Here is a 124,040-nt window from a genome sequence, read left to right on the forward strand (position 1 = left end):
AAAACGCTTTAAATGAGCGCAAAACTAAAATAAAATCGTTAGAGTTAAAGTCGTTTGTAACAATATAATATTAGGTAGCGATATTGAACCTGTAGGGCATGGGTCGCCAAGGAGATGTGCCGCCGCCGTGGTCTGTGTTAATGTTTTCATTCAAGCCAAATGTATAATAATTATTATTATAATATTATGGACGGTGCTTCATTTCCACCGAAATCGTACCTTTCCAATTTCCATCGATATCACTTACAGACAGACATAAGGCACGGTCATAAGTGTTTAGTTATCATATTTATTCTACTTTGTTCAGGCCAGTCTCGCTCTCGCATTGTTGCGAAGGTTACGTTATTGACGTGTTACTACCATGGCCGCCCACAGGGGGTGGGGGGCGGGAGGGGCCATGCCCCCCCGCTTGTGTTGACAATGTTTTTATAGTATTTTATCTAACCTAACCTAGAATTTTATATGTATATGTATAATATACACCTTGCCCCCTCCCCCCGGTGAAAATTTCTGCGGGCGCCTTGATTAGAGATGTAATTATCAAAAAAATAAAAATTCTTTGAGTTTCATAAATTAAAACAATTAAAAAGTTACCTTTAACTTCAAATGTTTTTAAAACAATTTCGTTAAAACTGTTAAACATTTTTTAAGATTTTTTTTTATTTCAGTATGAACTATTTATAAGAATCCTTATCTTAAATGTTAAAATTTAAAGTTCAAATGCTTAAAAATAAAAGTTGTATCCATATAGTTAACAAAGTTTATGTAATCGTAAAATATAGATACAATAGATGGATAAAATATATTCAATTTCACATAAAATACTAAAATGAAATGGTAAAACATGTGGTACTAAAGTGTACAACATTGATGTTGTACTTAAAAATAAAGCAAAAAAAAAAATAAGTTATATAAAATAATTTGTCAATACATTAATATACTTATTTAAAAATAATATATATTTTTTAACAGTTCTAAAATTATATTAAATTATTTTTTATACACCATATCATCTAACACTAACGATACGCCCATGTGTTGTGCTTATAAGAAAAACTGTATAAAGGAAAAGACATTTTCTGTACATATAGGGCACTCATCCATTTCTTCTGCACATTTGATACAATTATAGACATGTCTACAGGGTAAAAATACTGCTGACATATCTTCATTATGACAAGTTTTGCAAACCATCGGATTTAATTTATTACTGGAAGACATTTTAGAACCACGCGGTTGCAGTTTGAGGTCTTCATAATTGTCTTTATCCATAGATAAAAATATTCTGATTAATTTTGAAAATGGATATCTACATACAGCGCACTGTTTGAGTGTCAACGCACATTCTATGCAGGCAACTGCATGACCGCAAGGAACAAAAATCACTTTAATTTCTTCCTTAAAGCAAATCTTGCATTCCATACAATCTGGCACAGAATTAGGATTCAGCATTTGAGAAAGACGCAGCTGGTTTTTACCAATTAAAGATTTAGGAGAATGTAACCTATTAATTTGTCTATATATATAAAAAAAAAAAAATTAGTGCCAAAAAAAGAAATATGTAAAACTAGTTATATCAGTATACAACGAAACATACTTTTTCAATGTCTGTATTTTCATTGTAGTTCCAAGAATATAAGTATTTTCCCGTTGAGCAATTAAGTTGAATAACTCCTAAAAATAAAATATAAGTTAAATTTTTAATATTATTTCTAAAGTAATAGAATTATTTAATTACAAGTTGGTTGCATTCTGTGTTGTGATTATCCACACCAAGCACTTGGTCCACAAAGTTTTTGCCTTTATTCAATATTACATAAGCACAAGTTCTCGACCATTTGACATGTTCTATCCACGGTTCATCGGCATCTTCCCACTCACTTAAAGTTTCAGTACAGAAGAAACAAGTCACATAATCAGTCTGACCATTGCCTAAAAACATAATAAACATTTAAATAAAAAAAAAATCATTATTATATAAATGTTATTATGATTTTACCAGAATAAAAAAACCCAGCTTCACACAAAGTATTAATATCTTGTTTAAATGTTCTCACACATCTAGCAAATGATTCCAAGCGTGCTTTGATGGAGGCCATGTGTCCATATTTATTCATAACATGTTTTAATTTTACTATAATTCCTGCAGAATCTAACAAATCATCTATCATTTTGGCCTGTATATTATTTTGAATATCATCAGAGCTGAAAGGACCACATACATCAAAAATCTCTGAAAATATGAATAAATTATGAAATTATTTCAAGCATTCTGCAAAAGTGAAGTATAATCAATTTTATCAGACCCAAATCTATTTAAATCATATTAAAAATAGAATTTCCTTAAAATTATACTTTATAATTGTTATTAAAATTAAAATTGAAAAAAAGTTGGTAATACCAAATTTATAATACAACTTGTACATAAACTACATAATCATATGTTTATAATATGTTTTTCACATATATTTGTGTTCAAATAATATTCAAAGAAAATTAATTAACAAATAAAATATTAAAAGTGGATACTGATTCTAATATCTGATTTATAATAATATTGAAATTTGTTGGAATTAATTTAAATTATCATTTAATTAAAACATTATTCTCTTATTAAACACAGAGTATTTGCCTTAAAATCTATTACTTTACTTTCATGCCATATTATAAAAATATTAAATTTATTTGATATTTACCTCTGTGTCTAAGAACGTGAGAACATAGTGGAGAGTTACGCAAATGTTCAGTTGTTGGAACAACACCTAGTTGCCATGAATCAATACATACCAGGCATTTAAAACATTTTACCTGATCTCCATTACCTAAATAAAAAAAACCAGCTTCAGCCATGTTAACAGGTCTTAAAAAATCAACAGGCCAGTTATGAAAAGTTTTTACACGACCGCTAACTGTTGAAACCTGTAAAGAAATAAAAAGATTACAAAAATATTAAATTCATTAAATATTTACTTACAAATTTACTAATAAATGGACAATCTGGAGATTTAAGAATATGCTCTTGTATCGGATTCTTTTCCTGTGACCATCCACAAAAATCTCTTTTGCATTCAATACAATTTACGAGATCTTCAATGCCTAAATAATAAAAACCAGCTACAGCCATGTTGTCAGCACTTAAAAAATTAACGGGCCAGTTATGAAAAGTCATTACACGACGATCAACTGTTGAAACCTGTAAAGAAATAAAAAGGTTACAAAAATATTAAATTTGTTAGATATTTACTTACAAATTTACTAATAAATGGACAATCTGGAGATTTAAGAATATGCTCTTGTATCGGATTCTTTTCCTGTGACCATCCACAAAAATCTCTTTTGCATTCAATACATTTTACAAGATCTTTAACGCCTAAATAACAAAAACCAGCTTCAGCCATGTTATCAGGTCTTAAAAAATTAACAGGCCAGTTATGAAAAGATTTCAAACGAGAAGTAAATGTTAAAGTCTGTAAAGAAATAAAAAGATTAAAAAAATATTAAATTTATTAGATAATTACTTACAAATGAATTAATAAATGAACAATTTGGAGAGTGATAAATATGTTTTTGTAACGGATTATCACCCTGCTTCCAGTTAACAAGTATTATATTACAATTATTACATGTAACACGATCTTCAGTGCCTGAATAAGTAAAACCAGCTATGGCCATATCAAGCGGTGTTAAAAAATCTAAACTCCACCTATTATTATTAAATGATTCCAAACGTCTACGAACATCCATCTGTAAAGAAAAACATAAATATTAATTAGTCTGTATTAACCTAAGTTAGGGTAAATACTATACAAAAAAGATACATAAATATATATTATATGTAATAGGTTTAACTTAAATCACAAAAATTCTATAAATATTAACTGTTTAAATCAATCTATACATAAGATAATAAGATATATATATTATTTTTACAGTACAATAAATAAGAATTTTAAATTTAAAAAATATAAATACCATCAAAGATTAAAACTATAAGGCTAGGTAGTATAGAGTTGCTTATCTTAACTTTAAGGTAGCATTGTAAAATAAATAAAAATAAAATTGTCCAGTACATTAAATTTAATAATAATTATAGATATATACATTATAATTCTTATTATTACCTAACTTCTTATTGGGTGGCTTAAATTTGGTTTCTTCATATAATTAAACTAAATGTGTATCAGCTTATAAATAGATAATAAAATGATTAAAAATAAATTTGAACTAAATCCACTGGCATTTTATGTTCACTGCTATTCTCACATATTAAATTTATGTTTAGTCGATCTCACAAAACAAGTAGCTTGAGTAGAAAATATTTTTGGTACCTTGCAATCCTTACACAATTTTATCAAGATATCATCTAAACATACACCACAATTTATGAATCCATGGGGTCACAATTGTTTAAGGTAAATGGACCAAAAAGTTATGTGAAACTAGATGGAGTTTTCATACTGATGCGTTGAAATCTGTTTATTTAAACTTTAGTGAAATCATTGAAACGCTAAAACATATATATGATAATGACACAAGTTTAGAAGTTGAAGCAAAAGTTTGATGAATAATTTATTAAATTATGAATTTATTTTTTGTTTATTGTTTTTAAAAAATATATTTGATCAAACTTAAATTTTATCAAAACATTTGCAGTCCCCAAATGTTAATTTTTCTACTGCAAACAATAAGTGTCAGAGTACTATAGGTGTACTAAAATTTCTAAGATCAGATAATGAGTTTGATTGTAAGCGAGATGAAGTTATAGAAATGCTTGATAAATATCAAATAGATCATCCTAAAAAAAAACGAAAGAAAAATATTCCTCTTAAGTTCGGGGGTAGTGAAATACAGCCGAATAGTTTTGAAGTAAAAGACAATTATTGCATTACAGTATACTTCAGAGGTATATGATGTCATTATACAAGCAATGGAAAATCGGTTAAAAGAAAATCAAATTAATATAATTAATGGATTAAATGAAATACTTATCTCAGAAGAACCATCTGAAGATCTATTAAAAATAGTTTGTAATACATATAACTTTGACATAGATAGCTTAAAAATAGAATTAAATATTTTTAATAGAATGTTCAATCAAAAATATGGCAATAATTTAGTATTTGACAAATTAGAATCAAAAATAGAATACTTAAGACAAAATTAAATTCAAAAAGGTTTTCCATTAATTACAGAAACATTAAAAATATTCCTAATACCTACTAATACAGCAGGTTGTAAAAGATCTTAATCTTATGTAAAGAGGTTAAAAACCTACCTCAGAATGACAATGAGACAAGAAAGGCTAAGTAGTTTAGCTACTTTTCAGCTTGAAAAAAAATTTTTATTATTTTTTTTTTATTTATTTAGATTGTTACTCTACCTACTAATGATAACTAATACAGCCATTACTAGTCAGTGATCACACTTAAATTATTCAGTTAATTGAAGTTTTAATCGTTAAAACTTAAAATAGATTTTAAATTCTAACACCTATCTGTTTATTATAGTTAATAAATTGACTTAATTAAGCCTAACCGACAACTGAATAAGAGTTTATCAGGAGATATGAAGAAAAAAATGAAGATAACATGATTTTTATAAAATCAAACCGAATTCCTTTTCTGGTAAGTAAATATATTTGTAAAATTAGATTGTTTGGTTAAAAAGTTCACAAAATATGAATAGTTGTAAAAATAATTAATCAACACTATGAATATAATTTAATATCAAATAGGTATGTATAAAATTATAATAAGTTTCAAGTTTTTTTTTACCCCTCCTCCAATAATAAAAGCCAAATGCCACCTATGATAGTAATTAATGCTCTATTCTATTTTAATAATAAAATAATAATATATAAAAATAGAAATAGGTAATATAATTATATATTAATAAACTATTAAAAATATTTAATAACGAGCACAGCAAAATGTAAATATTTGTATACTTTTTTCAATTAGCTACAGATGACGACGAAAATTACTAATTATTGAATAATATCACTAAAAACGCAGACAAGACGAGGAGAACATAATTAAAAATTATTATAAATTTTTAATTAAATAAACAAAAGAAAAATACCTTACCTTGTATGTGGCACAAGTTGGTTTGTATTTAAGGGCGTAAATACGTCGTTAATGGACAAATTAAATAGTATTGAAGAATAACCGCGTATATGAGGAGCTCCGAACAAAATGTGACTGAAAAATTCCGAAACGGTGAGTACCACAGACCATATATACTGACCAACCCCCTCTCTCACGGCGCTGATGATTGTAGTAGACGTTTTTGGAATTATATACTGCTGATAAGTTTACTACCGATTTACAAAAATGTAGCTTGATATAAGCACGTCTCCAACACATCTGGCTAATGTTGTAATTACCTAATTTCCACTGATCGATTTTAAAATAATGTAAATCAACAAAAAAGGGTGGTCAAGTGAGTAACGCTCTACTGAGTCTACTGTATAGTAGGCCACTATAATGAATGTATTAAATTTGGATCCAACGATAGGTATCATTGTATACGAAAAACGATTCTGAACGTAGATGATTTGTCAGCCAAACTTATGGAGAATCTTTTATTAAATTTTCAACTTTAAGCTATACTTATACCAACATTTTTACCTACAAAATAATTTGCAAACATTCATGATTTTGACGAATTTTAGTCAATCTTTGAAATTCAAATGTTAAAAAAAAAACTGTGCATACATTGTATTCTTATAATTTTTGAATCACTATAAGACTAACTTATGAGGAACTTTGTTTTGTATTAAATTTTCAAGTATTTTCACTTGGCCAAAAAATTTTATTGGTATTTATAAAAAAAAATAACTAAACAAAAACGAATATTTTAAATGCCTATAAATAGCATTAAAATAAATTAAATAATTTGAAAATTAAATCATTTAAAGAAAATGCCAATCTAAATAACTGATAAAATGCTCAAGCATCTACGACGTATACTTTTTGAATAATAACAAATATTTAAAATCGTTTGTGGATAAATCGTTATCGTTACGCAATTCCATAAAAATTTAAAATTTAAATGCACTTAAAATTTTTCCTATAATGATGCTTCGAGTTTTCTCTATAGCTACTCAAAGGAAAGCCTATAGAAAATCTAGTGTTTTTAATTTAGATAAAACCACAAAAAAATTTATGATTTTTCAACTACAAAATTATTACTTGCAAATTTTCGCAATTTTGACATATTTCGTAAAAGTTTGAACTATAAACGCTTAAAAAAAATTGTGAATAACGATTTTTGTTTTTGATTTTAACTACAATTATAAGAACGACTTATGTGAAACCTTGTATTAAATTTTCAAGTTTGTTTGGGTAACCAAAATTTTTTAATGACATTTTAAAAAGTTCTTAGAAAAATTGAAAATTTTAGTTGTCTATTAATTGCTAAAAAAAAAATCGAATATTTTTGAAAATTTAACCGTTTATAAATAACGCTAATTTAAACATGTGGTGAAAATTTCAAGTATTTACAGTTATTAGTTTTTGAGTTACAATCATATAAAAAAATGATATTTTTATTTAAAATTAAGTTATGAATTTATGATATTATCAAGACTTGTATGGTAATTGTTTATGACTCTATTTAAGGTCCAATATACTTTATGTTACTAGCTTATAAAACTATTTACATGATATCTTAAAACTTTAAATATCATAGGTTCTAGGTCACTTTGTGCGGTCAAGCATTAAAAGTGTGAAACCCGGACACTTGTACCTGACCAGGTAAAACTTTAAATTGCAGAACGCGGACGCTTTGTCCTATTAGGTATATAAATATAATATAAACAAGTCTGAAGTAAAGACCAATTTTATTAAAAATGTTATTAAGTTTAACAACGCACAGTATCGTTTTTCTGTTTGTAATGTAAAATCGCATACAATATCTAAATCTCTGCTCTCGCCGTACAAATAATTTTAGTGAAGGGTGGAAGAATTAATTTAATAAACTAGTAAGAACAACGAATAAACGAGTTTTTTGACAGATTTACGGGCAATAGAACATGACTTTTTATTTATATTTATATTGTACATATTTTCAATTAAAAAAAAAAATGATTATTTTGACTAGTTATATACTATATTTTATAACGTTTGTAAATTATAATAAATTTACATTCTATTTTATATTTAACTTCTATATTTTAATAATTTAAATTATACACTTACCTTTTTGGTATATAACTTAAGTCAATAATATATATTTTATGTATATAACAGTACAAAGTGTCTGCATTCTTAAACTTACATTTTTACCAGACCGTACAAAGTGTGCGTGTTATACAGTTTAAACAAAGAATTGTACAAAATGACCATTTACCAATATTTAATTTATCTTTGAAACCATGACATTTAATACTACGCTATTATAAGCAGTAGGTAATTTGATTATTCATGTTTATATATTGAGATCAAATTATATCAAATTGATAACTTAATATGAAAAGTATTACTGGTAAGGTTAACTGTGAGACACCTTGCCAAATAGGTATTAACCAATAATTTAAGTGGCATACTTTAAAGCTTACTGGCCTTATTATCTTAATTTGACAAATTTAGTTTCTTTTATACGGAGATACAAAAATATTAGTTGAAATAAAGTTAGTAGAATATGAGACTTACATATCTCACAAAACAAACCAATTTTGTAGACCAATAGATTAACAAAAATTTAAATAATAAAAAAATATTATAAAATCAAGAGTTGTTAGTCATTTAACTAAAAGCTATCAATGTAAGGCAGAAAAAAAATTAAAATTAAATGCAATTGTAGAATAGTATAATATGTATCAATTTAATAACTTTAAAAAAATCACCCCATAATGAATATATTAACTAATTTAACATAGAAAAACACATTAGAATATTAAAAAATATAACAGGTTTAAATTATTGTTCAAGTGGTATTTTAAGTAACCAATTTTCGAGAAAAACTAATAATAAGAACCTATTTAAATCATATTTGACTAGCTGAAATATTTTATTAAAAAAGTTAACTGTTAGGTACTGTATCTACAATTAATACTTGTATAGTTAGTATATCTTGAAAATAATTTATTTTTAAATTTAAAAAAAAAATAATTTTAAAATAATCCATTGGCACATAAGTACTTAAGATTTAATTTGCATAGCTTTTTTTTGGAAAATAATTCTTTAAAGTTTTTTCTATCAACTATTTTCATCTTTTAAAAATAGTTGAATTTGGTAAAATTTAAAACTTTTCATTTATTAAATTAGAATGGTTTCTAACGTTAATATTATGAATTAATACTTTGTTAAAATAGAGATATAGTATAAAATAATCATGTCGATAGTAAGTTTTGATTGAAATACTAGTTATTATTTTTAATTTATCACTGTGGATTTCGATACCTACATGAGACAATAAGTTTTGGAAAAGCTATCCTACCCTAATATATTTTTAGCAAAAAAATTATAAATTTTAGAAATTTATTTTAATATATAATTAAGGAAATTAAAAAACATTAAAATTATATTATCAATAAAAAATGTTGGTAAAATATAATCCAGTTTAAAAATAAACTACTTATTTGTTTTTAAAACTAATAGTATAAATTTTAAATTTTAAAATGTAAATCTTCTGTAATTTTAAATAAATTGTAGACAACATTTATTATTTTGTTATATTAATGTTATGTACTTGTATCTACAAAAATAATTTAACATTTCACTTGGCTCATCGTATTCACAATTATATTAACTAAGTTTAGTAATTATATACCTATGTTGTTAGTTAATTAATAACTAAGTTAATTAATAACTGTTAATTGTAACCCATGTCTCAAGTTTATTAAACTTGAGTTTTAGATAAATAGAAATTGAGTATATTATACATTAAACAGTTTTAACATAATACTTTTATAACTAACTTGTGATTTTGCAGTATTTTCAGCATCAAGACAACCTTTTAACTTACAGTGTTAATATAGGTTTCAAATAATTCAAAAATAAATCATAATTTTTGTTTTAACAGGTTAGGTTTTTAATAGGGAATTAGAAATTAGTATATTGCTTACTATGTGAGACAGGAATTTGTTTTAAACTACAAGTGTATACATAATATTATTTTTATCTTTGAACAATGACTGAATACCAATCGATATGGTGTTTATCATTTTATTAATCAACGGTTGAGGTCCTAATAAACAAATATAGGCACTGGAATATCATAGTCCATCGATAACGAATCAACACATACTACTAATGATAGAACACATAACATGGACATAACCTTCAACATAGATTCACAAGAAAATATAAGTGTTCAACTATATACTATATACTATATGTCTATAGACATATAGATAGCTAATATAAAGTTCTATATGTCTATAGACATATAGATAGCTAATATAAAGTTATTTACTTCACCCAATAAAATCCTTAAAACAGTAAAGAATTCGAATATGGGTGAATGGATAGTCAACTCACGTTTTGTATAGTGATACCATTAGGATTTATTTAATGATAATGAGGACTTTCGTTGTGTGCCAAAAAAAAATATCTACGTAATATCGTTTCATAGTGAGTGCCATTATTTATGAAATACCTACCTACGGACGATAATCACACAATAGGTAGGTAAATATTATTATCTATGAGTATATCGAAGATTCCGACTCAAAACGAGAATAATCGTTAGTACGAAAAACGGTTGAATAGAGGTATATTATACTTACGGCGTCGGTGATCAGATGAACCACTTTAATTTTCCGTCTTAATGATCTCGTGTTTTCGGTACGGTGCGTATTTCAGAATTTGGAATGTAACAGTGGCAGTAACGGTTCGCAGCCGGAGCGTACTAATGGAAACAGTCAGTCTTTAGGATGGCAAGTTCGATGCCGTTGCTGCACGTGTGTCTAATACTCTAATGAAGTGTTTTACGCCGGTCGATGCTGAAAGTCAGTGTACTAGACGCGACGCATTGTTAGCCACAAACCAATAAAGATAATAATGAAAATACTACGGAGCAGTCGGAGAGCGCGTTAACCATCCCTCGCATTTGTAGTATCAACAAGTAGCAAGACTGTTAGTGAGCTGATAACTAAATAACGACATGGTCTTTTCGTTCTCGTCCCTCCGCATTTCATGGTAGAACAAATACATTCAGACACTCGCGAGTCGCGATAAAGACGCCAAAATTTCGATTTTTAATTTGGTAGATACTCCATTAGACCATCTATTAACAAATATATTAGGTATATTACGAGTTTTTTCGTATTATTTTAACGAATACAGTCGTTTTCAAAGTAAAAAAAAAAAAAAAAAATTTAAAATGGTATTATGTAGGTTGTTAGAGGTTTCAAGTAAGTATTCTTATTTCATTGCTTCAATAACACTTCACTATGATATTTTCCTTAGTTATTTTATTTTATTCAAATCGTACAAACAATAAATACATACAATATTAAAATATACCTACCTACTTACTAGCAACTATTGTTATGTTTTGTATTTCAATAAGTATGCAATAATAATAAAAAAAAAAAAAATGATGGAAGTTATTAAAAAAAAAATAACAATATAAATAATAACAGTGGTATTATTGTATTAATACCTATATTTAATGTTTTAGTTGTTATTAAATAACAAACTCAATTCAATGATTTCGGAAATTATTTTTTTTGGATAATAATGATATAATTTTAGATTCTGAACAGTAATGAATGTATTAATTCTACAATGGTGTGTTTTTTTTGTGTGTGTCTGTGTACACCATAACTTGTCGAAATAATGCTTCAATTTAAAACTTGAATGGTGGTTTTCGCCGTTTTCGGTGCTAAATTAAATATTTTAAAAAAAATCATAGTCACCTATCTAACATTTTCAATTTCTATAGCTAATGTTTAAAAATTTAATACAACGTTTTTCAAGAGTATTTAAGTATTTCATTCTGGAATAAAAAATCAAAAAAGTATACATATTTTACTAGATTTTTGTAGTTACTTTAAGTTCAAATTTGAACAAAATTATATATTTTTATAATGTATAACAATTTTAATTCTTTTATTACCTATATTTTAAAAACATTTCGTGAGAACTTGAAACTTTTATATAATTATTATATTATTATACAATTTATGAACTTCCAAAAAATCTATGTTGATATATTTCTAAATATTACCTATATACCTATACCATGGAATTTATTCATTAAGTTTGAACCTATAACGGTAAGGTTAAAGGTAGTTTAACTATTTAGCATAGAATTGTATATAGCTATAATATAATACAAATATGTAATAATAGCATAATTAATATAATATTTAACAATATCTCAATCAAGCTATCAATAATACCATAATACCAATAGTACAATATAAATAAACATATTGTTATGCTTATGACTTATGAAATACACCTATAGTTATTGTTTTTAATAATATACAATTTTTAAAACAATATCCACTCAATAATTTACAAAATAAAAAACAGGTAGTTATTTGAAAACAGAAATTTGTATTTTCAGAAGATACTATTTAAGTATTAAAAAAACCTTAAGAATTGAAAAAAAATAATACGGTCTTTGTTTACATTTTAAAATTCTAAAAATTAGATTTTGAATAACTTTATTATTAAAGAAAAAAAGAATTTAACGTGTTAAGAATTGAGGAAAAAGTTTATTTTGAGTACAACCATAAAATATATGTAGAATCTACATTGTAGATATGTGTGATTCATTATTAAGCAAAAGTTAATGAAACCTAAGATTAGTTTATATATTATTCAATATTAATTTAATATTGGCTGTTAATTACCTACTAGTTTTATAAAATTCAAAAAAACATTAAATTTAATGTTTAATTTCCATTAAATATAATTTTATTATTATTATTATTTTTTTTTAATGCGAAATATTCGAACTTGCAGGTAATTATTATGTATATAACGTATGAAAACTTTTAATTAAATCCTACGAAAAATGTTGATCCTGATTGATCGGAAAATTGAAACGCAAATAATTATTGTATTTGATGTCACACGACACAAATTAATCGCATATGAGGCTTAATCATGACCGTAATGTCCTCGGTAGAACTGATTCGGTGGCCTAGCTACCTGTGTATTAAGAATGAAAAAAACTTTTATAACATTGTGTTTTCTCTTTATCTTTTGTAGCAAACAGAATTCACTTCACATTTCACAAAAACATATTATAATAAAACCGGACTGAACGACGCCGGTCGTTAAAATCAAATAGGTATAAAATGCATTATATTTCAGCTCAGACAATCTACTGACCCTTGTACAGTTGTATCTATTTTACAAACCATCTATTATCAAATCATTCCGGACGTTATTTCGTTTTAATTCATACATCCGAACGTCAATACTCAAATGTGTAAAATATCACGACGCACACGCCCGATTGCAGGTTTATTATTAGTACATAATAATATGTACGTCATGTATATACTGTATAATATTATATATTACATATTTACGAGATTTATAGCAACAATTCGCCAACTAAACATTAATCAGTAAAGTTAATCAAAAACAAATAATAATAGTATTAATCTAAGTTCTACTGTATATTTACAATATAATAATAATACAATTTCAGTGGCCACTCGTGTGCTTAGAAAGTGGGAGAACGAAATAAAATTGCTTATTTATGGAAAGTATCGAACACAAATAATATTAATAATAGTTAATTAATTAAATCCATTTGATAAATATAAATTATTATATATAATATTATTTAGTTATTTCGTTATGACCACACAAAGTAATTAATAAACACACGCAAGTTCGAAATCCGACATCCGGACAAATATCGGGCGATTAAAACCATCGCCCCGGCGGCAGTATTTTTTTTATTTTTGTGTTCTCCCTTATTAGTTTTTGTAATCCGATCATACCGACTTTTAACATCACATTTGCTGCTCGTGGGTCCCAGAAAATTGTTATTGGTTATCGATTCTTAGAAGCTACAGACGCTACAGTGTCTAATGATTTATTTTTAAACTATCATTATCTGATAATGTTTTCATAATATTTATTAGTGAAAATATAGAAAACACAATTTTTATTTTCAAATTGTTGACAATATTATACTACAATATAAATTTGAAATTTGATATTAAACTTATAAATTAGTAATAAATGATAACGTTAGAAGGGGGGCGATCGCCCCATCGCCCCTATCTACGAGTCGCCACTGTAAAATTTACTACACATGTAAGTACCTAAGTCTTAATGTAATAATACGATAGTCTACAGTTTAAAACTATAAATTATCATTTAAAAACAAGATTCATAGCAAATTTAATGAAATCGCACGGTAGGTAATAAAAGAAGAAAAAACATTTAACAAGCTATTCGAGGAGAATAAATTATCAAAACTAATTAGGTTTATATTTATGACCATTTAAATAGCTCTGTAGACTATAATGCTAAATGGTTTTATATTATATTGTCGTGGAATGTAGACTGCTGCCTAATAACATTGAAATTATCTTAATGACAAATGAAATACGTCGACAATACGATCAAGGCGTCTGAACGTTTACAAACGATACAATAAACACCCGTCCTTAAATGTCGAATTATATTTCTGGTAAATAGGTACCTACATTAAGCACCAGCTATTATGTATAATATATATTTTTTAAATGAATAAATGTGATATAAATCGCTGTTTAAACATTTATGTTAGCCATGGAACAGTAGATATATTTTTAGTATGCACTATGCAGTCCTAATAATACATAAAAATATTACAAAATAATACAAATATGTATTTTATGCGTTGGTGGATGAACACTATAAAATTGGCCTTTATACATTTTATGGAAACTTTCTGTTCTATTTTTGGTTCTAACAAAACAAAATTCTTTTTAGTATAAAAATGTATTATAAAAATTAAAATGTAAGTTACGTGGGACTTCACTTGCCCATAATTCAGGTGGAAAATAGACAACCAAATCTAGTACGGAATCATATTCCTAAAAATGACAACATGGCTTTCAAACACAATACCTACGGAGTTGGGCAGAAAAAAAGTCGAAAATAATTAAATATCGAACAATGAACGTACGGAATCGTGTTCTTCCTCAAAATATAAAAAAAAATTAATTAATACAGTGAAACTATATTTTGTAGGTACAAGACTACGTGACTCAGTGGTGATCACGTTTATCAATAGTAATATATGTTTAATATTTGTATTATTATAATATTATACTGAATAATATAATATAGAGCGAGTGTTCAGGATTACATTTCATGGTTCTTATTTTCTATTTCATTAACAAAATATAAAGTTAAATTTTGATTGTATTTGGGTAGTTAAAAATACTTTTCAAATTTCGGTTTTCTATGTAAAAATAATTGTTATAATAAATACATTTTCATGATAAAACATTTGGTGATTTAAAATTGTTTCAGTTTTGAACCAAGGCGTGAATTATGCGAATTATGTATATATGTTATTAACTACCTAATGTCTTTTGGGAATATTTGATTATGACATTTAATTGTTAAACTTAAGCTGCTATAGATACAATAGTACCTACATAATTTAAAGGCAACAGAGTGCATAAGTACATACATTTAATAATTATTATTTTAACAAATTCATATAATAATACGTAATATATGATACTCGTATTGTCATATATATAATATATATGAGAATATACGGTATATTCATGTCCACTGTATTTACTTAACAATAAAAATGTATAAACTATGTAGCAAAGAAAAAAAATCCAGATATCGAATACGGTGAATTATATTTGAAAGGGAAGGTCTTTCTTAGAATGTCGACGCGTCTAACAATGGGCCAGATGTCATCGTGAATCCGCGTCCAGACGCAGCAGAGAAAACGTATAGGTACCTTTATTTTGATTTATATGGGTTCAAATGAATAACCATCGTCCGGGTTGCTCTCACGTGGTGTCCGATATAATAATAATTGTTGTTCCAAACTCAACATTGCGCATCAAAGATATTTTACCTATATGTATAATATTATAAACATTTCTTGGGAATAAAATAAATCACATAAACAATATTCCATTACAAATAAAATGTCACTCTTATAGATTACCCCTCCACGGCTCACACGAGTTCCGAGTTATGTCTAATGGTATTTATTATCAAAGGTATTTTTACTTAGGTCTTGGGTGGGCCACATCTTTATCTTTTCTGGAGATAACATTAATACTTAAAACGAACGTCATTAAAAATAAAATTTTAACATAAGTACTAAAATAAAAACATATTTATCGATATCAATAATAATATTATGAATGTCATTGCTTGGTTGCCTTTATTAATTAATTCCTAATAAAATAATCTATTAGAGAAAATTTTGAAAATAACAATTATTTTATAATAAGCTATATAATAATGAAAAAAAACTACATGGCTAAATATTTAGTTTTTAGAGTGATATAAATTAATTTACCTAGCTAAACTTTGTAAAACAAAAAACATATTAATTGTATATTTAAGAGGACGGTACACCCGATTGGGTTGTCTCCTTCTTACAAATGTAAAACATATCAAAAACTGTTTTGTTCGGGAAAGAACCGAGAAGTCAAAATCATAACTAAGAAATGAAATTTTCACCACATATATGGTATAATATTATAAAGGAGAACTTTAGCTGTAAAAGTGTGAAATATCGTTTTTATTTTTTCGATATCGAAACTACAAAAAAATTACTCAATATTAAAAACAATCGATTTTGAAACATTAATAACTTTTTTATTATAAAAGTGATATCAAAAAATTAAAGACGATATTTCATAGCTTATTTTCTTCATTATATATGGTGAAAATTTTGTTTCTTAGTTATGATTTTAGCCTTCTCAGTTCTTTCCCGTCAAAACAGTTTTTGCTATGGTTTACATTTGTAAGACGGAGACAACACATACAGGTATAACGTCCTTTAAATGATCTAGTCATATAGTTCTTACAACCCTATTAGTAGATTGCAATCAATTTTAGAAAGTGTTAGAAGGTGATATTTTATATTTTAAATAATGTTTCTTATGACTAGCCTATATTTATTTTTTAATATTATTTGTATCAGTTTACTAATTATTAGTATGATATAAGTACCTAAATTATTGTCAATTAATTATGAATATATTATTACACGATTATAGTCTTTAATGTATAATAGTGACTTAGTCCTTGTATTTAGGAACGAATAATGATTATAACTGGTCTTTGAATATAGTGGCGCTAAATGGCGGTATTCGTGTTTACTAAATTCATGCCGCACTGCCGTCAAATATTGCACGAAAATGAAAAAACACGTCTTTTTTAGTAGGAAGGTTTTCTCTTATCTTTTGTAACAAACAGTATTCACTTCGCATTCCACAAAAACATATTAATTATAATAGTGCCTACCCGACTGAACGACGCCGGTCGTTAAAATCACCTTAAAGGGATTAGTGACAGTGCAGATTTCCTGTCTGTCTAACACTAACACACGCACAACATAAGAATTCAGACGTGTTTTTTGTCCAACGTATCGATTGATACAATAAAGCGATTAGAATTCTGAAAACAGATTAAAATTTGTCGTCAAGTCTACTTGAGAACGGCCAGTCCACATTTTTGATATTATCTCCCAAAATTCTAAAATCATTATATTACAAACGAGTTATTAAAAAAAATATCATATTTCAATTATTTAAGAAGTTATATTTTAATAATATACTTTGCAGCCCAGATAATCTACTGACCTATGTACCTATTTATACGATAAAAAATATTTTGAACGAACACCAAATGTCGCATATGATATCACAAAAATGTTTATCTTAAATTTCAATTTTCTTTACACAGCAAATACACAGTATATAGCGACATAGCGTAGTATAACGTCGAATACAAAGGAATATTTCCTGTTTATTGTGTCGTTAATCATTATCGGAAATCCATAATAAAGGACAATACTTAATTGATTTTATTTACTTGTGATTATAATATTATTCTGTCTGACTGTAGATAGATAATAAAATTCAAAATGTACTTTTTTCTGAAATATAGAATACACTATATGGACTTAAAAATATGGAGATATAATATAATAATTTATAATTAATAAGCAAATTTCAGTACAAACTTTTAAATTAAATTACCTGTATGAATAGTGAATACTCGATTTGAGCAGTTATAATTTCATATCTTATATACCAGTATTTCTCCCTACAATAGATTTAAAACACAAAATTCTACGAAATTGTGAATATTTCCATTTTAAATGACTAAATTGAATTCGTATTTCTAGAAACATCCATCATTATAGTATATATATCGATCATTTACAAGACATTTACGATGATACAGATATCAAAGTATGTATAACGCAAAATATGATTGATTCAACATTCAACAATGTATTAAAATACCAACAAAAATTTAATCTAATTTCCGGATAAGAATTCATTGTAATAAATTAAAGTGCTATTCCCTAGAAAATATTAACAGTCGTACAATGGTACATAGAAAATAGCTGATAGGTGATGGCATTCAGGTTGTTATGCGATAGTACCATATTAGATAGTTATTTATTAATTTATTACAGTCCAATAAATAAATATTATTATATCAATACAAAATACATTATAGTAGCAAATTATGAATAATATAATATAATCAGTTTTCGAATAATGTGGCGCTAACTGGCGGTATATTTGTGTTTAGTAAAGTAAATGCATGTCGCACTGCCAACAAAAATTGTGTAAACATTAAAATAAACGTCTTTAAAAATACAATTTCAACTTAATATAATACCACTATAGTATAATTTATACTAATACATTTATTGATATTAACAATCATATTATGAATGTCATTGCTTGGCTGTACTTATTAATTAATTTTGAATAAAATACCATTTAATTATTGTTTAATGACTGAATAATAATAATAATAATAATAATAAAAATATTTCTTGAATAAAAAAGTACACAAGCATTTAGTATTTAGAGTGATATTATATGATGAACATTTCTACCACCTACTTTCAACTTTGTCTATAATCACTTTCATATGAAATGTTGATATTTGTAAATAAGTGTTTGCCGCTTTATAGGGAAACATATTTATTTTTTCGATATTTTAACACGTTTGCTCAAAAATATAAAGTGCTAGTGTACTACCTATTACCTATAGTCATAATCATGTACCTATTCATGTACATAGGAAATATTTAAAATTTATTCCAGAAAGACTAGAATAAAATATTTTTAGCTACCACTTCTTTTTAAAACACGAACTCCAGATTCGTTTTGATAAGGTTTCAAGAATAAAAAAGTAGATACCTATGTGTTCCATCTACACACAATTTATAATTACAAACTACTTATAAGTTATAATGGAATATTAATTGTTTTTAAAACGTAAAAATCAATGAAAACATACTTACATACTAATCTATTATTACTAATATTACTACATTGCCATTGGTTATAAATATTGATTTCAATTTATATAATTTATTATGATAAAGATTAGGTACTTATATATTATACAGAGTGATTTTTTTTTATTATGAACCAGTCAATAACTCACAATAATAATTATCGTCAATAAGCACAAGACATTTTAAAATACTTTTAAACTTTCTAGGTTTTACTGTTTTACACTGTGTTAGAAATTTGATACTTTTAACTGTCCCCTTTACAGATTAAACACTTGCAACTTTTGATTTTCAAATACCCATAACAATACCTATTTTCGAAAACGAATATCTTTATAAACATATTACAAAAAAAATAGTTTTAACGTTTACAGTACCAACCTACTTATTATTTGAGTAATCCGTATACGATCTATGAACGTTTAAATATCCATTCAATTTGCTGCTAGTGGACAATTTATAGGTATTTATTCCTATCCTTTAATGCATAGAATAGATATTATAGACTCAGTGTTTGAGGTGGGATAGACGGGGTAGTGATAGGATAGAAAGGTCCGATTAGTATAACTATTATACTTACCTATTACTTCTTATCGGTTATAGTCGTTATAGTCGTTAAATTGACATAACATTTTGATTTGACTTCTGGGTTTGATAACACTGTATAACTATAATATTATATAGAAATATGGTATTATTAATAATTATAATAATTAAATATAAAATATTAGGACCAATATCTTAAAAATTACTTAAAATTATTGCGTGTACAAATAATTTATTAAAGTTCTTAAAACATTAGTGACGTATAATAAGATATTAATGATATTATAGTGAATTGATGATATTAATTAGAAGTCTTCTATTTTTAACTTAAAAATAATTACATAACGAACACCGTAATAAATTATAATGCTTTTTCCCAGAAAAATAAAAAAGTCTGTATACACCACGATATATAAAAGATATTAATATGATAGAATTTGGCTTGTTAGGTAAACTTATAGGTAATCTCGTAGGTATGTAATAGTTAATAACTAATAAGTATTATGATTAACATTTATAATACATTATTTAATAAAATCAGTAGGTACATAAAAAAATTACTTAAAATTATTGCTACTCGAAATAATATACATATATTTTTTTTTAATTGCTTATAGTTGTTTAAGTTTATCTCTATTTTTTTATTTTATTGAATTTGTACCTATATAAAACACATTTATTTATATCAACTTATCTACTGATTGTTAATAATATATTGTTAGTACATTGCATATACATAATAAATATAATATTACAAGATTACAGTCTTTAATAGTTTAATGTATCATAATTCATAATGATTTAGTCTATACCTACATTTAGGAGCGAATAATGAATATAACCAGCCCTAGAATATTGTGGCGCTGACTGGCGCTATTTGTGTTTACTAAATTCATGCAGTCAAAGATTGTGCTATTTTTTTTTTTTTTTTTTTATGAAGTGTGAACAATTTATCATTTTATCTTTTTTTACATAGTAGGCTATAACGGTGTACGATTGCGAACGTACCTATTCGATTTTTGAGTATACAATTGTTCACAGTGCCGGAATAACAAAGATGATGATTTTGAGTTTTGACTATTAACCTTACGATTGTACGTAAAATTGGATGCGTCATTACCAAACTTTTTATACAACAAATTTCAGTTATTTCATGATTATTTTTATAATATAAAAACAGATTACAAAAAGTTACAGAAAGTATTAAAATAAAGAATTCCAAAAAGAAAGAAAAAGAATTACATTAAAAATTAAGAATTACAGGAAGTATAAAAATACATTTATTGCACAGTGCACAGATTTAATGATTAAATTAGCAACATTAATCGAAGAAAATAAATTATTTAATGTTTATAACTTAAGACTTTATTAGGAGAAATTAATAACTAGTATTTACAATTGAGTAGGTACAGTTTAATATAATTCATTTAGTTTTAATTTTTATGCTTATAATCGTTCTGTAGTAAATATGTTTGCCTTGTTTTCTCACATTATAGTCAACTTGGAAGCAAAAACAGAATTTCAAAAATACATAAATTAATAATTATAAAAATAATCATACTTATTCTCCAATCTTTTTATAAATTAACTTATGAGTACCTACATAATAATGTAGATGATACTATAAGTCTAAACCTATGGTTAATTCTAAATGAAATAAATAATATTTTTTGTTAGGTACCAACAATAAATGATTAACAAAAATCAATTTGTATAATTAAACAAAAGTACCTAATACTGTCACTGAAACAACAAAATTTAATAATTATCAATAGATACCATATTTGAATATTTCGGTTTCTATTATAAAACAATAAATATTTTTCAGTACCTATACCTTTACTTCATTCCCCGATGTTTTTATACTCCACAACTATAAAAGTATTACATTTTTCTACTCTGTTACAGTACCTATTTGTATTATACCAATTACATAGTTTTATTGAATTTAATTGCAACTTTGGTATTTAACTTTAATATTTAACCATTAACAGTTATTTGTATGTTTTATAATATAAAAGTCCATATACTTAAGATAGTGATAATATATTTAATTACTAACAGTACACAGTACATCTTTCACATTCATTGAAATTCCATAAAATATAAATTTATGAATTGATAAATATCATACTCCATAATACAATAAAGAATCAATTTTATAACTTTGAATTGTAATTTCTTGTTTTTAGACATTATATTTCTATTTCTAAAAGCTATACTGATTGAATTGTTTGTTTAACTTCATGAAGTATCTACCTATACAACATACATGTACTTAGCTTTGGGTTTTTATAAATTATAATTATTGATCAGCCATCAATTTTAATTACTTTTATATTTATTATCATTACTTATTCTATATTTTTATGAATTTATAATAAAACTTTATTTACACTATTAATTTTATTTATAGTTGATTTCATACTGTTAAGAGAAATAATTTTTTACTTAGTATTAATAAAAACATAATGGTGTTACAACATTTATTTAAAAAATATAATCTATACATAATATTTAAAAAAAATTCTGAATGTCAATAGGGTTTTACTGACTTCAAAAATGTATGTCAAGTACTAAGTCAGTTTAGTGAACATTGATGCCATTATTTGATTAACTGAAGAGATCTTTACTTTTACTTACAACATTAATTTAATAGAAATTCTTAACATAGATCTTTAAATTAATATTTCAAGTTTCCTCTATTTATACATTTAAAATTGATTATGAATATTAAAAATCACAACTTACAACTAAAAATGACATTTTTATCAAAACATTCTTATTTACCTAAATATTTATTGTTTAAATATAAACGAGGACTTTTAAAACTACCTAATACCTATTATATATTTATAAATGAATACATCATATACACCTTTATCAAGGTAATCTAAAAGGCTCAGTGGCGCAACCAGGAGGGTGGACTCCAGGTCCGGACCCTCCCCTTGGCTCGTATTATTAATTGTTATATTACAAATTAATAAATAAAATGCCACTTTGGTTTTTCTTTGAGAAATGTCTATACTAGCATTTAGCATTTATTTAATATTTAAAATAATAATACTAATTAAAAAATATATTGTTAATATAAACATGTATTTTTCATAAAAATTAAGATGGTTTATTTTGTTGGACCACTCCCATGAAAAATTCCTGGTTGCGCCACTGCAAAGGCTTACAAGGTTTTGTAGCTAAAACTACAAATAGGTATGTACTAAATATGCATTTAATTGGTAAAAACTTTGAAATATGTAAAATACAATGAGTGTTATTTTAATAAGAATGATCTTTATGGGAAACAATTCTTACCTGATTTCAAAAAGCTCACTTCAATACATATATGTATTTGCATATAAATCCAGTATATTATATATTAGTATTGAGAATACTAGCCAACTTTGCCCAGCTATCTAAACTCCTCGGAATGTTCTCCCAACAGTCAAAACTGTGATATGATTTACCGTCACCGACATTATCACCAACGACACAGTGATAATCCCTGTATTATTATTACCAAGCTGCTCGACGGTTCATATTCTACCAGTGAGCCGCAGCTCATAGGTTGGGAACCTTTGCGATATACTTACTGAAATAGGATAGTTAAAACTTTCAGTAAAAATAATAGTTCCTAGTATTTACAGTTCTTTTCTAAGGTCTTTATAAATTAAAAAAAAAAGGACAATATAATTTTACAATATTTAAATAATAATATAGAAATATTTACTACAAATTATTTAAATAAAACAATATAATACATTATAGTATAAACAGTATTATTATTATTATTTTGATCTATTGCAAGTATTTTGATGTAAGATAAATGGACAAAATTGTTTATTTAAAAGATAAAAATTGTATTTGTAATAATGCACAAATTTATTCAAATAAATAAATAAAATATTATTTATTTTATAATTGCAATTTACAATTATTAGAACTAAATTCAGTACGAGTTTAAGCATTAATAAATAACAACATTTTTAATTTTCCTATTCATGTTCCAATTATTATAAATAAAAATAATATTGGCTAAAAATTAATCACAAATTAACCTAAAAACAAAGGTAAAGTTTAAAATAGAAATACTTAATTATATGAAGTACAAAATAAAAAAATTAGCACAGTTAGGAATTGATTCTTAAGACATACTAAAGTTTTTTAGCAGATACATAGATTAATTTCAGTATATAACTTCTTATAAAAATTATAAATATAATTATTTTAAACAATTCATAAATATTCTTAGATTCTAAACAGAAAAGGAATGTATTGATTTTACAATGATGTGTTTTAAAAATTACTACTTAGTTGTAGTAACCTGAAACATACTATAGTACGGCCAGCGAAAAATGAGCCGCAATGGTGGCGTTATACTAGTGGCGAATTTTAGCGTAACTAGGGGTTCTCCGTTAGACACTATTAGCGCGCTATTTAAAAAGTCAGATGTCGTTTGTCCCTACATGATATTTTACAATTTTTCGAATCCCTTACGTGAAATGTACTACAGCGTAGTCGTAATACGCCGGCAGCTAGTACTTCCACAACCGTTTACTTGTGACTGTGTGTACGTTTCATCGAGTTGCCTGTACTATAAGTATTTTTTTGTTCGCATTTTTTTTTTTAAAAAGTGTTTTATTTTTGTTATAAATTTATAACAATATTTTTATAATGGAATCTCGACAGAATATTCATTCCCAAACTAAAAAAGTAATTTATAGTGTTTACAGTTGCTTAAAAGTATTGGTTAATGACAAAAATTTTCCCGAATTTGCTCATTTTTTCCGTAAAACTCGGGAAGTAACTACCGAAGCATGTGGTGTTACTTGTTAGCGTTGCAAGTGTCAAGCGAATTTGTGCAGAAGGAAAAAAAATAGAAGACAAACCCATAATTACATTGTTCAAGTCGCCAAAAAAAACTTATAAACGGCTAAAGTATGCTACTGATCTAGATGATTTTGACAACGAAGTTGTAAGAAGAACCGTTCATAGTTTTTACGACAATTGTCAATTTCCAAAAAAAAAAAAAAAATCAAAAATATTGGCAGCAATGAGTGAAAAAATCAATTATCTGGGTTCAAAATCGTCCATGAAAGTCCTTTTAAAAATTTAGATTTTAAATATAAAAGATGTAATGATGGACGTAAATTTTTAATGAAGCAAAATGACATATATGCTGCTCGAGTAAAATTTTTAAGAAAAATCAACGAATTTCGACGTAACAATGATTCAAGGCCAGTTGTTTACTTGGATGAGACGTGGGTAAACCAAAACCATACACGCGGGTACATTTAGCAAAACGCAGACAATACCGAAGGACTCAAGGTACCCATAGGGAAGAGCGGTATGCTCATTGTGTGCCATGCCGGGTCACCGTCATTTGGTTTTGTAAAAAATTCCAAACTGGTATTTCGGTACAAATCTGGTAGTTCAGCAGAGTACCATTCACAGATGAACGCCACAGTGTTTGAATAATGGTTCATCGATATGTTAGGTAATTGTGTAAAATGTGTCTCTAAAAATACTAAAATTAACCAATATTTTTGTTTTTAATCTCTATTAAAAAAACAATTGTACACATATTTTACAAGACGTGTACCATGTATATCAATCAAAAGTATACATTAAGTAGGTATATAGTGTTAATTATAAAAAATAATTAGGTACAAAAATATAATCAAATATTCTTATAATATTAACTCAATGTTTATTTCATATTTTTATACAAATAAAATATATTGATAGAAATTGTATGAATTTAATATACATTATGTGTTGGTACATAATAATATTATTGTACATATTATTATATAATTAAGAATGTTTTAATAGCATTTTTATAAGAAACAGTTGGTTTGTTTTTGAGTTGGTTAGGTATAGTAAATTTATTTTTATCTGGTTTTTAAGCTTTCAGCTTCATTAGTGCGATATAAATCTAGCTATAATATAATATTATATTTTGATAACTTACTGATTTGAGTACGAAAACACGTTCTCCTTAATGTATAGTTTAAATGCGGTTCTTAACTAGACCACATTTATGTGGTACATATCGTTACAATTGTCTGCATCACACTGAAAAATATATTAAAATAAAATTTAAAACTGAACCGTTGTATTTGAATGAGAAATCGTTTAACTTTATTAGGTGCTTGTAAAAATTGAGTTTTTAGTTAATTGTATGCATGTTTACGCTATAATATTCGGCAAGCAATTTATTCATACATTTATACGCCACGTATAATGGTCATTGCTGGAAATTAATGGCGATTTTTCAAAGATGAAGGTTATTCCCTGTTGTCCGAAAAACTTGTTCTATGACCTTTATATTTTACACGTGTGTTCATAATTGATTTTTCTAATTATATATCTATATCCATTTTACCTTACTTACCTAATCTTTCGATACTTATATTTTATTTTTCCGCAAAAAGTCTCAATCAAATAATAACGAATACCCAAATAGGACTATGCCTTGATAAGCCTTAGACTAAACTAATATTTACAATCTCTTTTTTAGATAGATTTTATGATAGTCCAGTTGAATTAATGTTTACTATTTAGAAAAAAAAAAGCTATTTATTATCGAAGAATCCATGTTGCTATGCTTGAATCAGTTGAAACACCCAAAACCGGTAGTCTTATTCAATCATTTTATCTGAAGTTTAGAACAAAATGTATTACCGGAAACAGTACTGTTCCTAAAAGTACATAAAATTAGACTTTTATGTCAAATTGCTCCCGCTACACAAAACCCGGACATTTTAAATATCGATGAAGGATACCAAGACTCAACAGCTACAATAAAAATCTAAGAAATTTAAACTTAACTTAAGCGTCATAGTAGATATTATATTTATTATTTAGCAAATGATGATGGCAGTTAAGTTGATTACAACGATCAGACTCGCGTCAAAAATCGCGTTTTTAAAAAAAAAAAAAAAATAAACAGTACCTTAGACAAAAATTTAACTGAATCTCACACACGAGTAGGTTATACACATACTTCAAAAATAAGGGTACATGTATGCATTTCAAAAGATAAATATTAAATTAATATATTCACAGTAGAGTAAAAATTTAAATCATTAGGCTTACCGTTAGTAATATTTGAAGCACTATTTTCCAAACTCGTTTCCAAATTTGCATTTGTGGTATTTTTTGAAGTTGTATTCTTATTCGATCTTCTAAGATATGCAGGTCTGAAAATATCATAAGAATTAGCTAAATGTTGAGTTATGTATAAAAGCTTAATTTCAAAATTATCTTATTAAAATGCAAGAAAATATAATAAATTAACAGTTAAATAATAAATCGAACAAAACATAAAAATTTGTTCAAATTATAGTATTCCTATTAAAAAAAAATAATTTTATTTAAAACAAATCATAAGATAAAACGATTTTAACGATTACATGATATACATAACATACTTCTTATTTTCATCGTTTGTAGTATTTTCTGAAATTGTTGGAGCGTTGTTTTTCAAAAAAATACCCTGTGATTCTTTAAACTTGTAACTTTCACATAAATTTCTTAAAGATTCGTGTACCAGTCTTTCAAAAAACCCCTTATCATTCGAATTTCGACGAACAGCACGATTTACACGTTTGAAATAATCTATTAATTTGTTTTTTGGCTTAAAAAATATTTTCATACGACTTCTCATGGTACAATCGAGACGAGCAGCAACATCAAATAATTTAATCAAGTAATTACAGTCTGATTGAAATGTGTGGCTTTCTATACAATTAATGAACTTAAGGAATCTTGGTTGGCTTTGCTCGAGATTTTTACAAAACAACTGTACAAGATCTTTAAAGGTATCATTCCAATCCAAATCACGCAACGATGGAATGATAGATAACATGCACATAAATAAGATCAGGGCCATGTTGTAAACATCATATTCATCGATTGAAAATAAGATAGACACAAGACAGTTTTGTAGTGTTGATACAAGGACGATTTTATGATCCTGTAATAATTCAAAATTGAAAATTTTCATTCGGAATAAAGCCTTTTTTTCACTGTAGAAGTTTTCCAATAGTAAACTTGCATTTGCTATATTTGCAATTATTACTATCGTCTTTTGAAGAGGTATACCAAAATATTTGTCAAATAAAAGTGTAAAGTCATACAATTGTAAATCTATTTTATCATTCGAATTTAACATAGCTGTTCTGTTCTTGATAGAACATTTAGTAATTCTGTATTTTTGAAAGTTAATTTTATACATATCATACAATGAAGGTTTTAATATGTCTTTTGGGTGTCGAAGTTGTATTTTTCCGCTCAAATCTTCTGAAGATAGACGATCTTTGGAAATGTTTTTAAAGGGGCCATTGAATTGAAGGCAAGTAGATGATTCATTTTTTAATTTAACATTACTTAACTTTCGTTGCATTGATTGTTTTGAGCTCTGAATACCCGAAGAGGGCGTAGAAGATATGGTATGGGTATATGGTTGTTCGTTACTTAACTTTCGTTTTTTTGATTTTTTCGCGGTCTGAAAACCTGTAGAGGACGAAGAAGATATGGTATGGCTATATGATTGTTCGTTACTTAACTTTCGTTTTATCGATTTTTTTGCTCTCTGAAACCCTAAAGAGGACGAAGAAGATATAGTATGACTATATGATGTTTCGGTTTCCATTTTAATATTATTTAACTTTGGTTTTTGTATTATTTTAGAACTTGAAGAGGATAAACAAGGTGCAGTAGAATTCGCCAGTGATTTCTTTTTTAGATTTACATTTGTTTGATTTGATTTCTGAAATTTTTCGTTGCCTGAAATGTTAGAAGAAGATACAGTAGGTTTTCTAAATGATTCTTTTTCCATTTTGTTATTAGTCATAACATCTGAATCAAGACATTTTTTCATATGTTCCGTTTTGATTGAATCTTTCCTAAAAATTATTTGAATTATAATTTATTTGAAATACATATATTTTATTATTAAAATAAAACGCCAAGGATGGCATTGATGCTTTCTGACAACAATAATTTTTATTTTTGCCATCATTGATGTCTTTATTTACAACTAAATAAAATTGAACTTTTACAATCGCGTTTATTAAATTTCAGTTAAAATTATAGTTCCTAAAAATTATTTTTACATTACTTTTTATTACTAATATCTTATATTTTATTGTGTAAATTATTCTTACAATAATTTTTTCTCAATTAGTAAATATTGTATTATAAATGAGTATGCAGTTATAATGAGTTATTTTAAATAGTGAATAATTTTGTTTTTCTTACAAAGCTTAATATAGATTGGCGTTGATCTTGAAATATACAATATTATTGGGTAGAATTAGAAAGAATTTTATAAGAATTATACAAATCACTTGTAGTGACATCAAAATAATTAATATCTTAATATCAAAGTTATTAATTATTACTAGGCACATAGGAATATAAAATAAAATTATACATTTTGTGGTATGTTAAACAAGGATAGAAATACCTAAAGTATTCGCTATCTCTTTTAACATTTTCACTCGAGCAACACTGCATGATGAGTGTTCCAGTTATCATATAATTCAATGTGCACAACTAATAGTATTTTAAAAGGTTATATATTAAGGTTATTTAGTATTCAGTATTTAATTACATCAATGAAAATCTCAGAGAATATTCTTAAATCAAAATTCTTATAAATTAGGTGTACTCTTGTCATATTAACAAAAATTTGTTGATATTTTGTAAAATGATAATAACTATAATAATAACTGTTTAAGGTTAGTGCCTAACCTAAATATAAATTTTCTTATATTTTTAAAAGTCGTCAAATTTAAAATATTTAAACTTAATTATACATATTTTAATTTTTTTAAAATACTCTTTCATATATTATGAGTTTTAACTTTGAGTATGATTATTGAGGACAATTATTCTAATTATTTGAGTTGTTTCAAATAAAAAGTAAATTTAAATAATGAAGCTAACTTTTAATACTTAAAAACTTCATTATTAACTATTTGAGAACTTTAAAAAAATATATCTCTCTCTAAAAATTTAAAACAGAAAAACACTTTGTAATCAGTTAAGAAATGACAACTATACTTGGTAAAAATAGTTTAGGCGCTTTATTTAGTAAACTAATAAACTAGCATTACTAAATGGTATAAAAAATATATATAAATTCAAAAATTTAAGTACTTACGTTGTCATAACATGAATGTCTTCTTCTGTTAAACGTTTGACAAAAACATAAGGTGTACACATTAAAAGTTGCTCAATAATTTTTAGAGTTTTCTGATGATTATTAGGATTCATTGTTCTGAAAAATAAAAATTTTATAATTTTAAATGTATCATACATTTTCAATTACAATTTGAATAAGCAGTGCAATAATAATCATTTTTATTACATATTTTTGTAAATTTATAATGTATAACTACACTTTTAGTGAAGAATGTGACAAATATAAGTGTATGCCGTATGGTAAGGGACGCATAATTGTACCTTGTCAATAAGTATCAGATCCAGAGATATAAATTCAGCTGATAAATTATGTGACTTAAATTTTAAAAGAAAACAAAGAAAATTGCTATAATATAAGTCCTTATGAAATAATCCAATTTTTTATAATTTAATTTATAAGTTATAACTCACGTATATTTTAAGTCGATAAAGATATTGCAATCACTTAATATTTTTAAATCTCAGAGAATAAGTAGTTCTCTATTGTTTTAAAAATTATATAAGAAATAAATATAGACGTTTTTGCTAACCTATATTTATAAATTTTTACTTATCATTAGCACACACTTCTAGCATGATTATAGCAATATTATTCAGTTTGTGTATAATGTATAATGTTAAACTGTTATCTATAAAATGTTATTGAAGAAATTATTTTTAGTATTAACTTTTTTACCTAACTCAATTGAGTCTAATTATCAATTGGGCTTCAGTTTATTTTGTAAAATACAACTAAAAGGACTAAATAATGTCAATTTAAAACTTATTATTGAAATATAAAAATAGATTTAGTAACTCCTATACATAAAGGAGGCAATAAATTAAATCAGTAGTTCTCAACCTTTTTTTATTCATGCTACTTTTAACTACTAGAATCAAACACTGCATCACCTTAATGTAAAAATATTAAACAATCTTAGCTGTATATTTAAAAATTAAAATTTTTTTTTCTTTTTCTCATTGATTTTTCATGACACCTCTAAGCTGGATCCAAGTCACCCAGGCTAAGAACTACTGAATTAGATATTTCAAATTATAGACCAATATCTTTAAAAAAAATACCCTGAAGCAAATACAGGTCTTCCAACATCACAATATAGTTTTAGAGATACCATTGGGACAGAAGATGCATTAACATAAATTTCTAGTAATATATATTTAAACATGAAAAAAATTAAGTATCTTTAAAGACATAAGTTAAGCGTTCAATAGTATCTCTCATAGTTAATAATTAAATATTCTCAAATCAATAGGTATAGTTTACAAGTCATTTAATCTATTTATATTATATTTATAACATAGAATATAAATTAAAATCACAAATACTCTAAGTAATGGACTAGAAATTTAAAATAGTATTTTACAAGACACAGGTTTACCTTCCATTCTGTATATTATACATATAACTTATACTAGGTAACATATAAACACAAGGCTAATTATTATATTATACAAACAATACAGTTTTAATTATACTAAAAAGTAGTTGGGAAAGAGCTATTCAAAGATCTGAGTCAGACATATACAAAATAAATTAATGGTTTAAAACTTAACCAAATATAAATACATAAAAATCAATAAAGAATTGAAGTCTAAATTATGATAACATATGTGAGGTGATTAAAAAAATAGTTTCAAATATCTAAGAAACAGTGCTTGATTTGGAAAAAACAAGAAAGGGAACTTAGCAGGTATTGGATTAACGATCGTTCCATACAAAATTTATATTTACTGTCACATTACCGTGGGAGGGTTTTCATTATAGTAAATGTTGCATTCCCAGTGTTCTGTTTTAAATAGAAGGGATACGCTAAAAAAACTTATAAAAAGAAGGGAGACTCCCTTACTTCTATCACTGTTATTAGATTTGAATTGAGATAATTTTTTAAAGTTTATTGTTTGTATACTTTGTACAAAAAATATTTTCTATAACAATGCTATTTTTAAAATATTTAGTCCTCAAATTTATATCTTATTTAAGCTGTTATATTAATTTAATTAAGTTAAAAAACCTTATGTGAAATAACCTATTTACTAAAAAATCATCAAGCCAGTGATATTGAATGAATTAAAGAACCTTTTGTTGATTCTGGAGTAGAAATAACAATAGCAATGATTGTTAGTAGAGGAGTTAATTCAAAACAACTATCTACTCTAAGTAATATCAATTTTTGGAATAGGTACTTTAATTAATAATTTCTTTATTACGGAATAAATTTCAATAACAATAATAACAATATAATAATAATCTATAAGTTGTAAATAGTTTAGAAAGTAATATTTAAATAACAATAATAATAAGAAAAAGAAAAAGCTTATCGATAGTAGGTACTCAAAGAAACAAATCAAAATGTAATACAGTATTACCTGCAGACATGAGTTTATTATTATTATTATTATTATTTATTAAACACCAAAACGGCCAATTCTACATAGGTTAACGAATATGGTATAGGAATAATAAGCTAGCACACACAAATTATTAAATACAGAAATAATTTAAATAGCAATAATTCATTGTATACATATTAATATATTATAATATAGTTAAATAGTATTTTAATAAAAGTAAAGTAGAAGCAACGGTCTAAAAACTGTCGGTTGTTAGCAGCTCTGAGCATGCGATGTAGAGTATGATTGTGCCCATAAGAGGTCAGGTTTATAGTTTTTTAAATTGAAATAAGGCATAAAAAACATTACTAGTTTATAATGCTAAATGTTGTAATTACAATATCCTTAACAAATGTAGAAAGAACATTTTCTAAAAAAATTGTTTAGTAGTGTCTACTACTATAATAGTAATCCTCAGGGACATACGCAGAAAAAAATTTTGGGGAGTGTTTTTGAAAATAAGTTATTGAAAAATATAACATTTTTTTTCAAATTCTTTTGTACCCATCACATTAATATACAATAAATATTATTTTATTTTATTTATAAATCCTGTTTAAGTATTTTTATTTTATTCAAATTATATTAATTATTTTAATTTGTTAGCATAAAATGTATATTATAAAAACCAAATACTTCGGGGGGTGTTTGAACACCCAAAACACCCCCTTGTGTCCCTGGTAGTCCTATTTATTGTTAGGTATAATTCTGTCACTGATACACTGTATTTTTTTTTTTTTGAGTACCTACTAGAGAAACTTTCATATTCTCTATAAAAATAAAATTGTCTAAGAAATATACTTATTAGTAACTTTAGATACTTTAGAGAGCTTACCAGATTATAAATTCTACAACAAAGATAAAAATTGGTGATCCTTTTTTTATATCCAAGACTGAATACAATATCCAATGGTTGGCTTTATATTATACACTTTTACACAGTCTGCTAAAAAACAGAAATAGATTATAAATGCTGTGCGTAATTTATTAAAATGCTACAACAAGTATTAATTGTTATTAGTGCCTGTATAAATAGAATTATTACCTACATAACTTTACATAATCTACTATGTGGTACCTATATAAATATCTACTATACATACGTAAGTGAGAAGAATGTATCCGCTAACCCGATCAGCTACTGTTTGGTACGGATGAAATAAAATACAGTTGACTGAAAAATAAAATCGAACGAAAGACAATTAATAATTAACGAGAAAAGAATTTGTAATCGTATACAAACATGGTCGGGAACGGCCAAGTAACGAAAAGGAAGCCTGATAAGAAATCGATTGAATTATCGATTGAAAATATCGTAATACCTACCTAATAGCATTGATTATGAAATACTATAGATTGCTCACTGTAGATGAATTCTGTAAATCGATAAGGATTTAACAGATTTTAACGATTCGATAAATGTCGTGTAACGCTGTAGAGCGGCCCTGACTTTGTATATTATTAAATTGTTGTACCTACTTATACCCATATAAAAAAATCGTTGTCGATATAATAGGGTCTGACTAGTCCAAGTAGGTATGATATTGTTAGTCTGCGCAGTTGACGTTACAATCAGTGGCGTATTTACAAGGGGATATGGGGGGATAGATTCCTCGCCATTGGTCTTGTTTTTTACTAGTAAGATTAATAATATCGTACGTATATCACAGCATTACAGAGTAAAATTATTGAAAACGCTACATTTTATTATAAATATAATATTGAATATTGATTTATTAAGAATTTGGAAATATTATGGTTGATGCCCGCATAGTCTATACACGACTTACTGCTAAATATTGAAAATAATTCGTATCGTAAATTGTAAAATGCGTCAATCGCCATTATTAGGGCTGGGATTTTGATAATCATATTGTAGGGCAAATAGTAAAGGCATGTACATATAAATAGGCATTCTAAACAATAAATTCCAATAATCCAATAGTACCTATACAAAATGATAATCAAACTCAAGCACTAAAATGTGAGTTATTACTTATTATATTTATACTTATTAAGGGTGATACGGGACCTATGGGACATACTGTATAACCACTATAACCCAAGCGATATAAGGCTATAATAGTAAAGCGAGCAACGGGTTAATCATCATATTATTATACTACAAATTACTGCTTAATACAATAAGTGTCTGTACACAACAATGCAGTACACCAAAAGCTCTGACACACCTCGCATTTTAACTTATGTTATTATGAAATATGATTTATAATTAATAAAGCTCAATATTATTACCTCCAGGCACGGCGCCAAGGGGGGGGGGGGCGAGGGGGGGCAATCGCCCACCCAGTATAAGTTATCGCCCTGCTCTCGCCCCCCCCCCCCCAGATATTTTAACTCCTATTAACTGGTGTGTGACCGTGGAGCATTAGACAAAGCTATAAGTTCCCCAACTGTTATAATATAAATTATACTAACAGATATAGCAATGCTTTCAATTGAAAAAAACATTTCCAAAAACTTAGATATGGAAAAGGTTGTGGACAAGTTTGCTGCTGCTCATCACAATAGAAAAAAAATGCTTATTTAAATTATTTTCTTATTTAAATCTTACTTTGAATTTATTGTATTTTTATTTTTAAATATTATTATTATGTATCTATTAAATTTATCTTATAATATGTAGAAATGCACTTATACAATTAAAAATGTTTTCATATTTAAATTTTTCTAATTATTATTACCTATAGATTAAATTATGTCTAATGCTGAAATGCAACTATACTGTTAAAATGTTTTTATATTTAAAGTTTAGGTCCTTCAATTGTATTTTTTATTTTTTCAAATATTACTATTATGTAATAAATTTATGTTATATGTAGAAATGCACTTATACAGTATTACAGTGTTCACTGATACATAAATCATTACCAAACATTTTTTTTATTGTTATTGAAATAAATTAAATTATTGAACTTGCCCCTTCAAAAAATTTACTTGCCTTTTACCGCCCCCCCCCCCTAGAAAAAAAATTCTGGCGCCGTGCCTGATTACCTCTACGGCTCTACCTACACAATTTAGTTACAATAATTATTAAGTCCACAATAGAACAAAAAATAGCAAGATACGTATAAAATAATATTAATGAATAATAACTTCATTTTCCTTTCCATTTTTACACAGGTAGTCTTAGGGCTGTATGTAATATCATTGCAACGACCTACGGGTATGTTAAAAATATTGTTATATTTATGTAAATGTTTGTCATATTAATTTAATGGGTCGTATATTATTATTTTTGTTAGATAGTATAATTATTGTGGCATTAAAACTTAGGCTATAGTTAAAACTTAGCTTTTTTTTTTATAAATTCATATTTGTTAATTTGGTTTTCTGTTTATTATGTCTTAATATTTCTAATGTATAGTCTATTATACAAACTATTGTGTAATTATTTGAGTACTTCTAAGTTTTTTTTTATAGATATCAATAATAACCTTAAAATGAAATATTACTTATTAGTATTCAACCAAGGCCATAGTAAACGTACGATAATCGTTTTATGGTAAGATCCCATTTGTTAGGACGCACAAAAAATGTATATTGGTTAATCCACTAGGTAAAATACAGTACACGATTGTCGGTATTCACGGGGCGGGAAAGAATAATAATTACGTATAGGTACGTCCGTATTAATCATAACGATAAACATGAGAATAGATAGTTTATTATTTTATTCAATCTTTACCGACAAACTAAAGCGACAATATTAATACTTTAGATAATTGAGGTGTAAAATTCTGTGTCATTTAAAAAATTAATTAATAAATGTTTATAGCCAATACAACTTATAGGTAATAACCTAGTGCATTTTCTCTTTTAATATTTAGTCTAGCTTTGTGTATTCCTAATAAAAGTTGACATCCAGCAATTTCTTTCATTTTTTTTTCACGTAGCAACTGATCATTAATTATTTCCATTTTAGCTAATTCATTTTTTAATTTGATAATTTCTTCACAGCAATTCACGTCACCGTTTTGAGTCTGAGAATTCTTATTGAGGTATAAAAATATCAACATTGAATTTAATAATCACATAATTTTCTTACCTCAAATATCGATTGGATTTTGGGTTTATTTACCGTTAAATTGTCTCCTGAGTTGTTAACATCAGTTTGTATCTAAAATAGATTTTAGAAATATTGAAAACTCACAATTAATTTAATATAAACTATAGATATTATTTATCTATAAGCTATATAAATCTTCTCAAGTATAAAATGTTTAGATTCATAAAGTAAACACTACACAGCACATAGTATTAAGTATAAATAAATTTATGAGGATATAGGTATAGAATCATAGGATTCATATAAATATCTTATTTATTATTGTACGATATTTTAAATATTAACAAGTATGCTCTTTGAATAAATGCTTTATTTATATACATACCATACGTAATATAGGTATGCAGGTATGCTGCTTAAGGAAAATTCTCGAGATGCAAAAAAATGTATATTTTTAATTAAATTTATAATTAACACTCGATTTTCTTACCGGGTCAATTGGTCGGTTTTCGCATTTATTTATCGTCGGAACATCTTCAGAATTATAATCAGTTTGTGACTAAAATACAATTTTGGAATAATTAAAACTTGCTATTTTTGTTAATACATTATAAATTATAGGTACATATTAAACTTTTAAATAAATTAAAGCCTTAAAATTATAAATTCATCAGGTTTAATTTATAAGATGATAAAATAAGTAGGTAAACAGTAAAAAATGTATTTTTAATTATTATTTGTTATAGTTAATTGTTTCAACTAACTATTAACATATACCTATAAACGTTGTAATATACTTAATTTAATTATGATACATGCTGTTTTAGAGCGATTAAAGAGATACAAAAAAATATATATTGGGATTTAATTTATATAAAGTCACATTCGCACGACTAGTGTATTTACCAAATACGATAATAATTGTACATTTGACTAGGGGCTATGATATATGATGTTCAAACGGTTGGCGTACTTGACAAGACGTATTACAAGCATATTGGCCGTTCCTTTGACTTGTGTCACACTTACTGACAATCCTCGGGAACAACACGTCAACACCAGTGACAAATAATTTTACAAGTATGACGATCCAACGGTATAACCAGTAAAATCACCAACACCAAATATTGGCTAAGTACACCAGTCGTAGGAATGTGGCTTATTAATGTTAATACACGTTTTTTTACCTTGCAAATCGGTTGATTTTCGCATTTATTTACCGGACAATCTCCTTTTGGACTTGAATCAGTTTTTGACTAAAACACAATTGTGAAATATTTAAAACTTACAACTTATGTTAATATGATATAGTATTATACATGTTAATATTTAAATTGTTTCAAAACTTAAAAATTATTAATTCATTATACAGTAAAAGTATAATGAAGTACCTATATAAGAATATAAATTATAAGATATTACAATATAAACGGTAAACAATGCCTTTTTATTATTATTTACTATTGTTAATTGTTTTAACTAACTATTAACATGTATAAACTTTGAAAAATGCTTCATTTAAATATACATGCTAGTTATTTTAGATCTTTTAGGGCAATAAAAGAAATCTGAAATACACAAAAATATATGTTGGGGTTTTAATTTTATAGTATTATTATATAGGTACACGATTTTCTTACCTCGCAGATCGGTCGCTTATCACATTTATTTACCGGACAATCTCCTATTGAATTAGAATCAGTTTGTGACTAAAATACAATTTTTAAATATTTATGTTAATATATTGGTATTTAACACATTTATATTTTAAAACATAAAAGTATAAGATTCAATGGATAAATATTAAATATATATTAAACGTATATAATATAATAAAATTTATAAGATGATAAAATAAATGATTTATATTGTTATCTTAATTTTTTGTTATTATTTATTTCTGTAAATCGTTTACGAGTACTTTTTCACATTAAAATAATGTTATTTTTTTATACATTTACCTACCTACATACTGCTTTTAAAGCAATTATTATGATTTAACTGAATATTTTAAATTCAATCATCCTCAGTGATAGTGTGATACCTATGTTAGGTTCAAAGTTCAATAACTATCCACTTAAAGAATATGTAATACATAATAACTAATAAATAATAATTTTAAATGTATACCCAATTAATTTGACTTACACAAGTACAAGAATCAATTGGTTTATCTTGGACTGTTTTTTGATATGAACCGAACGAAATAAATCCAAACATTTTTTTTAAAGATGAGTAAATATATTCTAAGTAATTTGTTGCTTTGTCTTGATCTGGCGAATCGACATCCAACAACTAAAGCAAAACTCAAAAAACTATTAAGCTGTTTAAAAGTTGATATTTATTAATAATTATTTAATAACATTGTAGTTAGGTAGGTCATCTTAAAATAAATTCACTAGTACCTATGTTAAAATCGACAATTTACAGCATTACAGCAACGACATATTTCAAATTTGTTTTGGGGGGTATTAACTTAACTTTTGAAATTTATACAAACACTGAATGTGTTTAGGATCAACACGATTTAAACATAACATACACTGTACATAGGTATTTAGATATACTCTTGACAAATCCTGTCTCCTGATCATGTAAAATTGCTTGAAAATGGGAAATAAATAGAAAACTCAATGTTCATAGGAATTATCTGATTTTATAATAATATTACCTAGGTATCTTGTGGTGTTATGAGCTCTAACGGTTAGGTAACTATGTACTAAAAAAATAAATATAGAAATTATTAATAATGTGTATTACTAATATATAAAAAAATAAATGGTTTATTATATTATAGGTCTTTAAGCTATCTGAAAAAAAAATTATAAGCACTAATTATTATATTTTATTTCTTTTCCCTCACCAGGAGATTTGAAATTAATTGTATCCACTTTTAAACTTACATTTTAGTTTGAATAGAAACATACAATGTATGTTACTGATAGAATCACAATTATTGCAAAAAAAAATTGTTAATATTAATATTTTTAATACCAAAATTAAAACATCGTAACTAATGACTGACTAAATGTCCATATAAGCAGGTTAAATAAGTTTTTTTATATGTATTATTTTTTTGATGATTTATATTCTACCTAAGTATAATGCAACTACTGAATCTCCTGTTAAGCAAATTAACCTAAAATTATGCATTGTTAAAATAATTTGCAAAAACAAAATAAATCAAAATAATATTGGAAAAGCTTTACTTCACCTTGAAAATTTCATCATCATCCATGTACATTTTAAGACAGTTTACTAATCCGTTTATAATGTTGCACTGGTTGTTTAATAATGATTCGTCAATTGTGTTGTCCTAATAATATCATAATAAAACAGTTAAATATTAAAAAAGTTACCTATTTCCTAACAAAAGAAAATTTATTCAACCTATTAATTATACATTTAACATTACAGTGTATATTTTGTGGGAGACTCGGAATATTTATTAGAGCTGAAAAAACACAAAATTGCTTCATTGTATAAAAATGTAATATAAAAAAATTGAAATATTATCTGACCATATCTTATTCCAATAGTATAAGTGTAGGTAATAAAGTATATAATAAATAATAATTAAATGTTTATTTAACAAATATTAGTATATAAGAATCAACTCACACATTCGATGAGTGGTTGCATGTTATTAGTGTAACATGATCCATTCGAAATCGAGTCCAACAGCTGAAAAATAATAGAGAATATAATTTTAAAAGATATGAGAATATGAGAATTTTTCTGTAATTTATAAAAAAATTAAATAAAACGATCATATTTTTTTTTATCATATCCTAACTAAAACTTGAAATAATAAATAGTTTTATTTGAATATATATAAAAAAAGCAATAATTGTTTATAATTATTAGGTTTTAAGTTATGTAATATAGACTAGATATTTTTACCTTTTTTATCCCTAAAACTAAACTTATAGGTATGTAAAATTTTAAACCTGAAATATAATGCAAACTATAGAAATTTGACTTCTTCTTACATAGGTTAGGTTAGGATAGATTTGGTTATATTTTTAAGTTTCATTAAGTCTATTGCGTCCTTGTTTACGCCTATATTAGAATATGATAAGGATGTATAGAATCCTTTAAATGCTGCTGCTAAAAAAATAATATGTGATTAAACGTTTTCAATTGAAGTTTTTTCAATCTATTGTATCCTAAAAATATTATCACTAATTCACTTATCTCATTCATAAATATATTTACGTCCTATTCTAAACAATACTTTATTTCAAATGTTCTCACCAATTAAGTCGATTGTTTTTTGTCTTCTTAATAATAGTAATTAAGAACCCCGTACTCATCAACTTGTAACAGTTTTACACACACGTTATATCATATGCTTTTTATAATCCCATTAGATTAGGTTGGGTTGAACTAATATTATAATTTAAATTCTCCTAAGATTTGTATCATATGAATTGCCAATGTGAAAAGCCCTATTTTATATTTTAAATAGCCTGATTTTTAAAGAGAAATTTTTCATAAAATATTTAATAGTTTAAATTAAAAATATTTCTTGTAAAAAAATTGAAATTAACATGGGCTTAGGTAACAGGAAAAAAATCTATATTTGTACAAATTTTCATGTACAAATTAAAAACTAATGATTTGCAAAAACGAATTTTTTCATCATTATTTTTAAAACAATAAAAATAGGTATCCAAAAAAATAAATAAATATTTTGATAAATTCTAAACTAGTATTATACTATAAAGTAAAATTGTTTGTACTAAATTAAACTTCCTAAAGCATAAATAACTTTATTTAATCTTACTTGATCCAATTGAGTATCGCTAGTAAAAGTTTTCACACGTTTTTTTAATCTTTCGATAATTTTTTCTAAATCTCTGTCTAATGACTTTTGCATACATTTTTTGAATGGTAAGAATACACTTTTCGATTTTTTTACCTAAGTAAAATACATCTCAATTTTACTGCGTAAGGATTATCAACAATCGCTATGAGCACAAGAATTTACTATATTATAGTAAAAAATCTAATAATTAAACATTGAAAAATACATTTTCAAATATTTTAAACTGTAATAATGATAAAAAGTCACTGTTTACCTGACCAGAATATTCATAAAATGCTTCTCTTATGTCATTGAGATTAGTTGCCCAATGTCGATCATCTATAAAATCATTTTCAAAGATATTTTTTTCGGAACATACCTAAATATATAAAAATTAATTATGAGATAATATTATGATAAAAAAAAAATTTAATTTCTTCGAAAATGTGATAAACTAAACAATTTATTTTATTTTGTGTCGAACACGGAAATATACAAATAGGGTTGAGTAGAAAAATGGCAAGTATGATATTTGTCATAAATGAAACAAACACATTTTATATTATGAGTGAAATTATTCAGTAAAAATGTTACTTGATGTGTTTGGCAATCGTAAAATGCTTTCATAGCTTTAATCGGATTTGCTGACCAAAGCTGATGCTCCTTACATTGAATTATAGTCATTATGGTTTCAATATTTTCTAAGTAGACAAACTTAAACTATTTAAATTTGAAATGAAATTACTGATTTAGAATACAAAATGTCGGTACAATTTAGTATATTAGGTATAATTCTTATATTTCTATTATTTATTATATTTTGTAACCTAGAGAAACTGAAATATATAAATTAAAAAAAGGCAAACAATTTATTGATTATTACCAAGAAAAAATTGTAACTAACTGACTTTTATTTATAACTTTATACTAGAAAAATATTTTGAAAGTAGCGTATCGCTACAACACGACATACGTCTTATTATATAATAAGATAATATACCTACTAATAAATATTACTTAAATTAATGCAGGTATTTACTATTTATGTAATACTTGTAAAAACAAAAAGGACATTATTGAAAAACGAGAATATTTATAGTTAACAGACAAAATAAATTTTGCATGTTTTTTTGTTGTGCTTAACTAGCGTAATTAGGGAATACTGTGTAGAAACTTAAAATGTTTTATTAAATATTTATAATAGCATTTTCTATAGGTACATACATGATATAAATAAATAATGTTTGAAATGTTTCACTTTTCTTACATTTTATTTTTAATTTAGGTATGATAAAATACTTGTTAGTTGTTTGAAATTCAGAAAGCATGAAAATTGAACACAACGTTTTTCAAAAATTATTCTTACAAAAATACATTCGATTTTTACACCTCGTTGCACTCATTCCATTTATAAGTATACAAATATATATTTTAAAATGCATACCTAGATAAACAGATTTTTTATAGATATTTTAAAATATAATTTTGGAAAAATTATAAGATTTTATCATCTATCGTTATATTTTTATTGCCTATATTATAATATAAGCACCAATAAATATTTTATTAATATGTGGTCATGTGTAACGAATGGCGAAATATAAGTTCAATTGCAATATTTTGTATTTTAAAATGATAAAAATATTATTTTAAGCGTTTATAATAATAATAATAGTGTATTCTCTTGTTCATGTTGATTAATTATTAATATTAAACCTATTTCTTATTATTTGTTTCAGCTAATAATTGTTAAACTTTCAGTTGGATTAGGCTAAGTAAATTTTTCTTATAACAAAACCCGCATGTATACATATATTTATGTATACGCACATATAAGTAGGTACACATATACCTATACGCGAAAAAGTTTAGAGTTATAGAATGTACTTATACCCATGGGACTAAACTGTTGTTACCCATTTTATACATTTATATGGTCTTTATTTGTAGGTAGGTAATATATTTTACTTCTTTCAATTTATTGCTGGAAAATACAGAATACCTAATAATATACTTTATATATTAAGGTATATTACTATCACCCAAATCATTTTTTTTTTTTTTTTTTTTATTGAAGAAAAACAGGAATATTTACACTTTTATTATATTTAACCTACTATTAGGTATAAACTCTACTAGTTTTTATTTATAAATAATTTTAATAATTTTCATTTTTAGTGATAAATATATTGATTTTACAATGATGTGTGTTTTGTGTGTGTGTGTGTACTGCATAACTTGTCGAAATAATGATTAAATTTCAAACTTCGGAGGCAGTTTCCGTTGCAAAAGTGAATATCCTTGGTGCATATAATAGAGGTCAAAAGTAAGAATTTTCCAACAGTTTTAAAAGAAAATCGAGAAAAACAAAAAAAAAGTGTCGGAAAAACGGGAATTTTTACGCAAAACCAGTTTTCTACCAAATTGATTTTTTTATATATGGTTGTAACTCAATATTTTGACTTTTTTGAGCTATTTATAGACAACTGAAATTTTCGATTTTTCTGAGAATTTTTTTTTGTAGTGTAATAAATTTTGGATATCGAAAAAAACTTGAAAATTTAATAGAAAATTCCTTAGGAGTTGTTCATATTTCAGTTAAAAATAATCAAAAATTGTTAGTCGCAATTTTTTTTTAAAAAACGTTTATAGTTCAAATTTTTACGATGTATGTTAAAATTACGAAAATTTGCAAGTAGGTAATTTTGTAGTTGAAAAATCATTAAAATTGTTTGTGTTTATATCTAAGGTTAAAAAATTCAACACTAAGTTTTCCATAAGTTTTCCTTCTAGTAGATAGTAGTTATAGAGAAAACTCGAAGCATCATTATTCATTATAGGAAAAATTTTAAGTATGTTTGAATTTTAAATTTTTATGAAATTGCGTAATGATAACGATTTATCCTCAAATGATTTTAAATATTTGTTTATTTGTTTTATTCATAAAGTTTAAGTCGTAGATACTTGAAAATGTCACCAGTTATTTAGGTTGGCATTTTCTTTACATAATTTAATTATATTTCATTTATTTTAATGCTATTTATAGGCATTTGAAATATTCGTTTTCGTTTAGTTTTTTTTTTATATAAATATCGATAAAAAATTGTTGGCTGAGTGAAAATACTTGAAAATTTAATACAAAGTTCCTCATAAGTTAGTCTTATAGCGATTCAAAAATTATAAGAATACATAAGCACAATTTTTTTTTTTTATTAGCATTTAAATCCAATTATTGATAAAAATGCGTCAAAATCATGAATATTTGCAAATTATTTTGTAAGTATAATTCATAAAAATGTTTGTATAAGTAGCTAAGAGTTGACAATTTAATACAAGATTTTCCATAAGTTTAAATATAAAAATATTTATAAAAGAACTTAAATTTTAGTGTATTCAGGCCATTAAATCATAAGTATCTTTTTCACCAACCACTGGAAATTATATCCTAGGCTGACAAATCATCTCCGTTCAGAATCCTCTTTTGTATACAATGATACCTATCATTGAATTGAAATTTAAGTAATACATCAATTATAGTGACCTGCTATACAGTAGAGCATTACTCACTTAACCACTCTTTTTTTTCTTTCTATGAATGGCGATAAATATTTATGTTGTGGCAGTGGCAGGAATAACTAGCAAAATCACCCTGTCAAAATGTGAATTGCACCCATGCTGTTTGGGCGGTTCCTATAAAAAATCCATTCTATATCATCTATATATTCTATATAAAATCTATATCCATGGTGGAGTATATCTAGGTCCGTCTTTAGACCACCCTAGTCAGAACCATCAACTGTTCAACCAAGCAGTACACACTTTTGTCATGACCAAACATCTTGATGTCTATAATTAACGGGTTCTTAATAATATTAATTGATTTCAAACCATCCAATAACTACATATCAATCTTTTACTATTAAAAATTATATAATTTAACTATCATCATCTATTTGTTGTATAATATCTTCCAACTATATTGACAATATAGCTACATTGTATTTTTTGACTATTTGACATAGGTAAGTAATTTGATAAACAACTATTTAATGAGGACTGTTGGTATGTACATAAATGTCGGTAACTTATGATTATGTAACTACCAATAATTAAATGGTATGAAAATCAAACGCTTAATTAAGCACTTTTAAAACTTTTAAAATTAATTCAATCTAAATCATAGATTAAATAACACCAGAGTTGAAAAGTATTTTATCAATACATCGATTCATCGATTGAAATTTAGCAAAAATTATAAAAAAAATCAAAATTAAGTTTATACTATTTTAATAGCAATTAAATACATTTATACAAAAGAACTAACTATATTTATAATCTACTATTTTAACTAATTAAAAACTTAAATAAATTATTATTTAAAAATATTTTGATAGTAATAGTAACGTACTGATTATTTTTAATTGGTTATAGTAGTAATGAAAGAATAAGACACGTAAGAACTCAATAAAATACGTAAATATTAATTTAATTTACAAAAATATTTATAAAAATGTATAAAAAATTTAATTAATCTTAACATTAAAACATAAACATATTCTATTAAATCAATAATTAATTTGAGATATTCACAATATTATTTAAAAACTCATTACATTCGTGTTTATATATTTTTAGATTTAAAGCTTGTATACAACAATTTTGTCTTTTAACAGAAAAATGTGCATAATATGTTTAACAAATTTTATTGTTAAATTAATTAATATTATCTAATAGATGAGTCTATTGGACAGTACATCCATTCTGTTGATTCTATGAAATCAATTTCTTTTTCTAGTTCTTTAAGTCTTTTTGCGTGTTCTTCAACGTTTATAAGGTCGATTCCAATTTCATTCATCTAAAAAACATACAATTATATTACCTATGGATTTAAATACCAAGTAAAATACAAGATTACTTAGAGTGTAAATTGGTCAAATAATATGTAAGTAATATGATACTTTTCTTTTAAATTTAATAATTTTGATTCGAAATAAAGTAATAAATTAAAATGAAATACAGATATTTTAAATATATTTTTTTGCTTTAATATTATTTGATCAATTCTGATAAAACTACAACAAATAAAAACCCACTAAAACAAAAATAAATCAAAAAAATGTTATAATGAAAAAAAAGTATTACAACTTATAAAGATTTGATCATATAAACAATAAATTTGATAATTATAATACACATACAATAACAGTAGGAAACGACATTAAAGATTAAAATATGAAATCAGTCCAGTTTTTTTTTATATCCTCACATTTCACATAACAGATATTTAATTTCAGATAATATTTGAAAAAAAATTAAAGATTTAAATTAACTTAATACATTATATATAAATATATTTACCTGGCCTTCAGTTTCACATGGTTGCTTTTATGAACCAAAAAAAAAAAAAAATAATAATAATAAATAAATGTTAATAACTATACAAATAACAAATAATTTTTCAATAGTCTGGCTTATGAAAAACAACAAATACTAACTATAAATAATTAAACCTTTAATTACTATTAAAACACATTAAAAAACACAATTATCAAGCAATATACAATTAAATAAACAATTTAATGTACAGTTTTTTTCATAAGCCATGCTATAATTATTTAAAACATTTATTAAAAAACATTTTTTACTGTTAAGTAAAAACAGTTGAGTTCAAGGTTGAGTTGGGTTGAGTCAAGTTTTTAAAAGTTACTCAAACATTTAATAAAATTAATATAATCTATTTATCCAATACATAAAAATTATAAAAAAACAACTTTCAAACTTTACTTCATGTTTATAAACAAGACAATTTTCTATAATTTATTTTAATGGTATAATTAAATGTTCTATATGATTTACTTTTAATACTTTTATTTAATCAAAGGAAGCTTATAGATCAATAACTGTTGATAGATTTTTAATAATTTAAATATTTTAAACAGTAAGTGTAGAACTTATGAATTGGGGGTGGCTTGGGAGCCGCATGTGCCTCTTGTCATTATTAGATGAGGCTCATGTCTTATTTATAAAATCAAAATTTACTTATTGTTATTATGAATTATAATCTTTTTTGTAAGCATTTATAAAAATTCATCGAATTATATGAAATATATTTATAAATATTTTGGCTCTTGGCATGAATGTATTTTTGTCCATATGGCTAGGTTAACATGTTCATGTTGGCCAGCCTTGGTACAGTTAAATACTACCTGAGAAATGATTGTAATAAGTTATGAATACCCAGTTTGAAATAGTTTGACTACAAAATATCATGTTTATAATAAACAAATAAAGATAAAATATTTTGTAATCATTCCTTTAAACATTAAATTAACACCAATAATTTGTTCATTCAATTTTAATAAAATGCGTACAACTCAACAAATGATCTCGTTGATAACTGTATAATGAGTGAACATTTTCAAGAATTATTCTTCCATTTGATAGATATATTAAATATTTCAAAGTTAAAATCTAATAATTGACTTATTTTAAAATAGCAGATAAATTTTCACCACAAATGCTGGTTAATGACAATACTTTGAAGTTTGAATAGTGGAAATATACAAGTGATTAATCTTAATTACTAATCCATAGGTAACATAATTATTCCTTTGACGGCAAAAGGACCAAATTACAAATATAAACAAAATAAAAATAATTTATAGAAGCAATGATTATAAATCAAATATTTATAATTTATGAAAATAGGAGTAAGAAGTTTTGCACTTTCTTAAGTTTTAGACAATTGGACTATATATATTTTTAATTATTTTTTAAAAATAATGTCAAATTTTGAAATTTAATATTTATTTATTTAAATACATTAAAATATATAAAAAATTATTATTTATTTAGATACTTTTATGGGTTTACATTTTTTTTTATTTTGAGTGGAAAAAGAAAAGTTATTTTAATTATTTTATAATAATTTATAAATATTATTTATAGGTACTTGAAACTTTGTATATACATTATCATATTTTAAAGACACAATGACATTTTTAAATGCAATATTTAGCATAAAATTAATTCAACCTACTGTATTACTAATAGCAAAATAAATAAATTAAATTAAAAATAATATTAGTATACTGAGTAATATAGACCAACATTCATCTACATTGTAAACTATTTTTATAATAGTAGTATTATTATAGTAGTTTTTATAGTATATGAAGAATTATCTTTGAATTAAAATTCAACATACATATTACAAGGACTAATTTCTCAATGACGAAGTTCACTCTTTTATTACTATACAGGAGAGTAGTTACCTGTTTTTCAATACCTTTTAGATTCTGAACGAAGTGATGAATGTATTGATTTTACAATGATGTGTGTTTTTTTTTTTGTGTCTGTGTACAGCATAACTAGTCGAAATAATGCTTCAATTTCAAACTTTGGGGGTGGTTTCCGATGGAAAAGTGAATATCCTTGGTGCATTATAGAGATCAAAAGTAAACATTTTCCAACAGTTTTCAAAAAAATCGAGAAAAACAAAAAAAAAGTGTCGGAAAAACGGGAATTTTTACGCAAAACCAGTTTTCGACTAAATCGAATTTTTTATATGGTTGTAATTCAAAAACTAATCAATGTAAACACTTGAAATTTTCACCAAATGTTCATGTTAGTGTTATCTATATACAGTTAAATTTTCGACTTTTTTGAGTAATTTTTAGACCGCTGAAATTTTCGATTTTTATAAAATTTTTTTTTGAAGTGTCGATAAAAAAATTTTGGATGACAAAGAAACTTGAAAATGTAATACAAGGTTCCTTACGAGTTTTTTTTATTGTAACTAAAAAAAACTAAAAATCGTTAGTCACAATTTTTTTTATAAGCGTTTATAGTTCAAATTTTTACGAAAACGCGAAAATTTGCAAGTAATTTTGAAGTTGAAAAATCATAAAAAGATTTTTCATAAGTTTAGCTTACAATTATTATAAAAGAACTTAAATTTTGGTGTATTCAAGCCATTAAAACATAAACCACCTTTTTCACCAACCACGACAAATCAGATCAAATCTTCATTCAGAATCGTTTTTCGTATACAATGATAACTATCATTAGATTCAAATTTAACACTCCTATAATATATTATAAAGGTAATCCACACGGCACCTAATGAACAGCAGAGCGATACCCACTTACCCGTTTTTTTATCTTGGGTATTATTCAATTTTTTTTCAGTTAAACAATGTTTAAGTAATCATCATGTATACTTCTTATAAACTTTTTAATGATATAAATTTATGATATGGCACTTAAGTTATTTTATTAATTAATAATTTATAATAACTATAAAATTTACTCAAACAATTTATTTTATAGAAAATTATTTTAATTTAATTTAATTTACCAGCTTTTTGTGAATTTAGAATCAAAATAATAAACAATTAGTAATGACACACAATTATACAAATACAGTTATCAATAGTAGTTTCTTATAATACTACGATTACATGATTAAATTACATAGCAAACTTGGGCAACAAGCCAGACAAAAAAGATCAAAGAAATAAATTATTTGTCATTTTGGATATTATCAGATAATATTATCAATTTTATACACGGGAAATCAAAAATGGTAAGCTGACATTTTTATCATTAAGGGAACTTGAACAATTCTAGTCTATGGTGTTAAAGATTCAAAAAATATTTTTGAAAAATGTTTATATTTAAAAAAAATTGGGAGTGTATGAGAGAAGTATTGTTCACTTTTAGGCGCAACTTAGTTCTATGGATAATAATGAATACATTTATCTATAATATTATATTTAATATTTTTATATCAATATAATCAACATTTAATTTAGTTAAATTACTTTTATTAATTGTGTATAATTATTATTATTTAATTACATGTTATAGCTACAGGATGATGTCTGAAATACTGTCATTTTTAAAAAGTCGTGGGTAAAATTAAGATATATGAGAAGGGGCAGTGTAGTAGCAGTCTTCTATTTGAATACCTGCACAGTGCAAAAAATACAACTTTGTATTCGAAAATTCTTTTTTTAGAGAAAGGAGTAATAGTGAGCACATTCTATACCTCCTAAGTGATAGGACATTGACAAATACTGAATAAGTTTTCAATGAAAAATAATATGAAAAAAAAAACTTAAGCCAAGCATTGACCATTACCCATAACATATACATAATGACATTCTCAAGTTTTTTGATGAAGAAGAATAGATAAACTGATTCCGTGTCAGCAACCAAATTATAGTTTATCCTCATTTACCAACACCACCACAATTACAATAAACAATGTACATAAAATCTTAATATTATTTTTCCTAAATCTCATATTAAAAGAAAACAAATTGATATTAATAAATGTAAGTATATTAAGTTTTCTCGGTTTTTGAGATATTATGCCATTAAGTACTTCTTTGGAATCAATAACCACATTTATGAAATGCTAACAATGTTAATCCCATTGAGACAGTTCTAAAAATAACTTTAAATTTGAGAAAATAATATGTAATCATTAAATGTATTCCTCAATAAATAAAAATGACATATTAGGAGTTTATAAATAATGAGCAAATATAGAATGCAAAATACAAACATTTATGATTGTTTATTAAAATTTACGATTCGTTCGGTATTTCATGACATATTTTTAATTTGGTAAAAACAATTTAAATGTCTTAGGTATTCAATATGCAGCAAGTTTTTAAATGGCAGATACTAAAAAAATATATATACATGGAAAAAGTAGAAAAAATATCATTTATCACTATATACATATTATTTTCAACTAATAGTAAGTGCATTGAAAATTTAAAAAAAATATTAAAAACGCCAATTATAAAAAATGTCATGAGATAATCTACCCCTCATATCCTCTAGTAAGACGCGAATATATTATATTCTATTTTAATTTTTATTATGAAATAAACAATAATTGCTCCTGTTCAAATAGTATTTAAAAAAGTCATACTCTGATATGTTTTATTAAATTAAACTAATACCTGAACTAATATGAGTATTGGTGATATTATGTTCTCTGTATTTTCTTGATTAGTCGTTGGTTTATCAAGAGACCAGCTCTCTCTAATCAACTCTTTTAAAATTGACTCTGTTTCAGAATTATCAGAACTCGATTTATCTCCATATGATGTATTGGATGATGCTGTAGAAGACCATGATGTATCATCCATGTTATCATCAATTATTGGTTCCAACTTGCAAATAACATCATTCGAATAGCTTGATTCGTCATCAATCATTTCAGATTCTTCATCAGAAGAAAGTTCTGATTCTTCAGTAGTTGTATAATCTAAATCTCGCAATGAACATGTGTTGTTAAATGTATATGGCATAATTTGTGATGTAGAAGCTGATGAAGTTGATGCCATTGATGTAGATGCTGTTGGGATGTCACTCATTGTTCTGGTCAATAAATTCTATAAAAAGAAGGTTTAGGTTAATCAGTTATTCATAATATTGATTTTAAAACATTCATTTTCAAAAAGCATATTGAAAACATCCTTTAATCCATTAAGTGCACCATTAATATATAAATTATTCAATAAATAATTTAAAATTTAAATAATTTAGTCCTGTGAATTTTTAAGAAATTGTTTATAAGATTAACATTATTTATAGTATAATATAATATATAAATTAATTAATGAATACTAAATTCAAATATTTTTATTTAATAATTTAATTAACATTTCTAATATATATGAAATGCATGTTGGTTACAGGATATTCAATTTCATAAAAAAAATGTAATTTATAAGTATTATTTAGAATTTTAAGGAATAATATTATAATATTACCCATTACATTTTATATGATTCTATAATAAAATGTGAGTTTATCTATACAAATACATATTTGTTATATTATATAAATTTGTTTTTTACATTTATTTTAGAAAATAATAATATATGGTTATGTAAAGGCTAAAATATAATAATATATATAGCTTGTAAAAAGCAGCCATACTTCAGTGACATTTTTATTATTAAATGCATCAATTTAATTCAATTTTTTAAATATACATTGTAATAATATACAGTCGAGCTTTGTTAACTCAAAAGTTCTAAATATCTCAAAATTTTTCTTCGGTCACTAGAATTTCTTATTTAAACAATGTAAAAATCAAAAAGATTTTAACACAATTATAGAAGTTCAAATTTTATTGAAATTGGTAATATTATAAAGGTTATTCTCTATGACTACATCTATGTACATTGTACAATTACTATACACAATAAAGTCATTTATGTTATTGTTACTGATTAATGGTTTATCTACCACTCATTAAAAACTAAACAAGTATAGAATTGAGGTAATTTATTGAAAAACAGCAGGAGGTTATTGATGATATTTTTTAGCATTTAATAACATTAAACGATTCTCAATTCATAATGCAATTAATGGAAAAATTGTTAAAAAAACATGAATATTTTTTTTAAATAATAAACTATAGTCATTGTAAATTAATAACTATGCAGTGGCGAATTCTCCAGGCATGCTCAGCATGCGCCGCATGCTTAGAAATAAAAACGTTATTAATCAAAATACAAAAATTATTTTAAAATCAATAATTTATTACGTATTTTAAAAAATATATAATATGTTACGTTAATTCATTTATTTCTGTTATACTTAGGTATCTGTGTTGTATCTTTATTCTAACATTTAATGACAGAGTATGGGATAGATGTGTGCGCAAGCTATACGATCCTTGTTATCGCTGTAAAAAAAACAGTTACTCTGAGACCCCCTCTACTAGCAGCCGCATATTAATCACCCAGGGCATGTTCATTCTGTTGCGCTTTGTTAAAGTAATTTATAAAATTTCAGTTAAAAGAGTTAGTCCAGTCTCAATTACAATTATTAAAGTATTATTTAAGAAGTGCAATTGTGAATAATATATATTAAATTAAAGTCTTATTTATAAATTAATACAAATTTGTGTATTATTTATTAATTATGAATTAAATAGAACTATAATACATTATAATAAATGAGCATGCCCATACATCAGAGTCAGCATTCGCCACTGTAACTATGTATAATGTATAATATACCTATTACCTATACTATTTAAAAATAATAAATAATATTAAATAAACTATTATATTCAAAATACATGTTTATGTCCTTTTATTTTAAATTAAATTTTATACTTAAGTTTTTTGTTTTTCTGAGATAACATGCATTTATTTTCTGGTCCTTTCATCAATTACAAATTAACCAAGTTTGACTGTATATTATAATACGTTTTATTTTACTGTATACCTATTTATAAGTTCAGAAAATAAATTTATGAAATATAATAAGTAATTTATTATGGCATTCATGTATGAATATAACTTGTGATTTGTATTTTATTTATGTTAGAGGAAATCATAAAATAACTTATTAGTAAATAATAAAAATTAATACAATTGAAGTAAAAAGTAAAAAATGTCAATTATGTATTGCTAATTTAGAAGCACTGCAGTATCTATGTGCAAATTTACAAAAAAAAAAAATACATATAAAATAATTAATGATGCAACAAATCCTGATTTGTATGATATAACTAAGTCCAAAAAAACTTTATAAAATTTTGATTTTGCTAGAATTTAGTCAATCTATTCAATAACAAACTTAACCATCAATATATTTATTAATTGAACTTGGCATTTTACTAAATATTTACTGAAAATAAATCTAATTGGTATACATTTGTTTTTGTGCAATAATTGAAAAGGATAATTGTTGTGTTTGGTTGAGTTTATAAATCAATAATTTTATAACATCATCAAGATGTATTTATTTTCATAATGGGTCATTTTTGAAAATACAAAACTCGCATTGTATGCTATCACATGAGCTGTATATGTATGACAAGGTCCATAGAGTGTTTAAACTGTACTGCAAACGAGATGATAGTGTTACTGACTGTAGATTTTTTATAGTTGAAAATAAAGATGGAGCTACATAACATGGAGTAATGTCAAAGTAAAATACAGCATAAAAACATGTGGTGCCACCAACTTATTGGAACGACAGTTGATGGAAGAGTGGTGGTGCTCACTCAAAGAACCTTTTCAAACAGTTTTTTGAAAATACGAAAAAAAATTTTTTAATGTAGTAATATCTAAATGGTAGATGAAAATTACGAGATACATATTGCGGGGTGGAATATTGTAGATAATATACAAGTCAACAAACAATAAATTATGGTAAATACATTTTTGATGTAGATAACATACAACACAAGTTCTGAAAATACTTGTTTTGATTTTGAAATAATATTTTAAAAGAAATATTATTATACATATGACAATGTTAAAATGCGAACATATATGTTTCTAAAATATAAAAGGTATAAGCAAGAAGAGAGAAATTTAGTTTAATCTCAAAATAAAAATCCAATTGTTGGTTTAGAATATTAAAAAAGTTTCAACATTTCAAAATAAAAACATTTATTAATATTATATATTATAGGCTATTAATTTATTGATATATAAAATATTCATAGAATTTATTTTAACTTCATTGTTTTGGATTCTTATTTTGATAAAAAAATTTAAATTTGATATATTTTAGTTTAAAATTAACTAAGAAGATCCCACAATGAAAAAGTGTTAGACTAAAGGCCTATTTTATAAAATATCAACATTCATTTAAACTTAATGTAGTGTTAGTATAATAGTACTCAGTTTTCAGTAAGGATACTAGAGCAATTATATTTTACTATTTACGTTAAATTTATGAAGGATCCAATCAATTAATGATTGCTTTAATGCATTGGAACATTTTTTGATACATCTATATCCATTTGATAGCATTTCCATATAACCAAACTATGTTGCCTATCAATGATAACAAAAAATAATAACATTAATTTTTATTTAAATTATTATTAACAAACAACTTTTGGTTTTTATATTATTTAATTCTAATTAAAACATACCACCAGTGAAAAAACAAAAACAAAATTAAGAAAAACTTGGTTATGATAATGTTTTGAATAAATATTTGTTGTTTTTTATTGAATTAAAATCAGTAAGTAGCTATGAATAATTTATAAGAAAATAATATTTAAATTCATAGAACAAAAATAATTTTTTTAATCAATTTCAAAAATATATTCATATTCGATCTTTGAATACATAAAAAACCAAGTATAATATTTTGGTAAATTAGAGATGAAAGAAACATTTGATATACCAAATAACTTAATCCATTTAAATTAATAAAAAAATTTTTTTTAGATTATATGTTTGTTTAATACCTTAAATGTCAATCTTCTCAAATCAACATTTTTACTGGTGGTAAGTGTAGACTATAACATAAATAAACCATAAGTTCTTAACTAATAATATTCAACTCAACTTATTAAGTAAATATATTATACATACAGCATATATCTAAAATGAAGTATGTAGTTTAATGTTAATGATAACCATAATTTTTCTACATACACTAAATGTTAACAATAAATTATTAGTATACAAGAATAATAAAACCAATATTTTCAAATAACAATGATATGATCAGGATTGGAATAGCGTTTGAATAAAATATTTAAAAAAGCATATTCTTTATAAGATAATTAAAAATAGAAAAATAAGTATAAAATGTGTTTCATGATTCAGAGAACTAAAATTAAAATGTTTGCATATTTTTTAATTTTCTGGCTAGTGCTACTTTTGGTCTTTTTGAGTTATATTTTGCATTTTTACCCGTTTTTAATAAAAAACTGGACATATTTTATGAAAAATCATTAAATAAAATATGTATTTTAAAAAAATTATTAAAGATATTTTCAAACTAATTATAAAGTACAGATATAATATAATAAATTAGCTAATTAGGCTAACGCAGCGTGAGTGGTATTCATAATTTTAAACTTATGTTTTTCATGCTTATTTTCATCCCATAATTAGCAATATTTAAGGTAATATTATAATGTATACTTAAACAATTTTAAGTACTATTAAATCCCTACGGTTATAATCCTAGATATTATATTATTTTTATATATTTTTGTATACAAATACATTAAGTTTTGAACTGTACACAATTCAAAGTACCTATTATTATAAAATCATTTTATCAGTAATTTAAATTTTTATTTAATATAGAAAAGTAAAATAATTGATTAATTCATGAGCTGAATATCAGAAACAGAGATTGCTGCTTGATGTTGGAAACCCATTTAGGTATTTGAATTTAATTTTTATTATTAAAATAAATATTCCCAAAACCACTTGTTTAATAAATAAATTGATTTTGCCTCTATAATGATAATAATAAACATGAATCAATCAAACACATGTAATGCAACAAACAATATATAAAAATTGTGACTATAACTTATAAGCGATATAAAAACCAATGTTAATGAAGGTACTGTGAAGGAAATAAAACTAACATAACTTTCATGTGATAAAGTATTTTTAAAAATAAAACTGTAAATTTTAAGAAGTTTATCTTTAAAATTGATGTATTGGTTTTAATTTAATAAAGTTATAAATTCAACAAATTAAATTAAATTTATAAATCAATATTGGTATTTTTATAAGGTCTACCATTGTCTACATTTATTTATTGATGGCAATAAAAATATATTTTATAAAAGTCTATTGGTAATGAGATGGAATAAAATATTAGCAATGATCAGTATAGACATATAGAATAGCATTGGTCTTAGAATATACAAAACATACAGTGGGAAAATAATTAAATGCTTTTTATTATACGGAAATTAACACTAACTACAACAAAATTGTAGTAATTAAACTTTTCTATTCCATCACTACTGTATAGTCTAAAACCAATGTTAATAAGACTAATTATACACCAATATTTTGCAGATTTAGTTTGAAACTTGCAGATATTAAATTTATATAAAGTAAAAGTATTTACATGATATATAAAGTTAATACCACAGAATTTTATAGAACTTTCAAATTGATTTCTCTTAAACTATATAAATTGATTATTTTTGTAAGGAGAGCCAACTACACATAGGTCTAGACTCTAAAGATTTAAGTCAGAAAATTATTCACCATAATTCATATCATAAATAAAACATTCTTTAATGTATAATTTTATTTATTTAATAATTATAAAAGGAGTTGACCCAATTTACAGTAGATTGATAACAATACTAAGTTATAAAATATAGTATCAAATTAACTTCAAAATATAGTTAAAATAATAATATACCTAATAATAAAATACTATAAATTTAGTTATTTTTAAAATTATTGAAATAAAAAATTATCAGAATAATCATTACCTATAATGTATTGATTAATTTATATGTTTCTATATTTTTATTATACAATTAATATTACCTAAATAAGCTCATGATACCAGTAAATAAATTTCTACTTTTTTAAATTCAGAGAAATAAATTGAAAGTTCTAATTCACTATGGAAGCTACACTAAACTGGCTTATCCAACTATAATTTTATTTTATACGTAATTAATGTATTTGCATATCATTAAAAACTAAACTTACAAATTTTTATAAAAAAAAAATGGCATAGGATTGTTCTTGATATCTACTCGTACAAGTGGACGAGACAATTTAAAAGGTCTTGATAAAAATACGAAATTTGTTGTTCATCCATGAGCACCTGTAAATACAATGTTTGACTACACACACACACTTAAAATGACCCGTGCATTTCACTCGGTATGTCCATCGATTGGTGTTGAATGCGAGACAAATCTATAGGTAGGTACATCTAAAAATAATCTTAAATGGTCCATCATCCGATGGAGTCAAATCATACTACATAATGAAAATGTTCATGTTGACATTGTAATAATTTTTCTCATTCAAAATGCATAGAAAACTTAAATTCTCACTCAAAGGCACAATAACACAATATTATCCTAATGATAATAGAAAAATGGACAAGAACATTATTGAGCCTGCGCACCGCAAACACTGTAAAAGAAATTAAATACGGGTACCTTATATATCATTATTACCAAAATATACATACTTATAATTCCGGCTTAAGTACTGTGGAAGTCGAGTTCGGTTACAACGAACCCAGTATAATATATCAGTTGAAAGAAATCAGCGATTTCAAATCGTGTCAAATCTTGATAAAAGTTGGGTATTATATGTTAATAAATGCCGTCACAATAATAAATATTATATTAACAAATAATTATAATATCATATGATGGGTACATATTAATATTATATTAATTTATGCGTTACAAGTACGAAATTGACTAGAGTTTTTTAGCAGTTAAATATTCACGAGCGACTAGTGGACGAGTGACGACTAATTTGATAAGACATCGAGATGATAAGACGAATGACCTTAGATCATAACACGCGAAAGATCTACTGATGATTATAACCACAGAATCACCAGGGCCCGTGCACACGAACCAAGATAAAAGCTATGCAATAGCTTAAAAAACAAAATAAAAAATAATAGTATAGATATGTTTTGAATTCATCGTCCGTGCAGCATATTAACATGATCTCATCGCGGGTATTCAGTCAATACATCCAACGGTCAAAACACCCACTGCTAAATAATTTTTTACACTTTTGCTTCGTTATTGATTTTTTATAGGACGCTGTACCAGGTCCAGGGATGGTTGTCTTCGTCTCACGAGTGTGCAACACGGCAAATTTACGTTTAGCAGTAAGCGTTTTAGCTTCGATAACTTAAAAAATGAGAGTGAATCGGACCTATTACGAAACTTAATGATAAGAACATACCTATTAATTTGTGTTCGTATTATATTGGTTTTTGACGATACTTAAATCTTTTTAACAAGTTACGTACATTTTTTAACGTATAAATTGCTAATAAAATTAAATATCGTTGAAAACATTACAAACACATAATGTTCTTACTTCTTACCAAGGGTGTGCTCAGCTTTTTCCAATGGAGAGGGAGGATGAGGGATGAACTATACCTAGTTTGTTTTGTTGATTGTCATAGACACAAAATGTATAAATGCATAAAAAAATGCTCATGGGGGGTATGACACCCTCACCCCCCTCACCCGTGAGCACGCCCCTGCTTACTGTTTCATAATAAGTCCGATTCACTATCATTCCTAAACTAACGAAGCTAAACGTAAATTGCAGAACGTAAATTTGCTACTTATGTTACGCATTTGTACGTCAGTTAATTGTAATAATTATAATAATAATATTAAAATTCGTCGAGCTTACACTGTATACGATTACGAGATGTCAAGTTTTTGAGTTTTTGACATTTGCTTGGACCTTAGAAATAGAAACAATAAAATTGATTGTTCTGAATTTTAAGTAATTAACCTTTTTAACGTCTCCACTGTTGATATACGTTTCCATTTCATTATTATAGAAAACACTAACGGTTTTTGGTAAAATAAATTACCTATATTTTTATCATTATTATTTTCAAAATTGTTTACCTACTCCTTTGAATGGCAACCACTAAGCCACGGCTGTAGATACTATTGTCGTGATGACAAAATACAATTTTCATTTCATATTTCAATTGTCAATCATAATACTCTTCTGCAGAGTATTTTTATCTATAAAAATCCAATTTTGGACAAGTAGATACCTAGTAGTAGATAGTAGTTTTAACCTAACCTTGTCTATTTGATATTGTTGTATTAGTTACAAGTATTTAAAGTTTAATGAACGGTGTTACTATAATACTGTAGGTACTTACAAAAATCATAAACTACTAGTTTAAAATTATATTTTTGTACATCGTAGTGATCGTACATCTAAAAGTATACTGATCTAGAAAAATAAATTAAATTTGAAGGTTATCAAACCAATAAAAATACTAAAAAAATGTTGTTTTTAAAAACTTAATTAATTAAAATATTTTTAAAGTACAAAAAAATATATTTTCAAACGTGTTAATAGATTTAATATGTATGATGCGTATCTTACGTTAATCACTTAATATTTCAACTGAAATTATAGTGTTTTGCGAGTCAATGAAATAAGTGATACCTAAAAATGATTTTTTTTTTGAGCCAAGCCAGTACTCAGCATTAAACTATAAATAGTGCTCTTTTTAAAATGTAATGTAATTATTATGAAAAATTATCCTTAAGTATAATTCATTGTTTTGTAATATTGTTTTTATATTACTTGAGCTTGACTTTATTAAACAAAATAATAATAATAATAGCTAGGTAATAATATTATTATTATTACGTAATTTGATTTAACATTATTCTGTACTAAGTGTACTGTTCTGTAATTAAAATTCTAATCTTCACACATATACCTACGCGTACAATATAATATGCTTAAAGTGTGTAGGTACTTGAATAATTTTATACTTACGTGTTTACCTATATTTCATCCATTAACTTGTGTTGATTTTATGATTATAATAATTATACATTTTGCTGCTAGAACTCGCGTACCTTTCACTGTGCGTCGCCATAGAAATTATTTTCACTGCGAAAACATATATATATAACATAAAACAAACCTACATAGTATTATCACGTTATAAAAATAACGCGTTCACTAAAAATTTTAACAAACCTTTTTAAATTCAAAATTTTACCGAACAGAAATCGTATATCATGAACACCTACCAGTGGTCCGCTGCAGACAGACAGTGCATCGATCAGATCACCGGGTTGCTGTACCAGATTAAGGAGCCGGGACACTTGTCCAACGTGCACGACTGGGTGGTGAAATTGACGTCCGGCGAGCCGAACGACCGGAAGTCGGACTACTTGCGGTTGCTCGAATACGCGCTGAAAAGCGACGACGGCCGGGTCGGCGTCCGGGAACCGTTCACCAGCCCTCCGCCCGCCGACCTGCTGTCGGACCCGACCGGTTGGCTGCCGCCGCCGTCGGCCGTAGATCGCGAGTGCGAGCAGAGATACGCGGCCGGCGGCAGTTGCGGTGGCGTCGACGCTCCGGACGAAGGCTCGCCCGGCGAAGCGTTGGCCGACCTGCTGTGTCGGACCGACAGCGGCGCGACGCCGGTGGAGAAGTTCGTGGCGGACGCGGGCCCGCTGACGTGCGACCGCGGCGCGCTGATGAGCACCGCGGCCGCCGAGTGTCTGGGCAAATTCGGCCGGACGGCCGGCGCCGTGTTCGACGAGCGGACGGAAAAGCTGTGCGACGCCCTGGCCAAGGAACAGGTAGCCCTGATGCTCCGGTACCGGACGAACGCCCAGCGAATGCTCACCCGCGCGCAGATACTTCAGGATCACGTGCGCGAGCTGATGCCGACGTTTCAGTACGACGAGTACCTGAAACACGGCGACGAGCACGTGATCAAGGTGCTGCGGGCGAAGGCGGGCGCGGCGGGACCGGATGCGGAAGACGCGGCGCCGGCGTCGGACGACGACGACCTCGACGACGCCGCGATGCAACAGAAAAAGATGATGTGCGCGCTCCAGTGGCTGAGGTCCGAGGTGGAGCGGGCCGACTGCGAGAACGTGAGGCTCGTCGAACGGTACGACGCCGTCGTGGCGGCCATCGTCGTGGCCAGCAACAAGAAAATCGCCAACGATTGTCGAGCCAAGGCGCGAAAGCTCGAAGTGCAAACCGAACTCACCGAGGTCCGAAAAGAGGCCGTCAAGCAAGAGGCGTTGATCGACTGCTACATCGGAAAAATGAGTTTGTAGAGTTCTCGGCCTGGCGAACACGCGCACGTCGTCATCATATATCACTTTCAACATCCGGTCCTGCCGCGCCCGGACCTCGTACCGCAAGTCCCACTTCAATTTCTTCACCCAGTCGTGCAAGTCGGACACAAGGGTCCTTTGTCTGGTACAGCAACCCGGTGATCTGGTCTCGATGCACTGTCTGTCTGGCGTCTGCAGCGGACCACTGGTAGGTGTTCGGAACACATCTCGCACGGTTCTCGACCATTGAAAATATGACTTTTATTAAATTTAAATAAAAATAAAAAAAAACTATTTTCAACTAGGTATTTTGTTCGTTTTTTTTTTTTATATATTATTATGTTACTCACGAGTCACGAAGCAAAGTTTTACTAAATATATTAAAACTGGACGAAAAACTTAGAGAATGATATTATGAATAGGAAAATCGTTAAATGAAAAACCATTCACACATTAATTGTTATCATACTTGTATGATATACGGAATACGGATCTATACGCAATACGCGACTATGCGAGTGCTTATATTACATTTTAAAGTAGGTATGACTGAACAAAAATATTTAAATACCTACCTATAATATTTCCACAACAGTTGACAAAATAAAATAACGAAAATCACGTATAGGCGTTTTGAAACTGGCTTTTCATTCACAGAAGTCGGTTTCGTTTTTACACCAGTTCAATCACTTCGACGGAAAGGTGTATAGCAGGTATCAGCAAAAATAGTGTATATTTCGACTATACATGATTTGCACACAAATATAGTAGCAGGTCAGAGTGATTCCCTCGCCGTAGCAGAGTCTTGTATAATTAAAAAAATTCAAAAACAAATTTGTTCTATGAACTTACAAGTTATAATATAGGATGTATCGAACTGAAATGTACAACGGTTTATTATTATTTTTGATAAACATAATTCCCGTCAAAATAAAATATTACAATATTTATTACAATACATACAATTAACTGAGTTTCATGTCGTAAACCATATCGTTGCAATAATATTATGACGTATTGACGTACATTGTACGCATGCCGTATATATTGTGTTTTTTATCTTTTTTTGTGAGAATAATATGTTTTCCATTCATAGCTTTACCATCGGGCAATATGCTTACGCATATTATTTGATATTATATTATTATAATATGTGTATGTAGTGTGTACACTGATACTTACGGTCCGTACACAACTTAACGTATATTATGTCTATTGTTATTTATTTGGTGCTTTGCTTTTTGCGGGGTTAAATGCATGTGTTTCTTTTTCAGAACACTAAAATAATGCACGAATCGTAAAAGCGAAATACATGTATTCAACTTATTAGGTATTTATTAGTAGGTATACAGTAAAATACGACATATTACTTGGAATTTTGTACAATCTACATTTGTAAGGAATTTTATTAATATAGGTACCAATTTAAAATTTAATTAGATAGTAATGTGTTTTAATTTTATTTGAAAAGTATAATCTAATTCAAATTCCTAACACAAACTGACATTTATAATAATTACTATACTATGTTCAAAATAAATAGAATAAAAGATATTATTCGAAATAATGAAAAAATTACACTAGGCGAATAGTTCACCGCGCGAACGCGATTTCAAATCGCCTCGAATTTTATTCGCTAGAACACAAAGCTTACGCACTATACAATATTACGCGGTTAAATATCGCTCCGAACCATGTTTTATTCGGGCGAAACGCGCGCGAAAATTCGCTCATACCCATTCAAAGCAACATGTTTAATTTTAGCCGTTTTGGGTGAATATTCGACTAAAATTAAGCATGCGCTAACAGTCGCGGACGATAGGGGATTTTATTCGCTCACTTTACATAGTGTGAATGGTCTAATTTAATATAAGCTGTTTAATTTTTAAGCGAACGTTGGTGGCGATTTAAAATCGCGTCTGCGCATGAACTATTCGCCTAATGTGTAAGGACCTTAAAATAATGTAATTATTTAAATGATTTTAATAAGTTAAATGAGGTGGAATAAACAAACATTTTAGTTTGTAATATCCCTTAAATAGTATCATGTTAAACAAATAATTAATATTACTAATAAAAGTTGAAACTGATCATATATATTATTATACATTTTAAAAAGTTTAAATAAGCAACAATATTGTGAATAAGTGTACCTAATTTATATTTTATAAATATTTTTATTAACATTTGTTAATAAACAATGTATTAAATAAAAATTATGACTTTTCTTCTAAATGATACATATTTATTACTTTAACATTTAACAAAAAGTGGTATGTACTCTATATGCAGTGTAACAGAAAGACAAGTTATGACAAATGAAATAACTTTTGTTCTGATATTTTTAATTTTTAATTTATAAATTATGTTTACATAAACATGTGTACAAGTACAGAAAAACATTTTAAGTCAGGTAGTTTATTTTTTTACAATTAAAAAAAAAAAAAAAAATTATTTTTGAGAATTTTCAAGTATGGTTAAACCTTAAATTATTTACTATCCATATAATTTTCATAATTTATATTTAACTTACATTCATACATTAATTTTTCATTTGTTTTGTCAAGGCTTTCTATTAAACTCTGTATATTATTTTTTATATTTTTAAATATTTCATTGTGTAAGTTATTAAAATTTGTATAATTACCTACAATGAATAACTTTTTTTGACATACACTACCTATAGTATTAAAAAAAAAAACTAAATAATAATGTACAACAGTCAACAGTTAAAACAGTTCTAGCGTATGGACAAGGTGGTTAGCTGCCCATACCAAAATTTCTGATGTTCCGTAATTTAAAAATGTAATTTTTATACAAAAAAAAGATTTTTTTAATCATTTAACTAATTATAATGATAATTTACAATTATCTACACCTCTATTTTCCAAACATAAGGCTAAAAAAAAGTGGGCAAGTGAGTACCGCTCTGCTGTACATTAGGTGCCGTATGAATCATTATTATATATTATAGGAGTGTTAAATTTGAATCCAATGATAGTTATCATTGTATACGAAAAACGATTCTGAACGAAGATGATTTGTCAGCCTAGGATATAATTTCTAGTGGTTGGTGAAAAAGGTGGTTTAAAAAAACCAGCTTATATTAAAAAATATTTTGAAAATTAAATCACGTAAAGAAAACGCGAATCTTAATAACTGGTAAAATTTTCAAGTATCTACGACTTATACTTTTTGAATAATAACAAATATTTAAAATCGTTTGAGGATAAATCGTTATCGTTACGCTATTTCGTTAAAATTTAAAATTCAAACGCACTTAAAATTTTTCCTATAATGATGCTTCGAGTTTTCTCTATAGATACTTGAAGGCAAACTTATGGAAAACTTAGTGTTGTATTTTTAATCCTTAGTTATAAACACAAAAAATTTTATGATTTTTCACTTCAAATATTTCGCAAATATTCATAATTTTGACGAATTTTCGTCAAAATTTGAACTTCAAATGCTAATAAAAAAAATTGTGCCTATGTATTCTTATAATTTTTTAATCACTATAAGAATAACATATGAGGAACTTTGTATTAAATTTTCAAGTATTTTGATAGGGCCAAAAAAATTTTATCGACACTTCAAAAATATTTTTTCAGAAAAATTAAAAATTTCAGTTGTCTATAAATAGCTCAAAAAAAGTCAAAATATTTTGAAATTTAAATCACGTAAAGAAAACGCGAATCTTAATAACTAGTAAAATTTTCAAGTATCTACGACTTATACTTTTTGAATAATAACAAATATCAAAATCGTTTGAGGCTAAACTGTTATTTAACGCGGTTTTTGTAAAAATTTAAATTTCAAACACTCATAAAAATTTTTTGTCTGAATCCGGTAGAGTTTTTTTTACAGATATTTGAAGAAAAATGTATGGAGAACCTTGTACCAAATTTTCAAAACTTAGTTATAAAAGAAAAAAATTTTATGATTTTTCAACTTCAAAATTACTTGCAATTTTTCGCGTTTTCGACAGATTTCGTAAAAATTTGAACTAAAAACGCTTATAAAAAAAAATTGTGACTAACGATTTTTAATTTTTTTTAGCTACATTAAAAACAACTCATAAGGAACCTTGTATTAAATTTTCAAAACTTTTTGGTCATCCAAAAATTTTTTATCGACACTTTAAAAAAAATTTCTCAAAAAAATCGAAAATTTCAGTGGTCTATAAATAACTCATAAAAAGTCAAAATTTTTTGAAAATTTAACTATATACGGATACCACTGACATTAACATTTGGTGAAAATTTCAAGTATTTTCAGTGATTAGTTTTTGAATTACAACCATAAAAAAAAATCGATTTAGTCGAAAACTATTTTTGCGTAAAAATTGCCGTTTTTCCGTCATTTTTTTTTTGTTTTTCTCGATTTTTTTGAAAACTGTTGGAAAATGTTAACTTTTAACCTCTATAATGCACCAAGGATATTCACTTTTACATCGGAAACCACCCCCATTGTTTGAAATTGGAGCATTATTTCGACTAGTTATGCTGTACACAGACACAAAAAAAAAACACACATCATTGTAAAATCAATACATTCATCACTTCGTTCAGAATCTAAAATAATTGAATTAGACACACCAAAATCTTAATCAGTACATTATTATCTACCTATTATAATTATTATTATAAAGATTTTAAACAATTTAAATTAAATACTATAATGTACATTGTACTTATTGATAAAATATAAGATATTTGTGAAAGCTATAAGTATAAACTTTTTGTTAAAAAAAAAATTTGATTAGGGGTAAGAAATAAGGAATATATTATTTTCAGTTAAAACCTTAAAACATAATTGTAAATCTACTGTTGCCCATATGAAAATGTAGTCCTAGAACAGTGCCTGATTTACAAATGTTTCTCAATACAAATACCACTAGCAAATTCACTAGAAATAACCTAAACATTTTGAACCTTAAATTTCTTGCTTTATAATTTATGTGATTGGACTATTTTTTTTATCTGAACATATTTAATCTCTAATAAATAATTGTTTACATATTTATTTATAAATATTAAATACCAATCAGTTAATCATGTAAATTGCATCAGATGACAAACACTATTTACATACCTTCTCAGTATTATATATAGCAGAGAAGTGAATAGTATATTTACAATAACACTGTTTTGGCAAATGTTTAGCATAGGAATATTAAAATCCTTTTAATTTTAATGTTTTTTTTTTTTTTTTTAATAAATCAAAAGTACATTTTTTTGTGCAAACTTTATTTTTAATTTTATTAATACATAAATATAAACACACGTGGGTAGTTTTTAGTGTAAGAATTATACTTTAGGTGAACAATACATATATAATATTATTTTCACAGAATATGGGAACACAAAATGTATAATTTTTGAGGTAGGTAAGAATAAAACATTAAACAAAACAACATACATGCATTTCAAACAAGTATTATATAATTTGCAAAACATTATTTTATAATAATGGAATAGTTTTGTTATACATAATACATAGTGATTTTTATAAAGCGATTTGTACTTTTTTTTTTTTTTTGTAATAAACAATAACAATCATAAAATATGTATTTTAAGAAAATAAAACTAAATCAATAACAATAATAATAAAATTGTATTATTGTTTTAAATTAAAAAAGAAAAGTTTTGAGTATTTTATTCATACTTGTATAATATTAAGTATAATTATTTAAAATTAAGATGAAATTGTTAACACAATTATTATTATTATAGAAAGTATAGAAATGTATTGAATGTGATAAAATGTTTAAAAATGTAAAATGTAGGGACATTTTCCTTAATATTATATTATTTGAGATAAAAGAATCACCATGTATTATGTTGTTGGTACTTCATACACTTATTTTAATTTTTAATCACAATAGTCACAGCAAAAAATTATTATTCAGCTTCATAATAATGATTAACTCCATAATCAGTAATGGATGCTTATGTCTATAAATTTTATAGGATAAACATTTAAAAAAATCACACAACCATTAACACATAAAATATTTTAAAACAATAATAGCTTTTAAAAAAACTTTAATACATTTAAATTGTAAATATATCTTACTACTTTGACTACAATTTAAAATTGACTAATGACTATGATTGAAACTATTATAATTATTCAAAAGAGTTAATTTAATTTAAATAATAATAGAAAATCAAGATAAACATTGACATTTACTATTCTAAAATTATTTACTCGTAAAGTTTTCCGAGGCAAGCAACAGCACTAGTACGGACTTTAGGATTTGGATCAACTGTAAGACTTAACATTTTACTTGATATCAATTCAAAAGAAGATTTATTCGGATTTGCTTTATACAACGAACCTGAAAATGAAAAAATATTAACATATAAAATTATTCAAGTAATAAAGCAAATAAAAGTTTGATATTATAGTTATTCTTACCAACAAATAATGCTGCATTAGCCCTTACGTCGGGAAAAATACTTTTTGAATAAGATATTCCAACCATAGTATAAATGGTAACATAAGATAAAAACTCATCAGTCTGTAAACATAAGTTTTAAGTTTAATAATTTTTAAATAATTTGTTAGATATAAAATATAATTTCAAGATTATTGTACACATTAAATAATACAAACCATAATTTTACACATTTGAGTGATAAATTCCGTATACTTCAATCGTCCTTCTTCAATCAAATGATTGTGGGTCATGGTTATCATTTTTTCAGAATGTAATAAGATGCTTATTTTTTTCAATGAAAATTTACAGGCCTATGAACAAAATGTATAAAAGCCTTTAATAAAAATAGTATTATCATATTATTATGATTCACAAAATACATCAGGAAATTTAAATTTTAGTTTTGTACGTATATTATTTTTATCGAATGAAAAAGTAAATAATGAAAATTATGTATAATTTATCACAGTATTAGTCACTTCATTTTATAATAGTATACGTCTTATACATGCATTGGAATGGAGTAGGCAAAACAAAAATAAAGAAAGTAATCATAGCATACAAATTGGCAAATTAAATGAATTAGGTGCATAATTACTTAAATTGTATTTAAAATTTGATTTAGCTATAACAAATAATTGTTTTCATTAACTTGCAAGAATAAAATAAATACACATGCAAAATGCCAGGAGACAAAAGGGTAAATAGCAAAACCTACCCTCAATCAGATATTAATACTTGATAGTGAGTATAATATGATAATAATGAAATGTAACATTAGTTTAAAAATTAAAATTTTAAAAATAAAACAGAATACATCAACAATATAAAATATAAATATAGACCAATATCATTAATGTAAAAAAGAATAATTTAAAAATATTAAGTTGTAATTGAGTTAATAGAAACCCTAGAAATAACAAAAACACGTTTTCAAAAGAGTGGATTACAGTAGATATTGTTGTGTATAATAGAAAAATATTATATTTAAATTAATATACCATGATAGAACAGCAAAAACACAGGGATTAAATCTATAAAATAAGTGACCAAAAGAAACTAAGGAAAAATATTTTGAATAGAAATATCAGGAAATATAAAATCTTTTGCAGGAGGTGTAAAAAGAAGCATATCAATTAGTAAAGAAGTCCTTTGGACAAGCAGACCAGAAAAAGATAAAATAATATTTAATTGCAATTGATATCTTATCAACAGAAATTTAACATAACCTTTAGGTTTTAATATTTAACATTTAAAATATAAAATATATTTTTTTAGGAGGTACTAACCTTGACAATATTTGTATCATTCTCACACAAGTGCAATAGAAAAGTAACCATATTGGTATGATGTAACGACATATCCACATGAATGTTAAATTCTTTAGTTTTCGAACACAACTCACCATAAAGCCTTATGGACGTGTAACGCATCTCATTATTTTCCTGTAAAATTCAAATATTTTATGAAATGATAAATAAATAACACATACTATATATAAATAATAATCAAACTACTTACATTTTCAAAAAATTGTTTTATACGAAATGTTAATGTCGTATAATGCTTTTCAAATTTTTCTAATGATAAATGAGGAACTAATGATATAAGACCACGCAATGCTTCTAATGTAACATCACTTTGTAATGTTTGATATTCTTCAAGACCTTCCATTAATGCATCAAGTATATATTGAGACTGATTTTCAGACTAAAGAAAAATTTTTAAAATAAAACTGAATGATTATTAAATAGATAACTATCATAAGGTTAAAATAATCATAAAAATATATTAATAATAAAATAAAATTGAAATAAGTATTTTGTTCTTTAATTTTACCAAAATTTGTTGATGTTGACAAATTACTGTAAGACCTTTTAAACAGTACTTTTTTATATCATATGAAGTATCGTTCAAACACTTTAAGAAGATGTTTATCAAATTTGTTGTATATTTAGCATCAGCTGTTACGGTTTCTGTACACTAAAAATAAATATTTTATCAAGAAACTTTATTTTTAAAGAATATAAAACAATTATAATTTGTTATTTCTAAAAATATACATACACATAAACATAATACTACAATTGCAATTCGTTGACATTCTAGTGTGTTGCTTAAATTTTGGTCAAAATTATTTATTATTTTTGAGATCAATTCTGAATGAGTTTCAACTAAACCTCTACAATTAAACAAAATAAATCAATAGTTAAATTAGTAAAATGTTTTACTTTATTTTGTTATTTTTATAGCTGATGAAACATTTAAAAAAATTTTTAGTTAATAATTACAATTATTTTATATGTTTTGAAAATAGTATGAAAAAACTAACATTTAAGTTACTATATTGGTAAAATATTAAATAGAAAAAAGAAATAATACGACTTAATTATTATTAGTTGTTAAAGGGTAAAAACAGATTATAATGTTTTCAGTAATATGTATTAAAATAAACAGGAATAAAAAAATATAACAATAGAGAGTATTTTTATATGATGATTAGGAATTTAATAGCTGACAATTTATAGATAAATAAATATGAATAATAATAAACATTGCATGTGTTAATTTTTGATGTTCTAAAAAGAAGATATTTAATTATTTACAATAACAGTCAGTTATAGAAAGTTAAGTCGTTATAGTAATTAGTTATAAATAAAGTGATTAATATTACAATAATTTTATATCAATATCTATTTATCAATAATCTTTTTAAACATAAATTTAATTTTTAAATATTAATTTATTAAATTAAAAAATTACTTAATTATGCATGGTCCTAATTTATGCATTATAATATCAACTGTTGAATCCAAGCAATTTCCTGATTCCATTATATGATTAGAACATTCTTCTAATTTAATAGATTTAAATAAATGATACAATGTCTTATGAGCAATTCTAAAATAAATTAAAGTTTAAGATTAACAAAAACAAAAACAGTTAACACTTGAAAATTGTAAAAATAAATATGTATTACTTGGCAGGATTAATATCATATGATTCTTTAAAAGACACGAATAAATTTTTATTAGTTCCTCTTACGGGCGAGCCAACATCAATCAATGCAGCAAAAGTCAAAAATATAACATTGAAAAGTTTTGGAAATGAGTTTATGGCTGAATCGTAAGAAATTTGTTTTAAAATTTCATTCAAACCACTAAGTGCCTGAAAAAAAAAATGTATATAATATATAATACCTAATTATAACAATAAATTAATATTGATTAACATTTTTTATATATAAGTAATTTTAGATTCGTATAGGCATAAAGAAAGCCTCTTAGATTATTTTGTATATTATTGTATACATTTTGTTAGAAATGTTTTGTATTTATTGTACTCAAATATTTTATACAGAAACAAATAAAAAAAAAATTAAATTTAAATTGCAAGATAATTTTGTAACAGTCATAGTCCATAGATATAGTATGAAAAATTGTTAAACCAATATAATTTAGAATTTTGGTTAAATTAGCTGTAATTTCTAATTCAAAATTTTAAAATTTACATTTATCCACTATATTCAAGGTTATTCATTTTTAAGTATATAGATCAGTATATAGTAATAAAAAAAGTAGAATACTTACTTAACATGTTTATAGTATAAACATTATTTAAAATGAACATTTTAAATTTTTGAGCACATATTGATTTAAATATTTTGATTTTATAAAAAACTAAAACTGAGCCCAATTTATAATATTTAATTTAATTAAAATCATTAATCATATAATGAATCTTAAATATGATCTAAATAAAAATATTTTTATAGACATGATTACATAATTTAAAGTCATAAAATATATATTATTTATATAAATATTTTTTTATCAAATTGTTTTGAACAATATTAATACAGTAGCAATTAAGTCATACATGTAATATGTAACATAAGGAGATATAATATTAAAATATTTAAACTTTAATTTATAAAATTATTAAATGAAATAATTATAAAATACTCACTGAAATAGGAATTAGTGAAGCGACTGGTTTGTTTAGGAACTGTTTGGTACTTGTATCATACAATGGTGTTAATGTAATAAATTCTATAAGTGTATCTATAATCTGAGAACACATTTGATCTTTGCCCAAAGATTGCCAAATAGCACATACAGTCCTGAAATAAATAAGTATTTAAATAAATATATATGAGTGAAATAAAAGATAACTTTCAAATTAATTCATTAATATTAAACAATGTTAATACCACACATATAATTTGAATTTTTACCCAAATATTTTTTATTATAAAGTATACTTTATAATAATTAATAAATAACTATAATACAGTTATAAAATAAAACTGAAGTAGGTATATTAGAATAATAAATCTTATTAATATTTAAATACTAATAAATAAGTAGTTCTACTTATTAAAAAAAAAAAAAAAACAAATCTAAATTATCCGACCAATAGAAATAAATATAACTGATTAAATTTAACAAAAAAAAAATTTTTTTGCAACTAAGTATTATTAATGATCAGTATATTGCGTTTTTTAGTTTATGGATATGATAGGATAGGCAAAACAAAGACCTATCAATCGTTAAATTATATAGAAATAAAGTAATATTAATTTTAAAATTATGAAATAGTATTTAAATTAATTATAATTAACACTGATTAATAAATACACTTAAAATTTAATAACACTAAAGTAGAAAACTTACGAATTGAATGGCAGGCTTTGGTTAATAAGCAATTCAATAAAATCAGGTTGAATAAACTTTCCAAAAGTAATCAATGCTTTTATGTTATTTGCTTTAATGATATCATTTGAGTTTTCAAGCTCTTTAACTAAGTAAACTGTAAAAAAAAAATAAACAAATAAATAAATAATTACACTTATTTATGTTATTTTAACAAACAAGATTTATCATAACTGATATAAAATGATTTATATTTCTACCTAATATAATAAACATTTTTAATAGTACATATGGTTTTAAAAATTTTTAAATATTCTTCTAGTGATAAGAAAAATAAAAAATTTGCATGTTCAATAAAAAAAGCTAAGCAAATACATAACATGTAATATAATATCGTACTTAAAATTTCATTGCAGGACTTTTGATTAAGTTGTTGAGCAACAATGGGGAATAATACATTTAATATTTCACTAGTTTTGAATTGGCATTTTTCTTCGTGGTCGTTCAAACCATCAATTAATAATTTACAAAACACAGGTAAATCTGATGGTTTTAATATTTTTTGTATAGCCTAGAAAATTCTCAATTAAAAAATATATTTATAACGCATTATTTTTATAATACCTCCAAAAGTTTACTACATGATTCGGGTTTATTGCTGTATAATATTTTATCCATGAATTCAGATTCATTTATATAACTTTCAGTAAAAGTCCCTTTGTATACAGCAGTTATTTTAAGTAAAACATCCAAACATTTAAAAACATTAAGTCTTATTTTTAGATCAGGCTCAGCAATACGCACACACATCTTTGCAAATAAAGGCGCAGAAGAATTCAAACACATTGGCAACTAAAACAAATATACATAAAATATATTAACTCAATTAATTGCAATCATATAATTATTAATTTATAAATACTTTTGTTAATTGAGAATTACTATGACTATAATAGCAATTCAAAACACTTTGTAGTAAATAAACAGCAATAAATCTTTGATGTTTCTTTTGTGATACTATGTATGGGTCTAGTATTAAAACAATTTCATCAACTACTTCAAAGGATCCACTTCTAATAATAAGCAATTGATCAAGAATTTTACCTAAAAACCAAATTATAATAACAATTTGTTTAAAACTGCATCTAAAACAATACACCAAAATAGATGAATTTAGTTTATAATTAATCCTTACATAGATGTCCTAATGTTAATATTGTCTGTGACCCATCAGTGTCTACAATCTCCGATGATGAAAGTAGAAATATCTTTTCAACACATTTTGTTATAATGTAGGATCTTGTGCTTAAATCTATAGGTTCGATGTGTGGGACTGGTTTACTGTTAATGAATTTCATGAAAAATAAAACATAATATAGATTGATTTCACCTTTAAATCAATATTACAAATTAGGTATATCAATAATATTAAATAAATATAAAAAAATCTTACATATAAGATGCCAAAACTTGATAATATATATAATCCGAAAGTAAATTTGAGTTTACAATTTGATGTACTAAGTTTTTAATGACTGTATCACGAATAATAGCTAAATTTGGAATAGTGTCACCGATCTCAACATTACTCATAACATCTGCTAAAACTTGGAGGCATTGGACTAATGAAATTTTAGTTTCCATATTCTGAAAAAAAAAATTGAATTGCTATATAATATTTTTAAAGAAATTTAGTTAAAATAAATATATACCTTTGTTAAAGTAATTTGATGAGTAATCAATATTACAATATCATACATGCCATAAATAACACTTTGAAGCTTTCCATTCTTCACTACATCAGGTATAATAATAGAAATTGCAGATCGAATCTTATCTCTATTCACTTCATTACCTTTGTCCCTAATAAGGACTAAAAATTTATTTGGTTGTTTGGTTAATTCAGATTTGGTAAATTCCAATAATTTGTTTAGCACTATTCCAGTATGAGCTTGGCTTAGAACACCAATAGCTCTAGAAAATTCCTGTTAAATAAATATTAAACTACAGTTTTAAGACTTGGCAATAGTAAAATGTAAAAATGATTATAAGTAATATACAAACAATAATTTTAAAACTGTACATAATTTATAATATATATATATATATTATTGAAATATTTAGATTAATAGTTAATTTTTTTTTTTTTAGAAAATAAGTTAATAAAAGAAAGACGTACAACTATATAATAATTGTTGGCAAATAATCACTTATATAGATAAATTAAACTTACGTGACTATTCTCAAATGACATTTTTAATAGAGTTTGAAAAATGAAGTATAATAGTTTTTTTGTGAGCAATAATTCATCAGAATCAAAGTAAGCAGCAATGTATGATATTATTTTGACCATTAAAAACATGTCAGGAGAGAACATTTTTGTATTTTCAGTTGTTTTTATTAGTTCATCAAATAGTTGTCCAACTAATGCTAAGCACCAATGTTGGTTAAGTGTACATTCATCCAGTATAATGCTGAGCCTACTTAATAAAACAACTTCCCATTCTTTTTCATTTTTTTCAGTTGCAGCTGTTTAATAAAATTAAACATTACTTAATAAAACAATTTTATTATTTATTTACCAAATAATACTTTTAATATTTATACATACTATCGAGAAAGTTTGTCAACATCTCAGCGTGTTTTGTCCAAAATTCTTTTTCATTGTCAGATAAGTCATGAAAACCATAATTTAATAGAAAGTTTACTACATAACTACCCCTGTTATCTTTAAATGGTTGACATAACAAGAAAAGACATCTCACAACTATCAAATCGTGTTCTTTTTCAAATCTTATAGATCCTAGAATTAAAATTTTAAATAATTTAATAATATATTCAAATAAAATTAAATAATAGATAATAAATAAAAGTTTTTAAATAAGAACTCATGTTTTTTTATAATTTTACATTCATTTTTCAACAATTTAATTTACATAATAATTAAATATTCAAATTTAAAAGCCAGTTAATTTATAGAAACATACATAGGTTTTTAAAACTAAGAAATGTTACAAGCCTATAAAATCATTAAAAATGTATTATCTTATAAACTATTATAACTAGTATATAGGTATTATTAGATATATCAAGATACTATTTTATAATAGGTATTTAAAACTTAAGGAATAATAGATTAATGTTTAATATATTGCATTGAAAAATTTGCAATTTTATTACAATTTACTACTACACAAATAATTTTGGCTAATAATCCTGTCAAAAATGACATCAAAAATAGGTATATAAATACAGCAGTATATACATCTTACTAAGATGTAATTTTGTTAAAAATAACAGCTAAATATCTGATATAGTTTTTTCAAATTCTATGTATTGTTTTAATATTATATGAATAATAAAAAATATAAAGAAAAAGTTAATAATATAAAATTATATTGGTACAGAACCATTAAACACAAATATTTTATTAAATGTTCAATATAAATTACATAATTATACTAAATAGCCTACTTACTTAAATGAGATTTAGTAGCCATGTGTGCCAATGATCGTGTAATTGATGGTACAGCATTTTCATATTCATTACTTTGTAAGAATGTTAATAACTTATTCCAACATAATACTTGCACTGGTTCTATAGATGTACAAAGAATATAAATTGCATCCTCACAAGTTTGTTTTATTAAGATCCCATCATTATCAGTAGAATATTTGTTCTAAAACAACATAATATTTTTTATGACTAAAAAAATGAATTATAAAATATATAGAAATTAATAATTTAGATTCTCTTAAAAACAATATACTTCAATTTACATTTATTTAAATCTTTAGTGTTTAATAAATATATGGACAATACTTTTGAACCTTGCGTCCTAAGTTTTCTCTTGAGTATTAATAAATTGCATTGTCTCGTATGCAAAGAATTGTTTAAATAACTATCAATGCAGCCAGTGTCATATTTACAGGGGGGGGGAGTTCAACCCCCCAGAACAAAAAACAAGTTACTAAAAAATAAATATTTTATTACGGGTTTTCTAATTATTTAACGATGTAGATAGACTGTTTATATAAATATCTATGACAGTTTGGTTATTTTGGTGTAAAATTATTAAAAATACGCCACTGAATGTAGCTTTGGAAAAGTCTGCTTATTCATAGAACAGCTATTCTTTATAGATCAAATAAATGAAAGAGATACAATATCGGCAGAACACATGACAAATATTTTTAGATTTTAATAAAGCCAGAAATAGCATTCACGATCTTTTTAATATTATCCGAGTTAGGTTTCTCCAAAAAAATAATAGCACCAAGATGTGTAAAAAACACTTAACTTTATGGGAGAAACTGAATTATCTTCAAAGTCTTTTATTTACAATTCTTTTTTAAAAAATCATCATTAATTTTATTTTCTATAGCACTAAATTTAAATCATTCTTCATTACATTAATCACAATATGTTACTTGTATTATTATTAAAACATACTACTTTATAATAATGATTAATAAGTATGTAATGACATCATGGTCATCATGTAGGATTGAATTGATTGTCAGCCACATAATATCAGTCAGTTTATATATTTTTTTTATCATGTAATGATAAAATTATTTAAATTTTCTTTTAAGTAATACATATTTTTGTTAAAAAACCAGCAACTTTTGTCTTTTATTTAAACTGAGTATACATCTTCTTACCAGTGGCATAACAAACAAATTTGGGATCCCTACAAAAATTTAAAAATGGGCCCTTCATATATTGTTATATCAAATATAACCCTATAACCAAAGGCCCCAAATTATTGTGGCCTTCCCGCAATGCAGGGCCTGCGCCTCTGTGGACCCTCAGTTACGCCACTGCTTCTATATAAATAAATAAATAAATAAATAAATATTGTAAGCACATAACCCACCAGTTTCACCAGTTGACTCTAGAGTCATCAATGAATCATTTACTAAATGTTATATTTTTACACCTGAATACTTTACACATTATGCTGAGTTAATAAAATTATGATAACACATTGGAAAATCATAAAATTAATAATTATTAGTAATTTATTTAATTATGAGTATGGAAAAAAGGATGATACTATCCTTTTTTAAATAAAAAGATGTTGCTATACTAGAAGAATAATTAAAATACATTTTAGTTACCACGCAAGAATGTCTTATCATGATTCAATGCTCAGTAAGATATAAATGAAATGTATAATAATTAAATACACTAGACAATAATAATAATAATAATAATGTAAAATAATTATAATAAATAAATTAACTTACATTTGACGGACCATAATAACAAATGTTTTTAATCAAAAACTCAATAAAATAATCATCCTTTTCAGTTAAATGTCCTTGATATGCAAAGCATATAAAAATTTTTACTAATAAGTTTTTCATCTGAAAATTAAATATTTATTTTTAAATTAAATTAATTTTAATAATTACGTGATTTTAATAAATACCTGAAATGAACTATTGTTTTTCAGCAGATCATACAAAATTGGAATAATTTCTGATGATTTTACCTTTATACTCTGATTGGAGGCATTCAATAAATGTGATGCAATCAATAAAGCACCCATTCTTCCTTGCTCTGAATTAGATCTAAGATCTCGTAATATCAATTCACATATTTTGTCACCAAAATGTTTACCTAAATTTTAAATATATATTAAACCAATTTATAAATTAGATTATTATTTAAAGTGTTAGTTTTATTTTTTACATAAACAACTGTACTTGACAAAAGTATTTGGTTTAATGTAATAATTATTTTTATTTAAATAATAGTATCTATTATTTAACAGTAAAATTTATTGTTCTGTAAGAATGTAAAACAAAAAAATATGTTAAGTTTATTTTTTTTCATTATTATTTAATAACACGGTATTTTAAATTAAAAAAAAAAAAAAGAATTTAGCACTAAGTTTTATAATATTTATAGAATAAAAGCATATTTTGATTAATTTATATTCTTTTATATTAACATTATAAGAAGTTCTTATACTTATTAGTTATTATCAGAACTGTATTATTGATGTGTATAATAAATATCATTATTTTAATATAAAATAGAATAATTATCAATTATCATCAGGATATAGTATTAAAACATGAAAATATTATTGATTACATGTTTAACTACAAATTTATACATATTGTTAATATAATAAGGTATAAATTATAATTGTTCACTAATATAATCAACAAAATAAAATAATACCTAAATAAGTGTAACATCTTAGAACTTCGGAATGATTTTTAATGGACATTGGAAAATCATAATCTGGCATTACAATAACCTGAAAAATAGAATGATGTTTTAGTTAAGATTAATTAAGTGTAGTTTAAGAATAGCTATATTTACCATTTCATGTAATATTGAAAAAAGATTATCTATTACTGGTTCTAGCATGATTTCTGATACCACAGATAAAAAACTTGCTAAGTACTGTGAAACCCAATATCGAGACATACCGATAGATAGACATTTTTTATACAAACTCAGTATATTTGTCAAAATTACTATACAATCTCTGTTTAATGTTTCTGTACTCATTAGCATAACAATTGAACTTAATGCTTCAAGGATATTTTCAATCAGCTGTAAAATAAATATAAAAATACATTTTTTATGGATCAAACGTTTAAAAAATATAGAAAATTGAACTTTTTTATTCAACAAATTATACAGAAAAAAAAATTACATAAAAACAAAAGAGTATTGAGGGAACTATTAAGTATATTACCTATCATTAATCATATAAAATCATAGTTTAAAACTCAATTATAAGCAATGCACAATAATTGAATATGATTTATATTAATGTCTGTACTTAATTCATACTGATAAATAATGTTGAATTATCTATATATTAGACTTTAAATATGATCTGAAGATTAAAATATATATTTCTATAACATTAAGCACAACTTATAGGTATGTATAATCTACAAAATATATTTATAACATAAAGCAAGAAAAAAAGTTTAATATTGACCTTTATATCTTTGGAAATTAACCAGACATCATTAATAATTTTGTAGATTTCTTCTAGCTTAGGTGACAAATTTTGTTTAATTGCATTTATATCTGATGGTTCACATTCAATAACAGATGCACAAACCTGACCAATCGCTAAAAAACAATATTATGGTTAAGATTTAAGTTTTAAAATTTGTGTTAGATTAAATTAAACAATTTATGATATTCATATTCAATTTTATATTGTGATAATTTTTAAGAATTATCAAAATATATTTATAATATATACATACAAATAATTTAATAAGTTCAAAATGACCACTTTATTACATTGGTCATAATAGCAACTTCCTATCAACCCTTAAATATATTAAATTATACACTTTGCTAACATTTAATAATATAGTACTATACACAATATATAAAACTTAATTAAAAATCTAAATATTACAAACCTGTAGCATAAATTTTACGCAAAGCATCTGACTTAGTCAGAAGCAAAATCGAGCAAATAGCTGATAAGAATGGATCAACGAAGTTAATAAATTTAAGAGGGTGATTTGAAGCAAGATGTCCCAAAGAATATATGATAGAAGGATGTGGAGGAATGCCTTCTTTTAAATGAGACATAAGGTTTTGTATAATCTATAAACAAAAAAATCGATATTATTAGTCAATTATACTTTTTCTACAGTAAAAATGTAATATGTGATGGTTCTACTAATTACCTAGTTTATATTTAGAATTATCAAATTAATATATTTATACGTGATAACAATAATACAATAGAAGAAAACTATTTAAACTTTAAAGTATATAAAATGATTACATATTCATTGTAGATAGAGTATGACACAATATATCTAGTAATAACAATAGAATATACATTTTTAGCTTTGTAGGACCATACTATACTCTATGAATAGAACCTGATCACGTATGTTTTACTTTTTTAAAAACACAATTACATTTAATAATATACAACAAATGTATCGTTCAATACAACACAATTTAGAATTAAATAAGCATCAACATTGTAAAATTTAAAATTATACAATCAAAAATTAAGATTATTGTCAAATTTATATATCTATTAATGTTTTACGGGTAAAAATGAATTAAATTGTACTTCATTAAAAAATCAAACTCATAGTATTATAGTTACACATCTGTAAAATAATAATTAAAAAACACAATGTAATAATAAAAAAATAGAACATGATTAGAATTGTGATAAAAATTTAATATTTTCCTTAGAATATATATTACTCTTAAAAATAAAGATAAATACATCAAAATATTTTTATGAATATTATATTTGATATATAATTTAATTAAGTTTGATTATATTATAAATTGGATAGTTATATTATATGGATATGATTTGAAATTGAACACATTTTTTTCATTGTTTCTTGTCTATTGAAGTACTCATAAGTTGTATTTAAGGTATATAACTTGAAAACATAAAGTCAAATTTATTTTTATTTCCCTTGTAATTTAAGTTATCAAGATTTGGCTATACTACTACTTGTATTGGTGTGTGAGTACTGTAAAATTGATTATAGTGTAATTTTATTTTATGCAACTTTCTAAACAGTTTGTTGCTTTAAAGATTTATTTATTTTTAAGTTGTTTATAGAAGTAAATATTGTATAATAATTAGGCAACACTACTCAAAAATAAAATAAATTTAACATATCTAATCATTAATCATATTATAAAAAAAAGTATCTCTAATATGCATCACATACAATCATATTTTACCCACACATTTTACCTGATCGGATCTTCCTCGGCCCAAGATGATTAACATATCTGATGCTGGAAATTGAGAGTCTGAGGATTTAAACATTTCATTAGTGGCAAATTGAACCAAATTATTTGTAAGCTCCACATCAAAATCATCATAGTGGTTTTCACAAAGTTGTTTCATAGCAGATAGTAGGCTTTTAGATTCAACAACACTTAACTGAAAATAATACCAACAACAAGTTTAACACATTGACTGCATACTGACACTAATTGGTGTCATGGGGATCATTCAGTAACATGTTTGATAGCATTTGGTGTCCAATATATAATTAAAGTAAATGGTTTAAAATTCCCTACATGTTGCTGAATTTTACTTTATTATTATTTTAAAATAAGAATTTATACGCTGTTTGAACGGCATGACTATATAGGAGCAATTTATTATGTTATTTTTAGAAAAGTGACATAATGCACTAGATGAAAACTGCAAACATATGCAGTCAACGTGTTAAATAATACATTCATATTCTCGCAATTTTTAAATTATAAAAAATACTAAGATATTATAAATTGAACAGTACCTATATCAATAAATTTTTTGTCTTTTTACAATACTGTTTTATGACTTAACATGGACATTTGATACAGTATAAAATTAAATTAATTTGACAACCATATATTTAAGCAATTATTATAATTACCGAATTTTGAAGTTTATAATGTATCATATTTTGAACAATTTGTGTGGAGTGAGATTTTGATAAGGTTTGAAGAGACGCAACAACTGAATTCAATACCATTTCATCTCTTTCTTCTGTTATCATATGAAGTAAACGGTCAATAGTACCTAATATGAATACAAATTATACAAATTATAATCAATTATGAAAATATTATAACAAATAAAATAGGTATCAATAAATATTTTTTCTAAGAAAACAATGAAAAAATATCAATGTCTTTAGAATATTGCAATAATATCTTAAGCCATTACAATACCTAGCGATCATATATGCCAAGTGAAAAGAGATTTTACAACTACCTGTTTCTTTGACTCTACAGGAAAGTAAAAACATTCTGGGTGGGTAGTGGGTACACGAAAAATTGAATAAGATTGGAAAAAAACCTTTGGATAAAACCGTCGCGTAAGCTCTAAAAACAACAACTAAAAAGTTTAAGAATCTCTGACATCGTCGGCGTTTCAAAATCCGACACAACTATAATCCAATCTGACTAGGGATGCCTACTAAAGTTTACGGGCGGGGGATGGTTTAGGAAAAATAAACGTATACGACGAGATCGCTAGGCTCATACTGTTTTGACGGAGGATTACACTCACTCTGCATGCTGAGGTTTTGGTCGACGTTTTGGACGTCGGTGGTCTGAGCTGGTTCGTCCATGGCCAGCGAATGTGTCACAGACGAAACGGGAAAAGCGACGAAAAACGGAAAGAGACAACCCGGTCCGCCTTCCACTGAGGGACGGCAAATGTGCGGGCTAAGACCGCCGCTCACACTAACTACCTAACTGCCGCCGAGCCCGAGTGCGAGTGCCGCGTACCTACGCAGCGCAGACGGCAGACGTATCGGACGACGACGGCCGCCGGCGGCGGCAGACATAAATCGTTAAGCGCGCGCGCGCTGTGCCCGGTCGTCCGACGACACCGACGCAGCCGGGCCCGCGCGTACGATTTCTCTCTAAGCTTTTTCCACCCCCGAAACGACTACGGCGGCGCACGCCTACGGATATTAATTCTCGGCTATCTCCCGGACGACCACCGTCGCGGGGTAAAACACAAACGGGGCAAATGGGTTAAGCTCTCGTCTGGAGACTTATTGACTATTGCGCGTGCCGAACCGCGAACGTTCGGGTTTTTTTTTTTTTTTTAACGCAACGGATCGCACAGCACGCCAACGACGACGAGACGAAATCGATGATAATACGCGTATCTCATACTATTATATTTTCACGCCACTATCTCGCGATTTTTTTTTTTTTTTTCGTTTTTTTCTAGACTGTGATAAGGACGCGCACGGTCGGCCACTTGTCGCGCGAACCGTCGTCGCCGTGATAACCGGCCTCCAACTGCGGTCCGGTCGTGTCGTCGTTACCTATATAGATATAATATATATATATATATAATAATAATATTACGATATTATATTATTACGACGATGATGACATACAATATTTAGTATTTAACGATGTAATATTATAGGGTATGGGGGATTTCTTTATGGAATAACGTTACGAGTAGGTACAGTTATACTGCGTCGAATAAGATATTAATTTATTTTTCGACACTATAAATTTCTACGTAATAAACCGAATTTCACGCACCAAATCAACAAAACAAATATCGATATCGTCACAATAATAATATACGACACGCGGGTGGGACGTGGGCGTCGGGCGTGGGAAACCTATAAAGTATAAAATCGTTTTCATGTGCACGCCATTATGACAACAATATAATAATAATATAATTTATTATCGTATGTCTGTATCCAGCTATCAGCGTATAGTATATTAACTTACTAATAAACCACCTACGCGCGATCACGTATAAATGTGGTTTTTTTTTTATTATTATTATTAATATTTGTATTATCAGTCATTCGTTTGTACTTTGTTACGTAAATTACATTCGAGTTCAGTAGTATTCCGGGAAATCAAATCGTTTAGGCAGGTACACCGTATTTTATTTTACGCATATCGGAGCAAGGTATCAAACACGCGCTCGCGCGCGCGCACACATAGTGCGTATTATTATGTAATCGGAAAAACATCCATCTCGATATACTTCCTACTTGATGTGTGTTATATTGTTATACACTGTATATCAAATAATCAATAACCAATTTAGTGGCACACTGTTGTAGGTATACACTGTTAAAAAAAAATCTGAGAAATGGCCAATTGTTAAAAAAAAGATATTTTTATGTAGAATAAATTAAAATTGGCATTTTAAAGCCTACAAGTTTTTCGAGATTCAAAATGGCCAATGAAAATGTTTAAGTTTTGAACACCGTTGAGCCGAATATTAAGTAACAAATTAAACAAAGTTGGAATCATAATATCATAGAATTAGCATTTTTTTGACGGGCAACGAAGTGCACGGGGTCAGTTAGTAGGTAACTAATAAATAATAAAATTCTTCGATAACATGGTTTTTGTTTATAACATATTATAATATTATATCTACATTTATAATCCGATGTCAGAAAATAGTGAGATTAAAACATGTTTAATTTTTTTTATTAAAATAAAATATGTATTCATAAAATATTATAAATTAATATCGTAATATTATGTGTATATCTTTTTATATTAATATAAATTGCAACTTGGGATAGTATTGATAGGTAGTAATCTGGGGCGATCCTTCAAAAGCCGTTCTGAATTCTAATTAGTATTACAAAAAAAAAAACAAAGTAGGTAATTGGGCCTTCATCTTCTAATTTCAAAAGGTTTAACGTGCTACCATTTCAATAACTATACCAAACACCAATTTTGATTTTAAATAAAAACTTAAGTCTACTTTTTTCGGTGACTTACAAAATATTCGAAAATACTTTAAGAAAAAAGTATTTTATCCGAAACAAAACAATTACAATATTAATAAATTGTTTTTTAAATATAATATTTTAATTATTTTATAAAAAAATAAAACATACAAAAAATATTTTATTCTTCGAAGATATTACGTCTAAAAATTATACAACTATGAATAAAAAGTTTTAAAATAATGGCACTGAAACGTATAGTTTATCCTAAAAATAATCGTTAGATTTCTCATTATATTTTCGGATAAAACACATTTCGGTTATTTTGGATGAAATATTATATCTGTCGTTTTACTTTAGGAGTAGGTAGTAAGTACTAGGTACATATTATTCGGACAACATACGATTCTGATGTATCATTTTTCAGTTTAAAATTTAAATACGCTTCGGACATAATACAAAAGTATTATTACAAGAAAATGTGTAATATACTTTTTAGTATATTTTAATATTTTCCCTTTTTTTCCCCCTAAAAAATGAAAAATTTATCAAATAAAACTGATTTTAGATATAAAAATAATTTACATAAATACATATTTTTGTCATAAATATATTAAATATCTGGGTCTTGTAATTTTTAACTCTCGTCTCTTTGCCAATATTGATAAGATAAGATAAACATTAATGGTAATATTAACCATCAAGCAATGTAATATTGCAAATTCGTAATATACTGAAATCCATATATAAATAACATATTATTATTTAATGAATTATTGAATTAGGTTAATGTTTTATATCTTGTACTTTAAAATTTAATATAATTTTTGGATATATTCTTTTTCTTTCGAACCATTTATTTAGTTGGTTATTTTTTTACTCATTTGTATAATTTACATTTATTATAAGTAGATAATAAGTTAATACTTTACCTCAATCTGCTCAATCGCAATAAATGTATACGTATAGTGGCGTAAATTGAGATATAATACTTAAATTACCCTTATATTATATTGTTATTTTATTTCCATTTAATTTTTTTCATTTGATTTTGTTGACAATTTCAATTATAATTATAATTTTAATATTACGTAGTATATCTTGGCATCTGCAATATATTATTAGAGCCCAAGGCATCTTATAAATACATCACGAAGTACTCCTTAAAGGCTTAAAACGAAAACAAAAGTTTTATTAACTGACCAGTATTATAGTGGGACGCAATTCACTTATAATTTTTTTATGGGTCGCAACTAAAGTGTGCTCTGGTTACATCGTTGCGTACTCAACAACTAGAACTAAGTTGATTACGTTGGGGATCATCGTATTGTCTCCTGGGATCCATCAGTTGATATTCTGGTTACCCCTGTTCAAAGGTATATGGTAAGCAGCGGACAATCAATATACTACTATTGTCTATTTTATTATTGGTTTTATTCTGTTTTAAATAATTTTACGCTATATTTTGAGAGGACCGATAAATATAATGATTTTATAATAATACGTTTTTTTGTGTTTTTTATATAAACTTTTGGGGCAGTAAAAATGCTTCGATTTTCAACTTTAACAGCTTTAAGTGCTTTCCGATAATTGTTACTTTGAGGGATCAAAAGTAAAAATTTCCTTGCAGTACTTTTTGGAATAACCGTAAAAAAATAACAATAAAAACTAATTTAAAACGAGAATTTTTTACGTAAAACCAATATCTAACAAAATTGATTTTGTGATTTCGGTATAATATGTCGATAAAAAAAAATTTCACATGACAAAAAGCTTAAAAATTGAATACAAGGTTCCTTATCAATCGTTAAAATAATAATTTAATGATATTTAAATTATCAAGCTCGAAATTAATACTACCTAGTACCTACATTATGTAATCATTAACATAAATAAAAAGTTGATGTATAAATAAATCTCAAGCAGTAAATAATTGCGAGCGATTAAAAATTGATTTATATTATCCACTATGGATAATTTGTAATATTTTATAATTTAATAGTCAATTATAATTTTATATATTATATGAATTGAATCAAATAAATTTTAAAGAAAGTATACAAAAGTACCAATTATAGTAGGAACCATTGTTACATATTGTAATATAGTATACAACGTCGTTAATCGTTACGAATTTACGATAAAAATTAATCAAATAAGAATTATAAATACCTATAAAATCTTGAAAGACGCAACTCGCAATCGTCTTATAAGAAAACAACAGTGTGCAGAATTATAATTCATATATGATAACAATTCGTCTTATTATTATATAAATAGTAAAAAGAATCTTTTTTCGTATTGGTACCTACAATAATATTCAATGATTTATCATAGAACTCAAATTCAATCCATCACTTAAGTAATTAAGTTAATGACGAAGTAAACTTGATTCCAGCTGGTTAACAAAGCGGTTGCTTTATTTACTCCTTCTTTAATAATGCATTAGTTCAAATTCTGATTTTTATAATTTTTAATGAATATTTTGTTTTAGTTTATATATTATAAATAAAGAATATTGACCAAAAAAGGAGCTGACAATGTATAAAAATACACTGAATCTAATTATTTCGAAACATGTACATTAAAATAAATAATTATAATACAAAATAAAATAATTAATAAAATAAATTTTACGACAAAAAAATATTGACGGCAAAATGTCTGTCTTAGCGATCGGAAATGTGACTTTTAAAGGTGCGAGCGTAAGGTTAAGTATACTCATGGACCATATTTTCAAATACTTAAATTTTTGATGTCATTTAAGTGATCACCTCTATAACGAAACAAACTTTAATTTTTTTTCAAATAAGATTCACTATTTATCACTGTACCTAATGATTTTTTAAATAACTGAATGCCTTGAAAATTTAGTTGTAGGTACCTATTGAATCGAAATTTGTTTACGAGCAGATCTCTCGAGTTATTAAAATGTATATACTAAAAATAATATTGTTAATACTTAATAGTTATGTATAGATCAGCCGATTCAGGGTTTAGATGATAATTTAAATTTTGTAATAATTAATATAAATTATGTCAAATTCTTCATGTATTAAAAATATGTTGATCCTGCACGGTATTACCAGTGATAAATATAATGCCCCTATGCAGGGTTTAGGACGTTTAGGTACTCCTTCTTATTTTTTTAAGTTAAGTGTAGTGTAAACTGTATAGATTTAGGGGGAATCGGACATTTCGGCACGGAAATAATTCGATGTGGCTCTTTCGGCTAGGGGATATTTTAGAGCCGCAGGTATATTAATTATTAATATACAATTTTAAAAATACAAAATACAAAATAAATAATATAACAATAAAGTTTTATGTTTAATAATACATGATTACATGGTTAAATATATATATATATATATATATATGTATAATGGTTTTATATAGTTGGTTTTACGTTACAAGATAACAGCTATATTTGATTGGATTGCACTATTAACGATATTATTTTTTATAATGGTAATAGTCTTTATTTAAAAAAAAATGCCACGCCAAAATTTTCAGCGCCGATTCAGATCGAGATAGGTCTATAAAACGATACTAAATTGAAATAATTATTTTATTTTTTATAACGTATTGTAACAATTTAATTAAATTTAAAAAAGTGATAGTTTTTCATGAGTCAGCTGAATCCAACATCTTATAAAAAGTATAGAAAGTAATTAATAAAAAGTAGCTTATGACAATTGGAAATGACACTAAAAATGTTGATGAAAATTGTATGAAAATAGGTCGAAAACTATATGGATTGGCATAGGGTCATTCGTTGTATGTTTTTGATTGTGTATATATATATGATTTTATAGGGAGTTTCCTGTGAAAAATTAAATTTCAGTAGATTTACCTAGTCTTAAACTCAGTTAAATGTAAATTACAGGTTTTGATAAAATATGGTTTTAATAAATTATATCTAATTGTAATAATTAAGTATTTAAGGTACTTTATTTTCTAACTTGCTGTAACCATTAACTACTCCAACAAACAATTGTTTTGATTTTCATAAGCTGACGAATCCCTATGCTAGTCCTTCATAGATAAACAAAAATTTAAAAATTTAGGTTAAAAATCTTAGGGTATAAGTTATCTATCTACCAAATATTAGAACCACGAGCTCAACAGCCTTGGCTGTGAATCGTTTACATGGATACAATTATTGCTTTTTATTAGTATAGATTTTTTAATATATAATTATTGTCAAAAAATTAAAATTTAAGTTACAATGATCTTCACGATGGACAATATCAAACAACATTTAAAATCTATTATACAGCTGAATTGCTGAAACTTGTTTCATCAACTATTTATTATTTTCCAGGGCACCTAAGTCTTTAATATCTGTGCTTTTGTAGTTTAAATTATGTTATAGATTTGTAAAAATGATGTTTATTATTTGTTCATTGGATTGATAGTTCGTTGTACTTAAACTTGCTTACTTGACAAAATAGTGTTTGTAAATAATAGTCTGTATTGTATTATTCTTTATCATATATAATAAATTGTTGTAATTTATCATAGAAGTACTTAAATTGCTTATTTATTCTTAACAGTCTTATAGTAATGAAAATAGAAATTATATTTTAAACGTACTCGTGAATACTGATTTCTCTATGCGATCTTCCGAGAACTTCTAACTTACAAGTTATAATAATATCATTTCATTGCAGAATGCATTTTTTTTTGGTTAATTTTGGTTAGGTTTGGTTTTCATGAAATATGAATAGTATAAATAATATTAGTTACGTCGTAACTCGTAACACTACATCTGAGTAAGTATACAAACTACAAAGCTACATTATGTGTTTGATGAACTGTGATGGATATGACGTAGGTGTATACGTAATTATCCTATGTCAACAGTAAAATTGAAAGACGATTCTGATCGGAGCTGTTTACAAAACTTAAATATAGATAGGTACCTACATATATATAATATATTATATATATGATGTATTACATACGTCTATATAATATATAGATACTCGTCCACTTACATTTATTTTTAAAATATTTTTACGACTTACCTATTGAATACATCCAGTATGTGTTTCATTCTTTCATTTTAAATCCACGTTTAAATATTCTTTTAATATTAAACACTCATTTTCTTGAAAAGTATTTTAAGTTTAAATGAGCGGAGTGAAGGGACACAAGATTACATCACTTATAAAAACTTTTAATAAATCAATACTTATAAATTATAGCTTAACCATTTATCAAATTTTAAAATAAGACATTTTAATTTTTAGAAAAATATTCCACTTTAGAATATGAAATTTAAAATGATTTTAAAAAAAGTAGAAACTTAAAAAATGTTAACGATAAAATAGACACACATATGTATATATATCTATAACATCGTTTTGTAATTACTTAACAAAAGAAAAAAGAAAATGTTAATACTTTTTAAGATAATGAAATAATGTTAATCGTTGAATGAATCGACCTATATATTCTGTTATTCTACACAGGAATGCCGTAAAAGATTTTTTTGGTTTTTATTATAAGCTCTCAACAACATTAAGTAGGTACTCAGTATTTTGAAAAACCACTACCTAATAATACTGTTATTCATAATTCATTTTTTAAATTAAATATTTTCTTAGATTAAAAATAATATAAAACTATTTGAAAACTTGGTAAAATGTACTGTATTAAAATATTGTATGTTATAATACTGCAAGAATAAATAGTATTTTAAAATAGATTGTGACGTCTGCACAATATTTGATAGCTTAATTGAACTATTGAGCATAAAAGTATTATACAAAAACATTAAGTCATATTGAAAAATCGTACTGTATTTTCAAGTAATTCAACATGGTAATTGTATATGTATAAAAAAAATAAAATAATGTAGTATTAAACTAGTAACATACACATTTAAAACACACATTTTTATATTCTAGATTTCTAAATTTCTGTATAGTAAAATTCATTCACTCATTCATATTATGATACAGTTTAAACATGTAAAAATGGTAATAATCAACATTGTTATGAATGAAAAAAATTATGAAACATACAATACAGGATGGGCTTTGGTGTTTTGTTTTTATTGCTTATAGTTGACATTAGAAAACGCGAAAGCACAGTGGCCCACTTGATAGTTTAAAATGTTTAAATCATAAATTACAAAAACAGAAATAAGTATTATATATTAATGAAATTCAAAAATAGAATATTAAATTGTATTGCTATAATAGTACCTTATTGGTGCTAATATAGGCAACAGCCAGATAGATCAGACCTAAATGTCTTGAAGCTTAAAATTAATTACAACACATACTTAATAGTATATAATATAGTTTCAAGTGTTTCAACAAAATATTGTATTTTAATCATTCGTTGAAATTAGCGATAAATGACGAATGTACAAGAACGATACAGTATAAACATATACTTAACGTTAAAAACATTGATCGTTGGCTAACAGAATGAACACGATTTCTTATTTTCCGCATTAGGACCAGAGAGTTTTACGAGTTCCGGTTGATCGATTTCGTCGTTGTACTGTCCCAACATGGAGTTGATTAAAAACCTAAAAAACCATAAGTATATTTTAGTCAGTTTTGGATGAGGGGGTTGAAAAATTATCTTACTGCATAGAATCGTTAACCATCAGTCCGTCTTTAGCCGAAGTCTCAGTCCAGCCAATAAAATTATTTTCTTTATAGAATGCCTCGATATCCAATTGATCAATTTGACGTTGAGGCAGATCGCACTGAAACAATAAAACATTTTATAAATTTTATTTCATAATTTTATTATTATTTCAATATCTTAATATCTATGCATAATGTTATGGACTACATGTGTGTAAATAATAAATATAACAGTACTTAAACATATAAGTATTTCCAAACACAATCAATCACTTTTTTAAAATACACATGTGTAAAGAGAATCTAAATTTAACTATTTAAGTACCTATCTATAATAATTTAAATAGGTATTAAATTAAGGTATGATTGTATAAAATATGAATACGTTAAATATTTTAAATCGGTTGCAAGCATAGTTCGTGTCCCGTGATACTAATATTATTGGTATCATAGATGGTGGTGTTTTTATTACACATATTTTTGCATATTTTGGATAAAATGCATATTATTGCATATTATATTGAATGAAATGAATATTATTACATATTTCGATTATAATTATGCGAAAAATTCATATTTTATAGTATACTTCGTAATTAATATTTCGTATTTAATTCAAGCCCTGCTGATTAAAGAATAAATTTTATTTTTCAATTATATTATATTATTATGACAGACAAATTGTTTTTGTAACTATAATTTTGTGTTTATCTTATAAAAATTTAAATGTATATTTTTGCATATTTTCGTAAATAAAATACATATTTTACAATTTTTTATTGCATATAAATCCTAGCCTTGATAATAAGTATATAAAGTTATTATAACACTACATATATTATTCAACGCGTTCTTCAATAACAGTTAGAAAAAATGGATAAAATAGATATATTATATTATATCTAATGGTATGTTAATAACCATTTAAGATAGAATTTTAGAATTTTTAGGTTTTATTCACAATTATTCTATTAATAGGATAACAACTCTTCATAATAGGTTTAAAAGATACGAGGGTTATAATTTATATAGAACTATTATCCTTATTGTTTATGAAGTTCAATAACTCAAAAACTCAATAACCAATTATTAAACAATAGTTTAAATAATACCAAATATTAAAATTTTAACAAATATTTGTATTTTTTTCCCAACAATTATTTTTAAAAGTACCTAGTTAGAATTTCTAATTTTTACCTTTTAAAAGGAATATGTTTATAAAGAACAAGATAAAATGTACTACCAAAAATCACTCTCAAAAATGATAAACGAAGCACTATTTTTATTAGAAAAAAAAGTAAAAAATAAAAATAAATAAATACAATAAATTTCAAATGATTATAAATAGTAAAAAAAGAGAAAATATTTAGAAAATTAAACTATACGCGTAAGAAATGATAATAAAAACATTTAGTGAACATTTCAAGTACTTAAATATCTACAATTATTATTATTATTATTTGTTTGTAATAACTAAAAAGTAAACCAAAACAACAAAATTGATTTTATAAAATTCTAGTTATGCATGAAAAATCCTATTTTTCTTAATTTTATTTTAAAAAGTAATAGGAATGTTTTATTTTTGTCTCTCAAAATACTAAATAGATCCAATTTTTTATACCAAAAATCATATCATTGTAAAATCTATATATTTATCGTTTCGCTCAAAATCTAAAATAAAAAATAAAAGTAATGCATCATAAAATAAATGATGTTGAACAAACCTAGTTGTTTACCCAATATATTATACAATAATCCAGCGATTATCTTTAGTATCCAATTCCTATATGATTGGTATTAAATTAAGGTATTTAATTGGTATTTTATTAGAGATAATACTAGGATAATATTTATACTTCAAAAAGAATAATTGCTTTTTCGAGATATAAAAAAATACCATTTTTATTTACGTAAGGTATTCATAATATTATTTTTAATGTGAAAGTGAGACCTATATTGACTATTGAAGCCATAAATTAAAAAAGAAAAAAAGTTTGATTCTTGTCTTACCCATTTACAATGCAAATATTGCATAAGTTATATTAAATGAAATTATATATATAATAATTATTAATTTTCTTCTTTAAATACGAATTAAATATTAATAAATACATTATAATTTAAATTATGAAGATGTTTTATTTACACTTAAATGTATCAACAAATGATATATTCAAAGAACATTCTCTTTTGAAGTTTAATTACTTTTGAATTAGATATTTAGATTCATGTAAAATACTATAATTATGATCACCTAGAATGAAAGCTGAAGTAGAGTTTTAAAATGTTTTATTTTATTTATTTAAATTTTAAGAATTTTTAGTTATTTAGTAAAAAAAAAGTATAATAGTTTTCTAATTTTTTAATTATGTAATAACGATATAATTAAGACTGTTGCCTAAATAAATTTGACTATAATTAATATAATAATATTATTATGATATTTTTGCGCATTAAAAAATTTATTATATTGGTAATGAAATTTAAAAAGAAGAAAAATTGTGATTATTAAATAATTAATTTTTAAATTATAAAAAAAAGTGTAGGATTTATTATACATAAAAAACGGAATTCAAAAACATAAGAAGCATCAAGAAATATTAAGTTTTAAAATGAAATTTCGTTCTTTTTGTAATTAAAGCAGTGTACCTATTTAAAACCTATTAAACAATCACTACTCACTAGGTATGTTTAATATCTAAAAAAATTTAATTCTATACGTACACAAGTTTTGATGTTGACTTTAAAATAAATTAATTTGAAAAAAGTAATACAACTAATTTAATAATATAATGGGTACGGTTTAATAAACTGTTATAAGTCATCATCCGTTATTACTCATAAATCATAATAAAATAAAAAAGTATCTTTATGATAAAATTAAATATTAATTGCTCTGCTGTAAAGAAAATGATAACATAATTATTTTTATTGTTTATTTATGTTTTCACAAATAAAACGCAAAATAAAGTGTTATGCATGTACATTATACATGTATAAATTATACCTAAATTTCAAGTAACATCTAACATACATGTTAGATATTTTAGTACCTAATTAGTGTATTATTAATAGTAATACAACTAACGTACTTACACAATATTGTATTTGAATTGGTAAATTTTATGTTAATTGGCATTTTTCTAAAATTAAATTCGTACGACTGCCAGGTTTCGCATAAATACCCATTACCTCATTTATATTTTATACTTATGTATTATTACATTTGTTAAAGATTAAAAACAAAATATTTGTTTTCTTATATTGATAGCTATCTATTAGGTTTTTTGTCTTCATTACGTAAACAATGACTAAGAAGTAGAATAAGTAGATAGGTAGGTACATAAATTGAAAAACAATTATTTATTCTTTATTTTTTATTTTATCGTCAATTAATTTAGAGATAATATAATTATACTTTATAGCTTAAAAACATAATTATCTATTAACTAAATTAATTGACGATAATTACTACTTAACATCATTCTTTACATTCCATAGGATCTCTAATATAAATAAGCAAACTATATAAATATCACATATAAATACAATAAGTTTAGTTTATAGTATTATCTCATAATGCCGTAATAGTTCGAAAAAAAGGTTATTATTTAATATTTTTATTGATTTAAAAAATGAATTAGGTATTTATATACACACGTACATCTATAATATAGGAATCCACACACAAGCTATTCAAAGGATTTGATAGACGATTCCAATGCAATTTTACGATAAATTTAAATACTAAATCTTAGATGTGATTTAAATACTACTTTAAGGTATGTCAGTACCAACAATAATAGTTATTACTTATTAAGTTAAAACAAGATTTTACAGAAAACGGTTTTGTTTGCGGGTACAATTTAAATATATTTAACAGATTTATCAATTTTTCACGCTACTAAGATAAAACTTTATCGATGTTGTAGCATTTTTATTCTTTTTGATATTAATTTTCAATAGTTTTTTTTATAAAATAATGAATTTTTACGAATTCAATCGTCAAAAAAAAAAAAAAACCACCAGGAAAAAGATACAATCTTAAACTATTATTTGTACGGACTGAAGAGTAATAAAATATTGTTGCAATGATTAAAAAAAATGTAATACCTTATTTCCCAACAACATACATGGTATTGGACCACCGTCTAATTGTGTGCATTTTGCATCCACGTCTTTTTTCCACTTGAGTGTGTTTAAAAATGAATTTTTATTTGACAAATCAAACATAATCACACATCCATGTGCGTCTTTATAGTATACGCGGGTCATCCACGTAAATCTCTCTTGACCTAAGTAAGAAAAAAAAACATAATAATACATAAATAGGTGGGTACATTTAAATTTAAGTTTTACTTAAAAATTTGAAAACCATACGTAAACATAGTTAGAGCAACCTGCATTTAATGTATTTTTTCACTTACTATGGAGTTTATTTAGTACATTAATTATTACAAAACAGCTTAGTTTTGCATTTTGACACAATTTTAAACTTACGTTACCCATACAGACTATACACTATACAGCAAATAAAATAGGTTATATATAACAGGTTTATTACTATATTATGTATGGCAATGTTAAAGAATAAAATCCATTTACATTTTTTGGAAAGTTTTTAAAAACATAACAGCTTTGCTTTTAATTTCAGTTAGAAATAAATATGTTAAGTACCTATTAAGAAAATTACTCCAAATTGCATGATGTAAGTAACTTGCAGTGAATATAATATAATAACTATGTAACTAAAGTTATACTACTATATAGTGTATATAGTGGTATAAATATTTTTAAGTAATGAACAATTAAAAATCTACATAATAATTCAATAATTGTAATTGCCATTTCCATTTTCTATTTTTTTTTTGTAGGTTATTATAATTTGAACCTATATGATTTGTTGTAACTATAGTTATGTAACTATTGACTTATAGTTTCAATATAACAAATATTATAAATAAAGTCATCTTCAGACACAACGCCCTACTATTTATATTGTACAGTGTTTATGTTATATTATTAAACATTATATAAGACCAAACAACAAACCTGCTATATCCCATAGTTGTAATTTAATAGTTTCCGTTTCGGAAACTTTGATAATTTTTAATGCGAAATCAACACCAACAGTACCCTTGTATTCTCTGCTATATGATTTTTGTACATATCGTTTGACAAACGCTGTCTTGCCCACAGTCGGGTCTCCTATTATGATTACTTTGAACAATTTCTCTGGCATTATGGTATCTGTAAATTCAAATAATTAAATCAACAAAGTTGCGAGATACAAGTACCTATATGGAACGAGAAAAGATAGGTTTGAAATAGTAGAATTAAATAATAGAATTTGTAATTATTGTTATTACTATTCTTCTATACGTCTCAAAAACCTCGTATCAAACACAATAAATATTTATGTTTAAATACTCAAGTGGTAAATAAATATATATGTAATTTTTAATGTTTTAGATGTTTTCGACTGCGTAGTTATATTATGTAGATTAGATGATTTATATAATTGAACATTTTTAAAAACCTTTCATATAATTAATATGTGGTTATTTAAATCCACAAATTTCGCAAAAATCTTTTTAAATGATGTATACATCTGTAGTTCAAAATGGAATAATTTTTATAAATATAATTCTTATATTTTATGGATTGAACGATTTGAACGTTGATGGTAAAAACTATAATCCAGGACTACGACTATACACGTGAAATCGAATGAGACTCACGTTAACAGACATGTGCCTTTCCCGCACATAGTCTGTAATAAATTGACTACCTATAGATATACTACAGTATTAAATAGCGTAGGACGTTTAATTACTTAGCCGCGTGTTATAAACCTCTAAGTTACATATACACTATATACATTTATTTTTTTTAAATTATCGTTTACACTCTGATTGTGTTGCGTAATAACTAGTGACATATAATATGAATTCGCGTACAAGCGACTCCATGAAAATGCCTATATAACGGTATAATATATGTAAAATATATAATGTCTCACCGGTTTTGTCTTTATATACACTATATAATCATCTACCCACTAAACATTAAAACTTACATAACTATTTGAATAAACTTAATGGAAATAAGTTCTTTAAAATGTTTACATAAATAAAAATTATTACCTACTATGTAACCTCACTATCTCAGTTTTTTAAGATACGAATAAAAATAATATTGTGCAGGGTCATTAATGTGGTAATAATTTTTCAATAATATAGTTTCAAAAATATTAATTAATTAATATGTTATTAACTGGGATCTACACAATATCAAGTTAAAAATGATTAATATATATTTATGGCATAAACATATATTAATCATTTTTATATTATGGTAAACATTATAAATAAAAGTAAAATTTATAAATAACCATAAGTTATCTCAACTGTACAAAGAAAAGTTAGAAAAACGAATTTCTTTTAATATTACAGCCAAAAATTAACATTGTAGCATAATATATAGAGTTTAACTAGATTATTGTAATTAGTAAAGAATAAAGATTTAAAATAATAAAATTATATTTAGTATTTGTACTTATAATTGATACTTAATGAATAAACAAACTGTTAAATATGTTAAGAATTATTAAATTAATTCATAGACAGCTAATAATAATATATACGTCTCTATAATATTATATAATAATTAACCATTAATGAATAAAAATTAATTTTATTTTAAATCATCATAAATTCGATTGCAAGATCGAATATTTAAATTGTAAATAATTAATATACGAGTATTGTGTGGACATTGATTATTTTTATAAGAAAAACATTGATATGGATATTAAGTATTACATACTATTAAATAGTAAATACTATATTAACTATTGATATATGAAATGGACAGCACTATAACAATTATCTACCGATAATATTTTTTTAATACGGTATAAAGAATTATATAGGTACCTACATGAATATAATCGAAACACATGTTTACATATTACATACATACAAAATATTATGAATGATAAAATATTTTAAATTTTAATAAATGTCAATACAATTCGACACTTCTACAACATTGAATAAGAATATAATTTAATCTAAATCAGCAATTATATACCAAACAAAAGTTAATAATTGATGCCTGATGGTATTACAAATTACAATCAATATTATATTGGGACATCGCTTCGAAAAAAACAATAAATTTTGAATGGATACAGAAATTGTCGTATTGATGGTTCTTCAAAATATATAGAAACCCAGTTATGATTATCGCTATATTATATTTTATATACTGAGAGATTCTTTTATCGAATAACACTCTTTTTTTCCAAAATTTATTAACGATTTCCAAAATATTTTTTGTACATGATTTCCAGTAAAAATAAAACAACATTCGTTTTTAATTTGATATTTCCAAGCAGAATATTTTTCGGAGTATTTGGATCTATAAAAATGGAAATTCGGATAGGTAGTTTATGAGTTATAAGTATATTTGACATTTTTGTAAGCGAAGTAGAATGGTACGAAGAAACCTCAAAAAGATTGGTCTGCTCAACTAAACTTTAATTATTTATAATTTATAAACGAATTTCGTCTGAATTTCGATTTGTATGTATTAAAATATGAAATTGAAAGTATTTGTTGTTATTTAAAAAGTAAAACCTTATAAAAATATAATTAAAAAAAAAAACTGAATATGATTCGTGTGACGTGAAAATTATTTCGCTTAAAATTAAAATGTCTACCATACTTATTTTATTTAACTTGTAGGTGAATAGAAGGTACTTAATAAACCTAATACTACCTAAAGACATTTAACGATTTCAGTAGATATAAATAATATAATATGTATACATCAGTGGTGAATGCCGACTCTATAGAAGATGGGCATGCTCATTTGTCATAATGTATTCATAGTCTATTTAATTTATAATTGATAAACAATATAGAAATATGTATATATTTATAAATTAATAAAAATTAATACGATTGTCACACACTTGTACACGTAAATTATATAAATCATTGGCGAAGCGCAACACATTGAGCATTCCCTGGGTATAAGTACCGCGGCTGATGATAAGTCTCGGAATAAACAATATTTTACACAAGCGTTGCATAGCTTGCGCACACAGCCATCACATGCTCATAAATGTTACTATCAAAATAAACACAGACAAGTGACAGATAATTAATTCATCTGTTTAGATGACATTTTTGTTATACATTATGTTTTTAAATACGTAATATATTACTGATGACAAAATAATTTTTGTGTTTATACTAATTATGTTTATATTCTTAAGCATCATGCGGTGCATGCTGAGCATACCCGGAGAATTCACACCTCTGATATACATGTTTTTTAAATGTGAACATGGGAACGTATTTATAGATTATACCTTTTAGATGAAAATCACGGATGTCATTCCCGATGTCATGATTTTCAACTGACAAGCGTGCATTTGGTCTGCGGATACAATTGTATATTTTTTCATGGTCATCCCCATATTTTTTTTCTTTTAAATCTGTATCTTTGTCATTTACGAATTGAGTCTTTAGCAAAGACATAACATACTAATTTTTTTTCCCAAAATAACGATTTTGATCCAATTGTTATTATTGCACACTTATAAAAAAACAAACAAAATATTCATTAAGATAAGCTTCATTTAAGTGCAGTTAAATAAAAGGTTTTTTTTTTAAAAATAGAAAAATTTCAAATAAGGTACAATTATTTTTATACAAAAAAAAAAAATAAATAATACAAACTAGGTAAACATTAAAATATTTATACACAATATACATATATTGATAATATGATATGTAATAATCATATTTAATTAATTTCATTCGAAAATTCTATTTTAGTATTTAGGTACATTGTACAAGAAATAAATTGATATATATATTAATATAATTATTATATATATGAAAATAAGTTAAGAATTTTAAGCTTTTATAACTGTTAACGCAATACTTTATATATTACTTTAACTTGCAGTATTATTGAAAACAAATTTAAGAACAATTTTTAAACGCTATTTTATTTAACACGATTTTATAATACCAATATATGCATTATGTTTGAACAGGTTTTCTTGTATGTAAACTGTAATATGTTCAGGGTGTCAAAATTCGATTTTTTATTATTTTATATAGGTACTAAATTTTTTTAGAGATTAATTACAAAACTATGGAGGTAATGATAAGTATAACGTCATTTTTCAGATTATATATTTGTTTTTTTAACATTTATTAAACAACTCAACTCCGCAATCATAAATAGAATTAACAATAATAATAACAAAAATGTATTTAATACAAATTAATAACTTATGAACAACGATGATACTATTCTAACTTAACTTTCATGTTTCATATTGGCATGAACGTGGGCATTCAGAGGGGGGGGGGTGGTCAAAACTGAGCAATTTGTCCTCCTTGGACTTCAAATATAATTTTAAAAATGTTAACCTTTATTATTGTTTAAATAACGTTTAATACATTTTTTGATTTTAGTATAATTTTTTTTTAAAGTGCATTTTCCTTTTATGTATGCAATTATGCAAATACTTTTTTTAAAGCATTTTTTATTGTTTGATTTTATTATACCAATTCCTGTTAAATTTCTCGTAAGCGACACAAATCGTTATTGTTATATTGTAATTAGCAAATAATAAAATACAACTTAAACGACTCAGATTAAAATCCTGTTTGTTATAATATCTAGACATTTTGAAAAATGAATAAAATAAAATGGTACAATTTGTCAAATCTGTAGGGATTTTATACCGAAGAATAATTTCAAGTCATTTGTAAAAGCTAAAAATATATATAGTATATTATATTATATATTATTACATATTTATTATAAGACTATTTTATGATCACTACACTTCATTTATCAATAAAGCAAGTTATTTGAAATGCGTGGTCACCTTAATAGAACATTATACAGTGCCCAAAACAAATATGATTTAACTTCATGCATTTTTGTCAGCTAAATGTTGACCCACTAGTAAAAATCCAACCATAATATATTAATAGCTCATTATAACTAGAATTCAAATTCATTTGATGTGATTTGCTGCATGAAATTGTTTTAGTTAAGTTTGACTGAACTATGTCAACATGGAATTTCCTTCAAATTAACTGATTATAAGTCATAAATCAAAATGACTAAAGCTGTAGCCAGGGGGGAGGTTAGGGTTCAGAACCCCCTGAAACTTTTTTTTGAAATGAGATTGAATACTTAGAATTTCATATTTAATTATATAATATACACATGTATACTCTAACCCTCCCTACAAAAATATTTTTCTGGCTACGACCTTGAAATAACCTACACTTACCATTCATTGAGCTATAAGAATATGTTTCACTGACGGAATATGACTACCTGGACCAACTGACTTATATCTAGTGACAAGTGGTGATTGCATGATAAAGAAAGTTTAGTAGGTGGACATTAATATAAATATATAATAAGATCTAAATAAAATTAGCTTAATTAGATCGAAAACGAGCATTGTATATCGATAAAATAAATTATAGCTTAAAAAATAGACAGTTATAAGTCTATAATATAGATTTTTCTGCTGTGATTATTATATAGAAATACCTCGCTTTCAAAAAGAGAGAAGTTTTTTCAAGCTACAGTCTCGTTTAAAATAAAACAATTAAATAATAAAATAGGGACCCCGATGTTATAATATGGGGGAATATACCTCAACTAAAGTCTAGTTTAGATTGTATGTGTGCGTAGGTACATACATATACATTATACACTATACGTGGATAGTAAAAATAAAGCTTAATAGCTTCTGTTTAGTAAATTTCTAATTTCAATTTTTAATTTTTGAACTAATATAACATAAAAATTATATCGTGCATTGACAATGTTCTAATATATTACACAAAATACATTTGCCTTACGAACTCAGAAAATATAATGTTAAAAATATAATAATAAAGCATTGTTTTGCATTGTTATTAAATATATTAAATTTTTGTTTTTGATTAAAAAATATTGAAAAGGGAAGAGGGGAATTTAAACAAAAACAATTCCTAAAAAAGGAACTCTTAAAGATGTAGAATCGTAAATGTCTAACTTATGTCAATAATTGTTTTATGTAAATCCAGTAATAAAAACTCAATATCAAGACTTAGTTTGTACGTCAAACTCAATAAATGAATAAAAACAATACCTATTGTATAGTATGACTTGGTTTTTACTTTTTTAGATTATAATATTATTTAAATTTATATTTTATAAACTATTAGTTATTGTAGTTCACGGGTTATTTTTTTTATTGCGCCGTATGATACAACGCAACCATGATCAATGTCTAAATTTTCAAATTTTATTCGATAATCATTTATCTAAGATGCAATTTGCTACAAAATATGAAACTTAAGAAAAAGATAGCGTGATGGTTTTCATTTTATTTGTTATCGATAAATAATAACTATTTATAAACTTATGAATTAAAATTTTTTTTATTAATGTATAATATAATAATATATTGTGTATTCATTTCAATTTTTTATAGATATTATTATTAATTTAGATACACGATTATTACATAAATAAAGATTATTTTATACTTCCATAAACTAACAGTTTTAAATTATCGCTTGAAACCTTAATTTAATATGTAACCAAAACACAGATTTTACAATAATGAATACACAATATTCAAAATATTTATGAAATACTCCCAGACTCCTAATAAATATTCTGGATCCGAAATCTGAATATCCAATGAATCTCCTATAGTCTATAAATTAACTAATTTTGTAAAAATATAAAAAGGTATTTTTTTGTTTTCGTATTTCAGTATTTATAATTTACCTTACTATATATGACTCTATAATACTACATAGAATTAAAACAACAAGGAATTTATTAGATTACCTAATTTGAGTACTTTGCCAATAACACGTATACGACAAAAAAACCTAGAAATAGGTATTACATAACATATTATTTAAAACTGTTAAGAAATTCATACATTATACCTACTCATTACCTTACCTAGCGCTTTTAAGTATTTAAATTTACATAATTACGAAATATAAAACAAAAACATGGGAAGTATTTAAACGATTAATTAATCAATGATCAGTAGTTGAAATTTATACATTTTGCTAATATCATAATTACCAAAGCACGATGATTAATGATAAAACATATTTTGTTGTAATATTAAGTATATACATTTTGCATCGAATGCTGGAAATCACTCCAATACAAAACGTCTATAATTATAAAATAATATATATAAAACGTTTTTTTTTAAAGTTATTTATATGTTTTATAAAATATTATTTATTCCTATGTGAATTAACATTAAATTTTAATCAATTTAAGTTGGTTAAATTTGTTTTTTTAGCTTATTAACATTCAGTTATTAGTAATGAATATTGGAACCATTAAGATTAAATAATAATTGTGTTTTCAATAAGACTATTGCTATTTAAAGTTATCATTTTTCAACATTCGTTTCAACGAAAATCATCATGTAGTGTACATCATCAAATAATAATTATCGGTTTTATACATTTTTTTATCTTATTCAAACCTTAAAAAAAAATAGAAATATTGATATATACTTGATGAAAGTGTAAGATTGTAGTATATTAATAATTATATAAGTTATACACAGTATACACCATATAATTCAATTGACAAATACTTTAATTTGTTAATACTCTTATATAGCCAACTCTTTGCCGTTGAAGAATATTTAGTAGTCGTAAAATGCGCTAGTATAAACAATAATACAACATTTTTATACTTTACACAGTAAAATAATAAATTTAATAAATAATATAATTGTATTATCATTAGTAAATATTTAATTTCATTGAAATTTGTTAATTTTAAATATTTTAAAATATTTTGTTTAAAAATGATATAGGTATATATTTTTTTTATTGACAATTTTTCAAGAATGTCCTAAAAAAATATATCTCTACAATTCTGTATAATATATAGTTAATTCTATGCTTTCTATAGTTTATCTGTGTGTATAAGAAAAAAATACAAATAACTGTTGAAAAGTTTAGGAAAAATCTTCTCAAGCCAGGTTTTTAGTGAAACCCCCTCGAAATAATATTTTTAATATAATGGCTTTGGCTTATAATTGTATCAATTAAGTTTCAGTCATTTATCATTAATTAATGTTTAAATTGATTCATATATTTAAATATATAAAGTTAATACATCTTTAAGTTATTTATGGTAAATATTAATTACAAAATTACCAAAATGTATAGATGATATTTTTAATTTTTAAGATGAAATACAATAGATCCTATATTGAGACTTATGTATAAAGTATATAGGTATACTATAATACTATATAATACCGTATTATCGTATAAAACAAGTAATTAAAATAACACCTATGTAAATTAACAGTATATAGGTACATATAATACGACACTGGTAGAATAAAAAATGTTGAAAACAGGTTGTTATATACCTAACAAGGTTAAAATATGTTTATTACAGGAAACTTATGAAAAATGTTTATATTTACTTACCTAATTAAAATATAGACAATAAATAAAAAAAAACTATGTGAACATCATATTATGCCAATTTAACTACTCAACCTTCTACAAATATCCAAGGTTGTATTGTGGATGGGAAAATTTTAAGTGGGAGTAAATACATTTTAGAAAACCAAGAATAAAGACAAATCAAATAAAGAATAATGAATAATAATTAATAAGAAAAATAAAATAAAAATATTTTATTTTAAGTATGTAACAAGAATTAACAGCATAAATACTGTAATCTAAGAAATATAATTTTCACATCATACGTCACTAATTATCATTCAGAGACCACGATTTTTTTCATTTGTTAATCCATAATACTTTTTGTTTTAAGTTTCCTATTTTTTATCTTATAAATGTTATTACATTATACGATACCCATAACTTCTATAGCTTCTATAGGTAAATGTTATTTGCTATACGTCAACCGACGTTCACTTTTAGTAAAATAAATAAAATACATATGAGAAAGCCAGCTGCACCATATTATCGAAATTACAAGTTTTTTTTACTATAATTATTAAAAATTAATTTGAACATTAAACGTCTATAATATATTTTTTTACTCTATGTTAGTGTATAAATTGTTATCTTTAATAAATCACAAATTGTTGTATGATTTTATGTATGGTGCTTAAATAAAAACAGTAAATATACAACGTATTTTTGTTATATACTATTTTTCAACAAATACCCACACGTGACTTAATAATAAAACTTAGTTAGTATAAGTAGATATTAGCTCTACATTTAATGTAATAATTCGCTCGATTTCAATACTACAAATAATTTTCTACATAAATTAGAAGTTCACATTTTATGTTTTAAATGTATAAATAATAAATATTTAGAAAGATTAATGAGAAGAAATTTAAAAATCTATAAATTAAAACAAAATAGGAACTTTTTTTTTTGTTAATTATTAGTATTTTAAACTCGCAAAGTACTCGAATAATTAGTCGTCTTATTACCAATATTATACATAGGTATTTATCATTTTCCTATCGCTCACATTCCTAAACTAACTGCTTACTAAACTAATATTTTAACGCAACGTCCCAGGACACCTAAAAATAGTTTATTATTACCTACGCTTCACAGTCACGATCAATATAATATGGTTCATTAGTACACTATAAGATTGGCCGTATTTTTGGTATATTAATAATTACTGCGGTATTTGTTAAAGAATTTTTTGCCAATCACTGGTTCTAGGCTCACCAAAAATATCATATTATCTGGGACTGAGTAATTGCTGAAAAAATCGTATTATTCTAGTAATAAATAAATACCAGATACCAATATCTAAATTTGAAATACTAACTATCATCAACCTGCAGCTCTTTGGTATATACAGACGTATATGTATTAATGCTGCTTTGACATTTCATAATATGTTAATTTAGGTAATATAAATAAATTTAGTTATTAAAATAAGAACATACATTTATATAACAATAATAAAGATGATACAGCACTTTTAAGTACAATTACTAGGCATGCATAACTATTATGGGTACCTATAATAATGTTTGTATGAAGATTATCAAATTTATTGTTTTATAATCAAACACGGATAACTACAAACTATACGTGCTATTGATGACCTAACTGGCTAACTAACAACTATTTATCAATATATTATTATGTCTACGACTATTACAATAATATTATTAATACCCACGCAAGTTATTTTTTAATTATTCTGTACAAACATCAATACAATTTCATTCTCATTTACGATTAAAAGAAATTTTCATAACTGATTGTTATCAATTCGACCTATATACGACTAACTTCGGTTCACTAATAATATTATTCTATGATAATAATACAATTTAATAACCTAAAAATGTATGAAATAAGTATCTATTATTTTCAATTTTAACGATCATTAGCGACTAAAATAGCTTACTTTAATTTATGTTAATTGTTAATAATGTTATAGTGATTAAATTTTAAATACGTATCTATATTTTAAGTGACAATTTGTTTAGCACAAGCATCATCTATCGTGAACTCAAATCACTATTTATAATACATATTTTTTAACAAAAATTCAACAATATGAAATCGTAAGAAAAAAACAATTTACCCGATCATCTTCCTGAAATTCTAGGATTTCAAACTGAAGCAACAAACAAAACACTAACAATTTTAAATCCAAGAAATTAATAAAAACGTATATAGTAATAATTAAGAAATAAAAATTGTAAATGAAAAAAAAAGTAAACTCAGCAAGCTAATAACCTTTGATATTAAAGCGAAATAATCATAAAAATAAACCAATATTTAGCATTTATTTTAGTAAATACGACTTCTGCATACAATACAGACATGCATTATACAACAACATTCTTCAATAACTTTATAATTTACACCAATTCTGCGGTTATATATAATATTTTTTTCGAGTAGTCAAAAATTAATACGAAATAAAACGACAAAGAAGTACTAAAAAATGTATAAATGCGAACTGTTTTGATTTTGTTAAATAATAAGGAGCACAAAGTCGTTGCGTTTGTTATATATTATAGCTATAAAGAGAATAGACTATGATAAATACTTATTGATAGAATATGTATTCCATATTTAGATATTATTATTAATAACTTTTTAATGTCCTATATTAATATATTTTAAAATTTAAATAATAATTGACTTATGAAATCCCAACATATTAAATATAAATAAATTTATAAAACTAATATATATATTAAAAAACTAAACTTTATAAAATGAATTCTTTTATTTTTAGTAATCATCCAAAATGAACGTATTATAGGATTCAATTAGAGAGATCAGCTAAAAAAATCAAATTAAAAAAAAAATACAAACATTCTCAAATATCAGATTCCACGTGATTACAAATACAACAACCTTAGTATTATAACAATCAAGGAAGAAGTAGCAATCTTTTACAAACGTTTCTTTACTTAATTAGAAAATCGTCAAAATCTATTGATAGACGACTGTGTAAGTTGTAAAGGATGTGTAATCCTTTCACTTCCTGGAAATTATCATCGTAGACTTAAAATAGTATCTAACTTAATCCTCTAATGTATCAAACACAAGATAAATACTGAATAGTTCACTGATCACACAACCTCAATTATGTATTTATTTTATTCTTATCTCAGAATACTCATTGTGTTTGTTGTAAAAAAAATAAACATTTTAGATTTTAAGCAGAGTAATAAACGATTGATACAAAGATATGTCTTTTTTGTCTGTCGTCACTCATCATTCATTGGGGCGGAAAATTCACTTAAAAAAGTTCATTAAATCGAGAAAATTTAAAAATAATTCTGCAGTTAGTAATTCATAAACAATTTCTTTTTATATCAAAGATTTGGAAATTTAAAAAGTTTCCTTATTAGGTTTTGTATCTGTAAGATAAATAAAATGTTAAAAAAAAATTCACTTTCATTTTTTATGAGCGATTGTAATTCAAATGATAAAATTTTTGGCTAGGTAAAAAAATTAGTACAAGAACGTGCCATATAAGTTATTATTGGAACAATTAAAAAGAGGTAGGCAAGTGGGTACCGCTTTGCTGTATATTAAATATCGAGTGGATCACTGTTATAAGTTTGTTAAATTTGAATTCAATAATATATCATCGTATGTTTGTATACAAAAAATCGATTCTGAGCAGAAATAGTCACTAAATCACTATCCACTATGCATATTTTATGTTTTTTTTTTGATACAGTTATTAAATTCATAATTTAATTTTCTTGTATTACACGGTAAGCTGATATAATTTTTCACAAAAATTAATATTGTATTTATCATACTATTAGTACTAAATTATTATCTGAATCATTATAATAACATACCATATAATTATAACTTGAATAACTTAAAATTTAATAAATAATACCGTAATTTGTAATAATACCGTAAAATAATAAAAATATAGGTTCATTGTACTCAATAGATAATGTCTTAAAATAAATCGAAAAAAAGTTTTATCTCGTATATTAAAATTCATATCAATATAAAATACATAAGAGGTTTAAGTCCCTATAAACAATGTTTTTGATTTACAAGAAAATAATTAACATAGTAACATATTATGTTAAAATATGTAATTTTATTATTTATATAAAAAAAAAGATATCAAAATACCAATTGTCTGTAAAAAGATTTAAAATATTAATAGGAAATGGTTGGGTAAATACCTGGTGAAAATTTCAAGTTTTCACAGTTATTTATTTTTGAATTATAAAAAAATAAAGAAATCAATTTTATCGAAATCTGGTGTGTAAAAATAACTGCTCTTACTTTATTAATATTACCATTAGTGTTACAAATTACAATAGATTAGGTAATTAAATTTTTATCGAAAACAATGCATTCATAATATTAGGTATTAGTAATTAATTATAACCTACCTAAGTATAGCATAATTCATAATATACGTAATATTTTAAGTGACCACGAATATCGGTTTTGAATTATAATAAAATAATTAATATCGTTATTCATTGTTAAAATAGGCAGTTACGTCCAAACTTTAACTTTAAATATTTATAAAAAAATATTGAATATTTGTATATTTTTTTGAATTTTTAGTTACAGTATGAATAGTGTACGAAAAATATTGTAATACATTTTCAAACTTAAGCTATACAATTTGAAGATTTTATAAATTTTAACAACAAAATTATTTGCAAATTTTTATGATTTTACAGCTTGAACTTTGAATACTTACTTATAAAAAAAAGTTTACTTTTATATCACAATATTTTTAAATTGTTATGATTACAAATTATATATATTAAATTCTCAATTTTTTTGACCTGATAACAAATTTTTTACTGACCTTAGAATTATATATAAAAAAATCTTTTGAAGAACAACCTGCAGTAGTACGAATCAGAACTTCATAAACGGTCATAAAAAATTAATTTAACTTTTCGTTAAACATTTTAATTTTATAATAGGTAGGTACCTAGTAAAACTAGTGTGGAATAATGAATTAAATTTTCAAATGTTAGATATACAAATAAATTTTTCATTATATTTTTTATTAACTGCAAAATAATTTGTAAATTTTCGATATTTTTATGAATTATGTCAAAATACAAACTTAAAATGCGTATAAAAAATTATTTTGACTGTATTTTCTGTCCCAAAAAGTAATGACAGATAAAAAAAATACATACATCATTCTAATATCAATAATTTTTATCACTCCACTTAAAGTCTACCGGTAGAAATGAAAGAATTACCTACACGTGACAATTATTTGAAACAAATGTTTAAAACTTAATTAAAGTCTATAATTTCACTGAAACACATGAAACAAGATCACTTTTATCAATTCACTAATAATAACTCTGAACTCGACAAGAAATAAAGGTATATAGGTCAGTACAATATAGATCTAAACGGCCATAAGTATGGGCGTAGGTAGGGGTTTTGGTCTAGAATCTAGATAAACATTAAGATTAATTCCCAATATTTATTTTAAAATTGTTTTATCTTTAATTGCAGAGGGTGTTTGAACACCCAAACCTTCTCTTACCTACGCCCATGGCTATAAGTACTATAGTCAAACAAAATAGAAATCAATAACATATTAGTAAAATTCATATTACCTATATTAGTATATTACTTATTGATCTTAAGTCGTTTAAAATATTAAAATGCACTGTAGCAAGTATTTATTTTCAATGATCGTATTATTATATAATAACTACGTATTGAAATTTGAAATATAACTTATTTTATTTAAAAAAAATTATTTATCATAATACTAAAAGTATTTCCATGGTCTCACATTTTATTATTTATACAAAGTTATTAAAACACGTAAGTAATAGTGATAAATGATAATTATAAAAACCAGACTAATAGACTATATTTGAATATACCTATCTACCTATTCTTGATTAACGATATAATTATATTATTTTACACATTTTTGACATAAAATATTTTATTTTGTTTTATTTGTAACGTATTATCATAGAATCTTGTTATTTTCAAAAATTGCAAATTCTTATTTATATATTAATTTAATAAAATATATAGGTAGATACTAGATATATTAATGGGAATCCAACATTGAAAGTGTGAACATTAAACACCTTGTAGAATTGTAAAAGGACCCGCATGCATTTAAAATATTATAAACAGCAATTTTTTGTTCAGCTGAACCAATTTAGACCTGTTAGCTTTAATATTACAATAAATTAACTTTTTATAGAACTAAAAAACAATACCTATATACCTATGTAACCTATGTTTATATATTGATTGTTTACGATATTTTAATTTTTAAACAAATTATGAGTATTTTGAAATTGTTAATTTTACATAGGTTATCATAACTCGCTTAAAAATTGAAATACCGTATAAAACCAACACAGAAAATGTTCTTACATTAAATTTTGATATTATGTCAAAATTCACTTTAATTTCACTCTAATTAAAATTAAAAGTAAGCAATACATCATTGGTTCTGCTGAACACAATTTTTGTGAATCATACGTTTGACAATACGAATCAACCCAATGTAAGTACATATAATTCATAAGTCGAAAAACATAATTCACTATATAAATTTCAAACCAGTAAAAATATAGCAATATCACCAATAAAATATACAAAAAATAATTTCCGAATCACCTGCAGTCTTAAATAAAAACTGCGTATTAAATATTTATCATGTTAAAATCGATAGATATTTTTTCAATTCGTTTAAATAGCCAGTTAGTTTAGGTATGTGCAGCCGAATTCTCGAAAATACACAAAGCGATCCCCCGAACAGATCTACAGTCCACCCCACTGTGACATATTATGTTGCAACGATGTAGTATCACCCTCTTTTTTTCTAAAACCATTTAAAAGAAGAAGCAAGTAATTGGAAATTTGAGAATCAATTTATTTCGAAAATTCAAAAGTAATATTGAAAAAAAAGAACCGAATATAATTATTTTGAACTCGAGTCTGATCAATTTGCCAAACAGATACACGTCGTATATGCCCAGCTTAATTTTAAAATATTATTTTGGTTGCAGTTTTTAACATGATATTATTGATATTATTATCTTATAACAACTTTTAATAAATATAATAACAAATTAACCTAGTCATTTATTCACATGTTTAATATCGAATAGATCAATAAACACGTTCTGAGGTGAAAGAGTATGTATAAAAAATAGATACAAGTATACTATATAATAAAATATGAGATAAATAGATACGACAATAATATAAAACGTAGGTACCTATCTACACTCGACATGACGAAACGTACTACTTATATTATAGTCATATAATATTATGAACTTATCTAATATTTAATAGCAATGTTATTAACTATTGTTATTATAGATACCTATACTATTGTTAATTTATTTTTTTCGTTATTCTTATTTTAACAATTCATATTGTACAATATTGTGGATTTATTTTACGAGTAGCATACATTTAAGTTGGTACTCGGTGTCATCATAATATTGTGATGTTAATCTGGATATAAAAACCTGCAGCCTACAAAGTGCCGATGGTTTCCAAAATACGCGAAGGGTGGACGTAACTATGATAATTAATATTATATTATACTACTTTTATGCTAAATATTATGAACTATAATTATACAATACTAATTTAGAAATTGTAATATTTTCAACGAAGACTGAATTAGGCTAGGCGTAATACCACAAATATTTTGAATTTTTTTTTGTAGCGCGAACGACCTCATTTTAAAAAAATTTTTAAATATTATTACTTATCAAAACATTTTTTTATCACTAGCATTTCCTTTCGATTGTTGTTTACAACATTAACAATTTATCAGTGACCTACTCATGACTGATAAAAATATGAACCGACTATTCGATATTATCGTGTAAGTATCAGAAGAGAATTTTTGGTCGATGAAAATATAACTACCTACCCCATGCTAGAAAGAAAAACCTCATTTGAGCATAAATAATACTATAATATAATAAATCCTCTTTTTATCTTAAAAATACCGGAGATTCAAATCAGTGTAGTTGATACAGTCATATGGCCTGGCCTACCAATATCTCAGGGTTGGAAGCACGACTATAATATAATACCTATTAATTTATTATCTATAACCGTGATTGGAAGACTAAAAAAATAATGACAACAACTAAATGTTATCATAAACTGTTTCCTTCAGAGATATTTTTTAACCTAATACTATGTAATTATTTCTTATGGTTAATTCTTTAATTCTACGTTTTTCTTAATTTTATCAAAAACAATAGCATGTGTTATGTAGGTACAACAAGTGTAGGTACTATTCAAATTTGCATAATAAAAAGTGACGACAAGTGATTTTGGGTGAAAAAAAAACGTAGAATTAATGTACTAGCACAACGACGATAATAATAATGTGGGTACAGTGGAACCTCGATGACTCGAACCTCTATGTACGTCGAATTTTCGATAACTCGAAGGAATGCCTTGGCCCCTGCCTTCCAACATCATATATTTTATACGGTTTCTGTAAGTCGAATTTTTTTTTCGCCCCCAACCGGTTCGAGTTATCGAGGTTCCACTGTAATGATATTAAAAAACAAAAACAAAAATACGATATTCAAAACATGTGTAATACTCACGCGGATCAAAACATGTCAACCGTACTAAAATAATAACAATAATATTATAATTCACACCGTGTGATAACGCCGCCGCCGCCTTTGGTTATGTAACACACATGGAGAGTACAACAACACGACTGCGCGCCAAAAGACCGGGTGGACGGTGTGAACAAGACGACGACGACGACGACAACGACGGCGCACGCTGTTGACGAACTGGTGGGACTCACGACTGCTGCACGAGACTGAATAGTATTGTGGTAACGCGTCGGCCGGCGGGCGGGAGGGAGGGCGAGCGGACGGACGGACGACGTGTTTATCGCGTTTACACGGCCGCCGCCGCCGCCGCCATGGAGGGAATGTTGTTTAACCGCTCTTATACCGCCTCACGGGCTCCGCGCGGCCGACTGCCGAGTGCCGCCGCCGCTGCCCGCTGCAGCAGCTGTGTGACCTGCCATCATTTTTGTTAAACGTTGTATTTTGTTTTGTTGACTGTTATGGGCGAGCACGGGCAGCTGATCACAATGTGGAAAACGTTTTTGTCACCGTCTCTTTTTCCTACTACCGAAATCGTCTGCCGCGCACGCTTTGACGAAGCGGCTCGGGGGCCACCGAACCAAAAGACGCGATTTAAATTAATGATATTAACATGTTTATGGGGGCAGCCCGGCAGTGCGTGGTGGGCACGTATATAGTTGCACACTGCAGTTTGTTGTCGTACTACGTACGTCGCACTGCACCGCTTACGTAACGACCGACCGACGGTCGTGATGATCGACGTCCGATGGCTACGCGTTACGTGCGTTTACGTAACGACGAGAAAAGGCTAAAAAGTGTTTTCCCCCGAGTGGCGCTAACGTTGTAATGTTAATACGACGAGAATTCGATCGCGGTTGGTTTTCTCACCGAAATAGACGAATCTCGTGACAATAACTGGTTAATATGTCTGTCCCGGTACAATCGGATAAAATATTGAAATTACCTACGTGAATACATTTGAATTTGCAATGAAGTTTTCTCGAACAACTTCTCCGCTATTTTGAAATTGAACTCGCAGACCCTTTGAAATCATGTTTTCAAACACTGAATATTAAGTATTTGAAAACGTTTACAATGTTGAACTGAAAAAGATAATTAAAAAACGCATGGAACTATGGAAATCGCTTTCAAGTGAACATCGTGATGAGTTTATGTAATATGTTTTCAGGTACCTATCCTATCGGAGTAATAGGTAAATTAATACAAAAAAAAAAAATGGTAAGAGATTGGTACGATTAGACAAAAATAAAAACGTGCGAGATCGTTTCACTATTTCTTTCACACTACTGTCACAGACCCATTAATGATCACTCGACACTCACTATGCACAGTATGCACTATGCACATAACATATTATATATATTCTATATGACTCTCACGCTCACTTAAAAAATTGCCTACATTGAACTCCTTAAAAACAGTCTGTATTGAATCTCATTATGCCCAATACTGTACACATTATCATATATTCGCCAGCACCGAGTGGTGTTTTCGCATCACTCTGTACGTGGATACATTCAAGTTTTTTTTTTTTTATATATATGTATATGTAATTCCAATCTGGCTATCAGTATAACTTACTGTATAATATATTACCTATCTACTAAATAATAAAATGTAAAAATTAGAAAGTTTATAATTGATACTTATTTAGATAAATATTATATTATGGTCGTATAGGTACAGATGACAGCCGTATTACAGGTTAAATTGATATATAAATGCATATCGTCCATATAAAATATGTATTTTCGAGACGATCACCCATACTATCACGTTGTCGTAATATTGTGCAATATTATAATATTATACATTTATATAATATGTATATCTTTGCGAATTCAAAATATTTTTATAGAATATTTTCAAAAATCTTCACTTTATACATTATCTCCATTTTACTAATTTATAACATACCTATTACCTATACAATTTTACGATAAAAAGAATAAATTGTAAATTCTGCTTTTTGAGTAAAATAAATAATTTAATACAGTTCCACACCATTGGTCCATACTCCAGCTAAAAAATGTATAGTATATATGATAAACAAAAAAATTTTATTTGAGTGTAAAGTCAAATTTTTACAATATTCATCAAAATTTAAAATTAGTTTAGAATTTTATAACGAAAGATTTGACATTCAAGAGAAAACATACTACCTAATAAAGTCTAATTATTTTGAAAGAATCTTCATAATATGTCTTTGGTGAGTGTAATATGTGCAGATTTCAATTATTTTATCCCCTAACTAGTTGTATCATATTTTGAGTACCTACCTACAATGTAATACCTAAATTATTATCTAAAATTTCATAATATCGTAATAACTATGTACGTAAATACCAATCAAAATGTATTAATTTTAAGTTGTTTGAATAATTTGTTTAGAATAATTTATTATACTAATTGTTTTCTTTTTAATTAGGTATATACCTATTTTCTTAGTTTATTAGTTTTTAATCCATAAGTTCTAATGCGAAAAATTAAAATTAATTTAATAAAATAAAACTTAAAATATAGCTTTACTATGTTTTAGATTTTGTTATAGCCATTATAGGTGTTAATACTTTTAAATTTGCGTGTTAAACAAAAAAGAGGGTAGTTCTAACTGTAATAGTAGAGGTTAAATTTAATACTTTTATATGTTTATATGAACTCTATTAGAAAAGTTCTATTATTTTTACGAATATAATCAATATTTTAATAGTAAATTAAATTACGAGAGTAAAATAATTAGAACATCATTACATTACTTTACATTACATTTGCTTTACATTACTAAACACTTGGGAAGTTGGGAAATATAGATTATCATCTAGTTTATAAGTGAATAATTTTGTATTTGAAAAAGTGAAAAGAGGGATTAAAATTAATATAAATATTAAACAGTATGACATACATAAAAAAAATAGTCAAAAGATTATCTAACGGAAACAAATTTTTCCTTCAATAATCTATTCAATTCAAAACTGATTTTTAGGAAATAAAAAATATTATTTTTAAGATAAGTATAATATAATTTAATATAGATATCTACCCAATATAATTAAATAAAAAGTTAAATCATCTTTTTATAAGTTTGTGTAATATTTATTACGGAATCATTTTATGATTAATTATAATATAATTATAATTATATTATTATATTATATTAATATTACCTATTACATCATACTATTATGATAAATAGGAGTAAATATATAAGCTATATGTATAAAAAAATTAAGTTGCTATGTAAGCTTCTTATAATTGAATAATTATGTTACAGATAGTGTTAATCTTAAACAGTTACTGAATAATGATTCTTGAAGAACTAAATCAGATTTTTTCTGACGCTAATAAAAAAACCAATTTAGCAACTGCTTATGATTAAAACAAAGAAAAAGTGAAAATATTATTTTTTGGAAAGGTATGTGTTTATTAATTATAAATGTGTTTAATATGGGTATAATATCATTTAGTTTATATTCATAAGTTCTACAGTATGAAAAAATTAATGGATAAAGTATAATTATACTTTCTGGCCCGACTGTACCTACCAGTTTTATGATAAAAACATCTGTGATACCTAAATAATACTTGTATAACTATTATACATTTATACCAGTTTTATACGATTAATATACGTAGGAAATGTTTTTATCTATATCTATTTTCTACCTACGATAAATAATCGTGGTAAATAATGAATATTTATAATATCTATTAAACGACTATACTGGTTTTATACAGAAAAAGTATACGTGGTACTATTTATTTACCAGCTACCAATGCATAGGTTATACAACCAACAAATGTATAAACTTAATTGGAAAAATGTTAATTAAACGTAAAATACTCATAAAAATGTTAAATATCTGTCCTTTTGACCAAATATATACTACAATTAAACTAGTCTTATAAACAAAATATGTCCTTACTTAGGTACACGTTTAGTTTGAAGTACCTAAGCATATTATATTACTTTTATATCCGTATAAATGTTTGCTGGTAAAATATCCTAACATAGTTAAAAATAAATAAACTGGAGTAATTATTGTGCACGTATATAAAGGTCTTAAAACAATTAAATAGGTATAATATAGGTACTCAAAAGTCAAGATGTGTTAACTTGGTGAATAAATATATAACAAGACCACAGTCTGACTACTAAACAAAATAAAAATGATATGGTACAAATTAAGTTATTCTCTTTTAAGTTATATTATGTAATAATAATAATAATAATAATAATAATAATAATTCTTTATTAACAGAATAAAATCTAATTCAATTAATAGTATATTATATAAAATAAAGTGATTGTAGAGCAATGTACATGTATATATTAATTTTTAATATATAATTTATAATATAATATTAAGTGTTATACATATTTAGTAAAATAATATATAATATAACTATAATATATAATAAACAAATAATAAGAAGACAAATGAGAAAAGAAATAAAAAAAAAGAGTAACATACAATTTAATTTAAGCTAGGTAATAATAAATGTAGAAAGTATTATTTAAATAATAAGACAACTTTTTATAAGAGGACGCCGTATACTTACGATAACAGTAAATTTGTGTTCATAAGTTTCAGCAATGTGCTGTTAGTTTTGATATTAATATACCAGATACCTACAATTAATTGACATATCATACAATTTTAAAATAAGATTATTATCAAGGGCCCCACGTATTTTTTTATTGATACTATTTTTAAGAAAGTTATGATAGTTTTAAAATGTAGATATAATTTCAAAAAAAGTGGATTGTTCAAGCAGTTCTGGATAATCATATTATGCAATCATTTAAATAAGAATCTTAATTTTAATGTAAGGTATCTAATTTTTAAAGAATCAACTTTAAAAAAATCACCTAATACATCATATCCCGAATGAATGGGATTATATCAACATTACATTTATATGATAGAAAACTTTAACATTTTTTTCGAATTGAGGAAAGTCTTGTATTTTGACCGATATTGTCTGTGCGCCGCACCATATTAATGACTAATGAGGTATATTCTATTTGGGATAACTTTACTAATGAGAAATATAATGTTTTTAATACCGCATTATCGTAAAAAACCATGTATGAATACGATATACTTACGTTTTAAAAGATCTATTTATTTATATATTTCATAAATTACTTATTTCGAATATAATCAACATGTTTATTATAAGTTAATTTTAATGTTTTGAAGCAAATTTCACTCCTAAACATTGATGGTAGATATTATTATGAGATTAACTAAGTTTATTTGTAGACTATAATTAAAATATGAGGTTATTTTTTTTAATGAATATACCATTCATTCTTATTATTTTATTATAGCACCATGGTGAACATTATTTAAATTAACTTAAAAATTAATTGAATCTTTAAATCTAACACTTAATTTTTTGAAGAATTTAGTGTTATCAACAAATAATAATCATTTCGAGTGTTTTAAAAAATTAACAATGTCATTAATAAAATGATAGAATATAGTAATAGTAATAAATTATCTCAAATTATCTCCTTGATGGAGTCCAAGTTCCAGATTAAACCCTAATTAAATTAGATGTGTAGTTTTCATATTTTAAATTTTGAGAGCGGTTTGTTAAAAAAGAGTTTATCCATGAAAGCAACGGATTATTAAGACCAATTGATTCTAATTTTCTTATAAATAAAAAAAGAAGATCAATTTTATTAAACGTGTTTTCAGTCTGTGAACAAAAAATCTACTTAAGCTTTATCATCAAAAATGTTTTAGATAGTTTCTTTATAGATGTAGTTTGACAATTTAATAAATTATTAAATAATCTAGAATCTAGATATTAAATATACCACTTTAATTACGATTTAGAATTTAGAATTTTAATTATTCTCAGAAATATGTTATTCTATAATATTTTACATAATGTAATATTATAAAACTGAAGATTTTATATGTTTAAACTAATTTTAAACATTTCAATAAATGTTATAAAACTCCTTAAAGTGATTCTTTGATTCTTGAATTATGTGTTTTAACTTCTTTTTCAACTCCTATAGCAACCTATACAGCCATACAGGTGACTTGGACATGAATTTCAATTTAGCTCACGAAAATTTAATTATTTTTTATTTATATAAAGAAATTGTAGAAATAAAAAGTTATAAAAAAATTAGAATAGATTAACTGACTACAGTCAAATGCGTTGCCATGAAAAATATATTAAGTGCCTGTATAAGGACTAAGTATTTAAAATATTTTTGATTAGTGTGCAGGGTTATGTAAAAATTAATTCTTATATCTTATCAAAGATAAATGTTAAAATTCAATGACCTAACCATCTTGTAATATACCATAATATACACGATTATTTATTTTTATCTTTAATGACTACTATATAAAAATAATAATAATATTTAACGTATTTTAACATAATAAACATAATACTATGTCATAATATTATCTTACCAAGTCTAAAAAAGATCACTGATTAAGACTTTTATATAATTGTATATGCTGCTGCAGCATTGCGGTCCTGCCATAATATATTTAAGTTAATTCTCACGGTTTTCATCATAGTTTACAATATTTCCATAATGTTGGTTTTAAATTAGATACGACTTTTGTGGTCAAATTATTCGGATGATTTTATTGTTTTTTTTTAAATATAGAATAGACATACCAAGATGAGTAGAATCACAATACGTTTTTTTTAAAATGTAATATACATATTTTTACTAGTTACTACACACAAAATAGTCAACAGGGTCCATCTAGATTTTTCAGTCGAATGGTGGTTAAATGAATAACAACTCGAATTAAAACTAGTAATTGTATTCTAATAAATACATGTCCACAATTTTTAAAAGTATAAAAAATACTTGTACAGTGTACACCTATAACGTATGTCAATTTTTACTACGTTTAATATATACATTTTCATGTTTACTCATTTCTAAATAAATATTGAGTATTTGAGTGTAAATGTAATAGCCAATACCTAGGTATTATATTAAAGTAGTCGCCAATGTAAGTGACTTGAACGTTCATATAAATCATAGGCTTGCGCACGGGGTTCGACCGGAATCTTTATAGGGGCATAGTAAAATTTCAAATTTGTGTATATTATATTTAATCGTAACAATATGTTCGTAGAGATATTGGAAATGGTATTTGTCATGATAGTGAAATAGTTAAAAATATTTGTGTACCAAATGGGTACATAATATTAATTGACGATTAACGGATAAAATAAACGACTGCAGTTTATTTCATGTATCTACCTAAATCATAATTCATAGATGTCTATATAAGTATACTTACAACATAGAAGTGGCGTATTAAGGATTTCTTTTAGGGGACCTACTAATAAATAAAATAATACATCTACGTTCTACAACCATAAGAATATAAGCTAAAAAGGAGGAGGTTGCAAGGAGGACTGAGTTTCCTTAATCCCCCTCCATAAATAGGATACTGTAATATAAAAATATAAATATTATATGTGATGTAATTAAATTAATGTCTAACGCTTGGTTATAAATTAATAAATAATAATATATATTTTTCGGAACACAGAATACTAATAACACAATGGTCAGTGCTGTAAATTGGTGGTGCAAATGTAGCAATTGCACCACCACACTTGAAATGTGGTAGTGCAAGTTCATATTATTACACCACCAGAAAATTATAAAAATTAGATTTACCTAGGTACCTATAATTTCTAATTTCAAAAGTATACATTTGTTTTACAAAATACGAATAGGTAAAAAAAATTAATTTTCGTGCAACTGTTCGTTTGTATCTATATTTTAAATCTTATTTCAAATAGGTTTATAATTTGGTAAACATTTTTCCGACGATATTATAAACCATATACGTTAGTAATTGATGAATTTGAATAATTTTATGCTATCGCTTTAAAAAAAGACGTAGACTTGGTTTAAAATAAAAAAATAGTTCTAATTGTTTTTTATTTATTGTTATTTATACAGTTTTTACTACTAAAATAAGTCTATACATATTTATTAATCATAACAATAAAATAAGATATGTTAGGATAAGATTTTCAAATTAAATTAGTAATGGTTGGTTAGAAATCAAAATTCTTTGCACTATCAAAAATCGAGGCAAATTTACGTCACTAGTCAATGTTGTAGGTTACCTTATTTTGAGATCGGGTACTTACGTTTGTTACGAATATTATGTTCTATTTACTAATGCGATCAAAAAATGTATAAGTTTTATCAAAAAGTTATGAGGGACGGCGCGCACGCAGTCCCAGCTACCAAAAATTCTGCGCCCGAGGTATCCACATTAGGGATACTCGAAGGGGTCAACCGATTCCATGTGCAATGAACCGGCCTCGCCCTGGAAGAGACCTCCACGCTAGGTAAGTATGCTTGTTGGAAGTTTCGGGAATGGTTATATGTGTTGTACGGTCTGCCCGGACCTATGCGAGTCGGACATTATGTGAGGCTCAACATTGGTTTTCAGTTCTATCGCGATCGTCTTTCGGTCATCCTGGGACGTTGGAGTAACGACATAAATATTTATCGTCCTCAACGATCGTCAGGTATTTTTAATCCTGTGCGCAAATTAGTTTATAGCATGTCCAAATTCGGCCGACCTATGGCAGATCCATGATCAGCACCACCTGTGGTACACTGGTACATGGTATACGGACAGATAGTGTTAGGTACATCACAAATGTTATAAATCTTTATCAAATGTCCCAATTGGATCCAAACAAATATTTCGTACTATATGAAAAACATATACTTTTAGAAAATTTGAACAAAATTTTAGTTTAAACTTTCAATTTACGCGATTTTTTATTAAACTAACTATGCACAGTGCATTAGTACACATAAACCTTAAGAATTAAACAATTCTGCTTAAACAACGTGTAAAATGTTAATTTTCGCTATTATTACATTGTAATAGTGTTTGTTTGGATCCAACGGATCCATTGATAAGATTTGTACGTATGATAAGAACGTGTATGACGTAAGCACTATCCGTCCTCATTGTCACCAACGTTGTCGCCAAACAAGTAATAATTAATAATAATGAGCAATAATATATCTTCATATTATGTTTGTCTTTTAAATCCGTATAGCGAATATCTGAATATCTTGTAATTGAAACATCGTAGTTTCTTTAAAATCGAAACACAGGCTTCAGTGGATTTTTTTAAGACATTTTACTGGGTGACAAAAAAAAATTTCTCATAATAGTCAATTATAGTATTATATAGAATTATTTCATGATTGCCCAGTTTTTAAAAGTAAAGTTGGGGACAAAATATTTTCAATGAGCGACATTTGTGTCGTCTTATTTACTAGTTTAAAAAACCAGTGTATTTTTACTTTTTAGTAAGTAGGCTTAGTAGTAAGCTGTAAGCACTAAGCAGTAACATACTTTTAGGAATGAACTGTCATCTACGAATAGTGATTGCAATAATAATTAAAATTTACTAGCAAAAATTAGGGTATATTACTGTATTTCTAAAAATATTTAAATATTGGGATATAATATTATATGAAATTTTTGACCATCTAGAGTCCTAGAACTTAAAATATCAACTCAAAATATAATTTAATTCTCAATTTTCAGTTATCCTAATGTCCTGTACTATGAAGTTATCCTAAAAAATATTAATAATATTTTAAAATTAATGATTAGTTAATATTTTCATAGTTCGTTTAAAATATTTATTCTTGATTTGTTTAAAAACAAATTGTCATACATTTTCTTATAAGGATTTATTCTCTTAAAATATCAACAAAATTGTGTACTTCTCGTAAGTTAGTCTGAGTCGTAACACAGTATACTAATCAATTCTTGTCAGAAACATACAATTATTGATGTATCTATTGATAGCTT

General features: G+C 25.4%; 6 protein-coding genes and 1 pseudogene across 18 annotated transcripts; all 7 read right to left on the reverse strand.

Annotated features, from left to right (window-relative positions):
- Positions 1–801: 801 nt before the first annotated feature.
- Positions 802–11,223, reverse strand: LOC114121448 (putative inhibitor of apoptosis). 2 transcript variants are annotated; one of them, XM_027983794.2, is made up of 9 exons: positions 10,733–11,222; positions 3,523–3,744; positions 3,249–3,467; positions 2,975–3,193; positions 2,697–2,919; positions 2,000–2,233; positions 1,739–1,932; positions 1,598–1,674; positions 802–1,516 (listed from the first exon to the last, which is right to left on the reverse strand). In XM_027983794.2, the coding sequence occupies exons 2-9, from the start codon at positions 3,742–3,744 to the stop codon at positions 1,045–1,047; spliced, it is 1,860 nt and encodes a 619-aa protein (XP_027839595.2). In that variant the 5' UTR covers positions 10,733–11,222; the 3' UTR covers positions 802–1,044. The 2 variants fall into 2 exon arrangements, with proteins under 2 accessions (XP_027839595.2, XP_050061935.1); XM_050205978.1 differs by lacking the exon at positions 2,975–3,193 and having other exon boundaries at positions 10,733–11,223.
- Positions 11,224–23,277: 12,054 nt separating this feature from the next.
- Positions 23,278–34,834, reverse strand: LOC114121449 (uncharacterized). 4 transcript variants are annotated; one of them, XR_007606155.1, is made up of 7 exons: positions 33,696–34,833; positions 33,428–33,535; positions 30,161–30,277; positions 27,423–28,898; positions 27,088–27,191; positions 25,961–26,064; positions 23,278–23,578 (listed from the first exon to the last, which is right to left on the reverse strand). XR_007606155.1 is itself a non-coding variant. In XM_027983795.2 (6 exons), exons 3-6 carry the CDS (start codon positions 30,271–30,273, stop codon positions 26,060–26,062), a joined length of 1,698 nt encoding a protein of 565 aa, XP_027839596.2. In that variant the 5' UTR covers positions 30,274–30,277; positions 33,428–33,535; positions 33,696–34,833; the 3' UTR covers positions 24,122–26,059. The 4 variants fall into 4 exon arrangements, 3 of the variants coding, with proteins under 3 accessions (XP_027839596.2, XP_027839598.2, XP_050063560.1); XM_027983795.2 differs by lacking the exon at positions 23,278–23,578 and having other exon boundaries at positions 24,122–26,064; XM_027983797.2 differs by lacking the exon at positions 23,278–23,578 and having other exon boundaries at positions 24,122–26,064; positions 33,428–33,538.
- A 1,430-nt stretch (positions 34,835–36,264) lies between these two features.
- Positions 36,265–42,256, reverse strand: LOC114121451 (uncharacterized). Of its 4 annotated transcripts, none has more exons than XM_050207831.1 (11): positions 42,027–42,256; positions 41,707–41,811; positions 41,412–41,546; positions 40,244–40,306; positions 39,837–39,938; positions 38,771–38,917; positions 38,263–38,331; positions 37,810–37,878; positions 37,113–37,181; positions 36,695–36,733; positions 36,265–36,596 (listed from the first exon to the last, which is right to left on the reverse strand). In XM_050207831.1, the coding sequence occupies exons 1-11, from the start codon at positions 42,114–42,116 to the stop codon at positions 36,402–36,404; spliced, it is 1,083 nt and encodes a 360-aa protein (XP_050063788.1). In that variant the 5' UTR covers positions 42,117–42,256; the 3' UTR covers positions 36,265–36,401. The 4 variants fall into 4 exon arrangements, with proteins under 4 accessions (XP_050063788.1, XP_050063787.1, XP_050063786.1 ...); XM_050207830.1 differs by having other exon boundaries at positions 36,265–36,605; XM_050207829.1 differs by having other exon boundaries at positions 36,662–36,733.
- Positions 42,257–45,897: 3,641 nt separating this feature from the next.
- Positions 45,898–58,801, reverse strand: LOC114121442 (uncharacterized). Of its 6 annotated transcripts, none has more exons than XM_027983783.2 (6): positions 58,419–58,765; positions 57,926–58,043; positions 55,154–55,264; positions 51,413–51,847; positions 46,791–46,814; positions 45,898–46,287 (listed from the first exon to the last, which is right to left on the reverse strand). In XM_027983783.2, the coding sequence occupies exons 3-6, from the start codon at positions 55,244–55,246 to the stop codon at positions 46,156–46,158; spliced, it is 684 nt and encodes a 227-aa protein (XP_027839584.1). In that variant the 5' UTR covers positions 55,247–55,264; positions 57,926–58,043; positions 58,419–58,765; the 3' UTR covers positions 45,898–46,155. The 6 variants fall into 6 exon arrangements, with proteins under 6 accessions (XP_027839584.1, XP_027839583.1, XP_027839586.1 ...); XM_027983782.2 differs by having other exon boundaries at positions 57,926–58,360; XM_027983785.2 differs by lacking the exon at positions 46,791–46,814 and having other exon boundaries at positions 57,926–58,360; positions 58,419–58,801.
- An 8,480-nt stretch (positions 58,802–67,281) lies between these two features.
- LOC114121434 (maestro heat-like repeat-containing protein family member 1) lies at positions 67,282–83,976 on the reverse strand. The gene is made up of 29 exons (XM_027983772.2): positions 83,205–83,976; positions 82,567–82,712; positions 81,891–82,082; positions 80,566–80,755; positions 80,127–80,263; positions 79,493–79,729; positions 79,349–79,427; positions 78,588–78,778; positions 78,403–78,522; positions 76,628–76,829; positions 75,761–75,952; positions 75,383–75,678; positions 74,862–75,134; positions 74,603–74,796; positions 74,345–74,490; positions 74,072–74,253; positions 73,774–74,001; positions 73,549–73,720; positions 73,171–73,306; positions 72,464–72,617; positions 71,475–71,662; positions 71,258–71,395; positions 70,562–70,676; positions 70,334–70,477; positions 70,016–70,204; positions 69,784–69,939; positions 68,671–68,805; positions 68,473–68,575; positions 67,282–68,392 (listed from the first exon to the last, which is right to left on the reverse strand). Exons 1-29 carry the CDS (start codon positions 83,263–83,265, stop codon positions 68,259–68,261), a joined length of 4,830 nt encoding a protein of 1,609 aa, XP_027839573.2. The 5' UTR covers positions 83,266–83,976; the 3' UTR covers positions 67,282–68,258.
- Positions 83,977–91,160: 7,184 nt separating this feature from the next.
- Positions 91,161–114,543, reverse strand: LOC114121446 (ras-related protein Rab-7L1-like). Its single transcript, XM_027983792.2, has 6 exons — positions 114,151–114,543; positions 100,369–100,595; positions 97,038–97,235; positions 96,099–96,280; positions 91,983–92,104; positions 91,161–91,921 (listed from the first exon to the last, which is right to left on the reverse strand). Exons 2-6 carry the CDS (start codon positions 100,535–100,537, stop codon positions 91,810–91,812), a joined length of 783 nt encoding a protein of 260 aa, XP_027839593.1. The 5' UTR covers positions 100,538–100,595; positions 114,151–114,543; the 3' UTR covers positions 91,161–91,809.
- Positions 114,544–122,410: 7,867 nt separating this feature from the next.
- Positions 122,411–122,552, reverse strand: LOC114121452 (U1 spliceosomal RNA; annotated as a pseudogene).
- Between the last annotated feature and the right edge of the window lie 1,488 nt (positions 122,553–124,040).

The sequence above is a fragment of the Aphis gossypii genome, chromosome X (assembly GCF_020184175.1).
Source record: "Aphis gossypii isolate Hap1 chromosome X, ASM2018417v2, whole genome shotgun sequence".
NCBI classification, from domain to species: Eukaryota; Metazoa; Arthropoda; class Insecta; order Hemiptera; family Aphididae; genus Aphis; species Aphis gossypii.

Bases quoted from the DNA above. Each gene is read 5' to 3' on its own strand.
- LOC114121448 (XM_027983794.2), bottom strand. From the start codon at position 3,744: ATGGATGTTCGTAGACGTTTGGAATCATTTAATAATAATAGGTGGAGT. The intron at 2,920-2,974 runs GTAAGTAAATAT...ATTTCTTTACAG, and splicing joins GTCCATTTATTAGTAAATTT to GTTTCAACAGTTAGCGGTCG. The intron at 1,933-1,999 runs GTAAAATCATAA...TTATGTTTTTAG, and splicing joins AGCTGGGTTTTTTTATTCTG to GCAATGGTCAGACTGATTAT.
- LOC114121449 (XM_050207603.1), bottom strand. From the start codon at position 30,273: ATGAATCCTAATAATCATCAGAAAACTCTAAAAATTATTGAGCAACTT. The intron at 28,899-30,160 runs GTAAGTACTTAA...AATAATTTTTAG, and splicing joins GACATTCATGTTATGACAAC to GAAAGATTCAATCAAAACGG. The intron at 27,192-27,422 runs GTATGTTATGTA...TGATATTTTCAG, and splicing joins ACAAACGATGAAAATAAGAA to ACCTGCATATCTTAGAAGAT.
- LOC114121451 (XM_050207828.1), bottom strand. From the start codon at position 42,116: ATGACTATAATTCAATGTAAGGAGCATCAGCTTTGGTCAGCAAATCCG. The intron at 41,547-41,706 runs GTAAACAGTGAC...TATTTTACTTAG, and splicing joins TTTATGAATATTCTGGTCAG to GTAAAAAAATCGAAAAGTGT. The intron at 37,879-38,262 runs GTAAGAAAATCG...ATTGTGTTTTAG, and splicing joins ATAAGCGACCGATCTGCGAG to TCAAAAACTGATTCAAGTCC.
- LOC114121442 (XM_027983784.2), bottom strand. From the start codon at position 55,246: ATGGAAATGCTATCAAATGGATATAGATGTATCAAAAAATGTTCCAAT. The intron at 46,815-51,412 runs GTATTAGTTTAA...GGTTCATAAAAG, and splicing joins CAATACTCATATTAGTTCAG to CAACCATGTGAAACTGAAGG. The intron at 46,288-46,790 runs GTAAATATATTT...TATGTTTTTTAG, and splicing joins CATGTGAAACTGAAGGCCAG to ATGAATGAAATTGGAATCGA.
- LOC114121434 (XM_027983772.2), bottom strand. From the start codon at position 83,265: ATGGACGAACCAGCTCAGACCACCGACGTCCAAAACGTCGACCAAAAC. The intron at 74,491-74,602 runs GTAAGATTTTTT...ATTCATTAACAG, and splicing joins CAAGTTTTGGCATCTTATAT to TAAACCAGTCCCACACATCG. The intron at 70,205-70,333 runs GTAAAATTAAAG...ATTTTTCTTTAG, and splicing joins GTCAACATCAACAAATTTTG to TCTGAAAATCAGTCTCAATA.
- LOC114121446 (XM_027983792.2), bottom strand. From the start codon at position 100,537: ATGTCTTTGCTAAAGACTCAATTCGTAAATGACAAAGATACAGATTTA. The intron at 97,236-100,368 runs GTATAATCTATA...TTGAATTTACAG, and splicing joins CCGTGATTTTCATCTAAAAG to ATACCATAATGCCAGAGAAA. The intron at 96,281-97,037 runs GTTTGTTGTTTG...TTTCTTACTTAG, and splicing joins ACAACTATGGGATATAGCAG to GTCAAGAGAGATTTACGTGG.